Genomic DNA, 143547 nt, shown 5'->3' with positions numbered 1-143547 from the left:
TTACTCTATCTGAATGAGGTTTTGTACGTAATTGACCTTATATTTTCATGTATATTTCCACTCTCTGTCATAATCATATTGTATACTCGAGTGTTTGTGATTGCTAAGAAACATGCCACTGCTATCAGAGAGCTTAATAATCACACACGGCCTAAAACACAGAAAATCACCTCACACTCGATGAAATCTGAGAGAAAAGCAGCTAAAGTCCTGGGCATTTTAGTGTCTGTGTTTCTGATGTGTTTACTTCCGTATTTTATTTACAGTTTATTAGGTGATGTTATTGAAGTACAGACAGAAACATTTCAGAAACTTGTGATTGTGCTTTATCTTAATTCCACCATTAATCCTGTTATTTATGCTCTGTTTTACCCGTGGTTTAGGAGGTGCATTAAATTAATTATAACTCTGCGAATATTCCAGACAGACTCTGCATTAATCAATATTCTTTCATAAATAGCCTCTTTTTGATGATGTGCCTAAATGTTGATTTTATATTAGATTTAATTTAAGTTTCTGTAACAAATCTAATTCCCACCATCAATATAATAAATATTTACAGTACTGTATTATATTATATAAGAGCTTTATTCTGTTTGATATTATATATTATTCAATACGGTGTTGATCTGGATATTTGGGGAGAGGTTTCTGACATTTTTTTTTGTTTGTTTTTGTTTTGCTTACTGTTTATTTTTCACGATATTATCCATCTATAATAACACTCTGATCGCTGTGGGTCATTTCACTCTCTATACAAACACAGTCTCTAGGACGACTATGCGTAGTATCATGTTCTTTAATCGCTGTGTGTCTGGTGTATAAACATAGCATTCTTTATTCCAAGGGAAACGTCATGAGTTTTGTGACGTGTTCTGGGTCTGGGTTTTTGGTGTGTTTATTCTGTATTTTATTTACAGTTTATTAGGTGATGTCATCACACTACAGACAGAAACATTACAGAACTTATAAGCAGGTTTTATCTTAATTCCTCCATAAATCTATTAATTTATTTATTGTCTGTGGGTTTAGGAGGTGCATTAAATTAATTATAACTCTGCATATATTCCAACCGAGCTCTGCATTAATAAATATTCTTTCATTAATAATCTTTTTTTCTGTTTAGTTCTTCTGATGATATGGCTAAATATTGCTATTGTAAATAATTTTAACTTTACTGAAATAAATCAAATCTCCCCAACACCCACACATCTCATCTGTTAATTGTGTGCATTAACATATATGGTCCAAGGGCAAACAAGTTTTCATAAGAAAAATATTAACTTGTGCTTTTATTGTGATATTTATAAAGTTGATGTTATTTAGAATAAGCCCATTATTGTAACTGAGTTTTTTAATTAGCAAACTTGTGTAATCTCTCCTGTAGACAAAATTATGAGATAACAAAGAAGCAATAGTAAAATTATATTTATTTTTCAACGTTGGTGAATAATTTTCTGTACAGCATTAACGTGCAAAGACGCATGTCATGACACGGGATTCGAGCAGGATGCAAGTGCAGATTTATGAATGAATGAATGCCATTTATTGTCACTATACACATGTACAATGAAATTAAGAGCCACTCCTTTTTTTGTTCCGTGCCAACATGTACATTAAATAAACAAGAAGAATAAACAAGATAAATAAGGTAAATAAACAGATAAATAAACAAGATAAATAAACAAGATAAATAAACAAGATAAATAAACAAGATAAATAAACAAGATATTGGGGCGGATGGGGGAGGTACTATGAAATGCACAGTTTTTAGACACTATATACATATGCTGTGAACTCAGTACATGTATGTGTTTAGAATGGTAATAGCTTTTGGGAAAAAACTATTCTTAAATCTATTAGTCCTTGTTTTGATGCACCTGTAACGTCTCCCTGAGGGCAACAGATTGAACAGATCAAAGCCAGGGTGAGAGCTGTCCTTAATGATGGTTTTTCCTCTGCTGAGGCAACGGGAGGTGTAAATATCCATCAGGGAGGGGAGAGGGCAGCCAATGATCTTCTGTGCTGCTCTTACTACTCTCTGAAGCCTCTCCCTGTCTGCTGCGGTGCAGCTACCGTACCACACCGTGATACAGTATGTCAGCAGGCTCTCGACAGACGAGCGGTAGAAGATCAGCAGCAGATTGGGGTCCAGATTGTACTTCCTGAGAACCCTCAGGAAGTGTAGTCGCGTTTGAGCCTTCTTAATAACCGCTGTGATGTTGTCCATCCAGGAGATGTCTGCAGAGATAAGGACGCCAAGAAACCGGAAGGTGTGGACCCTCTCCACACACTCACAACTAATGAAAAGGGGGGCCAGCTCAGTGTTGTGCTTCCTGAAGTCTACAATGAGTTCCTTGGTTTTCTTGGTGTTTAGAGCCAGATTGTTCTTTGAACACCAGGCTGCCAAGTTTAGGACTTCCTCTCTGTAGGCTACCTCATCTCCTTTTGAGATGAGTCCGACCACTGTGGTGTCGTCAGCAAACTTGATGATAAGATTATTGTTGTGGACTGGACTACAGTCGTATGTGTAGAGACAGTACAGGAGGGGGCTCAGCACACAGCCCTGTGGAGAACCTGTGCTCAACGTGCGAGTGGAGGAGAGGTGGGGTCCGAATCTTACTGTCTGAGACTGGTTGGTGAGAAAGTCCTTTATCCAGGCACATGTGAGGGGGGGAGGCCAAGAGTGACCAATTTGTTGATGAGAACGTCCGGAATGATTGTATTAAAAGCCGAACTTTAATCCACAAAAAGCATCCGGACGTAGCTCTGTTGCTGCTCTAGATGTCTCAACACGTAGTGGACAGCTACGGCGATAGCATCCTCTGTGGATCTGTTTGCGCGATATGCAAACTGATAAGGATCGAAGTCTGGGGGGAGGTAGTCCTTGATGTGCTGAAGAACCAATCTCTCAAAGCACTTCATGATAACTGGAGTGAGGGCCACAGGACAATAATCATTTAGGCTAGTGGGCGACTTCTTTGGCACTGGGATGATTGTGGCTGATTTTAGGCAGGCCGGGATGACTGCTTGGGCCAGGGAGAGATTGAAGATTCTGGTAAAGATGTGGGCAAGCTGGTGGGCACACGATCTGAGCACCTTACCAGGTACACCGTCTGGGCCAGCAGCTTTCCTGGGGTTCACTGCCAGAAACATCCGTCTAACATCGTGTTCCCTCACAGTAAGTAGAGTGATGCAGGAACCAGGAGGGGATGGAGGCAGGGCTGGACTGGTACGGGAGCCAGATGTAGATGAGGGTGGAGGTGAGGCTGGAGCAGATGACTGCTGTTGTTGTGATGTTTCAAAGCGAGCAAAGAAGCAGTTTAGCTCTTCTGCCAGCATCACACTCAGGTCTCCTGTTGTCGCATCATGGCCTCTGTAGTTCGTGATGTTTTGTATGCCCTGCCACACCTCCCGTTTATTTTTGCTGGACAGGTGGGACTCTATGCTCCTCTTACAGACCGCCTTAGCTTCCTTAATACCACCTTTCAGGTTGGCACGAGCGGCTCTGTACAGAGCTCTATTACCAGACCTGAAGGCAGCGTCGCGGGCTTTGAGGAGTGTGCGGACCTGTTTGGTCATCCATGGTTTCTGGTTTTGGAAAACCCGAATGTTTTTGTCCACAGTCACATTTCCGATACAGAACTTGATATAGTCCAGTACCGTTCCTGTTAATGTTTCTAGCTCTTGATGTTCAAACAAATCCCAGTCTGTCTGTTCGAAGCAGTCCTGTAGTTTGGAGAATGCATCATCAGGCCAGGTGGTAACAGTCTTTATAGTGGTCTTGACACTGCGTCTGAGGGGGGTGTAGGCAGGGGAGAGCAGGAGGGAGAGATGGTCTGATTGGCCGAGGTGGGGGAGAGGTATGGCGCTATATGCATGCTTAATATTGGAGTAAACATGATCCAGAGTGTTCGCCCCTCTAGTAAAACACTTAACATGTTGATAGAATTTCGGGAGTACAGTCTTCAAGTTCGCCTTATTAAAGTCTCCTGTAATTATGTGAACACCGTCGGGGTAAGCCCGCTGCTGTTCATTTATGGTGTTCAACAGGAGAGAGAGCGCCGTGTTCACATTGGCGTCGGGTGGAATATACACAGCCGTGATAATCACTACTGTTAACTCTCTCGGTAGAAAAAAGGGCCGACATCTTACAGACATGTACTCGAGGTCAGGGGAACAATGTTTATCTATCATTGTTCCGTTATTACACCAATTCTCATGCACATACATACAGAGCCCCCCCCCCCCCCCCCGCTCTTACCGGAGTCCTCAGTCCTGTCCCAGCGAAGCATAGTACAACCTGCTAGCTGCATGCTAGCATCGGGTATCCTCGGATGAAGCCAGGTTTCAGTAATAATCAAAACACAGCAATCACGAACATAGCGATTTCCAGCTAGTTGTAATTCCAAATTGTCGATTTTATTCACTAGGGATCTGGCATTGGAGAGAAACAGGCTCGGTAAAGGTGGCTTGTGTGGTTGTTTTCTTAGCCTTAACATAATACCAGACCTGCATCCCTGCTTTTGCTTCCTCTCCCTCCTCTGTCTGCGCCGCCTTCTGGACCCGACAACAATCCACGGACAGCCCGGCAATCTCGCTATGTCGTCTGGGATGTTGTGCGTGTGATGAAAGATTCTCGAAATAGGTATTCGGTGTTGGTCCCCAATATCCATAAGGTTCTGACTTGTATAGCGAATGTTCGTAGAACCGATAATGCACAAACAAGTAATAAAGAAATAATACAAAAACAACAAAAAAGAGCACTGAAAAGGAGAGCCGTGAGCCGCTGCAACTGTGTGCGCCGCCATCTTGCTTACTTGCCGCTGCAACTAATTTAATCTAAATAAATTAAAAGTACTAACACAAATTATTAAACACATAAAACATAAACTATTGAATCTAGGCAGAGTACCGAGACAACATTACACAACATAACAATGACAAAATAAGACAAATGCAAGACAGTGGGTGCAGTACAAAACATGTCTCATGTACAAGTGATCATTAACCCCAAGCATGAATCAGGTGCAGACAATCATGTGTCATGGTCAGGTGAGTTGCAGTGGCTGATGGGAATCGTAGTCTCTAGTCCTTTTCCGGTGATTACAAAACAACACGTCATCTCTGCAGATCAATCTACAGTGTTATACAGATATTTAGGCATATTGAATCATTTTAAATGCAGATGAGTGTTGAGTGAATGTCTGTGTTTTCTGTCACTGCATTACAAATACAGTTTGCATGGTATTAAATCTTAAAGCTTTCATATTATTACAGCAATAAAAGTTTGAATTGGGGGGGGGGGCTTTGGCCTAATTTAAACATTAAATAAGACTATATTTACATAAAATAGTGCCACAAGTGAACTTATAGATATGGAGACATATCAGACTTTACAAGTGTAGTAGATACTGTAGCGAGCTTAGACAACGGTGAGCTGAGCACAGACACACAAGAGGCTGTGTACGTGGCAAACGTGGAGAGTTTATTTTTTAGTTCTGTGAGTGTGAGGGTGCAAAGGAGGTGCAGTGGGGTGAAGTGCTCATGCGTTGGTGTCGTCCGCTGGGTTGCAGAGGGCATGCTGGGGGCTTCCAGAGCAGCTGAGATCCCGTTCTGCAGTCAGGGTCCTCCATGTGTGCAGCCATGGGGGTGAAATCCGAATCTTCTGAAAGAAACATGCAACAAATTATTACACATACCTCGGGAACCCTCTCTCCCTTTGCTAGCAGAGGATGGCCCTTTTATACTCTCCTGGCAGCTAATAGATGGTAGAGATTGGCCGCGCTGATTATGAGCCACCAGCCGAGTGTGTGTCAGTGGCCCCGCCTCGCCGCCACGCTCTCTCTGGCTGTCCAAAACATTGGTGGTGCTGAAGCGGAGCTGTCTTTTCGGCACCATAGCGGCAGTCACGGGAGGAGCGCTCTTTCTCTTTTGTGTGCCAGCCGCCAGCCTTTCGTCACAGTACCCCCGCTCAGCTCCGAGCCTACTGCTGCTGTGTGTTGGGCCCACCGTGCATCACGTCGTGAGAGGCCATCTGTGTTCCCATGTTGTGCTCCTGCCCGGTGTTGAACCTGAAAAGAGAAGTCCTACAATGAAAGGAACCATCGCGTTACCCTGGCATTAGTGTCTTTGGCCTTGGCCATCCACTGCAGTGGAGCGTGGTCCATCATCAGAATGAAGTGCCGACCAGCCATGTAGTAGCACAGCTCACCGATGGCCCCCTTTATTGCCAGAGCCTCTCTCTCCATGGCGGCATATCTCCTCTCAGCTGGGGACAGCTTCCTGCTGATGTAGAGGACTCTCCGTTGAAAGTCTGCGAGAGGACGGTGCCCAGTCCGGTCTCGGATGCATCTGTGTGTACTGTGAATGGTAGGGTAAAGTCTGGGTTTCACAGGACTGCGGCATTGGTGAGAGCCTCTTTCAGGGCTTGGAACACCTGCTCCGCCTCTGCAGACCATTTCACCCAGTCCGGTTGGCCCTTCTTTGAGAGATCTGAGAAGGGGAGGCTACAGAGGAGAAGTTAGACACGAACCTGCGGTAATACCCCGCCAACCCCAAGAAGGCACATATCTGTTTCTTTGATGTAGGCCGTGGGTAGTCTTTAACTGCCTCAATTTTCTTCATTTGTGGTTTTAGCCAATATGGTAACCTAGATACTGTGTCTCGGTCAGCCCAAGGTGGCACTTTTTTGAGTTGGCTGTCAGCCCGGCTTTCCGGACCTCCTTCAGGACTTCCCCCAGGTGGAACAGGTGATCTGACCAAGTGGAGGAGTGTATGACCACATCGTCCAGGTAGGCGGCTGCGAATGTGCAGTGGGGTCACAGGGCGATGTCCATCAGCCTCTGAAACATTGCGGGCACTCCGTGTAGCCCAAGGGGAGAACCCGGTACTGCCAGTGGCTGTTTGCCATGCTGAAGGCTGTCTTTGGTCTTGCCTCTGGGGCCAGCGCTGCTTGCCAGTAACCTTTTGTCAGGTCCAGTGTGTATTTGAACCAAGCTCTCCCCAATCACTCCACTAGGTCATCCACTCAGGGGAGGGGATAGCTGTCGAACTCTGAGACCTGATTCAGCTTCCAGAAGTCATTGCAGAGGTGCACACTTCCGTCAGGCTTCGGCACAACCACGATGGGGCTGGTAGAAAGGCCTAGCAGTGGTAGATTGGCAGTGCTGGTAGTTGAACTAACAAACTTCTGATCTGTAGTCCAGCATCTTAACCACTGAGCTACCACTGTATCCATTTAGTACATGTGAGGGAAATTACTCATTTTTACTTTGTAATAAGTTTGTTCAGACTCAGACTGCTTCTTATCGGTACACAGAATTATGTCTCTGCGTTTCACATATATAGTAGTGGTTTAGTACAAGCTCTTCAGAGCGCTCTCATTATTCTATCCTGTATTAACCATCTTTCTGTAATAAACCTTTTCACCTTCAGAGGACAAGCTGCGAGTGTTGTCTAATTTCCACGACAATTTGGCGTGTCATGGCTGGGCTGCGTGAGTCTTTTCAGCTTTTCTGGACAACAAGCAAACCGGAGGATGCTCGAGGAAAAGTTTCACCCTGCAGGCCATGTTGATACAGGCGGTTTGTCCTTTATTGTGCAGAGCAAAAGACCGACGCAGCCTTACCACTGACTGGTAGGAATCATCAAGAAACAGCCTTAAGGAAATTAGAATTTTATAAAGTCATTGTGTATTGCTGTCTGTATGGAAGGGAGTCACTGATATAAGAAATGCGTGTATTACATGGAGAGAAGTATTACATGGAGGCGATTTCTTATAAGAAGTTCGAGGATCTTCGCCTCTGCGACGGCAGAGAGATTGGTGTTTCCTAGATCACAGCTTCAAAACTAAGATATATACCGACAGGTATATATATAGAGAGAGAGATAATAACGGTAAAAAAATTAATGGAAAGAGTCCGTTTCAAGGAATAAATTAGTAAAGAGAGTACTTATTAAGAAGCGCGAGAGGCGCAGTATTTTTACGGCAGATTATTATCGAGTGGCATGCCCCACTGACTCATTCCATCACATCAGCGGTACATGATATATTTGGCAAGTTTAACGCACAAGTAAATTTTACTGAGATAAAAATAATAATAATAATAATAATAATAATAATAATAATAATAATTATTATTATTATTATTATTATTATTATTATTATTATTTGAATTAAAAAAAGAAGGGAAGAGAAAACTAAGTCCTACCAAATTGCTGTAAGTGGACTCACCCTCACAGATAAACTCTTTTACATTCTTAAGGTTTGCTCTATTGAACCTATAAGTTATATGATTAATTAAATGTCTAGAGATTTGCCACACATTTTGAACCTTTTCTGTCTGTGCACGAGAATGCATATTCACTTGATTTTCATAGCATGTTAAATTGATTAAAACTTTGAAAGTTATATAAGCTGTAAAAAATAAAAAATGGGAAAAACATGTACCGAAGCATATCCTGAGACACATGCTATGGCATGTACAGGGTGTTCATATGTTGATCCTAATGTCATGTTTATGTGTGTGAATTATGGGGAAGGATGTTTGAATCAATATGATGTATGGGTTAAAGAATGTGCTTTTCCTGAAAAAGGTCCTTTTAGCCTCAGACAGTTAGAACAACTGAAACTTAATTTAGAGAAAAGGGAGAGAGAGAGAGAGAGAGAGAGAGAGAGAGAGAGAGACCCCTAAAACAAAGAGTGAAGTGCAGTTTTTAGCTGACTGGAAGGCATTTGCTGAATGGCAGAGCGAGGCACATAAAAGAGAGAAAAAATGTCAGGCAGGGCCCTCATCTGTTTCTCAGTGTGCTAAATTGCAGAAAGCCGATCCCGACCTGGACTCCACCCCACCACGACGCCCACAGCCGGTAAGGAGGGAGGAACCTGCAGTTTCAGAGGCACCTTCTCATGGTGAAGCGGCCCAGCCTACACTACTCTATCCGAACCTGTCAGAACTGAGCCACCAACCCCCACCGAACTACGCTCCAGCCGTCCTATCCTCACTGGTGGCGTTACACACGAGATCCCAAGTGAAGGGTCCAACAACATGGCTGCCTGAGGGCTTCAGACCAACAAAATCGGACATAGAAGGGACAACGCATGCCGTGGTAAATGCCCCAATGCTAGAAGTGGCCAGAGAAGGAGGACCCTGGACATTGGAAGACATCAGGAGCAGCATGACGCATCTGCCGGCGCTCCACGAAGTAGGAGGACAAAAGTTTGGGGATGAACTTCAGATATTCTGCAGAGAATTCAGACCCACCACTCATGAACTAAGACGACTGCTCATGGTGAAACTTGGCACGGACTGGGTCAAGGTTTCATGTGAATTCCCAGAGAATAATGTCCGCCTGATCAACCCACAGTGGAATGATGGAGTCAACGCGCGGTACAGAGCACAATTACGGCGCTCCAGCAGAGGCTGACGAACACCTTTCCTGTGCGACTGGACATTACAAAAATAGCAAAGTGTAAACAACAAGACTCAGAGACTGTATCACAGTACCTGTCCCGGCTCACTGAGATCCATGACACAAACTCAGGCTTGGAGAAACCCGACGCTCTGGCAGATGGGCTTTATGGTAAAAATAAGCTAAAATAAGCTTGATTGACGACAGGATACTTTATATCCGCAAAAACCCTTAGCGCCTTCATTATGTCTGTATCATGTTGAATTCAGTTGAACTGTGAAAGTATTCTGAAGTTCTGATGTATTCTCAACATTGGAATTTCTCTGTTAATTTTAGATATCATAATTTGTAATGATAAAATGGGGGAAAAGTGAGGGAAATTGCTAATTTTTACTTTGTAACAAGTTTGTTCTTGTTCTGTTTCATTCTCATGTGAGGATAACGCCTAAGAAGGCCATGTCATGTCACTGACATCAGTACAGAATGTTTATCTGCATACAGAGACACAAACATGTTCTTCTGTTCAAGGTTCGTCTAAACATCTTCCAAGATCCTAAAACAAAGCCTGTTTGAACGGCCTCAAACTGCTTCTTATCGGTACACAGAATTATGTCTCTGCGTTTCATATATATAGTAGTGGTTTAGTACAAGGGCTTCAGAGCGCTCTCATTATTCTATCCTGCTTTATTCTATCCTGTATTAACCATCTTTCTGTAATAAACCTTTTTACCTTCAGAGGACGAGTCTGCGAGTGTTGTCTAATTTCCACAACATACACAAGCAGTGTTAGAATTTCTTTATCATTACAGATGGCCTGTGATGCTCAAAAAACTATTCTACTATACTAAATAGTGTTGAGATTATATCCTGTCAACTGTTCATATTTATGATAATCATACCGTGTCATATAGTGTGTCTAAATATCACGTTTCTTTACTGTAGCTGGAGAACTTTATTTGGGACAAAGCCATGAAGACACAGGGACACACAGCGAATAAGGCATTATGGTTTATTGTGAAATGTTTTGTTAACTACTCACTAGACAGTATTAGGCCTTTTGTTCCAACACAGCATGACATCATATGTATTCACATGCTGCCACTCAAACTCAGGGGGTGTGAGTAATTTATGAACTATAAAAACACCAGACCCGTTTGAGCCATAAGTCATTTGATTGTGACTTGTTGCAGGTACAGATTTACAATGTTAGCATGTAAAATACGATGTATTTCTGTGGCAGTATGACAGAATGAACCTGACGGAGTTTAACCAGTCTGATCTCTGTGAGCATTTCTCCTGTCCAGAGAGATCTGGATCTCCTGCAGTTTATATCTTACTGTACGTGTGTTCAGCTGCTGTGGTTCTTCTAACAGTGTGTGGAAATATGCTCGTCATCATCTCTGTTCTTCACTTCAAGCAGCTTCACACAGCGACAAACATGCTCGTGTTCTCTCTGGCGGTGTCGGATTTCCTCGTTGGTGCTTTATTAATGCCGCCGATGTTAATCTGGACGATCGAGTCATGCTGGATTTTTGGGAGAGATTTCTGCATCAGTTTTTGGTTAATTAGTAGTTTCATAGCAATCTCGTCCATCTATAATATCGCTCTGATCGCTGTGGATCGGTATTTGGCTCTCTCAAACCCCTTTCTCTACATGAACAGAGTGTCTGTGAGGATCACTGGTATTGTAATTGTATGTGTCTGGTGTGTGGTGCTGGCCTATTTCTCAGCACTCTTATATTACAATGGAAACTTTACAAATACTGTAATGTGTCCTGGAGAGTGTTTTATCTTTCTGAATGAGGTTTCGTCTGTAATTGACCTTATATTTTCATTTATATTTCCACTCTCTGTCATAATCATATTGTATACTCGAGTGTTTGTGATTGCTAAGAAACATGTCACTGCTATCAGAGAGCTTAATAATCACACACGGCCTAAAACACAGAAAATCACCTCACACTCGATGAAATCTGAGAGAAAAGCAGCTAAAGTCCTGGGCATTTTAGTGTCTGTGTTTCTGATGTGTTTACTTCCATATTTTATTTACAGTTTATTAGGTGATGTTATTGAACTACAGACAGAAACATTTCAGAAACTTGTGATTTTGTTTTGTCTTAATTCCACCATTAATCCTGTTATTTATGCTCTGTTTTACCCGTGGTTTAAGAGGTGCATTAAATTAATTATAACTCTGCGAATATTCAAAACAGACTCTGCATTAATCAATATTCTTTCATAAACAGCCTCTTTTTGATGATGTGCTTAAATGTTGCTTTAATATTCGATTTAATTTAAGTTTCTATAACAAATCTAATTCCCACCATCAATATAATAAATATTTACAGTACTGTATTATATTATATAAGAGCTTTATTCTGTTTGATTATATATAATGCAATACGGTGTTGATCTGGATATTTGGGGAGAGGTTTCTGATGGTTTTTTTTGCTGTTTTTGTTTTGCTTACTGTTTATTTTTCACAGTATTATCCATCTATAATAACACTCTGATCACTGTGGGTCAGTATTTCACTCTCTATACAAACACAGTCTCTAGGAGGACTAAGTGTAGTATCATGTTCTTTAATCGCTGTGTGTCTGGTGTATAAACATAGCATTCTTTATTCCAAGGGAAACGTCATGAGTTTTGTGACGTGTTCTGGGTCTGGGTTTTTGGTGTGTTTATTCTGTATTTTATTTACAGTTTATTAGGTGATGTCATCACACTACAGACAGAAACATTACAGAATTTATAAACAGGTTTTGTCTTAATACCTCCATTAATCTATTAATTTATTTATTCTCTGTTTTACTACGGGTTATGACTCTGCAAATATTCCAACTGAACTCTTGCATTATTAAATATTTTTAGTAATATTTTATAGTTATAATCATATTTTAGTTCTTCTGATTTAGTGGCCAAATATTGCTATTATTTTATATATAATCTAAACGTCTGTAACAAATCAACCCACCTCCCCAATATAATTTATATTGTACTGTATTATATTACATAATAGGATACAGTGCATGTCAACAATTGCACAGATTAACACGTGGGCCAAAAACAAACAGGTTTTCAAAAGAAAAAGATTAAATTGTGCTTTTATTGTGATTTTTTTAAACATTTGATGCTAAAATGGATCACTATTCTAATTTAGTGTTTTGTAACTTGCTATTATATTTATCAGTTAACATGTAATCTCTCCTGTAGACACAGTTATGAGATTATAAAGTTGCAATACAAAATTATATTTATTTTTCAATGCTAATGAATAATCATCTCTACAGCATTCACATGTGAAGACACATCTCATCCTTGTAAATCAAATCTACAGTCTTATACAGATACAGTGCCCTCCACTAATATTGGCACCCTCGGTAAATGATTTTGCATTACAAATACAGTTTTTGCATGTTATTAAGTCTTGAAACTTTCATATTATGACTGCAATGTGCATGTGACATTAAAAGTATGAAAGCGGAGGGAGAAAATCCGTTTGGCCTAATGTACATCATAAATATGACTAATGTGCATGTGACAGTAAAATAAAAAGATAAAATATGAATTAGGAAAAAGTAGAAAAAAGAACCATTGCTTCAAAATTAGTACTGAATAATATAGATCAAGTCAATTAGTTTTCAAAAGATTTAAATACCTTCTGGATAGATTTTTGAGTACTTCTGTAGTGAATATTTGCATGATGGATTTATGAAGGAAAGCGTGGTTAGGCAGAATTGTAATTTTGGTGTGACCCAAGATAAAGTGTGTACAATAGGGGCACATAGATAACACCTGAAGCTTGCTCACTTGCTTAATATATGTCAGGATGAGTATCAGAACAGATTTATTTTAACGACAGAGGGTTAAAACCTCCAAGGGTTCAAAAGGTGATGGTGAGAGTGAATCTATAACTATAGCTAGATTCTACGACGGGGTCAAATGCTTTGAGGTTGGCTTAAATGACGGGTGCCCTTAAAAAGCAAACCTTCAGGTTGTGCTGACTGACAGAAGTTCTAACCTTCATTACCTTGAATACGTGACAGAATACTACGCCTAAACATGGATGCAGCAGGAAGACGGAGAAGACGTCATGCCAAGGTAGTGAGGAACACCATACCGAGACTGAACTCTTTTAAGCTTCCTCAATGGATAGCCACGGATCGCCCAGAGCCATACGATGGATTTCTTGGCTACCCTGAGTATTTTCTCTTTGAGTGCCAATTGCATTTTTTGAGCCTGACGCACCCCAAACCTAACCAGAGGCAGTGGCTAGGGTTCATACTCTCCGCCCGCCAGTGGGCAGAGCGTCTGACTGGTACAGATTCCAAGGGTCTGCACAATGTAACTCAGTTTGTGGGACTATTAATTAAGGAGTCCAGAATATGCCCCAACTCGGATGAGTGTTTGGAGAAGGCCTGCGTCATAGATAACCTTGACTTGCCGTTCACCACCTTTTATGAGCAGGCAAACTGGGTGACCTCCTCCCCAAAGCTCCTGCCTAAGACCCACAAAGTGGTCTCACCTGCCGAGCTCCAGTGTGAGGTCAACGTGGCGGCCCCTCCCCAGAGCACCAGCAGGAGACCCGCGAGGCAGGCTCATCCCCAGAGTTCCAGCCTGAGACTCACGAGGTTGTCTCATCTCCACAGCTCCAGCATAAAGTCAAGTTCCTGCTAGAGGTCAATGAGGTGATTTCCCAAGCCATGTTCCTGTCTGAGGTCAAAGAGACCACCTCTCCAGCCAAGTTCATGTCCGAGGTCAACGAGACGACCTCCCAAGCCACGTTCCCGTCCGAGGTGGACAAGGCGACCTCCCAAGCCACGTTCCCGTATGAGGTCAACGAGGTGACCTCCCATGACATGTTCCTGTCCGAGGTCCAAAAGAGAATCTCTCAAGCCAAGTTCCTGTCTGAGGTCGAAGAGATGACCTCCCAAGCCCAGTTCATGTCTGAGGTCAAAGAGACAACCTTTCATGCCAAGCTCTTGTCCAAGGTCGAAAAGAGGGCCTCTCAAGCCAAGTTCCTGTTTGAGGTCAAAGAGACAGCCTAACACGCCAAGTTCCAGTCTGAATTCGATGATGTAACCTTCCACACCAAGTTCCAGTCTGAAAGCGACATCACAACCAACCAAGTTATGCTCACGCCCGAGTCTGCTGACACAGGCAACCAAGTCACCATGCCGGAAACCGACGTCATGACCAACCAGGTTTTGCTCACGCCTGATTCTCCTGACACAACCAACCACGTTCTGCTTACACCTGAGTCTGTTGACACGACCAACCAAGTTCTGCTTATGCCTGAAACCGACAACCAACCAGGTTCTGCTCACGCCTGAAGCCAATGTCACAACCAAGCACGTTCTGCTCATGCCTGAAGCCAACGTCACGACCAACCAAGTTCTGCTCACACCAGAGTCTGCTGACATGGCCAACCAAGTTCTGTTCATGCCCAAGTCTGCTGACATGGCCAACCAAGTTCTGCTCACGCCCGAGTCTGATGACACGACCAACCAAGTTCTGCTCACGCCCGAGTCTGATGACACGACCAACCAAGTTCTCCTTATACCTGAAACCGACATCACGACCAACCAAGTTATACTCACGCCAGAGTGTGTCAACATGACCAAGCAAGATCTCCTCATGCCTGAAACCAACGTCATGACCAACCAGGTTCTGGTCATGCCTGAAGCCAACATCACACCCAACCAAGTTCTGCTCATGCCTGAAGACGACGTCACGACCAAGTTATGCTCACGCCCGGGCCTGCTGACACGGACAACCAAGTCCTCTGGCTGAAACCGACGTCACGACCAACCAGGGTCTACTCACGGCTGAAACCGACCTCACGACCAACCAAGTTCTGCTCACGCCCGAGTCTGCTGACTGGGCCAACCAAGTTCTGCTCAGGCCCGAGTCTGCTGACAAGGCCAACCAAGTTCTTCTCAAGCCCGAGTCTGCTGACATGGCCAAACAAGTTCTGCTCACGCCCGAGTCTGCTGACTCGGCCAACCAAGTTCTGCTCACGCCCAAGTCTGATGACACGGTCAACCAAGTTCTGCTCACGCCCAAGTCCGGTGACACAGGCCACCAAGTTCTGCTCATGCCCAAGTCCGATGACATGGCCAACCAAGTTCTGCTCACTCCCGAGTCTGCTGACACGGCCAACCAAGTTCTGCTCACGCCTGAAGCGGACGTCATGACCAACCAGGTTCAGCTCACACCTGAAGCCAACGTCACAAACAACCAAGTTCTGATCATGCCCAAGTCTGCTGACATGGACAACCAAGTTCTCATGCCTGAAACCGACATTACGACCAACCATGTTAGGCTCACGCCAGATTCTCCTGACACAACCAACCACATTCTGCTCACACCGAAGTCTGCTGACAAGGCCAATCAAGTTCTGCTTACGCCCGAGTCTGCTGACATGGCCAACCAAGTTCTGCTCACACCGAAACTGCTGATATGGCCAACCAGGTTATGCTCACACTCGAGACACTCCAATTCATGTCTGCTCCTCGGCTCCTCAAGGAACCTGTTACTTGTCGGGCAATGCCTGTATTTGAACCTGTGGGGCTGTGGAGATATTTTGCCCAGAGGGCCAGGACCGCAGCAAACCAGTGACTACATTTCTCATCCTGCACTGTGGCCTACGAACATGGCTGCCATGGACTACACTTCCCACACACACACGTTTACCTTCTCTGGAATTCTAATCACACACATACCTGTTGCCAATCTCTCACTCACTCGCTCCAAGCTATAAAAGAGACTTTTTGAACACAATGACTTGGCGTAGTATGGAGTGTTATCACCATACCAAGCGGTTGTACCTTGTTCCTCATATTGATTCATGTTTTTTGATCTAGTTTCTTGTTACATGTTCTCAATTCTTGCCTTGCCTCATTTATGCCTGTTTGTTGATCGCCTGACCCATTGCATGTTATTTTGACCATGCTATTGTCTCACAATTTGGATTTATCTGCCTGCCTGTCTCTAAATAAACTCTTATCTGCATTTGCGTCCGTCCTTACCTTCATTACTTAGAATACGTGATAAATTACATGATTTTAAACTGTATTATCTTCTTCAACTCCAAAATAATGAAACTGTAAGATGAGTCCCTGGCTTTAGGGAGGAAAGCGTGGTTTGTACCCTTGGAGTGACCAAAGGAAAAATGTGTGCAGAAGAGGTACAGCAATAATACTTGAAGCTTGTTCACTTCCTTAGTAGATGTCAGGAAGAGTATCAGAAGAGATTTATTTTAAGGACAAAGGGTTAAAACCTCCAAGGGTTCAAAGGGTGATGCTGAGAGCAAATCTAGAACTATGGCTAGATCATACAATGGGACCATATGTTTTGAAGCTGGCTTAAATGACCTGGGGCCTGTACCAGGAAGCTGGTTTGGGTGGCTAGGCAGGTAAGTTTCAGTATAGATTTTGCCAACCCTGGGTATTAGGTATCATGTAAGTGGCTCTGCTTTTACTGGTGTTCATCACCACAGTAACTAACACTCCACGGCTGACCTGCTCCAGGGCAGGTTTTGTTCTGGGTAAGAGAACTTAAACCCAACTTGGACCAATCAGCTGTGAGCAAAGTGACATATAAGTGACGCAATGAATTCAACTCCCCAGCGCAAACTGTAAGAAGAAGAGAACTTCACAGAGAAACATTTACTTAAAACAATTTACATTTATATTAAATGAAATTACATGAAAGATGTCGGGGTTTAAATTTTCAATCCGTTTATTCTCACCGTGAGCCTATAAAAGTAAACTTTTTCAACCGGAAGTACGCACACATGCTCTTTTCCCATGTTGAACGCTATTGGCTGTTCTGTGCCGACGTCACGCGTTTCTGTGCACGCGCTCGTGGACTAATCATAGCTTAAGGATCAAAGCCTGAGTTGACAGAGTATGTTGATAATCAGTGTCATGGTAGCAGTAAAGCCTGACTGAATTGGTTTGGTCAACTCGAAACTAATCCCATAACCCTGCGTTTGTTCAACTAGCTTCATGGAACAGGCCTCTGTTCCCTTAAAAAGTCACCACGCTATAGTGATGAATGACAGAAGGTGTTTTAAGGCATGCAGAAATGGCAGCCTCTCATTTATAGTGGAAAAGGCTTTGACCTTATCCAACCAAAAAATTAAAAATAAACAGAGCACTGAGACAAAACTGTTATTTTTGCACAAATATGCTAACGATTATTAGCTGGATTTTGTATCCTATTTATAACACTGATTCATGTCTGTTCTCAGTTTATTAACACACACAATGCCAGGATGGCTGGCACAACACAGTTTCTTCCTTTAATCTCGGCAGCTCAAAAACATCTCAGACTGGGGCGCCGTCTAGTGGCGAACAGGTAAAGTTGAATTAACCCAAAGACATGACAAAAACAGCCCTGCTCTGCTCACACCATTTATAACAACACACTTCTTTTCCCCAAATACATTATCTGATCAGACATGCAAAAACATTCAGATCACAGAACTCTTCTCTTGTGATTGGTGCTGTAGACATCTAAAATACAACAAATGGACATTTACACACTGAACAGTGCCACAAGTGATCATACAGCTGTGGAGACCGATCAGATTTTATGAGTGAAAATCAATATGTAGGTACATTCTCTGAGGTAGTGTTCAAATAGTATGTATTGTGCATTCAGTGCAGACTTTGGTATTGCTCTAGTTACTGTAGTCCAGCTATTATTGTTGTAGCTATTAAATCTAGGATTAATAAATTAGGTGATGAACCGCATGGCTTAAATAAGTATGATTCGAGAATCCAGAAAACATCATTGGCCTTGTTTGATGAGGTTGATAGCACACAGGAAGAAGCTGTTGTTGTGGCGTTTTCTTGGGGCCTTGGGTTTGGAAGTGCCTGCCTGTTGATACCTTCTGAAACAGATTGTTACCTGGATGGCCATGTGTCCTTGCAGATTTTGAATGACACACCCCTACTTGCACTTTGTCCGTGCTAGGGTAAGCAACGAAAAGAAGAATTAAGCTTGACTACATTTACAGCAGATGCCCTCATCCAGACTGACTTACATTTATCTCATTAATACAACTGAGTAGTTGAGGGTTAAGTGTCTCTCTGAAAGGCCTAGCAGTGGTAGATTGGCAGTGCTGGTAGTTGAACTAACAAACTTCTGATCAGTCATCCAGCATCTTAACCACTGAGCTACCACTGTATCCATTTAGTACACAAGCAGTGTTAGAATTTCTTTATCATTACAGACGGCCTGTGATGCGCAAATAACTATTCTACTATACTAAATAGTGTTGAGACTATATCCTGTCAACTGTTCATATTTATGATAATCATACCGTGTCATATAGTGTGTCTAAATATCACACGTTTCTTTACTGTAGCTGGAGAACTTTATTTGGGACAAAGCCATGAAGACACAGGAACACACAGCGAATAAGGCATTATGGTTTACTGTGAAAATATTTTGTTAACTACTCACTAGACAGTATTAGGCCTTTTGTTCCAACACAGCATGACATCATATGTATTCACATGCTGCCACTCAAACTCAGGGGGTGTGAGTAATTTATAAACTATAAAAACACCAGACCCGTTTGAGCCATAAGTCATTTGATTGTGACTTGTTGCAGGTACAGATTTACAATGTTAGCATGTAATATAGGATGTATTTCTGTGGCAGTATGACAGAATGAACCTGACGGAGTTTAACCAGTCTGATCTCTGTGAGCATTTCTCCTGTCCAGAGAGATCTGGATCTCCTGCAGTTTATATCTTACTGTACGTGTGTTCAGCTGCTGTGGTTCTTCTAACAGTGTGTGGAAATATGCTCGTCATCATCTCTGTTCTTCACTTCAAGCAGCTTCACACACCGACAAACATGCTCGTGTTCTCTCTGGCTGTGTCGGATTTCCTCGTTGGAGCACTAATAATGCCGCCGATGTTAATCTGGACGATCGAGTCATGCTGGATTTTTGGGAGACATTTCTGCATCAGTTTTTGGTTGATTTGTTATTTCCTCGCAGTCTCGTCCATCTATAATATCGCTCTGATCGCTGTGGATCGGTATTTGGCTCTCTCAAACCCCTTTCTCTACATGAACAGAGTGTCTGTGAGGATCACTGGTATTGTAATTGTATGTGTCTGGTGTGTGGTGCTGGCCTATAGCTCATTACTCTTATATCACAATGGAAACTTTACAAATACTGTAATGTGTCCTGGAGAGTGTTATCTCTTTCTGAATAAGGTTTCGTATGTAATTGATCTTATATTTTCATTCATATTTCCACTCTCTGTCATAATCATATTGTATACTCGAGTGTTTGTGATTGCTAAGAAACATGCCACTGCTATCAGAGAGCTTAATAATCACACACGGCCTAAAACACAGAAAATCACCTCACACTCGATGAAATCTGAGAGAAAAGCAGCTAAAGTCCTGGGCATTTTAGTGTCTGTGTTTCTGATGTGTTTACTTCCATATTTTATTTACAGTTTATTAGGTGATGTTATTGAACTACAGACAGAATCTTTTCAGAAAGTTTCAATCGTGTTTTATCTTAATTCCACCATTAATCCTGTTATTTATGCTCTGTTTTACCTGTGGTTTAGGAGGTGCATTAAATTAATTATAACTCTGCGAATATTCCAGACAGACTCTGCATTAATCAGTATTCTTTCATAAATAGCCTCTTTTTGATGATGTACCTAAATGTTTCTTTTATATTAGATTTAATTTAAGCTTCTATAACAAATCTAATTCCCACCATCAATCTAACAAATATTTACAGTACTGTATTATATTATATAAGAGCTTTATTCTGTTTGATATTATATATTATTCAATACGGTGTTGATCTGGATATTTGGGGAGAGGTTCCTGCAGTTTTTTTTGTTTTTGTTTTTGTTTTGCTTTCTGTTTATTTTTCACAATATTATCCATCTATAATAACACTCTGATCGCTGTGGGTCATTTCACTCTCTATACAAACACAGTCTCTAGAAGGACTAAGTGTAGTATCATGTTCTTTAATCGCTGTGTGTCTGGTGTATAAACATAGCATTCTTTATTCCAAGGGAAACGTCGTGAGTTTTGTAACATGTTCTGGGTCTGGGTTTTTGGTGTTTATTCTGTATTTTATTTACAGTTTATTAGGTGATGTCATCACACTACAGACAGAAACATTACAGAATTTATAAACAGGTTTTGTCTTAATTCCTCCATTAATCTATTAATTTATTTATACTCTGTGGGTTTAGGAGGTGCATTAAATTAAATATAACTCTGCATATATTCCAACCGAGCTCTGCATTAATAAATATTCTTTCATTAATAATCTTTTTTCTGTTTAGTTCTTCTGATGATATGGCTAAATATTGCTATTGTAAATAATTTTAACTTTACTGAAATAAATCAAATCTCCCAATACACCCCCGCCCCCCCTCCACCCACCCCATCTGTTAATTGTGTGCATTAACATGTATGGTCCAAGGGCAAACAAGTTTTCATAAGAAAAATATGAACTTGTGCTTTTATTGTGATATTTATAAAGTTGATGTTATTTAGAATAAGCCCATTATTGTAACTGAGTTTTTTTAATTAGCAAACTTGTGTAATCTCTCCTGTAGACAAGATTATGAGATAACAAAGAAGCAATAGTAAAATTATATTTATTTTTCAACGTTAGTGAATAATTTTCTGTACAGCATTAACGTGCAAAGACGCATGTCATGACATGGGATTCAAGCAGGATGCAAGTGCAGATTTAATCTAAATAAAATAAAAGTACTAACACAAATTATTAAACACATAAAACATAAACTATTGAATCTAGGCAGAGTACCGAGACAACATTACACAACATAACAACGACAAAATAAGACAAACGCAAGACAGTGGGTGCAGTACAAAACATGTCTCATGTACAAGTGATCATTAACCCCAAGCATGAATCAGGTGCAGACAATCATGTGTCATAGTCAGGTGAGTTGCAGTGGCTGATGGGAATCGTAGTCTCTAGTCCTTTTCCGGTGATTACAAAACAACACGTCATCTCTGCAGATCAATCTACAGTGTTATACAGATATTTAGGCATATTGAATCATTTTAAATGCAGATGAGTGTTGAGTGAATGTCTGTGTTTTCTGTCACTGCATTACAAATACAGTTTGCATGGTATTAAATCTTAAAGCTTTCATATTATTACAGCAGTAAAAGTTTGAATTGGGGGGGGGGGGGCTTTGGCCTAATTTAAACATTAAGTAAGACTATATTTACATAAAATAGTGCCACGAGTGAACATATAGATATGGAGACAGATCAGACTTTACAAGTGTAGTAGATACTGTAGCGAGCTTAGACAACGGTGAGCTGAGCACAGACACACAAGAGGCTGTTTACGTGGCAAACGTGGAGAGTTTATTTTTTAGTTCTGTGGGTGTGAGGGTGCAAAGGAGGTGCAGTGGGGTGAAGTGCTCATGTGTTGGTGTTGTCCGCTGGGCTGCAGAGGGCATGCTGGGGGCTTCCAGAGCAGCTGAGATCCCGTTCTGCAGTCAGGGTCCTCCGTGTGTGCAGCCATGGGGGCGAAATCTTCCGCCACTTCCGAATCTTCTGAAAGAAACACGCAACAAATTATTACACATACCTCGGGAACCCTCTCTCCCTTTGCTAGCAGAGGATGGCCCTTTTATACTCTCCTGGCAGCTAATAGATGGTAGAGATTGGCCGCGCTGATTATGAGCCACCAGCCGTGTGTGTGTCAGTGGCCCCGCCTCGCCGCCACGCTCTCTCTGGCTGTCCAAAACATTGGTGGTGCTGAAGCGGAGCTGTCTTTTCGGCACCATAGCGGCAGTCACAGGAGGAGCGCTCTTTCTCTTTTGTGTGCCAGCCGCCAGCCTTTCGTCACAGTACCCCCACTCAGCTCCGAGCCTACTGCTGCTGTGTGTTGGGCCCACCGTGCATCACGTCGTGAGAGGCCATCTGTGTTCCCATGTTGTGCTCCTGCCTGGTGTTGAACCTGAAAAGAACAGTCCTACAATGAAAGGAACCATCGCGTTACCCTGGCGTTAGTGTCTTTGGCCTTGGCCATCCACTGCAGTGGAGCGTGTTCCGTCATCAGAATGAAGTGCCGACCAGCCATGTAGTAGCACAGCTCACCGATGGCCCCCTTTATTGCCAGAGCCTCTCTCTCTCTCCGGCATATCTCCTCTCGGCTGGGGACAGCTTCCTGCTGATGTAGAGGACCGGGTGTTCTTCTGCAAGAGTCTGCAAGAGGACGGTGCCCAGTCCGGTCTCGGATGCATCTGTGTGTACTGTGAATGGTAGGGTAAAGTCTGGGTTTCACAGTACTGCAGCATTGGTGAGAGCCTCTTTCAGGGCTTGGAACGCCTGCTCCGCCTCTGCAGACCATTTCACCCAGTCCGGTTGGCCCTTCTTTGTGAGATCTGAGAGGGGGAGGCTACAGAGGAGAAGTTAGACACGAACCTAACCGAAGTAATACCCCGCCAACCCCAAGAAGGCACGTATCTGTTTCTTTGATGTAGGCCGTGGGTAGTCTTTAACTGCCTCAATTTTCGTTTGTGGTTTTAGCCAATATGGTAACCTAGATACTGTGTCTCGGTCAGCCCAAGGTGGCACTTTTTTGAGTTGGCTGTCAGCCCGGCCTTCCGGACCTCCTTCATGACCTCCCCCAGGTGGAACAGGTGATCTGACCAAGTGGAGGAGTGTATGACCACATCGTCCAGGTAGGCGGCTGCGAATGTGCAGTGGGGTCACAGGGCGATGTCCATCAGCCTCTGAAACATTGCGGGCACTCCGTGTAGCCCAAGGGGAGAACCCGGTACTGCCAGTGGCTGTTTGCCATGCTGAAGGCTGTCTTTGGTCTTGCCTCTGGGGCCAGCGCTACTTGCCAGTAACCTTTTGTCAGGTCCAGTGTGTATTTGAACCAAGCTCTCCCCAATCACTCCACTAGGTCATCCACTCAGGGGAGGGGATAGCTGTCGAACTCTGAGACCTGATTCAGCTTCCAGAAGTCATTGCAGAGGTGCACACTTCCGTCAGGCTTCGGCACAACCACGATGGGGCTGGTAGACTCCTCTATGATGTTGTTCCGCAGAATCCGACCGACCTCCTACTCGATAGCCTTGCGCCGGGATTCCGGGACACAATAGGGCCGCTATCTTGCCACCACTCCTGGACAGGTCATAATCTCGTGGTGGACCAGCTGCGTCATCCTTGGGGTAGTAGAAAAGACATCGGTGAATTGGTCCACAAACTCTGTCAGCTCCTGTCTTTGTGTGGGGGTGAGGTCTTCACCCTGCTGGACCAAGCCACCTTTGTTGTGATCTGTGTCTAGGGCAGCAAACGCAGACAATACTGGAGCCGGCTCAATCCACTTCTTCAGCAGGTTTACGTGGTACGTTTTTGTCACTGCTCGCCTCCCAGGCTGCTGCAGGCGATAGCTCATGGCACCCCTCTGCTCGAGGACTGTATATGGGCCCTGCTATCAGGCTAGGACCTTACAGGAGCTGTTTGACACTAGGTGTACCCGATCACCAGGCTGGAACTCCCGTGGTTGCGTTGTGTGGTTGAACTCTCTTTTCTGTTCCTCCTGTGCGGTTCTCATATGTTCCTGGATGATCGGGGCCACTCGGTCGATCCTCTCCTGCATCTCCTGTACAAAGTGGATGACTGAGCTGTCCAAAACATTGGAGGTGCTGAAGCGGAGCTGTCTTTTCAGCACCATAGCAGCAGTCGCGGGAGGAGCGATCTTTCTCTTTTGTGCGCCAGCTGCCGGCCTGTCGTCACAATACATTCTTTGGAGTAGTGTCCAAATAGCATGTCTTGTGCATTCAGTGCAGGCATTGTTATTGCAGTAGTTATTATAGCCCAGACATTAATGCTGTATCTGTTATGCTGTGTAAATAAAATAGGTGATAAACTGCATGGATTAAATGAAGTCACCTCCCAAACTATTCGCATGGAAAGGTCAATTTATTTATTTATTTATTGCTGTAGACTGAAGACATTTGGGTTTGAGATCAAAAGAGTATTATGAGAATTTCAGCTTTTATTTCTTGGTATCTATATGTAGATGTGTTAAATAAAAAAGAGCATAGGGCATTGGGTTTGGAAGTGCCTGCCTGTTGATACCTTCTGAAACAGATGGTATCCAGTAACCTGGATGGCCATGTATCCTTGCAGATTTTGATTGACACACCCCTACTTGCACTTTGTCTGTGCTAGGGTAAGCAATGAAAAGAAGAATTAATCTTGACTACATTTACAGCAGATGCCCTCATCCAGACTGACTTACATTTATCTCATTAATACAACTGAGCAGTTGAGGGTTAAGTGTCTCTCTGAAAGGCCTAGCAGTGGTAGATTGGCAGTGCTGGTAGTTGAACTAACAAACTTCTGATCTGTAGTCCAGAATCTTAACCACTGAGCTACCACTGTATCCATTTAGTACATGTGAGGGAAATTACTCATTTTTACTTTGTAATAAGTTTGTTCAGACTCAGACTGCTTCTTATCGGTACACAGAATTATGTCTCTGCGTTTCACATATATAGTAGTGGTTTAGTACAAGCGCTTCAGAGCGCTCTCATTATTCTATCCTACTTTATTCTATCCTGTATTAACCATCTTTCTGTAATAAACCTTTTCACCTTCAGAGGACAAGTCTGCGAGTGTTGTCTAATTTCCACGACAATTTGGCGTGTCATGGCTGGGCTGCGTGAGTCATTTCAGCTTTTCTGGACAACAAGCAAACCAGAGGATGCTCGAGGAAAAGTTTCACCCTACATGCCATGTTGATACAGGTGGTTTGTCCTTTATTGTGCAGAGCAAAAGACCGACGCAGCCTTACCACTGACTGGTAGGAATCATCAAGAAACAGCCTTAAGGAAATTAGAATTTTATAAAGTCATTATGTATTGCTGTCTGTATGGAAGGGAGTCAATGATATAAGAAATGCATGTATTACATTGAGAGAAGTATTACATGGAGGCGATTTCTTATAAGAAGTTCGAGGATCTTCGCCTCTGCGACAGCAGAGAGATTGGTGTTTCCTAGATCACAGCTTCAAAACTAAGATATATACCGACAGGTATATATATAGAGAGAAAGATAATCATGGTAAAAAAATTAACGGAAAGAGTCCATTTCGAGGAATAAATAAGTAAAGAGAGTACCTATTAAGAAGCGCGAGAGGCGCAGTATTTTTACGGCAGATTATTATCGAGTGGCATGCCCCACTGACTCATTCCATCACATCAGCGGTACATGATATATTTGGCAAGTTTAACGCACAAGTAAATTTTACTGAGATAAAAAAAAAAATAAAAAAAATAAAATAATAATAATAATAATAATAATAATAATTATTATTATTATTATTATTATTATTATTATTATTATTATTAAAAAAAGAAGGGAAGAGAAAACTAAGTCCTACCAAATTGCTGTAAGTGGACTCGCCCTCACAGATAAACTCTTTTACATTCTTAAGGTTTGCTCTATTGAACCTATAAGTTATATGATTAATTAAATGTCTAGAGATTTGCCACACATTTTGAACCTTTTCTGTCTGTGCACGAGAATGCATATTCACTTGATTTTCATAGCATGTTAAATTGATTAAAACTTTGAAAGTTATATAAGCTGTAAAAAATAAAAAATGGGAAAAACATGTACCGAAGCACATCCTGAGACACATGCTATGGCATGTACAGGGTGTTCATATGTTGATCCTAATGTCATGTTTATGTGTGTGAATTATGGGGAAGGATGTTTGAATCAATATGATGTATGGGTTAAAGAATGTGCTTTTCCTGAAAGAGGTCGTTTTAGCCTCAGACAGTTAGAACAACTGAAACTTAATTTAGAGAAAAGGGAGAGAGAGAGAGAGAGAGAGAGAGAGAGAGAGAGACCCCTAAAACAAAGAGTGAAGTGCAGTTTTTAGCTGACTGGAAGGCATTTGCTGAATGGCAGAGCGAGGCACATAAAAGAGAGAAAAAATGTCAGGCAGGGCCCTCATCTGTTTCTCAGTGTGCTAAATTGCAGAAAGCCGATCCCGACCTGGACTCCACCCCACCACGACGCCCACAGCCGGTAAGGAGGGAGGAACCTGCAGTTTCAGAGGCACCTTCTCATGGTGAAGCGGCCCAGCCTACACTACTCTATCCGAACCTGTCAGAACTGAGCCACCAACCCCCACCGAACTACGCTCCAGCCGTCCTATGCTCACTGGTGGCGTTACACACGAGATCCCAAGTGAAGGGTTCAACAACATGGCTGCCTGAGGGCTTCAGACCAACAAAATCGGACATAGAAGGGACAATGCATGCCGTGGTAAATGCCCCAATGCTAGAAGTGGCCAGAGAAGGAGGCCCTATGCTAGTTCACAGACCCTGGACATTGGAAGACATCAGGAGCAGCATGACGCATCTGCCGGCGCTCCACGAAGTAGGAGGACAAAAGTTTGGGGATGAACTTCAGATATTCTGCAGAGAATTCAGACCCACCACTCATGAACTAAGACGACTGCTCATGGTGAAACTTGGCACGGACTGGGTCAAGGTTTCATGTGAATTCCCAGAGAATAATGTCCGCCTGATCAACCCACAGTGGAATGATGGAGTCAACGCGCGGTACAGAGCACAATTACGGCGCTCCAGCAGAGGCTGACGAACACCTTTCCTGTGCGACTGGACATTACAAAAATAGCAAAGTGTAAACAACAAGACTCAGAGACTGTATCACAGTACCTGTCCCGGCTCACTGAGATCCATGACACAAACTCAGGCTTGGAGAAACCCGACGCTCTGGCAGATGGGCTTTATGGTAAAAATAAGCTAAAATAAGCTTGATTGACGACAGGATACTTTATATCCGCAAAAACCCTTAGCGCCTTCATTATGTCTGTATCATGTTGAATTCAGTTGAACTGTGAAAGTATTCTGAAGTTCTGATGTATTCTCAACATTGGAATTTCTCTGTTAATTTTAGATATCATAATTTGTAATGATAAAATGGGGGAAAAGTGAGGGAAATTGCTAATTTTTACTTTGTAACAAGTTTGTTCTTGTTCTGTTTCATTCTCATGTGAGGATAACGCCTAAGAAGGCCATGTCATGTCACTGACATCAGTACAGAATGTTTATCTGCATACAGAGACACAAACATGTTCTTCTGTTCAAGGTTCCTCTAAACATCTTCCAAGATCCTAAAACAAAGCCTGTTTGAACGGCCTCAAACTGCTTCTTATCGGTACACAGAATTATGTCTCTGCGTTTCATATATATAGTAATGGTTTAGTACAAGGGCTTCAGAGCGCTCTCATTATTCTATCCTGCTTTATTCTATCCTGTATTAACCATCTTTCTGTAATAAACCTTTTTACCTTCAGAGGACGAGTCTGCGAGTGTTTTCTAATTTCCACAACATACACAAGCAGTGTTAGAATTTCTTTATCATTACAGATGGCCTGTGATGCTCAAATAACTATTCTACTATACTAAATAGTGTTGAGATTATATCCTGTCAACTGTTCATATTTATGATAATCATACCGTGTCATATAGTGTGTCTAAATATCACATGTTTCTTTACTGTAGCTGGAGAACTTTATTTGGGACAAAGCCATGAAGACACAGGGACACACAGCGAATAAGGCATTATGGTTTATTGTGAAATGTTTTGTTAACTACTCACTAGACAGTATTAGGCCTTTTGTTCCAACACAGCATGACATCATATGTATTCACATGCTGCCACTCAAACTCAGGGGGTGTGAGTAATTTATGAACTATAAAAACACCAGACCCGTTTGAGCCATAAGTCATTTGATTGTGACTTGTTGCAGGTACAGATTTACAATGTTAGCATGTAAAATACGATGTATTTCTGTGGCAGTATGACAGAATGAACCTGACGGAGTTTAACCAATCTGATCTCTGTGAGCAACAAGGCATAACGCTAGATTCATTGGTGTAACAAGAGATACCTTGACACAACCCTTTAGAATAACTCTGTATGCCTGGACATAACAATAGATGCCTGGCTGTAACCACAGATGCCTTGGCACAATTACAGTCATGTGAAAAAATAAGTACACTCCATGGAAATTGTTGGCTTTTTTGATGCATTTGGAAAAGCAAACATTTGATCATCATCATAAACGGCGCCTACTAATGAAGTTGATATACTTGAACAAAAACACAAGGAAAATTAGCTTTATCAATCATTTATTTAACAGAAATATCAATAGATGCGATATTATTCTGTGGAAAAAGTAAGTCTCAGAAGCTAGTATTGCCCCCTTTAGCAGAAATAACGTCTTGTAGGTGTTTTGTATAATTGTCCACCAGGCTTGCTGGAATTTTTGACCACTCTTCCATGCAATATTCTTTCAGGTGCAAGATGTTTAAATGTGTTCTTGCATGTTCTGCCCATTTCACATCCTTTCACAACATTTTAATGGGATTCAAATCCGGCCTTTAACTAGGCCATTCCATAACCCTCCATTTCTTCTTCTTGAGCCGTTCCTTGGTGCATTTATTCGTGTGTTTAGGATCATTATCCTGTTGAAAGGTCCACTTTCAGTTCAACTTTCAGACAGATGGCCTCACATTATCTTCAGGCACTCTTTGATATGATACAGAATTTATAGTTGAATCAATGAATGCATGCTGTCCAGTCCCTGAGGCAGAGAAGCAACCCCAAACCATAACATTTCCACCACCATGCATTACAGTTGGTATGAGGTGCTTCTCCTGAAAAACTGTCTTTGGTCTGCAGTAAACATGTCTGCTGTTACTGTGGCTGAACATCTCTATCTTTGATTCGTCTGTCCAGAGCACATTATTCCAAAAGTGCGGGTCTTTGCCTATATGCTCATTAACAAACTGTAGTCTTGCAAAAGGTTTTTTCCTGACACGCCTCCCATGCAGGTCAAATCTGTGCAATCTCTTTCTGATTGTAGAAGCATGCACTTTAACCCCAACAGTTGCAAGACTTACTAGTAGATCCTGTGATGATACTTTGGGGTTCTTGGAGACTTCTTCTTGCATCAGACGGTCTGCTCTTGGGCTGAATTTGCTGGGACGGTCAGTCCTGGACTTATTGACAGTCGTTTGAAATCTGCACCATTTGTAGATGATGTTCCTTACAGTGGAATGATATATTTCAAATAATTTGGAGATCTTTTGCCAGATGGAGATCTTGTGGCTGCCTATGAGATCTTGCCAGACTCATAGGCAGCCACAACCTTTTTTTCTGAAGGCCTTACAGAAATAACAAAGGGAACACCAGATACTAGATATGAGAGGGGTATAAATAAGACCGGTTCCACCCGCACTCCCTAAGCAAGTTCTAATCACTGGAACCTGATCTTCAACACCTGATTCTGTTTTATGGATTTGAAGTTGTAATAAATGTAGGGGTGTACTTACTTTTTCCATGTGACTTATCTGTTTGTTGTTGTTTGTTGTTAATTTAAATTGTGAAAATTACTACAAAATATAAATTTTATGTGTCATATTGGCAGAGCGTATCACCTTTATTAATAGGCACTGTTTCAAAGAGGATCAAATGTTTGCTCGTCCAAATATGTACAAAAAGCCAACAATTTCCATGGGGTGTACTTATTTTTTCACATCACTGTATATGTAGAATAAAATTTTCATGATTATCATGAGAACAATAGTGTATTAAATACTGTTTTTGATGCAGTTTGAGATCAGACATTCATCAGCACGTTATCATTTATTACAAAACGGCATTTACAACATTCATCACATTTTCTCTTTATCCACACTGCAACATTTCTAAGCTCAAGCAGTTTTTGTGGCCTTCATGTGTTTTTTATTCCTTGGTTTCCGTTAATGTTTTCTTCCTTGTAAACTGAAGAATCACGTAATACTAGGTGGTTTTTTCTGTGCTTAATGCCTTCTGTGGCCTTTTGTTTCCCCAAGGCATGACATCATATTCATTGAGCTGTCAATCAAACTTGGGGGGCGTGCTTAATTTCTAAGTTATAAAAACATCTGAGTTGCCTGAACTATAATTCATTTCACCATAATGTAACAGAGACTTTTAAATTTTTTTAATGCATGTATTCATGAACCTGACGGAGTTTAACCAGTCTGATCTCTGTGAGCATTTCTCCTGTCCAGAGAGATCTGGATCTCCTGCAGTTTATATCTTACTGTACGTGTGTTCAGCTGCTGTGGTTCTTCTAACAGTGTGTGGAAATCTTCTCATCATCACCTCTGTTCTTCACTTCAAGCAGCTTCACACACCGACAAACATGCTCGTGCTTTCTCTGGCTGTATCGGATTTCGTCGTTGGTGCTTTAGTAATGCCGTTGATGTTAATCTGGACGATCGAGTCATGCTGGATTTTTGGGAGAGATTTCTGCATCAGTTTTTGGTTAATTAGTGGTTTCCTCACTATCTCGTCCATCTATAATATCGCTCTGATCGCTGTGGATCGGTATTTGGCTCTCTCAAACCCCTTTCTCTACATGAACAGAGTGTCTGTGAGGATCACTGGTATTGTAATTGTATGTGTCTGGTGTGTGGTGCTGGCCTATAACTCAGCACTCTTATATTTCAGTGTAAGCTTCATGGGTTCTGTAATGTGTCCTGGAGAGTGTTTACTCTATCTGAATGATGTTTGGGCTGTAATTGACCTTATATATTCATTTATATTTCCACTTTCTGTCATAATCATATTGTATACTCGAGTGTTTGTGATTGCTAAGAAACATGCCACTGCTATCAGAGAGCTTAATAATCACACACGGCCTAAAAGACAGAAAATCACCTCACACTCGATGAAATCTGAGAGAAAAGCAGCTAAAGTCCTGGGCATTTTAGTGTCTGTGTTTCTGATGTGTTTACTTCCGTATTTTATTTACAGTTTATTAGGTGGTGTTATTGAACTACAGACAGAAACATTTCAGAAACTTATGAATGTGCTTTATCTTAATTCCACCATTAATCCTGTTATTTATGCTCTGTTTTACCCGTGGTTTAGGAGGTGCATTAAATTAATTATAACTCTGCGAATATTCCAGACAGACTCTGCATTAATCAATATTCTTTCATAAATAGCCTCTTTTTGATGATGTACCTAAATGTTTATTTTATATTAGATATAATTTAAGCTTCTATAACAAATCTAATTCCCACCATCAATATAATAAATATTTACAGTACTATATTGTATAATATAAGAGCTTTATTCTGTTTGATTATATATAATACAATACGGTGTTGATCTGGATATTTGGGGAGAGGTTTCTGGCGTTTTTTTTGCTCTTATTGTTTTGCTTGCTGTTTATTTTTCACAATATTATCCATCTATAATAACACTCTGATCACTGTGGGTCAGTATTTCACTCTCTATACAAACACAGTCTCTAGGAGGACTAAGTGTAGTATCATGTTCTTTAATCGCTGTGTGTCTGGTGTATAAACATAGCATTCTTTATTCCAAGGGAAATGTCATGAGTTTTGTGACGTGTTCTGGGTCTGGGTTTTTGGTGTGTTTATTCTGTATTTTATTTACAGTTTATAAGTTGATGTCATCACACTACAGACAGAAACATTACAGAACTTATAACCAGGTTTTGTCTTAATTCCTCCATTAATCTATTAATTTATTTATTCTCTGTTTTACTGCGGGTTATGACTCTGCAAATATTCCAACTGAACTCTTGCATTATTAAATAATTTTAGTAATATTTTTAGTTCTTCTGATTCAATGGCCAAATATTGCTATTATTTTATATATAATCTAAACGTCTGTAACAAATCAACCCACCTCCCCAATATAATTTATATTGTACTGTATTATATTACATAATAGCATACAGTGCATGTCAACAATTGCACAGATTAACACGTGGGCCAAAAACAAACAGGTTTTCAAAAGAAAAAGATTAAATTGTGCTTTTATTGGGATTTTTTTAAACATTTGATGCTAAAATGGATCACTATTCTAATTTAGTGTTTTGTAACTTGCTGTTTTATTTATCAATTAACATGTAATCTCTCCTGTAGACACAGTTATGAGATAATAAAGACGCGATAGCAAAATTATATTTATTTTTCAATGCTAATGAATAATCATCTCTACAGCATTCACATGTGAAGACACATCTCATCCTTGTAAATCAAATCTACAGTCTTATACAGATACAGTGCCCTCCACTAATATTGGCACCCTCGGTAAATGATTTTGCATTACAAATACAGTTTTTGCATGTTATTAAGTCTTGAAACTTTCATATTATGACTGCAATGTGCATGTGACATTAAAAGTATGAAAGCGGAGGGAGAAAATCCGTTTGGCCTAATGTACATCATAAATATGACTAATGTGCATGTGACAGTAAAATAAAAAGATAAAATATGAATTAGGAAAAAGTAGAAAAAAGAACCATTGCTTCAAAATTAGTACTGAATAATATAGATAAAGTCAATTAGTTTTCAAAAGATTTAAATACCTTCTGGATAGATTTTTGAGTACTTCTATAGTGAATATTTGCATGATGGATTTATGAAGGAAAGTGTGGTTAGGCAGCATTGTAATTTTGGTGTGACCCAAGATAAAGTGTGTACAATAGGGGTACATAGATAACCCCTGAAGTTTGCTCACTTGCTTGACAGATGTCAGGATAAGTATCAGAAGAGATTTATTTTAACGACAGATGGTTAAAACCTCCAAGGGTTCAAAAGGTAATGGTGAGAGTGAATCTAGAACTATAGCTAGATTCTACGATGGGATCAAATGATTTGAGGTTGGCTTAAATGATGTGTGCCCTTAAAATGCCAACCTACAGGAGAGTGCTGACTGACAGAAGTATTTTCAAACCCTGCATCGCATGCAGAATGAATAGCCATACCATACCACTGGAAAAAGGTTAGTCCTTATCCAACAAAAAGAGGCAGTGCTGGGGGGAAAGCAGTCCCCCTTTGCTCACACTACTTATCAGATTCAGAACACACTTTATTCGCCAGGAAATTGTGTGATCAGAGATGCACAGACATGTATCAGTATTTCTCTTAGTGTGAAAGATGTCTAGTTCAGCAAATATTCAACATAATGACAAAAATCAACATATAAACATTGAACAGCGTCACAAGTTAAGATACAGACTTGGAGACAGATAACACTTTATTGGTGCAAAAGAATAACGCATTTACTAGATACCTTCTTTGAGGTAGTGTCCAAATAGGTTGTAGTGTATTGTGCATTCAGTGCAGGCATTGCTATTGCACTAGTTGTTATAGTCCAGACATTACTGCTGTATCTAATAAAGACAGAATTAATACATTTGGTGATAAACTGCACAGCTTAAATATGTATGAGTCAAGAACCCAGAAAACAAAATTGCTCTTGATGAGCTTGACACTGAAAGGAGCAGTTCTGGTGATGAGTTCTCTTGGCCCTGTATTCTTGCACTGTCAGTTGATAGTACTGACCAGGTAGCTGATGATCTTCTCAACAGTACAGATTACTCGTTATAATAGTTTCTTGGACTGCGAAGAGGAGGAAGGGAACAACACAGTGATGAGGATGTAAGGATTCTCTTAATGATGGCTTCAGAAAGAACATTCTCCGTTGTGTCTTCTTGACTTGGCATGTGATGTTCTCCTCCCACTTGAGAGAGTTCAAAATAGTGGAGCCCAGAGATCTGAGGCCTGTTTCAAGAAGCAAGTTGAACAAACCCAGAGTTGCAGGCCAACAACCACACCCACCTTTGTCTATCAACAACATCGCTATAAGCATCAGTGAGGTTCTCTGTCAGGTGAACACCAAGGAATTTGGTGCTCTTGACGATCTCCATGGAGGAGCCACTGATGTTCAGTGGAGAGTGGTCACTCCGTGCTCTACTGAACTCAACAACCATCTCTTTCATTTTGTCCACGTTCAGAGACAGGTTGTTGGTTCTGCCTCAGTCCGTTAACCACTGCACCTCCTCTCTGTATTCGGACTCGTCATTCTTGCTGATGAGACCCACCACAGTCGTGTCATTGATGAACTTGATGATGTGATTGGGGGCGCACGGTGGCCATCTGTGTGCGGAGTTTGCATGTTCTCCTCGCGCTGCGGGGATTTCCTCCGGGTACTCCGGTTTCCTCCTCTCCCAGTCCAAAGACATGCATGGTAGGCTGATTGGCGTGTCTAAAGTGTCTGTAGTGTATGAATGGGTGTGTGAGTGTGTATGTGATTGTGCCCTGCGATAGACTGGCACCCTGTTCAGGGTGTACCTGGACACCCTGATGCTCCCTGGGATTGGCTCCAGGTTTCCTTGTGACCCTGAAGAAGAAGTAAGTGGTAGACGATGGATGATGTGATTGGAGCTGTGCGTTGTCATGAGTCAGCAGAGTGAACAGCAATAGACTGAGCACTCAGGGTGGTGGTGCTGGAGATGCTGTTCCTGATCCAGACTGACTGAGGTCTCACAGTCACAAAGTCCATCTTCCATTTGAAGATGGAGGTTTTCAGACCAATCAAGTGCTGAGGAATGATTGTGTTGAATGCTGAACTGAAGTCTATGAACAGCCGAACGTGTCCAGGTGGGTGAGGGCCAGATGTAGGGTGGTGGTGATGGCATTATCCATTGAGCAGTCGAGTGATGGATGGATCTTGATGTGCCTCATGACGAGCCTCATGATGATGGATGTGAGTGCAACGGGACACTAGTCATTGAGGCGCCTTGAAGCACGTTGGAATCGATGGCTCTGCTCAGGAGATGTTGAAGCAGGAAGATGTCAGTGAAAACATCTGCCAGCTGATCTGCACATCCTCTGAACACTCTTCCTGGATGTTGTCTGGTCCATCTGAAGAAGCCTTCCATGGGTTGACTCTGCATAGAGGTTTCCTCACATCAGCCGTGGTTAGACACAGCTCCTGGTCGTTGGAAGGAGGCGTGATCTTCCTTGCCACCACATCATTCTGTGCCTCAAACCGAGTGTAGATGTTGATCAGTGCATCTGGAACTGAGGCATCTCTGTCATAAGCATGTGATGTTGTCCTGTAGTTGCTGATGGCCTGAATGCCCTGCCGTTATCCGTGAAGTGACTGTGGATTTTCTGGGCATGTGCGTGCTTTGTTCTCTGATGGCTGGGACAATTTAGCCCTTGCTGTTCTTATGGCCACTTTGTTACCTGCCCTGAAGGTGGAGTCTCAGGTCCTCAGCAGTGTACGCACCTCCACAGTGGTCTGAGTAGCCGAGGTGGGGGCAGGGCTGTGGTCTGAGTAGCTGAGGTGGGGGTTGGGCTCTGCCTGGTACGCACCGGGGATGTTTGTGTAAACAAGATCCAGCGTGTTCACCCCTCTTGTTGCAAAGTTCACATGGTGGTGAAATTTAGGGAGTAATGATTTGAGATTTGCATGATTGAAATCTCCGGCGATGATAAACAGTCCATCAGTGTGTGTTCTGCAGTTCACTAATAGCCCCATACAGTTCACCGAGCGCCTCCTTACCATTAGCGCTGGGGGGAATGTATACTCCGGTTATAAGGCCAGTGATGAATTCCCGCAGTAAATAAAATGGTTTGCATCTAACAGTCACAAACTCCACCAGCGATGAACAGTAACTAAAAACTAACACAGAGTTCTTGCACCATTCCATGTTGATGTAAACACACAAGCCATCACCGCGAGCCTTCCCGCACAGAGCTGCATTTCTGTCGGCACGAAATGAGGCGAGCGCATCTAGCTGAATGGCGGCGTCCGGAACTCAGTCACTGAGCCATGTCTCAGTGAAAACAAAGACGCAGCAGTCTCTAAACTCACGCCACATTGCCTGCTGGAGTTGGATGTAGTCCAGTTTATTGTCCAGAGAACAGACATTGGAGAGCAGGATGGACGGGAGATCCAGCTGTGTAGGGTTTGTTTTTAACCTAGCACGGACCCCCGGCTTATTGCCGCGCTGCCCCTTCCTCACACACTGCTTGTGAAGTTCCCTTCCCCCGGCCACCAACATCAGGTGACACTGAGGACTAGAGGCCTGTTCTCCACAGCAAGCCGAGATCGCGTAGCTTTTCCAGCAGATCATCATGCAAGTTGGTTGTTGCATGGTTTCTGCATTTTACAAGTGTCTGGCGATGATAAACATAAACACCGGTTGCTCTGATGTCCATGTGCTGTAAAAAATCGGGCTACGAAACAAAAATAGCTCCATTTTTTATCCGGAGAGGTCGCTGTGTTCTACTGCCGCTCCACCATCTTGGATCGATCATTATTATTTTATCTTTTATTTCATTTTATTTGTAATTTATTTCATTACTGTTTAAGTTTAGCTGAAGATAGTATACAGCAATTTAGCCAACACTTGACTTTTAAATGTGCTACACTGTACAAATTGAGGACACTGATTTTGTTGTTGTTTTTTTTGCTGTTGTTTTTTTTGCTGAGGCATAAGAATATATAGATGGTGTATCTGAACAGTGCAACAGCCTGGTAACTTTACTGGAATTTACTGGTAACTGTTGTATAATGTTATCTATGTACTTGTCTAGTGTTAGCTAGGTCAAACATACATTGATGGATTCTATTTAATATTAGTGATCTCAAAACATTCCCCACTTACCTTGACAGAAAGTGACGGCACCCCACAAGTCCAGTCAAGAATGTAATCTATGGGAAGGGTCAGGACTTTCAAGAAGTGTCAGTTAACATCAGATAAAAAATTGGACAATACTTAAATTTCCCCTAAAGCCAGACAATACCACTGTGTTGTCAGATTTTGAATGGCACACCCTTACTTGCACTTTGTCCATGTTAGCAAGCAGTGTTAGAATTTCTTTATCATTACAGATGGTCTGTGATGCTCAAATCACTATGCTACTGTACTAAATAGTGTTGAGATTATATCCCATCAACAGTTCCAATTTATTATAGTCATACACTGTAATATAGTGTGTCTAAATATCACAGCATGTTCCTTTATTGTAGGTGGAAAACATTTTCCCTACTAGTTCATATAGCAATATTGGATATTGAGACAAAGCCATAAAGAACAATATGGCATAATGATTTATTCTGAAAATGATTTGTTAACCATTTTTACACTTATTCTTAATTCATAGGGCAGGTTCTCAGCATAAGAACTGTGTGTTGATATTTAATTGAGAATTTGTTGCACACAAGTTTGCATAATGGCAGGTTTAAGTCTCTCACTAGTACTTACTAGGCCTATTCCAACACAGCATGACATCATATGTATTCACATGCTGCCACTCAAACTCAGGGGGTGTGAGTAATTTATAAACTATAAAAACACCAGACCCATTTGAGCCATAAGTCATTTGATTGTGACTTGTTGCAGGTACAGATGTACAATGTTAGCATCTAATATAGGATGTATTTCTGTGGCAGTATGACAGAATGAACCTGACGGAGTTTAACCAGTCTGATCTCTGTGAGCATTTCTCCTGTCCAGAGAGATCTGGATCTCCTGCAGTTTATATCTTACTGTACGTGTGTTCAGCTGCTGTGGTTCTTCTAACAGTGTGTGGAAATATGCTCGTCATCATCTCTGTTCTTCACTTCAAGCAGCTTCACACACCGACAAACATGCTCGTGCTTTCTCTGGCTGTATCGGATTTCCTCGTTGGTGCTTTAGTAATGCCGCCGATGTTAATCTCCATAATCGAGTCATGCTGGATTTTTGGGAGAGATTTCTGCATCAGTTTTTGGTTAATTAGTTATTTCGTCACTATCTCGTCCATCTATAATATCGCTCTGATCGCTGTGGATCGGTATTTGGCTCTCTCAAACCCCTTTCTCTACATGAACAGAGTGTCTGTGAGGATCACTGGTATTGTAATTGTATGTGTCTGGTGTGTGATGCTGGCATATATCTCAGCACTCTTATATTACAATGGAAACTTCATGGGTTCAGTAATGTGTCCTGGAGAGTGTTCTCTCTTTCTGAATGATGTTTCGTCTGTAATTGACCTTATATTTTCATTTATATTTCCACTCTCTGTCATAATCATATTGTATACTCGAGTGTTTGTGATTGCTAAGAAACATGCCACTGCTATCAGAGAGCTTAATAATCATACACGGCCTAAAACACAGAAAATCACCTCACACTCGATGAAATCTGAGAGAAAAGCAGCTAAAGTCCTGGGCATTTTAGTGTCTGTGTTTCTGATGTGTTTACTTCCGTATTTTATTTACAGTTTATTAGGTGATGTTATTGAAGTACAGACAGAAACATTTCAGAAACTTGTGAATGTGCTCTGTCTTAATTCCACCATTAATCCTGTTATTTATGCTCTGTTTTACTCGTGGTTTAGGAGGTGCATTAAATTAATTATAACTCTGCGAATATTCCAGACAGACTCTGCATTAATCAATATTCTTTCATAAATAGCCTCTTTCTGATGATGTACCTAAATGTTGCTCTTATATTAGATTTAATTTAAGCTTCTATAACAAATCTAATTCCCACCATCAATATAATAAATATTTACAGTACTGTATTATATTATATAAGAGCTTTATTCTGTTTGATATTATATATAATACAATACGGTGTTGATCTGGATATTTGTGGAGCGGTTCCTGCAGGTTTTTTTGTTTTTGTTTTGTGTACTGTTTATTTTTCACGAATTATCCATCTATAATAACACTCTGATCGCTGTGGGTCAGTATTTCACTCTCTATACAAACTCCTGTAGACACAGTTATGAGATAATAAAGACGCAATAGCAAAATTATATTTATTTTTCAATGCTAATGAATAATCGTCTCTACAGCATTCACATGTGAAGACACATCTCATCCTTGTAAATCAAATCTACAGTCTTATACAGATACAGTGCCCTCCACTAATATTGGCACCCTCGGTAAATATGATTTTGCATTCCAAATACAGTTTTTGCATGTTATTAAGTCTTGAAACTTTCATATTATGACTGCAATGTGCATGTGACATTAAAAGTATGAAAGCGGAGGGAGAAAATCCATTTGGCCTAATGTACATCATAAATATCACTGATGTGCATGTGACAGTAAAATAAAAAGATAAAATATGAATTAGGAAAAAGTAGAAAAAAGAACCATTGCTTCAAAATTAGTACTGAATAATATAGATAAAGTCAATTGTTGTCCTGTAGTTGCTGATGGCCTGAATGCCCTGCCATATGCGCCGCTATCCGTGAAGTGACTGTGGATTTTTTGGGCGTGTGCGTGCTTTGCTCTCTGATGGCTGGGACAATTTGGCCCTCACTGTTCTTAGGGCCGCTTTGTTACCTGCCCTGAAGGCAGAGGCTTGGGTTCTCAGCAGTGCATGCACCTCATCATCCACGTCTTCTGGTTGGAGCGTGTAGTGATTGTCTTGAAAAGAAATGTGGTCTGAGTAGCCGAGGTGGGGGCAGGGCTGTGGTCTGAGTAGCCAAGGTGGGGGTTGGGCTCTGCCTGGTACGCGCCGTTGATGTTTGTGTAAACAAGATCCAGCATGTTCACCCCTCTTGTTGCAAAGTTCACATGTTGATGGAATTTAGGGAGTACTGATTTGAGATTCACATGATTGAAACCTCCGGCGATGATAAACAGTCCATAGGGGTGTATGTTCTGCAGTTCACTAATAGCCCCATACAGTTCACCGAGCGCCTCCTTAGCATTAGCACTGGGGGAAATGTATACTCCGATTATAAGACCAGTGGTGAATTCCCATGATAAATTAAATAGTCTGCATCTAAGGGTCACAAATGCCACCAGCAATGAGCTGTAACTAGAAACTAGCACAAAGTTCTTGCATCATTCTGTGTTGATGTAAACACACAAGCCACTACCGTGAGTTTTACCACACAGAGCTGCATTTCTGTCGGCACGAAACGAGGCGAGCAGATCTAGCTGAATGGCGGCGTCCGGAACTCGGTCACAGAGCCAGGTCTCCGTGAAAACAAAGATGCAGCAGTCTCTAAACTCACGCCGCATTGCCTGCTGGAGTCAGATGTAGTCCAGTTTATTGTCCAGAGAACAGACATTGGAGAGCAGGATGGGCAGGAGATCCAGCTGTGTAGGGTTTGTTTTTAACCTAGCATGGACCCCCGCCCTATTGCCGCGCTGCCACTTCCTCGCACACTGCTTGCGACATTCCCTTCCCCCCTCCACCAATATCAGGCGACACCGAGGACTGGAGGCCTGCCCTCCACAACAAGCCAAGATCACGAAGCTTCTACAGCAGATCATCATGCAAGTTGGTTGTTGCATGGTTTGTGCATTTTAGCAGTGTCTGGCGATGGTAAACATAAACACCGGTTGCTCTGATGTCCATGTGCTGTAAAAAATCAGGCTACGAAGATCCGGAGAGGACGCTGCATTCTACTGCCACTCCACCATCTTGGAACGATCATTATGCCATTATTATTTTATCTTTTATTTCATTTTATTTGTAATTTATTTCATTACTGTTTTACTTTAGCCGAACATAGTATCCAGCAATTTAGCCAACACTTGACTTTTAAATGTGCTATACTGTATAAATTGAGGACACTGATTGAGGTTAATATGGTTCTGCTGTATCTCCTGACTAGGACATGACTACTATGGAGAAATGAAAAAAGTGCTAACTAATAACTATTGGATCAAATTTATGTGTCCATCATGAAGATTTATTTTTTTTTTTTTTTCTTAGGTATATGAATATATAGATGGTGTATCTGAACAGTGCAACAGCCTGGTAACATTACTGGAATTTACTGGTTACTGTTGTATAATGTTATTTACTTGTCTAATGTTAGCTAAGTCAAACATACATTGATGGAGTCTATTTAATATTAGTGATCTCAAAACATTCCCCACTTACCTTGACAGAAACGTCAGGGTTACGCATGTAACTCTGTTCCTTGAGAAGGGAACGAGATGTTGCATTTAGCATAACAGTATGGGAAGCGCCTTGCGTGCGTGACTGGTATCTGAAGCTTGTGTAAAATCATGCCTCTACTTATAGGCCTGCCATGATCAGGTGACGTGGCAATTAAGCGCGTCGCCTGATATATAAATGGCACCTGTGAACCATGCCGCCAGCCTTATTATCTGAAGGGAAGATGCAATTCACAGGCCTGCCCTGGTATGACAGAGCTATGCAATGTCTCGTTCCCTTCTCAGGGAATACCCACTCTGTCATATCGAGGGTAAAGCCTGTTCAAAAAGGCCCAAGCACGAGGGTCACTGCAACACACTCGAGCCTGGGGTGGAATGAATATCGAGGCTGTAATAACGAAAGAATGTGTGTGGCGTAGACCATCCTGCAGCAGTACACACATCCCTCAAGGATACCCAGTTAGACAAAGTCTTCGAGGAGGCGACCGCCCTAGTGGAATGAGCTCTTATGCCCAGAGGCGTGGCGAGACACAGTATCACCTTTACTGTGCCGCCAAAGCAGACCAACAGCTGCTCTGACTTACGCCACTGGCCGGAGCGGTGGACGTAAGTACAGAAAGCCCTTACTGGACACAGCAGGTGCATCCTCTCTTGTTCCGGTGTGAGGAACGGAGGAGACCACCAGACCCGTTTGAGCCATAAGTCATTTGATTGTGACTTGTTGCAGTTACAGATTTACAATGTTAGCATCTAATATAGGATGTATTTCTGTGGCAGTAAGACCTTCTGAACCTGACGGAGTTTAACCAGTCTGATCTCTGTGAGCATTTCTCCTGTCCAGAGAGATCTGGATCTCCTGCAGTTTATATCTTACTGTACGTGTGTTCAGCTGCTGTGGTTCTTCTAACAGTGTGTGGAAATATGCTCGTCATCATCTCTGTTCTTCACTTCAAGCAGCTTCACACACCGACAAACATGTCGGATTTCCTTGTTGGTGCTTTAGTGATGCCGCCAACATTAATCTGGGCCGTTGAGTCATGTTGGATTTTTGATAAGCGGTACTGCATCAGTTTTTTTATGATTTCTTATATTCTACCGAGCCTCTCCATCTATAATATCGCTATATATGTATATATATATATATATATATATATATATATATATATATATATATATATACATATAATTTAATATATTGTTGATCTGGAAATTTGGGGAGAGGTAGTTCTGTGGTTTGCTTACTGTTTCACAATATTATCCATCTATAAAAACACTCTGATCGCTGTGGGTCAGTATTTCACTCTCTCAATCCCATTTCTCTACATAAATACAATCTCTTGGAGGACTGTGTGTCCTGTCACTTTCTTTAATTGGTAATGAATAATTTTATTTCCTCCATTCACATGTGAAGACATCTGATCTTTGTAAATCAAATCTACAGTGTTCTACAGATATTTAGGCATATTAAGTAATTTTAAAGGCAGATGAGTGCTAAGTGAATTCTCGTATTTTCTGACACTGCATTACAAATACAGTTTACATGTTATTAAGCCTTAAAACTTTATTATTATGATTACAATGTGCATATGACATGAGACATATGAATGGGGGAAAAACCCCTGTGACTTAATTTAAATAATAAATATTACTTATAAAAAAATGTTTTTAAATCATTACTTAAAAAATGATAAAAAATTATGAATTAGGAAAAAAATCAGAAAAAAAGCCAAAGACTCAACATCAGTATGGACTCATTTAGATACCGTCCATTACAAAAGATTTAAATAGCTTCTGAATAGATTTTTTTCAATTTTAATTCTATAGTGAATAATGGAATTATTTACAATTGCATGTGTAAGACGAGTCTCTGGCTTGATGAAGGAAAGTGTGGTTAGGCAGCATTGTAATTTTGGTGTGACCCAAGATAAAGTGTATACAATAGGGGTACATAGATAACACATGAAGATTGCTCACTTGCTTAATAGATGTCAGGATGAGTATCAGAACAGATTTATTTTAATGACAGAGGGTTAAAACCTCCAAGGGTTCAAAAGGTGATGGTGAGAGTTAATCTATAACTATAGCTAGATTCTACGATGGGCCCAAATGCTTTGAGGTTGGCTTAAATGACGGGTGCCCTTAAAAAGCCAACCTACAGGTTGTGCTGACAGACAGAAGTCCTAACCTTCATTATGTGGAATACGTGACAGAATACTACACCCAAACATGGATGCAGCAGGAAGACAGAGAAGACATCATGCCAAGGTAGTAAGGAACACCATACCGAGACTGAACTCTATTAAGCTTCCTCAGGGGATAGCCATGGATCCCCCAGTGCCATATGATGGAATTCTTGGCTACCCTGAGTATTTTCTCTTTGAGTGCCAATTGCATTTTTTGAGCCTGGCGCACTCCAGGCCTAACCAGAGGCAGTGGCTAGGGTTCATACTCTCCAGGCTCGTTGGACAAGCCCGCCAGTGGGTGAAGCATCTGAACTGTACAGAATCCAAGGGTCTGCACAATGTAACTCAGTTTGTGGGACTATTAATTAAGAAGTTTGGTAGTCCAGAGTACTCCCCCAAACCGGATGACTGTTTTGGGATGGCCTGCCTCATAGATAAACCTGACTTGCCGTTCACCACATATTATGAGCAGGCAAACTGGGTGACCTCCTCCCCAAAGCTCCTGCCTAAGACCACTATGTGATCTCAGCAGCTGAGCTCCAGCCGGAGGTCAACGTGGTGACCTCTTCCCCAGAGCTCCAGCAGGAGATCCACGAGGTGGTCTCACCTGCAAAGCTTCAAAATGAGACCCACGAGGCAGTCCCATCCCCAGTGCTCCAGCAGGAGACCCATGAGGCGATCTTATCCCCAGAGTTCCAGCGTGAGACTCTCAAGGTTGTCTCATCTCCAGAGCACCAGCATAAAGTCAAGTTCCTGCTAGAGGTCAATTAGGTGACCTCCCAAGCCATGTTCCTGTCGGAGGTCGAAGCAACAACCTCTCCAGCCAAGCTCATGTTCGAGGTCGACAAGGCAACCTCCAAAGCCACACTCCTGTCCGAGGTCGACAAGGTGATCTCCCACACCACATTCACATCCAAGGTGGACAAGGCGATGTCCCAAGACACGAGGTCCCATACGAGGTCAATGAGGTGACCTCCCACGCCATGTTCCTGTCCGAGGTCAAAGAGACAATGCCTCAAGCCATGTTCCTGTCCAAGGTCGAAGAGACAGCCTCGCAAGCCGTGTTCCTGTCTGAGGTCAAAGAGACGACCTCTCAAGCCAAGTTCCTGTCTGAGGTCGAAAAGACGACCTCTCAAGCCAAGTTCCTGTCTGAGATCGACAATGTGACCTTCCGCGCCAAGTTGCAGCCTGAAGCCAACATCATAAACAGCCAAGTTCTGCTCACGCTTGAGTCTGCTGACATGGACAACCAAGTCCTCATGCCTGAAACCGACATCACAACCAACCAGGTTCTGCTCACACCTGAAACTGACGTCACAACCAACAAAGTTATGCTCACGCCAAAGTCTGTAGATACGACCAACCAAGATCTCCTCATGCGTGAAACCGACATCACGACCAACCAGGTTCTGCTCAGGCCCGAGTCTGCTGACATGGCCAACCAAGTTCTACTCACGCCCAACTGTGATGACACGGCCAACCAGGTTCTGCTCACGCTTGAAACCGACGTCACAACCAACCAAGTTATGCTCACATCAGATTCTCCTAACACAACCAACCACGTTCTGCTGACGCCCAAGTCTGCTGACACGGCCAATCAAGTTCTGCTCACGCCTGAAGTGGACGTCACGACCAACCAGGTTCTGCTCACGCCTGAACCAACGTCAAAAACAACCAAGTTCTGATCACGCCAGATTCTCCTGACACAACCAACCAAGTTCTGCTCATGTCTGAGTCTGTTCACACGACCAACCAAGTTCTCCTCATGCCTGAAACCAATGTCACGACCAACCAGGTTCTACTCACACCTGAAGCCAACGTCACGACCAAACAGGTTCTGGTCACGCCTGAAGCCGACGTCACGACCAATCAAGTTATGCTCCCGCCCGATTCTGCTGACACGGACAACCTTGTCCTCATGCCTGAAACCAACGTCACGACCAACCGAGTTATGCCCACGCCTGAGTCTGTTGATACGACCAACCAGGTTCTGCTTACGCCTTGCCTCGTTTATGCTTGTTTGTTGATCGCGTAGCCCATTGCCTGTTACTTCGACCATGCTATTGTCTCATATCATATTATTGATAAATTTGGATTTATCTGCCTGACTCTCTCTAAATAAACTCTTATCTGCATATGCATCCGTCCTAACCTTCATTACGTGGAATACGTGACAAATTACATGATTTTATCCTTACGTTTCTTATTGGCATGAGCAGAATAAGAGATTATCTGTCCCCTTAAGAAGGCCTTTAGTGTTTCCCAAAGTAAAGAGTAAGATATTGAATCAGTTTGATTAGTAAGAAGAAAATCATCCATCGAAGTAGAAATATACTTGCAAAATGCTGAATCGGATAAAAGTAGAGAATTAAGCCTCCATGGTGGACGAAAGGCGCGATGTGAAGGTAGAAGAATGTCAAGACTTAAAGGAGCATGGTCTGAAATAACAATTGGTAGATATTCAAAGTTTACAACCAGAGAAATTAGAGAGTTATTAATAAAAAAGTAATCAATGCGAGAAAAAGATTTACGTACGTGAGAAAAAAAAGAATATTTTCTCACTGTAGGGTTAAAATACCTCCACGGATCAATGTAACCATTCTGAACCACAAACTCGGAGAACACCTTTGCCATTGCAGGGGGAGCCTTTGCAACAGCGTTAGATTTGTCCAAAACTGGGTCAATAACACAGTTTAAATCTCCCCCAAATATCAAGAGATGCGTGTTCAAAGCAGGAATTTTTGACAACAAATTCTGAGCAAAAGGAGTGTTATCAAAATTCGGGGCATTTACATACACCAAAACTACTAGCGTTTGTGAAATTTTCCCTTCCACAATCACATATCTACAATTTACATCAGAAATAACTTTATCAAAAGAAAAGGGCACAGTCTTAGTTATCAGAATAGAAACTCCCCTGGACCTGGAATCAAAATTGGAGTGGAACATATGCGATGTCCAGCGAGCTTGGAGTCTGCATTGATCCCTGAGACAGAGATGAGTTTCCTGAAGAAATGCAACATCAGGTTTTTGTAGTTATAAATGTGTCAAAACTCTGGATCTTTTAATGGGACCATTCAGACCTTTCACATCACAACTTAGGAAACTGATCGAGCTTCAGGTATTTTCCATCAATTTAGATTAATACAGAATGGAGTACAGAGAGGTTGATATCAATAGGGAAAAAAAAACACAACAACAACACAGCATCTCTCCCCGCCTCCCACCCCACCCTCCCCCACCCTACTCTGAACATCAGTTAACTTCTCTCCATTCCCAAACAATGGAGGCAGAACCCCACAACACTGGAACATCCGGTAATTGTAAACCATACCTATTCTTGTTGTGTGAAGTCACTCCCGAGCATAAAAGGTGCCACAATTATCATGTATCTCAGGCAACCTATAGATTTAAATGGAACTGATATAGTTGCCCACACCCGAGTAGTTTTACAGTCACATTACAGGTATTAATAAATTGGGTAACTGTCATGTAGACAGATTAAGATGGAGGATACCGTTCATTAAACCATAGTTGTGCTTTTTGGGGGCAGTCGAATTGCAGCCTCTCATCACCGAGGTCTATCCGAAGGCGAGCAGGGTGTCTGAGAGAAAACCGCACATTTCTCTCACGCAATCTGTGTCTCACCGCAGCGAAGGCCACCCTCCTCTTAGCGACGCTGGAGTTGAAGTCAGGAAAGATGAAGCCCTTACGGCCCTGATGGAAAAGTTGATTCCAATTCCCGCGTCGAACAACTTTTTCTCTGTCGTGAAAGTAGTGAAACCGCACAATCATCAATCTGGGCCTTTGATTATCTCGCTCCTCCGGGGCCAATACGGTGCGCTCTGTCCAGCAATGGAGTGGTTGGAAAGATTTCCGATCCGAGGACATCCTGGAAAAATTTTGACATAAACGTTACCGGACCGCTCCCTTCTTCTCGTTCCGGAATACCGATGACCCGGAGATTGCAGCGCCGTGAACGGGACTCCAGATCCTCCACTTTATCGGTGAGTTGTTTGTTAGCCGAATTTAGCGTTAGCACCGTCTGTTCCAGTGCTACAATGCGGTCACTGTAATCGTTCAGGTGCTGGTCAAGCTCGTCAATACGTCGTCCTTGTGATTCAATGCCCGATTTAAAACTCTCAAAAGACGCAACAACTGGGGCCAGAGCTGAGTCAATAGCTGCTTTCACCTGTACTGCGATGGTAGATGTTAGCTCCGCGATTAAAATGGTGCAGAGGTTTTCCAGGTCAAACGGTAGCTTGTCGCCATTACTCGTCATGTTCGGTGAAGCTTTAGGTTTCCGTAGTCTTTCAGAAGCCATAAGTCCTTTCTGGTTATAATTGTAAATCGCGTAATTGAAAAAGAACGCACCAAATGCCTTAGAAAAGATTTAGGTTGCGTGAAAAGCACAATTAAAAGATAAAATGCTCGGGAGCTCACTCCACACGTGCCTTCTCACTCACATGCTCAGCCAAAAGACCACAAATTACATGATTTTAGACTGTTTTTTCTTCTTCAACTCCAAAACAATGAAACTGTAAGACAAGTCACTGGCTTTAGGAAGGAAAGCGTGGTTAGGCAGCAATGTACCCTTGGTGTGACCCAAGAAAAAGTGTGTGCAGAAGAGGTACAGCAATAAAGCTTGGAGCTTGTTCACTTCCTTAGTAGATGTCAGGAAGAGTATCAGAACAGATTTATTTTAAGGACAGAGGGTTAAAACCTCCAAGGGTTCAAAGGGTGATGCTGAGAGTGAATCTAGAACTATGGCTAGATCCCACAGTGGGACCATATGCTTTGAAGCCGGCTTAAATGACCTGGGGCCTTTACCAGGAAGCTGGTTTGGGTGGCTAAGCAGGTAAGTTTCAGTTTAGATTTTGCCAACCCTGGGTATTAGGTATCATGTAGGTGGCTCTGCTTTTACTGGTGTTCATCGCCATAGTAACTTACACTCCACGGCTGACCTGCTCCAGGGCAGGTTTTGTTCTGGGTAAGAGAACTCAAACCCAACTTGGACCAATCAGCTGTGAGCAAAGTGACATATAAGTGACGCAACGAATTCAACTCCCCAGCGCAAACTGTAAGAAGAAGAGAACTTCACAGAGAAACATTTACTTAAAACAATTTACATTTATATTAAATGAAATTACATGAAAGTAAACCTATAAACGTAAACGTTTTCAACCAAAGTACGCACACATGCTCTTTTCCCATGTTGAACGCTATTGGCTGTTCTGTGCCGACGTCACGCGTTTATGTGCACGCGCTCGTGGACTAATCATAGCTTAAGGATCAAAGCCTGAGTTGACAGAGTATGTTGATAATCAGTGTCATGGTAGCAGTAAAGCCTGACTGGATTGGTTTGGTTTTGTCAACTCGAAACTAATCCCGTAACCCTGCGTTTGTTCAACTAGCTTCATGGAACAGGCCTCTGTTCCCTTAAAAAGTCACCACGCTATAGTGATGAATGACAGAAGGTGTTTTAAGGCATGCAGAAATGACAGCCTCTCATTTATAGTGGAAAAGCCTTTGACCTTATCCAACCAAAAAATAAAAAATAAACAGAGCACTGGGACAAAACTGTTATTTTTGCGCAAATATGCTAACGATTATTAGCTGGATTTTGTATCCTTTTTATAACACTGATTTATGTATATTCTCAGTTTAGGAACACACACAATGCCAGGATGGCTGGCACAACACAATTTCTTCATTTAATCTCGGCAGCTCAAAAACATCTCAGACTGGGGTGCCGTCTAGTGGCAAACAGGTAAAGTTGAATTAACCCGAAGACATGACAAAAACAGTCCTGCTCTGCTCACAACATTTATAACAATCAGTATGAGAACACACTTCTTTTCCCCAAATACATTATCTGATCAGACATGCAAAAACATTCAGATCACAGAACTCTTCTCTTGTGATTGGTGCTGTAGACATCTAAAATACAACCAATGGACATTTACACATTGAACAGTGCCACAAGTGATCATACAGCTGTGGAGACCGATCAGATTTTATGAGTGAAAATCAATATGTAGGTACATTCTTTGAGGTAGTGTTCAAATAGTATGTATTGTGCATTCAGTGCAGACGTTGGTATTGCTCTAGTTACTGTAGTCCAGCTATTATTATTGTAGCTATTAAATCTAGGATTAATAAATTAGGTGATGAACTGCACGGCTTAAATAAGTATGATTCGAGAATCCAGAAAACATCATTGGCCTTGTTTGATGAGGCTGATAGCACACAGGAAGAAGCGGTTGTTGTGGCGTTTTCTTGGGGACTTGGGTTTGGTAGTGCCTGCCTGTTGATACCTTCTGAAACAGACTGTTACCTGGATGGCCATGTGTCCTTGCAGATTTTGAATGACACACCCCTACTTGCACTTTGTCCGTGCTAGGGTAAGCAACGAAAAGAAGAATTAAGCTTGACTACATTTACAGCAGATGCCCTCATCCAGACTGACTTACATTTATCTCATTCATACAACTGAGCAGTTGAGGGTTAAGTGTCTCTCTGAAAGGCCTAGCAGTGGTAGATTGGCAGTGCTGGTAGTTGAACTAGCAAACTTCTGATCTGTAGTCCAGCATCTTAACCACTGAGCTACCACTGTATCCATTTAGTACACAAGCAGTGTTAGAATTTCTTTATCATTACAGACGGCCTGTGATGCTCAAATAACTATTCTACTATACTAAATAGTGTTGAGATTATATCCTGTCAACTGTTCATATTTATGATAATCATACCGTGTCATATAGTGTGTCTAAATCACATGTTTGTTTACTGTAGCTGGAGAACTTTATTTGGGACAAAGCCATGAAGAGACAGGAAAACACAGTGAATAAGGCATTATGGTTTACTGTGAAATGTTTTGTTAACTACTCACTAGTCAGTATTAGGCCTTTTGTTCCAACACAGCATGACATCATATGTATTCACATGCTGCCACTCAAACTCAGGGGGTGTGAGTAATTTATAAACTATAAAAACACCAGACCCGTTTGAGCCATAAGTCATTTGACTGTGACTTGTTGCAGGTACAGATTTACAATGTTAGCATCCAATATAGGATGTATTTCTGTGGCAGTATGACAGAATGAACCTGACGGAGTTTAACCAGTCTGATCGCTGTGAGCATTTCTCCTGTCCAGAGAGATCTGGATCTCCTGCAGTTTATATCTTACTGTACGTGTGTTCAGCTGCTGTGGTTCTTCTAACACTGTGTGGAAATCTTCTCATCATCATCTCTGTTCTTCACTTCAAGCAGCTTCACACACCGACAAACATGCTCGTGCTCTCTCTGGCGGTGTCGGATTTCCTCGTTGGAGCACTAATAATGCCATCGATGTTAATCTGGACGATTGAGTCATGCTGGATTTTTGGGAGAGATTTCTGCATCAGTTTTTGGTTGATTTGTTATTTCCTCGCAATCTCGTCCATCTATAATATCGCTCTGATCGCTGTGGATCGGTATTTGGCTCTCTCAAACCCCTTTCTCTACATGAACAGAGTGTCTGTGAGGATCACTGGTATTGTAATTGTATGTGTCTGGTGTGTGGTGCTGGCCTATAGCTCATTACTCTTATATTACAACGGAAACTTTACAAATACAGTAATGTGTCCTGGAGAGTGTTTTATCTTTCTGAATAAGGTTTCGTATGTAATTGATCTTATATTTTCATTTATATTTCCACTTTCTGTCATAATCATATTGTATACTCGAGTGTTTGTGATTGCTAAGAAACATGCCACTGCTATCAGAGAGCTTAATAATCACACACGGCCTAAAACACAGAAAATCACCTCACACTCGATGAAATCTGAGAGAAAAGCTGCTAAAGTCCTGGGCATTTTAGTGTCTGTGTTTCTGATGTGTTTACTTCCGTATTTTATTTACAGTTTATTAGGTGATGTTATTGAACTACAGACAGAATCTTTTCAGAAAGTTTCAATCATGTTTTGTCTTAATTCCACCATTAATCCTGTTATTTATGCTCTGTTTTACCCGTGGTTTAGGAGGTGCATTAAATTAATTATAACTCTGCGAATATTCCAGACAGACTCTGCATTAATCAATATTCTTTCATAAATAGCCTCTTTTTGATGATGTACCTAAATGTTGATTTTATATTAGATGTAATTTAAGTTTCTATAACAAATCTAATTCCCACCATCAATATAATAAATATTTACAGTACTGTACTATATAATATAAGAGCTTTATTCTGTTTGATATTATATATTATTCAATACGGTGTTGATCTGGATATTTGTGGAGAGGTTCCTGCAGTTTTTTTTTTGTTTTTGTTTTGTTTACTGTTTATTTTGCACAATATTATCCATCTATAATAACACTCTGATCACTGTGGGTCAGTATTTCACTCTCTATACAAACACAGTCTCTAGGAGGACTAAGTGTAGTATCATGTTCTTTAATCGGTGTGTGTCTGGTGTATAAACATAGCATTCTTTATTCCAAGGGAAACGTCGTGAGTTTTGTGACGTGTTCTGGGTCTGGGTTTTTGGTGTTTATTCTGTATTTTATTTACAGTTTATTAGGTGATGTCATCACACTACAGACAGAAACATTACAGAATTTATAAACAGGTTTTGTCTTAATTCCTCCATTAATCTATTAATTTATTTATAATCTGTGGGTTTAGGAGGTGCATTAAATTAATTATAACTCTGCATATATTCCAACCGAGCTCTGCATTAATAAATATTCTATCATTAATAATCTTTTTTTCTCTTTAGTTCTTCTGATGATATGGCTAAATATTGCTATTGTAAATAATTTTAACTTTAATTAAATAAATCAAATCTCCCAATACACCCCCCCCCCCCCCCCACACACACACACACACCCAATGTGTTAATTGTGTGCATTAACATGTATGGTCCAAGGGCAAATAAGTTTTCATAAGAAAAATATTAACTTGTGCTTTTATTGTGATATTTATAAAGTTGGTGTTATTAAGGTAAATGATCAATCTACAGTGTTATACAGATATTTAGGCATATTGAATCATTTTAAATGCAGATGAGTGCTGAGTGAATGTCTGTGTTTTCTGTCACTGCATTACAAATACAGTTTGCATGGTATTAAATCTTAAAGCTTTCATATTATTACAGCAATAAAAGTTTGAATTGGGGGCGGGGGGGGGGGCTTTGGCCTAATTTAAACATTAAATAAGACTATATTTATATAAAATAGTGCCACAAGTGAACTTATAGATATGGAGACAGATCAGACTTTACAAGTGTAGTAGATACTGTAGCGAGCTTAGACAACGGTGAGCTGAGCACAGACACACAAGAGGCTGTTTATGTGGCAAACGTGGAGAGTTTATTTTTTAGTTCTGTGGGTGTGAGGGTGCAAAGGAGGTGCAGTGGGGTGAAGTGCTCATGCGTTGGTGTCGTCTGTAGGGTTGCAGAGGGCATGCTGGGGGCTTCCAGAGCAGCTGAGATCCTGTTCTGCAGTCAGGGACCTCCATGTGTGCAGCCAGGGGGCGAAATTCTCCGTCGCGTCCGAATCTTCCGAAAGAAACACGCAACGAATTATTACACATACCTCGGGAACCCTCTCTCCCTTTGCTAGCGGAGGATGGCCCTTTTATACTCTCCTGGTGGTGGAGAGCAGCCACACTGATTATGACACACCCCTACTTGCACTTTGTCCGTGCTAGGGTAAGCAACAAAAAGAAGAATTAAGCTTGACTACATTTACAGCAGATGCCCTCATCCAGACTGACTTACATTTATCTCATTAATACAACTGAGCAGTTGAGGGTTAAGTGTCTCTCTGAAAGGCCTAGCAGTGGTAGATTGGCAGTGCTGGTAGTTGAACTAACAAACTTCTGATCCAGCATCTTAACCACTGAGCTACCACATTTAGTACACAAACATTGTTAGAATTTCTTTATCATTACAGACGGCCTGTGATGCTCAAATAACTATTCTACTATACTAAATAGTGTTGAGATTATATCCAGTCAACTGTTCATATTCATGATAATCATACCGTGTCATATAGTGTGTCTAAATATCACGTTTCTTTACTGTAGCTGGAGAACTTTATTTGGGACAAAGCCATGAAGAGACAGGAACACACAGCGAATAAAGCATTATGGTTTATTGTGAAAATGTTTTGTTAACTACTCACTAGACAGGGCCAACCAAGTTCTGCTCACGCCCGAGTCTGCTGACACGGCCAACCAAGTTCTGCTCACGCCCAAATCTGCTGACACGGCCAACCAAGTTCTCCTCACACCCGAGTCTGCTGACTCGGCCCACCAAGTTCTGCTCATGCCAGAGTCTGTTCACACGGCCCACGAAGTTCTACTCACGCCCGAGTGTGATGACACGGCCAACCAGTATCTGCTCACACCCGAAACTGACGTCATGACCAACCAGGTTCTGCTCATGCCTGAAGTGGACATCACAACCAACCAGGTTCTGCTCACATTTGAAACCGATGTCACAACCAATCAAGTTATGCTCACGCCAGATTCACCTGACACAACCAACCACGTTCTGCTCACACCTGAGTCTGTTGACACGACCAACCAAGTTCTCCTTATGCCTGAAACCAACGTCACGACCAAGTGAGTTATGCTCACACCTGAGTCTGTTGACACGACCAGCCAGGTTCTGCTCACGCCTTGCCTCGTTTATGCCTGTTTGTTGATCGCGTAGCCCATTGCCTGTTACTTCGACCATGCTATTGTCTCAGATCATATTACTGATAAATTTGGATTTATCTGCCTGACTCTCTCTAAATAAACTCTTATCTGTATATGCATCTGTCCTAACCTTCATTATGCGGAATACGTGACAAATTTACATGATTTTAGACTGTTTTATCTTGTTCAACTCCAAAACAGTGAAACTGTAAGACGAGTCACTGGCTTTAGGGAGGAAAGCGTGGTTAGGCAGCAATGTACCCTTGGTGTGACCCAAGAAAAAGTGTGTACAGAAGAGGTACAGCAAAAATACTTGAAGCTTGTTCACTTCCTTAGTAGATGTCAGGATGAGTATCAGAACAGATTTATTTTAAGGACAGAGGGTTAAAAGCTCCAAGTTTTCAAAGGGTGATGCTGAGAGTGAATCTAGAACTATGGCTAGATCCCACAATGGGACCATATGCATTGAAGCTGGCTTGAATGACCTGGGGTCTGTACCAGGAAGCTGGTTTAGGTGGCTAGGCAGGTAAGTTTCAGTTTAGTTTTTGCCAACCCTGGGTATTGGCTATCATGTAAGTGGCTCTGCTTTTACTGGTGTTCATCGCCATAGTAACTTACACTCCATGGCTGACCTGCTCCAGGGCAGGTTTTGTTCTGGGTAAGAGAACTCAAACCCAACTTGGACCAATCAGCTGTGAGCAAAGTGACATAAGTGACACAACGAATTCAAGTCCCCAGCGCAAACTGTAAGAAGAAGAGAACTTCACAGAGAAACATTTACTTAAAACAATTTACATTTTATTAAATGAATTTACATTTTATTAAATGAAATAGCTGTAGTCCAGCTATTATTGTTGTAGCTATTAAATCTAGGATTAATAAATTAGGTTATGAACCGCATGGCTTAAATAAGTATGATTCGAGAATCCAGAAAACATCCTTGGCCTTGTTTGATGAGGTTGATAGCACACAAGAAAAAGCATTTAGCATAACAATATGGGAAGTGCCTTGCACGTGTGACCGGTATCTGAAGCTTGGGTAAAATCATGCCTCTACTTATAGGCCTGCCATGATCAGGTGACGTGGCAATTAAGCGCGTTGCATGATATATATATGGCACCTGTGAACCACGCCGCCAGCCTTATTATCTTCAGCGAGACTGCATGTCTGTTGTTTGTGTGACAGAAACACTTCATTTCTACTCTATATTTTCTCAAAATCTCTAAGCTTTTCTATCCCTTTTTTTTTTAGAAAAAAAGAAAAGAAAAGAGAGGGAAGTAATGAGCGAGAAAGAATTCAGGAAGTGTGTTACAGCTTGCTCCCGTTTCATCACGGGGAATAGTGCACACTTTCTGGGTGAAGTGTTTAGGAGTGTAGCATGCGATGGCAGCCTCGAGAGGCTGCGCATGGTAATGCCTACATTAAGCAGCTCGGCTCGCGAATCGCACTCTTCTCAGAAGCCGAAGCAAGTTGGGTTTCAGAGCCTCGCGGATCTGGGCCGGCCACTGCCGAGGCAGCTAGCCGACTCAGGTTCGGGGAATCTCTTATGGATCTGGAAGAGGAGCCGGAGACGAGCGCTGCTCTATCTCTTGCTCTGTCTTCCGGGTTCGGCTCTCCGCTGGATTTTGGAGCACGCGTCGCGACTCCTCCTTCTGCTATGGAAAGCCAAAAGGGGAAGGAAAAAACACACACAAAAATAATAGTAATACGTAATTCCTCTCTGACTCTGAGGAGCCAGAAAGATGTGCAAAAAACTGAGAGCAGCATATAAAGAGCTGCTTGAAGTGATTACTAAGGCTGGATGAACCTTTTTCTCCCCAGTGAAAGTGAATCCATCACACTGCCGAAACTCCTCTTTCTTCCAGATGTGCATGACAAAATATCAGGCTTCTGGCGGAAAACCATGCATAAGCCATATTTATAACCCCACAATGTTGGATTATTCAGTCATTGTGGGGAATGAACGGCATGGCTATTTAGCTATGCCGAAGGTGGAGGAGGCGCTTGTGAGCTACCTCTCTCCATCGACAGCAGGTAATTAGGGGTGCCGGCTTTGCCATCCAAACCACCATGTAAGGCCACCGTGGCATGGGTGGGCAAGCCTATGCAGTAGTAGTCTTGCTTGTGGGTCACTGCAGACAATGACAGTGTTGCAGGCCTACCAAGTATGGCATATGGCATATGGCAGCATTCAAAAAAGCCAGTTCCTTCCCTGTTGTCTCAAGCTCACCCGGGCATCCACGAGTGCAGCCCGGGCCAGCACTAGTGCGAGGGAGACCCAGAAGGCGAGTATGGCAGCCCGCCAACCCCCGCAGACAGCCAGGGGAACCGGGCGGCCACATTCGCGGTCTGCTACTAGGCCTGATCTGAGAATGGTCATAAAGGATAAGCAGTCAAAGAAGAGCGGTCCTGAGGGGCCGTGGAGGGACGTATCAGGGGACATGAGGTTGTTAGGGCAGGTAGCCCCCAGTGCTACTGTAGGGTCTCCCCTAGCCAAGGCAGTCCCCATGTTTTCAGTATTCTCTGGTCAGAGAGCTGTCACAGCACAACGAAAATCTGATGCTTTCCCTCCAATAGAATGTGGAATAGTTAACGTAACTAAAAGGCCATTGGGCAGCGTGGAAAGTACTGCCAAATGTGTCTCCATGGGTTCTGTCTACCGTAGAAAAGGGTTACCGGGTCCAGTTTATAGCTCGACCCCCCCCGAAACACCCCCCCCCCCAGTTCAGAGGTGTGCTCACCACAGTAGTCAGCACAGTCCAGAACCCGATGTTAGCACAGGAAGTAAGTTCCCTTTGGACAAAGGGGCCATAGAACATGTACCCCGTTCCCTAAGGGAGGGAGGTTTTTACAGCCGTTATTTCCTGGTCCGCAAAAAAGGTGGGAGTATGTGGCCAATTTTAGATCTGCGTCATCTGAATCGTACTCTTCGGACATACGGGTTCAAGATGCTGACGCTCAAACTTATCGGGCCACAGATTCAGTTCGAGGACTGATTTGTGATGATAGATCTGAAAGATGCATATTTCCACATAGGAATATCGCCCAGTCACAGGAAGTTCCTGAGGTTTGCGTTTGGAGACAACACATACCAATTTCGGGTTCTTCCCTTCAGGCTAGCTTTATTCCCTCACACCTTCACAAAGTGCATGGATGCTGCTCTGGCTCCCTTGCGACTCCAGGGCATCCGTGTACTAAACTACCTGGACGACTATTTAATTCTAGCATGATCCAGGGAACAGGCGGTTCAACATCGAGATGTTGTTCTCGCCCACATGAAGAGCTTGGGGCTCAGGTTGAACCTCAAGAAAAGTATGCTTTCTCCAGTGCAGAGGACAACTTTTCTAGGGGTTATATGGGATTCTACTACGATGAGGGTGTTTCTATCCCCAACACGCGTAGGATCGATCCTATCAACTTTGAGCAAGATAAAGCTAGGTCTGGGCATCCCCTCCAGTCTCTACGAGAGAATGTTGGGCCTTGTGGCAGCAGCAGCCAACGTCATACCGTTGGGCCTATTGCACATGAGACCATTTCAGTGGTGGCTGAAAAGTCAGGGGCTTCATCTGAGGATGAAACCTCTGAGAGCAATCAGTGTCAGACAGCAATGCCTACGTGCTGTGAGTATTTGGAGGTGCCCACAGTTTCTAGCCTCGGGTCACACTCTAGGGACATCTCCTTACCGCAAGACAGTAATGACAGACGCATCCCTCACGGGCTGGGGTGCAGTCTTAAATGGTTGCCCAGCTCACGGTCTTTGGAGCGGCCCTCATCTGGAGTGGCATATAAATCGCCTAGAGATGCGGACTGTATTCCTAGCACTGAAATTCTTTCTTCCTCAGTTGAGAGGTCACCATGTGCTAGTTGTGGTCTCATATATCAACAACCAGCGAGGGTTACGTTCACACCCTCTGTTCAGGCAGGCACAACTAATCCTTCTCTGGGCAGAGGGAAAGATCTTGTCAGTGGGTGCAATGTACATTCCGGGCAGCCGGAATGTAGGGGCAGACATCCTGTCGAGGCAGGGGCTGAGGCCTGGGGGTTGGAGGCTTCATCCACAGGTGGTGGAGTCCTTATGGCGGAGGTTCGGACGAGCGGAAATGGATGTGTTCGCCACTGAGGAGACAACACACTGCCCACTGTTGTTCGCCCTCACTCCTCCCTCCCTCCCGCCCTCACTCCCCTGGCTCCTTCTACAATCAGGGTTACGTGGCCGCTGTTTCGGCCAGCCACGCCCCGGTTGATAGAGCCTCTGTGGGGCAACATCCTCTATCTTCGAGGTTCATGCGTGGTGTCAGATGGCTGAGGCCCATCTGCAGGCCGCGCATACCTTCCTGGGACCTTTCTGTGGTCTTGGAAGGTCTGTCAGGGGCCACATTTGAGCCCTTAGAGTCAGCCTCTGAGAAGCTTCTGACTCTAAAGGTAGCACTTCTGGCCCTGACATCTCTCAAGCAAGTGGGAGGTCTACAAGCTCACTCTGTTGCCAGTTCCTGCCTTGACTTTGCCCCTGGATTAGCCAAGACCTCCCTGTATCCTAGGCCGGATTATATTCCTAAAGTGCCTACATCGGCTGCCCAGCCTGTGGTGTTGCAGGTTTCCTGCCCTCCTCTGTTCCTCACACCGGAACAAGAGAGGATGCACCTGCTGTGTCCAGTAAGGGACTCTCTGTACTTACGTCTACCGCGCCGGCCAGTGGCGTAAGTCAGAGCAGCTGCTGGTCTGCTTTGGTGGCGACAGTAAAGGTGATGCTGTGTCAAAGCAGCGCATCTCTAATTGGATAGTGGAAGCAATCTCTATGGCTAATGAGCCGCGTGGTCTCGCCACGCCTCTGGGCATAAGAGCTCATTCCACTAGGGCGGTCGCCTCCTTGAAGGCTTTGTCCAAAGGGATACCATTGCAGGATGTGTGTGCTGCTGCAGGATGGTCTACACCACACACATTCATTCGTTATTACAGCCTGGATATTCATTACACCCCGGGCTCGAGTGTCTTGCAGTGACCCTCGGGCTTGGGTCTTTTTGAACAGGCCGTACCCTCGGTACGACTGAGCAGGTATTCCCGTTCCCATGGTGTTATGCTAAATGCAACGTCGAAGTTCCCTTTGAAAGGGAACGTCGGGGTTACGCATGTAACCCTGTTCCCTGAGAAGGGAACGAGACGTTGCATAGCTCTGTCATACGAGGGCAGGCCTGTGAATTGCGTCTTCGCTTCAGATAATAGAGGCTGATTGCGTGGTTCACAGGTGCCATATATAAATATATATATATCATGCGACGCGCTTAATTGCAAGGCAGGCCTATAAGTAGAGGCATGATTTTACACAAGCTTCAGATACCGGTCACGCGCGCAAGGCACTTCCCATACTGTTATGCTAAATGCAACGTCTCGTTCCCTTCACAGGGAAAAGGGTTACATGCGTAACCCTGACATTTTCTTGGGGACTTGGGTTTGGAAGTGCCCGCCTGTTGATTTCTTCTGAAACAGATGGTTACCTGGATGCCCATGTGTCCTTGCAGATTTTGAATGACACACCTCTACTTGCACTTTGTCCGTGCTAGGGTAAGCAATGAAAAGAAGAATTAAGCTTGACTACATTTACAGCAGATGCACTCATCCAGACTGACTTACATTTATCTCATTCATACAACTGAGCAGTTGAGGGTTAAGTGTCTCTCTGAAAGGCCTAGCAGTGGTAAACTGGCAGTGCGGGTAGTTGAACTAACAAACTTCTGATCTGTAGTCCAGCATCTTAACCACTGAGCTACCACTGTATCCATTTAGTACACAAGCAGTGTTAGAATTTCTTTATCATTACAGACGGCCTGTGATGCTCAAATAACTATTCTACTATACTAAATAGTGTTGAGATTATATCCTGTCAGCTGATCATATTTATGATAATCATACCGTGTCATATACTGTGTCTAAATATCACATGTTTGTTTACTGTAGCTGGAGAACTTTATTTGGGACAAAGCCATGAAGAGACAGGACACACAGCGAATAAGGCATGATGGTTTATTGTGAAAATGTTTTGTTAACTACTCACTAGTCAGTATTAGGCCTTTTGTTCCAACACAGCATGACATCATATGTATTCACATGCTGCCACTCAAACTCAGGGGGTGTGAGTAATTTATAAACTATAAAAACACCAGACCCGTTTGAGCCATAAGTCATTTGATTGTGACTTGTTGCAGGTACAGATTTACAATGTTAGCATCTAATATAGGATGAATTTCTGTGGCAGTATGACAGAATGAACCTGACGGAGTTTAACCAGTCTGATCTCTGTGAGCATTTCTCCTGTCCAGAGAGATCTGGATCTCCTGCAGTTTATATCTTACTGTACGTGTGTTCAGCTGCTGTGGTTCTTCTAACGGTGTGTGGAAATCTTCTCATCATCATCTCTGTCCTTCACTTCAAGCAGCTTCACACAGCAACAAACATGCTCGTGCTCTCTCTGGCTGTGTCGGATTTCCTCGTTGGAGCACTAATAATGCCGCCAGCGTTAATGTGGACGATCGAGTCATGCTGGATTTTTGGGAGAGATTTCTGCATCAGTTTTGGGTTAATTTGTGGTTTCCTCACCATCTTGTCCATCTATAATATCGTTCTGATCGCTGTGGATCGGTATTTGGCTCTCTCAAACCCCTTTCTCTACATGAACAGAGTGTCTGTGAGGATCACTGGTATTGTAATTGTATGTGTCTGGTGTGTGTTGCTGGCCTATAGCTCATTACTCTTATATTACAATGGAAACTTTTCAAATACTGTAATGTGTCCTGGAGAGTGTTCTCTCTTTCTGAATGATGTTTGGTCTGTAATTGACCTTATATTTTCATTTACATTTCCACTCTCTGTCATAATCATATTGTATACTCGAGTGTTTGTGATTGCTAAGAAACATGCCACTGCTATCAGAGAGCTTAATAATCACACACGGCCTAAAACACAGAAAATCACCTCACACTCGATGAAATCTGAGAGAAAAGCAGCTAAAGTCCTGGGCATTTTAGTGTCTGTGTTTCTGATGTGTTTACTTCCGTATTTTATTTACAGTTTATTAGGCGATGTTATTGAAATACATTCAGAAACATTTCAGAAACTTGCGATTGTGCTTTATCTTAATTCCACCATTAATCCTGTTATTTATGCTCTGTTTTACTCGTGGTTTAGGAGGTGCATTAAATTAATTATAACTCTGCGAATATTCCAGACAGACTCTACATTAATCAATATTCTTTCATAAATAGCCTCTTTTTGATGATGTGCTTAAATTTTGATTTTATATTAGACGTAATTTAAGCTTCTATAACAAATCTAATTCCCACCATCAATATAATAAATATTTAAAGTAATGTATTATATAATATAAGAGCATAATTTTGTTTGCTTATATATATATATATATATATATATATATATATATATATATATATATATATATATATATATATAAGCAAACAAAATTATCTCTTGGAGGACTGTGTGTCCTGTCATTTTCTTTAATTGGCAATGAATAATTTTATTTGCTCCATTCACATGTGAAGACATCTGATCTTTGTAAATCAAATCTACAGTGTTCTACAGATATTTAGGCATATTAAGTCATTTTAAAGGCAGATGAGTGCTGAGCGAATTCTCGTATTTTCTGACACTGCATTACAAATACAGTTTACATGTTATTAAGTCTTAAAACTTTCATGTTATGATTACAATGTGCATGTGACATGAGACATATGAATGGGGGAAAACCCCTGTGACTTAATTTAAATAATAAATATTACTTATTAAAAAAATGTTTTTCAAAAATTACTTAAAAAATGATAAAAAGTATGAATTAGGAAAAAAAGCAGAAAAAAAGCCAAAGACTCAACATCAGTATGGACTCATTTAGATACAGTCCATTACAAAAGATTTAAATGGCTTCTGAATAGATTCTTTTAGATTTTAATTCTGTGGTGAATGATGGAATTATTTACAATGCAATGTGTTAGAGCTGCTCATGAAAAATTTACAGTTATATAGATTTAAACCGTATTATCTTCTTCAACTCCTAAACAATGAAACTGTAAGATGAGTCTCTGGCTTTATGAAGGAAAGCGTGGTTAGGCAGCATTGTAATTTAATAAAGTGTGTACAATAGGGGTACATAGATACCACGTGAAGCTTGCTCACTTGCTTAATAGATGTCAGGATGAGTATCAGAACAGATTTATTTTAACGACAGAGGGTTAAAACCTCCAAGGGTTCAAAAGGTGATGGTGAGAGTTAATCTATAACTATAGCTAGATTCTACGATGGGCCCAAATGCTTTGAGGTTGGCTTAAATGACGTGTGCCCTTAAAAAAACAATCTTCCGGTTGTGCTGACTGACAGAAGTCCTAACCTTCATTACGTGGAATACTACACCCAAACATGGATGCAACAGGAAGACAGAGAAGACATCATGCCAAGGTAGTGAGGAACACCATACCGAGACTCAACTCTATTAAACTTCCTCAATGGATAGCCACGGATCCCCCAGTGCCATACGATGGATTTCTTGGCTACACTGAGTATTTTCTCTTTGAGTGCCAATTGCATTTTTTGAGCCTGGCGCACCCCAAGCCTAACCAGAGGCAGTGGCTAGGGTTCATACTCTCCAGGCTCGTTGGACAAGCCCGCCAGTGGGTGAAGCATCTGAACCGTACAGAATCCAAGGGTCTGCACAATGTAACTCAGTTTGTGGGACTATTAATTAAGGAGTTTGGTAGTCCAGAGTACTCCCCCAACCCGGATGACTGTTTGGAGAAGGCCTGCCTCATAGATAAACCTGACTTGCCGTTCACCACCTATTATGAGCAGGCAAACTAGGTAACCTCCTCCCCAAAGCTCCTGCCTAAGACCGTTATGTGGCCTCAGCAGCTGAGCTCCAGCCAGAGGTCAACATGGCGACCTCTTCTCCAGAGCTCCAGCAGGAGACCCACGAGGTGGTCTCACCTGCAGAGCTTCAAAATGTGATCCACAAGGCGATCTCATCCCCAGAGTTCCAGCGTGAGACTCACAAGGTTGTCTCATCTCCAGAGCTCCAGCATAAAGTCAAGTTCCTGCTAGAGGTCAATGAGGTGACCTCCCAAGCCATGTTCCTGTCTGAGGTCAAAGAGACAACCTTCCAAGCCACCTTCCCATCCAAGGTCGACAAAGCGATCTCCCAAGCCATGTTCACATCCAAGGTGGACAATGCGACCTCAAAAAACATGTTCCCATATGAGGTTGACCAGGTGACCTCCCACGCCATGTTCCTGTCCGAAGTCAAAGAGATAAAGTCTCAAGCCACGTTCCTGTCCGAGGTCGAAGAGACAGCCTCGCAAGCCGTGTTCCTATCTGAGGTCAAAGGGACGACCTCTCAAGCCATGTTCCTGTCTGAGGTCGAAGAGACAACCTCTCGAGCCAAGTTCCTGTCTGAGGTTGAAAAGACGACCTCTCAAGCCAAGTTCCTGTCTTAGGTCGAGGAGACGACCTCTCAAGATCGACAGTGAGATCGACCTCTGAGATCGACAATGTGACCTTCCACGTCAAGTTCCAGCCTGAAGCCAATGTCACAAACAACCAAGTTCTGCTCACGCTTGAGTCTGCTGACACGGACAACAAAGTCCTCATGCCTGAAACTGATGTCACGACCACCCAGAGTCTGCTCACGGCTGAAACCGACGTCACGACCAACCAAGTTCTGCTCACGCCCGAGTCTGATGACACGGCCAACCAAGTTCTGCTCACGCCCGAGTCTGCTGACACGGCCCACCAAGTGCTACTCACGCCCGAGTGTGAACAGCTTTGATAGAAACGATAGCTTAGAGACAGGCCGATAATTATTAAAGCAACCTTCATCCAAACCCTGTTTCTTAAGCAAAGGTTGAACAATAGCATGCTTTAAACAATTCGGGACCCCAGTATCCAAAGATGAATTTATCAACACCTGGATACTGGGGCCAATTTCAGAAAAGTTGCTTTTATAATCACAGAGGGAACAACATCAAGTGACGTGGACGTTATTTTCATCTGGTTAACCAGATCCCACAGTTCCTTTAGAGAAGCATTTTGTAATAGAAAAAGAAGCCGGTATAACAGCGAATTCAGGGACAGGTCTGAGAACTGTGAAGTGAAGGAAGAATGAATGGTAATTACTTTATCAGCAAAAAACATAAAAAATTTCTCACAAAGTTCAGCCGAGGATTCCCCATGGAATTGGCAACTCGGATTAACAATTCAATTTATCGTGGTGTATAAAATCTTATGTCTATGACAGTGTGTAGTAATTAAATCAGAAAAACGCCTAGATCTAGCTGCCTTTGCTGCATTCTGAAACTTAAATAGACAATCTTTAAAAATCTGAATTGACACAGTTAAATGATAATGCTTCCATCTCCGCTCGGCTTTACGACAAGCCTGTCTGAGAGAACCAGTATTATCCAGTAGAACCAGTAATAAGATTTACGATTTGGTTGTTTCAGCTTGAAAGGAACAATGGAATCTAAAATATTAGAGCAAAATGTGTAAAACAAGGCAATCAAATCATCAGGCCCAGAAGAAGACTCTGCAGCACCCAGGATAGATGTTTCAACAGCATTAGTTCAATAACTTTCACTAAACTGAGAGGCAGTGAATGTATTAATAAAACGGGAGAAATAGCCTAAAGGCCTTGTCACAACGGCAGAGCTCACAGCAGGGACATTAAAAACAATTGGCTTGTGATCAGAGAAGGAAGCATCTTCAATATTAACATCATCAACTGGGATTCCATATGACAGTATAAGGTCTAGAGTATGACCAAGGTCATGTTGCGTGATTTATATGTTGAATAAGACCAAAGGAATCCAAGATATTACAAAATTCAGTAACCAATGGTCGACCAGGGCAGCAGACATGCACATTAAAATCACCCAATAATAACATACGATCATACAACGGAACAATAGAAGTTAAAAAATCACAAAAATCACTTAAAAAAGCATTGTCCTGGTTAGGTGGCCTATAGATCAAAGCACAGAATAGCGTGGAAGAGGTCGACTCTAACACAACACACTGTACCTCAAACGACGAGTAAATCCCAACAGAAACTGTCTGTATGTTAAGTGATTGTCTAAAAACCATAGCAACCCCACCGCCCTTACCAGAAGGCCAGAAGGAGTACAAATACAGGGCCTTGGAGTACTAATAAAACAACAGTTCGGTGGACAGAGTTCTCAAAGACTGCTGACTCACCAGGACTAACCCAGGTCTCCGTCAGGAATAAAATATCCAAGTTATGTCTGGCAGAAAAGAAAATTTAAAAGGAAAGTTTTGTTGCACACGGACATAGCGTTAACTAGAGCCATATTCAGAGGAGACTGAGGTAACGAGATCAGATCCGGTGAAATGAATTCCAGTTGTCGGAGATTTAAACAGTTCGCTCTTCCCTGACGAATCTGTAATCGTGGAGGAGCACATCAATTAGCTGAATGTAAGAAGTCCAGGAAAATAGGCAGATGAAAAACATATCTGTAATCAAATGACCGTCGCATCAAGTGGAGTCCCGCCAAACTTATAGTAACCTAGGGAAACTCCATCGATTGAATGGAGGAAGCAGTTGTCCGTCTGATTCTCAGCCAAACACCAACACGATTCCGTCTCTTCCTGCGGCGACTCCTTAGAGGAGGAAAGCAGCAAGGTAGCCGGCGAGCGCACTCCACCGCGGGTTGGCTGGACGAGGATTGAAAATGAGAATGCAGAGTATGACAAAATTGCAGATGAGCTCCCATCCAGCTTTTGATGTTAAGCAAAGCTTGATGATTGTAGGTCAACACTGAATCTACATGATACCAGTGTGGCACGATACACAGTAAAAACAGCACCAATGCCAGACGAACAGGCATAACAGATAGAACAAACATGCAGACGTGAAACATAACAGAACATAACAGACGGGAAAGACAAGAGAGACGGCATGCCAACAGGTACACTGGCGCCATCTTGGGTCAAAGGTCTAAAGGATATTGTCCCCTTTTTGTAACATTGATTTATGTCTATTCTCCGTTTTAAGAACACACACAATGCCAGGATGGCTGGCACAACACAGTTTCTTCATTTAATCTCGGCAGCTCAAAAACATCTCAGACTGGGGCGCCGTCTAGTGGCGAACAGGTAAAGTTGAATTAACCCAAAGACATGACAAAAACAGTCCTGCTCTGCTCACACCATTTATAACAATCAGTATGAGAACACACTTCTTTTCCCCAAATACATTATCTGATCAGATATGCAAAAACATTCAGATCACAGAACTCTTCTCTTGTGATTGGTGCTGTAGACATCTAAAATACAACCAATGGACATTTACACACTGAACAGTGCCACAAGTGATCATACAGCTGTGGAGACCGATCAGATTTTATGAGTGAAAAACAATATGTAGGTACATTCTTTGAGGTAGTGTTCAAATAGTATGTATTGTGCATTCAGTGCAGACGTTGGTATTGCTCTAGTTACTGTAGTCCAGCTATAATTGTTGTAGCTATTAAATCTAGGATTAATAAATTAGGTGATGAACCGCACGGCTTAAATAAGTACGATTTGAGAATCCAGAAAACATCATTGGTCTTGTTTGATGAGGCTGATAGCACACAGGAAGAAGCTGTAGTTGTGGCGAGTTTTCTTGGGGCCTTGGGTTTTGTCGTGCCTGCGTGTTGATACCTTCTGAAACAGATAGTTACCTGGATGGCCATGTGTCCTTGCAGATTTTGAATGACACACCCCTACTTGCACTTTGTCCGTGCTAGGGTAAGCAACGAAAAGAAGAATTAAGCTTGACTACATTTACAGCAGATGCACTCATCCAGACTGACTTACATTTATCTCATTCATACAACTGAGCAGTTGAGGGTTTAAGTGTCTCTCTGAAAGGCCTAGCAGTGGTAGACTGGCAGTGCTGGTAGTTGAACTAACAAACTTCTGATCAGTCATCCAGCATCTTAACCACTGAGCTACCACTGTATCCATTTAGTACACAAGCAGTGTTAGAATTTCTTTATCATTACAGACGGCCTGTGATGCTCAAATAACTATTCTACTATACTAAATAGTTTTGAGATTATATCCCTTCAACTGTTCATATTTATGATAATCATACCGTGTCATATAGTGTGTCTAAATATCACATGTTTCTTTACTGTAGCTGGAGAACTTTATTTGGGACAAAGCCATGAAGAGACAGGGACACACAGCGAATAAGGCATTATGGTTTACTGTGAAATGTTTTGTTAACTACTCACTAGTCAGTATTAGGCCTTTTGTTCCAACACAGCATGACATCATATGGATTCACATGCTGCCACTCAAACTCAGGGGGTGTGAGTAATTTATAAATTATAAAAACACCAGACCCGTTTGAGCCATAAGTCATTTGATTGTGACTTGTTGCAGGTACAGATTTACAATGTTAGCATCTAATACAGGATGTATTTCTGTGGCAGTATGACAGAATGAACCTGACGGAGTTTAACCAGTCTGATCGCTGTGAGCATTTCTCCTGTCCAGAGAGCTCTGGATCTCCTGCAGTTTATATCTTACTGTACGTGTGTTCAGCTGCTGTGGTTCTTCTAACAGTGTGTGGAAATCTTCTCGTCATCATCTCTGTTCTTCACTTCAAGCAGCTTCACACACCGACAAACATGCTCGTGCTCTCTCTGGCGGTGTCGGATTTCCTCGTTGGTGCTTTTGTAATGCCGCCAACGTTAATGTGGACGATCGAGTCATGCTGGATTTTTGGAAGAGATTTCTGCATCAGTTTTTGGTTGATTTCTAGTTTCCTCACAATCTCGTCCATCTATAATATCGCTCTGATCGCTGTGGATCGGTATTTGGCTCTCTCAAACCCCTTTCTCTACATGAACAGAGTGTCTGTGAGGATCACTGGTATTGTAATTGTATGTGTCTGGTGTGTGGTGCTGGCCTATTTCTCAGCACTCTTATATTTCAATGGAAACTTCATGGGTTTTGTAATGTGTCCTGGAGAGTGTTTACTCTATCTGAATGAGGTTTCATATGTAATTGACCTTATATTTTCATTTATATTTCCACTCTCTGTCATAATCATATTGTATACTCGAGTGTTTGTGATTGCTAAGAAACATGCCACTGCTATCAGAGAGCTTAATAATCACACACGGCCTAAAACACAGAAAATCACCTCACACTCGATGAAATCTGAGAGAAAAGCTGCTAAAGTCCTGGGCATTTTAGTGTCTGTGTTTCTGATGTGTTTACTTCCATATTTTATTTACAGTTTATTAGGTGATGTTATTGAAGTACAGACAGAAACATTTCAGAAACTTGTGATTGTGCTTTATATTAATTCCACCATTAATCCTGTTATTTATGCTCTGTTTTACCCGTGGTTTAGGAGGTGCATTAAATTAATTATAACTCTGCGAATATTCCAGACAGACTCTGCTTTAATAAATATTCTTTCATAAATAGCCTCTTTTTGATGATGTGCTTAAATGTTGCTTTTATATTAGATTTAATTTAAGTTTCTATAACAAATCTAATTCCCACCATCAATATAATAAATATTTACAGTACTGTATTATATTATATAAGAGCTTTATTCTGTTTGATTATATATAATACAATACGGTGTTGATCTGGATATTTGGGGAGATGTTTCTGACGTTTTTTTGTTGTTGTTGTTTTTGTTTTGCTTTCTGTTTATTTTTCACAATATTATCCATCTATAAAAACACTCTGATCGCTGTGGGTCAGTATTTCACTCTCTCAATCCCATTTCTCTACATAAATACAGTCTCTAGGAGGACTTTGTGTCTTGTCATTTTCTTTAATTGGTAATGAATAATTTTATTTGTGCTATTCACTTGTGAAGACATCTGATCTTTGTAAATCAAATCTACAGTGTTCTACAGATATTTAGGCATATTAAGTCATTTTAAAGGCAGATGAGTGCTGAGCGAATTCTCGTATTTTCTGACACTGCATTAGAAATATAGTTTACATGTTATTAAGTCTTAAAACTTTCATATTATGATTACAATGTGCATGTGACATGAGACGTATGAATGGGGGAAAACCCTGTGACTTAATTTAAATAATAAATATTACTTATAAAAAAATGTTTTTAAAAAATTACTTTAAAAATGATAAAAAGTATGAATTAGGAAAAAAATCAGAAAAAAAGCCAAAGACTCAACATCAGTATGGACTCATTTAGATACAGTCCATTACAACGGATTTAAATAGCTTCTGAATAGATTTTTTTAGATTTTAATTCTATAGTGAATGATGGAATTATTTACAATTGCATGTGTAAGACGAGTCTCTGGCTTGATGAAGGAAAGTGTGGTTAGGCAGCATTGTAATTTTGGTGTGACCCAAGATATAGTGTGTACAATAGGGGTACATAGATACCACGTGAAGCTTGTTCACTTGCTTAATAGATGTCAGGATGAGTATCAGAACAGATTTACTTTAACGACAGAGGGTTAAAACCTGTCCGAGGTCGAAGAGACAGCCTCGCAAATTCTGTTCCTATCTGAGGTCAAAGAGACGATCTCTCAAGCCATGTTCCTGTCTGAGGTCGAAAAGACGACCTCTCAAGCCAAGTTCCTGTTTGAGGTTGAAAAGATGACCTCTCACACCAAGTTCCTGTCTGAGATCGACAATGTGACCTTCGACGCCAAGTTCCAGCCTGAAGCCGATGTCACAAACAAGTTCTGCTCACGCTTGAGTCTGCTGACACGTACAACCAAGTCCTCATGCCTGAAACCGATGTCACGACCAACCAGGTTCTGCTCACTCCTGAAACCGACGTCACGACCAACCAGGTTCTTTTCACGCCTGAAGTCGACGTCATGACCAACCAAGTTATGCTCACGCCCGAGTCTGCTGACACGGCCAACCAAGTTCTGCTCATGCCCGAGTCTGCTGACACGGCCCACCAAGTTCTGCTCACGCCCGAGTCTGCTGACACGGCCAACCAAGTTCTGCTCACGCCCAAGTCTGCTGACACGGCCGATCAAGTTCTACTCACGCCCGAGTGTGATGACACGGCCAACCAGGTTCTGCTCACGCCTGAAACTGATGTCATGACCAACCAAGTTCTGCTCATGCCTGAAGTGGACATCATGACCAACCAGGTTCTGCTCACGCTTGAAAACGACGGCACGACCACCCAAGTTATGCTCACGCCAGATTCTCCAGATTCACCTGACACAACCAACCATGTTCTGCTCATGCCTGAGCATGTTGACACGACCAACCAAGTTCTCCTTATGCCTGAAACCGACGTCATGACCAACAGAGTTATGCTCACGCCTTGCCTCGTTTGTGCCTGTTTGTTGATCGTGTAGCCCATTGCCTGTTACTTCGACCATGCTATTGTCTCATATCATATTATTGATAAATTTGGATTTATCTGCCTGACTCTCTCTAAATTCTAAATTCTAAACTCTTATCTGTATATGCATCTGTCCTAACCTTCATTACGTGGAATACGTGACAAATTTACATGATTTTAGACTGTTTTAGCTTGTTCAACTCCAAAACAATGAAACTGTAAGATGAGTCACCGGCTTTATGAAGGAAAGCGTGGTTAGGCAGCAATGTACCCTTGGTGTGACCCAAGAAAAAGTGTGTGCAGAAGAGGTACAGCAATAATGCTTGGAGCTTGTTCACTTCCTTAGTAGATGTCAGGATGAGTATCAGAACAGATTTATTTTAAGGACAGAGGGTTAAACGCTCCAAGGGTTCAAAGGGTGATGCTGAGAGTGAATCTAGAACTATGGCTAGATCATACAATGGAACGATATGCATTGAAGCCGGCTTGAATGACCTGGGGCCTGTACCTGGAATCTGGTTTAGGTGGCTAGGCAGGTAAGTTTCAGTTTAGTTTTTGCCAACCCTGGGTATTGGCTATCAAGTAAGTGGCTCTGCTTTTACTGGTGTTCATCGCCATAGTAACTTACACTCCATGGCTGACCTGCTCCAGGGCAGGTTTTGTTCTGGGTAAGAGAACTCAAACCCAACTTGGACCAATCAGCTGTGAGCAAAGTGACATAAGTGACACAACGAATTCAAGTCCCCAGCGCAAACTGTAAGAAGAAGAGAACTTCACAGATAAACATTTGCTTAAAACAATTTACATTTTATTAAATGAAATTACATGAAAGGTGTTGGGGTTATAAATTTTCAATCTGTTTATTCTCATCGTGAACACTGCAGAAACTCCCCTTTCTTCCAGATGTGCATGACAAAATATCAGGCTTCTGGCGGAAAACCATGCATAAGCCATATTTATAACCCCACAATGTTGGATTATTCGGTCATTGTGGGGAATGAACGGCATGGCTATTTAGCTATGCCGAAGGTGGAGGAGGCGCTTGTGAGCTACCTCTCTCCATCGACGGCAGGTAATTAGGGGTGCCGGCTTTGCCATCCAAACCACCATGTAAGGCCACCGTGGCATGGGTGGGCAAGCCTATGCAGTAGTAGTCTTGCTTGTGGGTCACTGCAGACAATGACAGTGTTGCAGGCCTACCAAGTAGACCTGCTGAATGAGCTCGCCATATGGCAGCATTCAAAAAAGCCAGTTCCTTCCCTGTTGTCTCAAGCTCACCCGGGCATCCACGAGTGCAGCCCGGGCCAGCACTAGTGCGAGGGAGACCCAGAAGGCGAGTATGGCAGCCCGCCAACCCCTGCAGACAGCCAGGGGAACCGGGCGGCCACATTTGCGGTCTGCTACTAGGCCTGATCTGAGAATGGTCATAAAGGATAAGCAGTCAAAGAAGAGCGGTCCTGAGGGGCCGTGGAGGGACGTATCAGGGGACATGAAGTTGTTAGGGCAGGTAGCCCCCAGTGCTACTGTAGGGTCTCCCCTAGCCAAGGCAGTCCCCATGTTTTCAGTATTCTCTGGTCAGAGAGCTGTCACAGCACAACGAAAATCTGATGCTTTCCCTCCAATAGAATGTGGAATAGTTAATGTAACTAAAAGGCCATCGGGCAGCGTGGAAAGTACTGCCAAATGTGTCTCCATGGGTTCTGTCTACCATAGAAAAGGGTTACCGGGTCCAGTTTAGTCAGCACAGACCAGAGCCCGACGTTAGCACAGGAAGTAAGTTCCCTTTTGGACAAAGGGGCCATAGAACATGTACCCTGTTCCCTACATGAGGGAGGTTTTTACAGCCGTTATTTCCTGGTCCGCAAAAAAGGTGGGAGTATGCGGCCAATTTTAGATCTGCGTCATCTGAACCGTACTCTTCGGACATACGGGTTCAAGATGCTGACGCTCAAACTTATCGGGCCACAGACTCAGTTCGAGGACTGATTTGTGATGATAGATCTGAAAGATGCATATTTCCACATAGGAATATCGCCCAGTCACAGGAAGTTCCTGAGGTTTGCGTTTGGAGACAACACATACCAATTTCGGGTTCTTCCCTTCAGGCTAGCTTTATTCCCTCACACCTTCACAAAGTGCATGGATGCTGCTCTGGCTCCCTTGCGACTCCAGGGCATCTGTGTACTAAACTACCTGGACGACTATTTAATTCTAGCACGATCCAGGGAACAGGCGGTTCAACATCGAGATGTTGTTCTTGCCCACGTGAAGAGCTTGGGGCTCAGGTTGAACCTCAAGAAAAGTATGCTTTCTCCAGTGCAGAGGACAACTTTTCTAGGGGTTATATGGGATTCTACTACGATGAGGGTGTTTCTACCCCCAACACGCGTAGGATCGATCCTATCAACTTTGAGCAAGATAAAGCTAGGTCTGGGCATCCCCTCCAGTCTCTACGAGAGAATGTTGGGCCTTGTGGCAGCAGCAGCCAACGTCATACCGTTGGGCCTATTGCACATGAGACCATTTCAGTGGTGGCTGAAAAGTCAGGGGCTTCATCTGAGGATGAAACCTCTGAGAGCAATCAGTGTCACACAGCAATGCTTACGTGCTGTGAGTATTTGGAGGTGCCCGCAGTTTCTAGCCTCGGGTCACACTCTAGGGACATCTCCTTACCGCAAGACAGTAATGACAGACGCGTCCCTCACGGGCTGGGGTGCAGTCTTAAATGGTTGTCCAGCTCACGGTCTTTGGAGCGGCCCTCATCTGGAGTGGCATATAAATCGCCTAGAGATGCGGACTGTATTCCTAGCACTGAAATTCTTTCTTCCTCAGTTGAGAGGTCACCATGTGCTAGTTGTTGTCTCATATGTCAACCACCAGGGAAGGTTACGTTCACACTCTCTGTTCAGGAAGGCACAACTAATCCTTCTCTGGGCAGAGGGAAAGATCTTGTCAGTGGGTGCAATGTACATTCCGGGCAGCCGGAATGTAGGGGCCTGGGGGTTGGAGGCTTCATCCACAGGTGGTGGAGTCCTTATGGCGGAGGTTCGGACGAGCGGAAGTGGATGTGTTCGCCTCCGAGGAGACAACACACTGCCCACTGTTGTTCGCCCTCACTCCTCCCTCACCACTGGGGCTGGACGCCATGGTGCACACGTCACCGAGGTAACGTCTATATGCTTTTCCCCCGATCGCTCTGCTCCCACAAGTTTTAGCGAGAGTTCGCCAAGACCGTCTACATCTGCTGCTAGTAGCACCTTATTGGCCAGCTCGAATATGGTTCCCTGCTGGACGGTACTCCTTGGGAGATTCCCATCCGCAGGGATCTACTGTCTCAAACCGGAGGGCTGATTTATCACCCATAGTTCCAGAACTATGAAAACTGTGGGTCTGGCCCCTGAGGGGCACCAGCTCATAGATTCTGGTCTCACAACTGAGGTTGTAGAGACCATGTTAAATGCTAGAGCACCATCCACAAGGAAATTGTATGCGCTCAAGTGGCGGCTTTTTGTCTTGTGGTGTGAGGAACGTCAGCTAGACCCAGTGAACTGCACAATAGCTACAGTCCTGGAGTTCTTACAAGAACGTTTCTCAGCAGGGTTGGCTCCTTCTACAATCAGGGTTATGTGGCCGCTGTTTCGGCCAGCCACGCCCCGGTTGATGGAGCCTCTGTGGGGCAACATCCTCTATCATCGAGGTTCATGCGTGGTGTCAGACGGCTGAGGCCCATCTGCAGGCCGCGCATACCTTCCTGGGACCTTTCTGTGGTCTTGGAAGGTCTGTCAGGGGCCACATTTGAGCCCTTAGAGTCAGCCTCTGAGAAGCTTCTGACTCTAAAGGTAGCACTTCTGGCCCTGACATCTCTCAAGCGAGTGGGAGGTCTACAAGCTTGCTCTGTTGCCAGTTCCTGCCTTGACTTTGCCCCTGGATTAGCCAAGGCCTCCCTGTATCCTAGGCCGGATTATATTCCTAAAGTGCCTACATCGGCTGCCCACCCTGTGGTGTTGCAGGCTTCCTGCCCTCCTCCGTTCCTCACACCGGAACAAGAGAGGATGCACCTGCTGTGTCCAGTAAGGGACTCTCTGTACTTACGTCTACCGCTCCGGCCAGTGGCGTAAGTCGGAGCAGCTGCTGGTCTGCTTTGGTGGCGACAGTAAAGGTGATGCTGTGTCAAAGCAGCGCATCTCTAATTGGATAGTGGAAGCAATCTCTATGGCTAATGAGCCGCGCGGTCTTGCCACGCCTCTGGGCATAAGAGCTCATTCCACTAGGGTGGTCGCCTCTTCGAAGGCTTTGTCCAATGGGATACCATTGCAGGATGTGTGTGCTGCTGCAGGATGGTCTACACCACACACATTCATTCGTTATTACAGCCTGGATATTCATTACACCCCGGGCTCGAGTGTCTTGCAGTGACCCTCGGGCTTGGGTCTTTTTGAACAGGCCGTACCCTCGGTATGACTGAGCGGGTATTCCCGTTCCCATGGTGTTATGCTAAACGCAACGTCGAAGTTCCCTTTGAAAGGGAACGTCGGGGTTACGCATGTAACCCTGTTCCCTGAGAAGGGAACGAGACGTTGCATAGCTCTGTCATACGAGGGCAGGCCTGTGAATTGCGTCTTCGCTTCAGATAATAGAGGCTGATGGCGTGGTTCACAGGTGCCATATATATATATATATCATGCGACACGCTTAATTGCAAGGCAGGCCTATAAGTAGAGGCATGATTTTACACAAGCTTCAGATACCGGTCACGCGCGCAAGGCACTTCCCATACTGTTATGCTAAATGCAACATCTCGTTCCCTTCACAGGGAACAGGGTTACATGCGTAACCCCAACATTTTCTTGGGGACTTGGGTTTGGAAGTGCCTGCCTGTTGATTTCTTCTGAAACAGATGGTTACCTGGATTCCCATGTGTCCTTGCATATTTTGAATGACACACCAGTTGCACTTTGTCCGTGCTAGGGTAAGCAATGAAAAGAAGAATTAAGCTTGACTACATTTACAGCAGATGCACTCATCCAGACTGACTTACATTTATCTCATTCATACAACTGAGTAGTTGAGGCTTAAGTGTCTCTCTGAAAGGCCTAGCAGTGGTAGATTGGCAGTGCTGGTAGTTGAACTAACAAACTTCTGATCTGTAGTCCAGCATCTTAACCACTGAGCTACCACTGTATCCATTTAGTACACAAGCAGTGTTAGAATTTCTTTATCATTACAGACGGCCTGTGATGCTCAAATAACGATTCTACTATACTAAATAGTGTTGAGATTATATCCTGTCAACTGTTCATATTTATGATAATCATACTGTGTCATATACTGTGTCTAAATATCACATGTTTCTTTACTGTAGCTGGAGAACTTTATTTGGGACAAAGCCATGAAGAGACAGGGACACACAGCGAATAAGGCATGATGGTTTATTGTGAAATGTTTTGTTAACTACTCACTAGTCAGTATTAGGCCTTTTGTTCCAACACAACATGACATCATATGTATTCACATGCTGCCACTCAAACTCAGGGGGTGTGAGTAATTTATTAATTATAAAAACACCAGACCCGTTTGAGCCATAAGTCATTTGATTGTGACTTGTTGCAGGTACAGATTTACAATGTTAGCATCTAATATAGGATGTATTTCTGTGGCAGTATGACAGAATGAACCGGATGGTGTTTAACCAGTCTGATCGCTGTGAGCATTTCTCCTGTCCAGAGAGCTCTGGATCTCCTGCAGTTTATATCTTACTGTACGTGTGTTCAGCTGCTGTGGTTCTTCTAACAGTGTGTGGAAATCTTCTCGTCATCATCTCTGTTCTTCACTTCAAGCAGCTTCACACAGCAACAAACATGCTCGTGCTCTCTCTGGCGGTGTCGGATTTCCTCGTTGGTGCTTTTGTAATGTTGCCGATCTTAATCTGGACAATCGAGTCATGCTGGATTTTTGGGAGAGATTTCTGCATCAGTTTTTGGTTAATTAGTTATTTCATCACAGTCTCGTCCATCTATAATATCGTTCTGATCGCTGTGGATCGGTATTTGGCTCTCTCAAACCCCTTTCTCTACATGAACATGAGTGTCTGTGAGGATCACTGGTATTGTAATTGTATGTGTCTGGTGTGTGGTGCTGGCCTATATCTCAGCACTCTTATATTACAATGGAAACTTCATGGGTTCTGTAATGTGTCCTGGAGACTGTTTTATCTTTCTTAATGATGTTTGGTCTGTAATTGACCTTATATTTTCATTTATATTTCCACTTTCTGTCATAATCATATTGTATACTCGAGTGTTTGTGATTGCTAAGAAACATGCCACTGCTATCAGAGAGCTTAATAATCATACACGGCCTAAAACACAGAAAATCACCTCACACTCGATGAAATCTGAGAGAAAAGCAGCTAAAGTCCTGGGCATTTTAGTGTCTGTGTTTCTGATGTGTTTACTTCCATATTGTATTTACAGTTTATTAGGTGATGTTATTGAAATACAGACAGAAACATTTCAGAAACTTGTGATTTTGTGTTTTCTTAATTCCACCATTAATCCTGTTATTTATGCTCTGTTTTACCCGTGGTTTAGGAGGTGCATTAAATTAATTATAACTCTGCGAATATTCCAGACAGACTCTGCATTAATCAATATTCTTTCATAAATAGCCTCTTTTTGATGATGTGCCTAAATGTTGCTTTTATATTAGATTTAATTTAAGTTTCTATAACAAATCTAATTCCCACCATCAATATAATAAATATTTACAGTATTGTATTATATTATATAAGAGCTTTATTCTGTTTGATTATATATAATACAATACGCTGTTGATCTGGATATTTGGGGAGAGGTTTCTGACATTTTTTTTGCTGTTGTTGTTTTGCTTACTGTTTATTTTTCACAGTATTATCTATCTATAATAACACTCTGATCGCTGTGGGTCAGTATTTCACTCTCTATACAAACACAGTTTCTAGGAGGACTAAGTGTAGTATCATGTTCTTTAATCGCTGTGTGTCTGGTGTATAAACATAGCTTTTTTTATTCCAAGGGAAATGTCATGAGTTTTGTAACGTGTTCTGGGTTTTTGGTGTGTTTATTCTGTATTTTATTTACAGTTTATAAGGTGATGACATCACACTACAGACAGAAACATTACAGAATTTATAAACAGGTTTTGTCTTAATTCCTCCATTAATCTAATAATTTATTTATTCTCTGTTTTACTGCGGGTTATGACTCTGCAAATATTCCAACTGAACTCTTGCATTATTAAATATTTTTAGTAATATTTTTAGTTCTTCTGATTCAATGGCCAAATATTGCTATTATTTTATATATAATCTAAACGTCTGTAACAAATCAACCCACCTCCCCAATATAATTTATATTGTACTGTATTATATTACATAATAGCATACAGTGGATGTCAACAATTGTACAGATTAACACGTGGGCCAAAAACAAACAGGTTTTCAATAGAAAAAGATTAAATGGTGCTTTTATTGGGATTTTTTTTTTAAACATTTGATGCTAAAATGGATCACTATTCTAATTTAGTGTTTTGTAACTTGCTATTTTATTTCTCAGTTAACATGTAATCTCTCCTGTAGACACAGTTATGAGATAATAAAGACGCAATAGCAAAATTATATTTATTTTTCAATGCTAATGAATAATCGTCTCTACAGCATTCACATGTGAAGACACATCTCATCCTTGTAAATCAAATCTACAGTCTTATACAGATACAGTGCCCTCCACTAATATTGGCACCCTCGGTAAATATGATTTTGCATTCCAAATACAGTTTTTGCATGTTATTAAGTCTTGAAACTTTCATATTATGACTGCAATGTGCATGTGACATTAAAAGTATGAAAGCGGAGCTAGAAAATCCGTTTGGCCTAATGTACATCATAAATATGACTAATGTGCATGTGACAGTAAAATAAAAAGATAAAATATGAATTAGGAAAAAGTAGAAAAAAGAACCATTGCTTCAAAATTAGTACTGAATAATATAGATAAAGTCAATTAGTTTTCAAAAGATTTAAATACCTTCTGGATAGATTTTTGAGTACTTCTATAGTGAATATTTGCATGATGGATTTATGAAGGAAAGTGTGGTTAGGCAGCATTGTAATTTTGGTGTGACCCAAGATAAAGTGTGTACAATAGGGGTACATAGATAACACCTGAAGCTTGCTCACTTGCTTGATAGATGTCAGGATGAGTATCAGAACAGATTTATTTTAACGACAGAGGGTTAAAACCTCCAAGGGTTCAAAAGGTGATGGTGAGAGTGAATCTAGAACTATAGCTAGATTCTACGATGGGGTCAAATGATTTGAGGTTGGCTTAAATGATGTGTGCCCTTAAAATGCCAACCTACAGGAGAGTGCTGACTGACAGAAGTATTTTCAAACCCTTCATCGCATGCAGAATGAATAGCCATACCATACCACTGGAAAAAGGTTAGTCCTTATCCAACAAAAAGAGGCAGTGCTGGGGGGAAAGCAGTCCCCCTTTGCTCACACTACTTATCAGATTCAGAACACACTTTATTCGCCAGGAAATTGTGTGATCAGAGATGCACAGACATGTATCAGTATTTCTCTTAGTGTGAAAGATGTCTAGTTCAGCAAATATTCAACATAATGACAAAAATCAACATATAAACATTGAACAGCATCACAAGTTAAGATACAGACTTGGAGACAGATAACACTTTATTGGTGCAAAAGAATAACGCATTTACTAGATACCTTCTTTGAGGTAGTGTCCAAATAGGTTGTAGTGTATTGTGCCTTCAGTGCAGGCATTGCTATTGCACTAGTTGTTATAGTCCAGACATTACTGCTGTATCTAATAAAGACAGAATTAATACATTTGGTGATAAACTGCACAGCTTAAATATGTATGAGTCAAGAACCCAGAAAACAAAATTGCTCTTGATGAGCTTGACACTGAAAGGAGCTGTTCTGGTGATGAGTTCTCTTGGCCCTGTATTCTTGCACTGTCAGTTGATAGTACTGACCAGGTAGCTGATGATCTTCTCAACAGTACAGATTACTCGTTATAATAGTTTCTTGGACTGCGAAGAGGAGGAAGGGAACAACACAGTGATGAGGATGTAAGGATTCTCTTAATAATGGCTTCAGAAAGAACATTCTCTGTTGTGTCTTCTTGACTTGGCATGTGATATTCTCCTCCCACTTGAGAGAGTTCAAAATAGTGGAGCCCAGAGATCTGAGGCCTGTTTCAAGAAGCAAGTTGAACTAAACCCAGAGTTGCAGGCCAACAACCACACCCACCTTTGTCTATCAACAACATCGCTATAAGCATCAGTGAGTTTCTCTGTCAGGTGAACACCAAGGAATTTGGTGCTCTTGACGATCTCCATGGAGGAGCCATTGATGTTCAGTGGAGAGTGGTCACTCCGTGCTCTACTGAACTCAACAACCATCTCTTTCATTTTGTCCATGTTCAGAGACAGGCTGTTGGTTCTGCCTCAGTCCGTTAACCACTGCACCTCCTCTCTGTATTCTGGCTCATCGTTCTTGCTGATGAGACCCACCACAGTCGTGTCATTGATGAACTTGATGATGTGATTGGGGGTGCACGGTGGCTTAGTGGTTAGCACATTCACCTCACACCTCCACCTCCACCTCCGCACACCTCTGGGGCCATCTGTGTGCGGAGTTTGCATGTTCTCCTCACGCTGCGGGGATTTCCTCCGGGTACTCCGGTTTCCTCCTGTCCCAGTCCAAAGACATGCATGGTAGGCTGATCGGCGTGTCTAAAGTGTCTGTAGTGTATGAATGGGTGTGTGAGTGTGTATGTGATTGTGCCCTGCGATAGACTGGCACCCTGTCCAGGGTGTACCCTGATGCTCCCTGGGATTGGCTCCAGGTTTCCTTGTGACCCTGAAGAAGAAGTAAGTGGTAGACGATGGATGATGTGATTGGAGCTGTGCGTTGTCATGAGTCAGCAGAGTGAACAGCAATAGACTGAGCACTCAGGGTGGTGGTGCTGGAGATGCTGTTCCTGATCCAGACTGACTGAGGTCTCACAGTCACAAAGTCCATCTTCCATTTGAAGATGGAGGTGTTCAGACCAATCAGGTGCTGAGGAATGATTGTGTTGAATGCTGAACTGAAGTCTATGAACAGCCGAACGTGTCCAGGTGGGTGAGGGCCAGATGTAGGGTGGTGGTGATGGCATTATCCGTTGAGCAGTCGAGTGATGGATGGATCTTGATGTGCCTCATGACAAGTCTCATGATGATGGATGTGAGTGCAACGGGACACTAGTCATTGAGGCGCCTTGAAGCACGTTGGAATCGATGGCTCTGCTCAGGAGATGTTGAAGCAGGAAGATGTCAGTGAAAACATCTGCCAGCTGATCTGCACATCCTCTGAACACTCTTCCAGGAATGTTGTCTGGTCCAGCTGACGAACCTTCCATGGGTTAACTCTGCATAGAGGTTTCCTCACGTCAACCGTGGTTAGACACAGCTCCTGGTCGTTGGAAGGAGGCGTGGTCTTCCTTGCCACCACATCATTCTGTGCCTCAAACCGAGTGTAGATGTTGATCAGTGCATCTGGAACTGAGGCATCTCTGTCATAGGCATGTGACGTTGTCCTGTAGTTGCTGATGGCCTGAATGCCCTGCCGTTATCCGTGAAGTGACTGTGGATTTTCTGGGCATGTGCGTGCTTTGTTCTCTGATGGCTGGGACAATTTAGCCCTTTCTGTTCTTATGGCCACTTTGTTACCTGCCCTGAAAGTGGAGTCTCAGGTCCTCAGCAGTGTACGCACCTCCACAGTGGTCTGAGTAGCCGAGGTGGGGGCAGGGCTGTGGTCTGAGTAGCTGAGGTGGGGGTTGGGCTCTGCCTGGTACGCACCGGGGATGTTTGTGTAAACAAGATCCAGCGTGTTCACCCCTCTTGTTGCAAAGTTCACATGGTGGTGAAATTTAGGGAGTAATGATTTGAGATTTGCATGATTGAAATCTCCAGCAATGATAAACAGTCCATCAGTGTGTGTTCTGCAGTTCACTAATAGCCCCATACAGTTCACCGAGCACCTCCTTACCATTAGCGCTGGGGGGAATGTATACTCCGGTTATAAGGCCAGTGATGAATTCCCGCAGTAAATAAAATGGTTTGCATCTAACAGTCACAAACTCCACCAGCGATGAACAGTAACTAAAAACTAACACCGAGTTCTTGCACCATTCCATGTTGATGTAAACACACAAGCCACCACCACGAGCCTTCCCGCACAGAGCTGCATTTCTGTCGGCACGAAATGAGGCGAGCGCATCTAGTTGAATGGCGGCGTCCAGAACTCAGTCACTGAGCCATGTCTCAGTGAAAACAAAGACGCAGCAGTCTCTAAACTCACGCCACATTGCCTGCTGGAGTTGGATGTAGTCCAGTTTATTGTTCAGAGAACAGACATTGGAGAGCAGGATGGACGGGAGATCCAGCTGTGTAAGGTTTGTTTTTAACCTAGCACGGACCCCCGGCTTATTGCCGCGCTGCCCCTTCCTCGCACACTGCTTGTGAAGTTCCCTTCCCCCGGCCACCAACATCAGGTGACACTGAGGACTAGAGGCCTGTTCTCCACAGCAAGCCGAGATCGCGTAGCTTTTCCAGCAGATCATCATGCAAGTTGGTTGTTGCATGGTTTCTGCATTTTACAAGTGTCTGGCGATGATAAACATAAACACCGGTTGCTCTGATGTCCATGTGCTGTAAAAAATCGGGTTACGAAACAAAAATAGCTCCATTTTTTATCCGGAGAGGCCGCTGTGTTCTACTGCCGCTCCACCATCTTGGATCGATCATTATTATTTTATCTTTTATTTCATTTTATTTGCAATTTATTTCATTACTGTTTAAATTTAGCTGAAGATAGTATACAGCAATTTAGCCAACACTTGACTTTTAAATGTGCTACACTGAACAAATTGAGGACACCGATTTTTTTTTTTTTTTTTTTTTGCTGAGGTATAAGAATATATAGATGGTGTATCTGAACAGTGCAACAGCCTGGTAACTTTACTGGAATTTACTGGTAGCTGTTGTATAATGTTATCTATGTACTTGTCTAGTGTTAGCTAGGTCAAACATACATTGATGGATTCTATTTAATATTAGTGATCTCAAAACATTCCCCACTTACCTTGACAGAAAGTGATGGCACCCCACAAGTCCAGTCAAGAATGTAATCTATGGGAAGGGGCAGGACTTTCAAGAAGTGTCAGTTAACATCAGATAAAAAATTGGACAATACTTAAATTTCCCCTAAAGCCAGACAATACCACTGTGTTGTCAGATTTTGAATGACACACCCTTACTTGCACTTTGTCCATGTTAGCAAGCAGTGTTAGAATTTCTTTATCATTACAGATGGTCTGTGATGCTCAAATCACTATGCTACTGTACTAAATAGTGTTGAGATTATATCCCATCAACAGTTCCAATTTATTATAGTCATACACTGTAATATAGTGTGTCTAAATATCACAGCATGTTCCTTTATTGTAGGTGGAAAACATTTTCCATACTAGTTCATATAGCAATATTGGATATTGTGACAAAGCCATAAAGAACAATATGGCATAATGATTTATTCTGAAAATGATTTGTTAACCATTTTTACACTTATTCTTAATTCATAGGGCAGGTTCTCAGCATAAGAACTGTGTGTTGATATTTAATTGAGAATTTGTTGCACACAAATTTGCATAATGGCAGGTTTAAGTCTCTCACTAGTACTTACTAGGCCTATTCCAACACAGCATGACATCATATGTATTCACATGCTGCCACTCAAACTCAGGGGGTGTGAGTAATTTATAAACTATAAAAACACCAGACCCGTTTGAGCCATAAGTCATTTGATTGTGACTTGTTGCAGGTACAGATTTACAATGTTAGCATCTAATATAGGATGTATTTCTGTGGCAGTATGACAGAATGAACCTGACGGAGTTTAACCAGTCTGATCTCTGTGAGCATTTCTCCTGTCCAGAGAGATCTGGATCTCCTGCAGTTTATATCTTACTGTACGTGTGTTCAGCTGCTGTGGTTCTTCTAACAGTGTGTGGAAATATGCTCGTCATCATCTCTGTTCTTCACTTCAAGCAGCTTCACACACCGACAAACATGCTCGTGCTCTCTCTGGCTGTATCGGATTTCCTCGTTGGTGCTTTAGTAATGCCGCCGATGTTAATCTCCATAATCGAGTCATGCTGGATTTTTGGGAGAGATTTCTGCATCAGTTTTTGTTTAATTAGTTATTTCATCACAATCTCGTCCATCTATAATATCGCTCTGATCGCTGTGGATCGGTATTTGGCTCTCTCAAACCCCTTTCTCTACATGAACAGAGTGTCTGTGAGGATCACTGGTATTGTAATTGTATGTGTCTGGTGTGTGATGCTGGCATATATCTCAGCACTCTTATATTACTATGGAAACTTTACAAATACTGTAATATGTCCTGGAGAGTGTTTCATCTTTCTCAATGATGTTTGGTCTGTAATTGACCTTATATTTTCATTTATATTTCCACTCTCTGTCATAATCATATTGTATACTCGAGTGTTTGTGATTGCTAAGAAACATGCCACTGCTATCAGAGAGCTTAATAATCACACACGGCCTAAAACACAGAAAATCACCTCACACTCGATGAAATCTGAGAGAAAAGCAGCTAAAGTCCTGGGCATTTTAGTGTCTGTGTTTCTGATGTGTTTACTTCCGTATTTTATTTACAGTTTATTAGGTGATGTTATTGAAGTACAGACAGAAACATTTCAGAAACTTGTGATTTTGTGTTTTCTTAATTCCACCATTAATCCTGTTATTTATGCTCTGTTTTACTCGTGGTTTAGGAGGTGCTTTAAATTAATTATAACTCTACGAATATTCCAGACAGACTCTGCTTTAATCAATATTCTTTCATAAATAGCCTCTTTTTGATGATGTACCTAAATGTTGCTTTTATATTAGATTTAATTTAAGCTTCTATAACAAATCTAATTCCCACCATCAATATAATAAATATTTACAGTACTGTATTATATTATATAAGAGCTTTATTCTGTTTGATATTATATATAATACAATACGGTGTTGATCTGGATATTTGTGGAGCGGTTCCTGCAGGTTTTTTTGTTTTTGTTTTGTGTACTGTTTATTTTTCACGAATTATCCATCTATAATAACACTCTGATCGCTGTGGGTCAGTATTTCACTCTCTATACAAACTCCTGTAGACACAGTTATGAGATAATAAAGACGCGATAGCAAAATTATATTTATTTTTCAATGCTAATGAATAATCATCTCTACAGCATTCACATGTGAAGACACATCTCATCCTTGTAAATCAAATCTACAGTCTTATACAGATACAGTGCCCTCCACTAATATTGGCACCCTCGGTAAATATGATTTTGCATTACAAATACAGTTTTTGCATGTTATTAAGTCTTGAAACTTTCATATTATGACAGCAATGTGGATGTGACATTAAAAATATGAAAGCGTAGGGAGAAAATCCGTTTGGCCTAATGTACATCATAAATATGACTAATGTGCATGTGACAGTAAAATAAAAAGATAAAATATGAATTAGGAAAAAGTAGAAAAAAGAACCATTGCTTCAAAATTAGTACTGAATAATATAGATAAAGTCAATTAGTTTTCAAAAGATTTAAATACCTTCTGGATAGATTTTTGAGTACTTCTATAGTGAATATTTGCATGATGGATTTATGAAGGAAAGCATGGTTCGGCAGCATTGTAATTTTGGTGTGACCCGAGATAAAGTGTGTACAATAGGGGTACATAGATAACACCTGAAGCTTGCTCACTTGCTTGATAGATGTCAGGATGAGTATCAGAAGAGAGTTATTTTAACGACAGATGGTTAAAACCTCCAAGGGTTCAAAAGGTGATGGTGAGAGTGAATCTAGAACTATAGCTAGATTCTACGATGGGGTCAAATGATTTGAGGTTGGCTTAAATGATGTGTGCCCTTAAAATGCCAACCTACAGGAGAGTGCTGACTGACAGAAGTATTTTCAAACCCTGCATCGCATGCAGAATGAATAGCCATACCATACCACTGGAAGAAGGTTAGTCCTTATCCAACAAAAAGAGGCAGTGCTGGGGGGAAAGCAGTCCCCCTTTGCTCACACTACTTATCAGATTCAGAACACACTTTATTCACCAGGAAATTGTGTGATCAGAGATGCACAGACATGTATCAGTATTTCTCTTAGTGTGAAAGATGTCTAGTTCAGCAAATATTCATCATAATGACAAAAATCAACATATAAACACTGAACAGCGTCACAAGTTAAGATACAGACTTGGAGACAGATAACACTTTATTGGTGCAAAAGAATAACGCATTTACTAGATACCTTCTTTGAGGTAGTGTCCAAATAGATTGTAGTGTATTGTGCATTCGGTGCAGGCATTGCTATTGCACTAGCTGTTATAGTCCAGACATTACTGCTGTATCTAATAACGACAGAATTAATACATTTGGTGATAAACTGCACAGCTTAAATATGTATGAGTCAAGAACCCAGAAAACAAAATTGCTCTTGATGAGCTTGACACTGAAAGGAGCTGTTCTGGTGATGAGTTCTCTTGGCCCTGTATTCTTGCACTGTCAGTTGATAGTACTGACCAGGTAGCTGATGATCTTCTCAACAGTACAGATTACTCGTTATAATAGTTTCTTGGACTGCGAAGAGGAGGAAGGGAACAACACAGTGATGAGGATGTAAGGATTCTCTTAATGATGGCTTCAGAAAGAACATTCTCCGTTGTGTCTTCTTGACTTGGCATGTGATGTTCTCCTCCCACTTGAGAGAGTTCAAAATAGTGGAGCCCAGAGATCTGAGACCTATTTCAAGAAGCAAGTTGATCTAAACCCAGAGTTTCAGGCCAACAACCACACCCACCTTTGTCTATCAACAACATCGCTATAAGCATCAGTGAGTTTCTCTGTCAAGTGAACACCAAGGAATTTGGTGCTCTTGACGATCTCCATGCCACTGATGTTCAGTGGAGAGTGGTCACTCCGTGCTCTACTGAACTCAACAACCATCTCTTTCATTTTGTCCACGTTCAGAGACAGGTTGTTGGTTCTGCCTCAGTCCGTTAACCACTGCACCTCCTCTCTGTATTCTGACTTATCGTTCTTGCTGATGAGACCCACCACAGTCGTGTCATTGATGAACTTGATGATGTGATTGGGGGCGCAAGGTGGCTTAGTGCTTAGCACGTTCTCCTCACACCTCCAGGGTCCGGGGTTCGATTCCCTCCGGGGCCATGTGTGTGCGGAGTTTGCATGTTCTCCCCGTGCTGCGGGGGTTTCCTCCGGGTACTCCGGTTTCCTCCCGTCCCAGTCCAAAGACATGCATGGTAGGCTGATTGGCGTGTCTAAAGTGTCTAAAGTGTCCGTAGTGTATGAATGGGTGTGTGAGTGTGTATGTGATTGTGCCCTGCGATGGACTGGCACCCTGTCCAGGGTGAACCCTGATGCTCCCTGGGATTGGCTCCAGTTTTCCCCGTGACCCTGAAGGAGTAAGTGGTAGAAGATGGATGGATGATGTGATTGTTGCTGCACAGTCATGAGTCAGCAGAGTGAACAGCAATAGACTGAATCAGCCATTCTGTGCCTCAAACCGAGTGTAGATGTTGATCAGTGCATCTGGAACTGAGGCATCTCTGTCATAGGCATGTGACAATGCCCTGCCACATGTGCCGTTATCCGTGAAGTGACTGTGGATTTTCTGGGCATGCGTGCTTTGTTCTCTGATGGCTGGGACAATTTAGCCCTTTCTGTTCCCTGAAGGTGGAGTCTCAGGTCCTCAGCAGTGTACGCCCCTCCACAGTCACCCACGTCTTCTGGTTTGGAGCGTGTACTGATTGTCTTGAACAGAAATGTGGTCTGAGTAGCCGAGGTGGGGGCGGGGCAGTGGTCTGAGTAGCTGAGGTGGGGGTTGGGCTCTGCCTGGTACGCGCCGGGGATGTTTGTGTAAACAAGGTCCAGCTTGTTCACCCCTCTTGTTGCAAAGTTCACATGGTGGTGAAATTTAGGGAGTAATGATTTGAGATTTGCATGATTGAAACCTCCGGCGATGATAAACAGTCCATCAGGGTGTGTGTTCTGTAGTTCACTAATAGCCCCATACAGTTCACCGAGCACCTCCTTACCATTAGCGCTGGGGGGAATGTATACTCCGGTTATAAGGCCAGTGATGAATTCCCGCAGTAAATAAAATGGTTTGCATCTAACAGTCACAAACTCCACCAGCGACGAACAGTAACTAAAAACTAACACCGAGTTCTTGCATCATTCCATGTTGATGTAAACACACAAGCCACCACCACGAGCCTTCCCGCACAGAGCTGCATTTCTGTCGGCACGAAATGAGGCGAGCGCATCTAGCTGAATGGCGGCGTCCGGAACTCAGTCACTGAGCCATGTCTCAGTGAAAACAAAGACGCAGCAGTCTCTAAACTCACGCCACATTGCCTGCTGGAGTTGGATGTAGTCCAGTTTATTGTCCAGAGAACAAACATTGGAGAGCAGGATGGACGGGAGATCCAGCTGTGTAGGGTTTGTTTTTAACCTAGCACAGACCCCTGGCCTATTGCCGCGCTGCCCCTTCCTCGCACACTGCTTGTGAAGTTCCCTTCCCCCGGCCACCAACATCAGGTGACACTGAGGACTAGAGGCCTGTTCTCCACAGCAAGCCGAGATCATGTAGCTTTTCCAGCAGATCATCATGCAAGTTGGTTGTTGCATGGTTTCTGCATTTTACAAGTGTCTGGCGATGATAAACATAAACACCGGTTGCTCTGATGTCCATGTGCTGTAAAAAATCGGGTTACGAAACAAAAATAGCTCCATTTTTGATCCGGAGAGGCTGCTGTGTTCTACTGCCGCTCCACCATCTTGGATCGATCATTATTATTTTATCTTTTATTTCATTTTATTTGTAATTTATTTCATTACTGTTTAAATTTAGCTGAAGATAGTATACAGCAATTTAGCCAACACTTGACTTTTAAATGTGCTACACTGTACAAATTGAGGACACTAATTGTTTTTTTTTATTTTATTTTATTTTATTTTTTTTGCTGAGGTATAAGAATATATAGATGGAGTATCTGAACAGTGCAACAGCCTGGTAACTTTACTGGAATTTACTGGTAACTGTTGTATAATGTTATCTATGTACTTGTCTAGTGTTAGCTAGGTCAAACATACATTGATGGATTCTATTTAATATTAGTGACCTCAAAACATTCCCCACTTACCTTGACAGAAAGTGATGGCACCCCACAAGTCCAGTCAAGAATGTAATCTATGGGAAGGGGCAGGACTTTCAAGAAGTGTCGGTTAACATCAGGTAAAAAATTGGACAATACTTAAATTTCCCTAAAGCCAGACAATACCACTGTGTTGTCAGATTTTGAATGACACACCCTTACTTGCACTTTGTCCATGTTAGGACATGTAACACACAAGCAGTGTTAGAATTTCTTTATCATTACAGATGGTCTGTGACGCTCAAATCACTATGCTACTGTACTAAATAGTGTTGAGATTATATCCCATCAACAGTTCCAATTTATTATAGTCATACTGTGTCATATAGTGTGTCTATATATCACAGCATGTTCCTTTATTGTAGGTGGAAAACATTTTCCATACTAGTTCATATAGCAATATTGGTTATTGAGACAAAGCCATAAAGAACAATATGGCATAATGATTTATTCTGAAAATGATTTGTTAACCATTTTTACACTTATTCTTAATTCATAGGGCAGGTTCTCAGCATAAGAACTGTGTGTTGATATTTAATTGAGAATTTGTTGCACACAAGTTTGCATAATGGCAGGTTTAAGTCTCTCACTAGTACCTACTAGGCCTATTCCAACACAGCATGACATCATATGTATTCACATGCTGCCACTCAAACTCAGGGGGTGTGAGTAATTTATAAACTATAAAAACACCAGACCCGTTTGAGCCATAAGTCATTTGATTGTGACTTGTTGCAGGTACAGATTTACAATGTTAGCATCTAATATAGGATGTATTTCTGTGGCAGTATGACAGAATGAACCTGACGGAGTTTAACCAGTCTGATCGCTGTGAGCATTTCTCCTGTCCAGAGAGATCTGGATCTCCTGCAGTTTATATCTTACTGTATGTGTGTTCAGCTGCTGTGGTTCTTCTAACAGTGTGTGGAAATCTTCTCATCATCATCTCTGTTCTTCACTTCAAGCAGCTTCACACAGCAACAAACATGCTCGTGTTCTCTCTGGCTGTGTCGGATTTCCACGTTGGTGCTTTATTAATGCCGCCGATGTTCATCTGGACGATCGAGTCATGCTGGATTTTTGGGAGAGATTTCTGCATCAGTTTTTGGTTGATTTGTGGTTTCCTCATAAACCTCTCCATCTATAATATCGCTCTGATCGCTGTGGATCGGTATTTGGCTCTCTCAAACCCCTTTCTCTACATGAACAGAGTGTCTGTGAGGATCACTGGTATTGTAATTGTATGTGTCTGGTGTGTGGTGCTGGCCTATAGCTCAGCACTCTTATATTACAATGGAAACTTTTCAAATACTGTAATGTGTCCTGGAGAGTGTTTTATCTTTCTGAATGAGGTTTGGACTGTAATTGACCTTATATATTCATTTACATTTCCACTCTCTGTCATAATCATATTGTATACTCGAGTGTTTGTGATTGCTAAGAAACATGCCACTGCTATCAGAGAGCTTAATAATCACACACGGCCTAAAACACAGAAAATCACCTCACACTCGATGAAATCTGAGAGAAAAGCAGCTAAAGTCCTGGGCATTTTAGTGTCTGTGTTTCTGATGTGTTTACTTCCGTATTTTATTTACAGTTTATTAGGTGATGTTATTGAACTACAGACAGAAACATTTCAGAAACTTGTGATTGTGCTTTATCTTAATTCCACCATTAATCCTGTTATTTATGCTCTGTTTTACCCGTGGTTTAGGAGGTGCATTAAATTAATTATAACTCTGCGAATATTCCAGACAGACTCTGCTTTAATCAATATTCTTTCATAAATAGCCTCTTTTTGATGATGTGCCTAATTGTTGATTTTATATTAAATTTAATTTAAGTTTCTGTAACAAATCTAATTCCCACCATCAATATAATAAATATTTACAGTACTGTATTATATAATATAAGAGCTTTATTCTGTTTGATATTATATATTATTCAATACGGTGTTGATCTGGATATTTGGGGAGAGGTTTCTGACGTTTTCTTGTTGTTGTTGTTTTTGTTTTGCTTGCTGTTTATTTATCACAATATTATCCATCTATAATAACACTCTGATCTCTGTGGGTCAGTATTTCACTCTCTATACAAACACACTCTCTAGGAGGACTAAGTGTAGTATCATGTTCTTTAATCGGTGTGTGTCTGGTGTATAAACATAGCATTCTTTATTCCAAGGGAAACGTCATGAGTTTTGTGACGTGTTCTGGGTCTGGGTTTTTGGTGTGTTTATTCTGTATTTTATTTACAGTTTATTAGGTGATGTCATCACACTACAGACAGACATTACAGAATTTATAAACAGGTTTTGTCTTAATTCCTCCATTAATCTATTAATTTATTTATACTCTGTGGGTTTAGGAGGTGCATTAAATTAAATATAACTCTGCATATATTCCAACCGAGCTCTGCATTAATAATCTTTTTTTCTGTTTAGTTCTTCTGAAGATATGGCTAAATATTGCTATTGTAAATAATTTTAACTTTAATGAAATAAATCAAATCTCCCAATACACCCCCGCCCCCCCTCCACCCACCCACACACCCCATCTGTTAATTGTGTGCATTAACATGTATGGTCCAAGGGCAAATAAATTTTCATGAGAAAAATATTAACTTGTGCTTTTATTGTGATATTTATAAAGTTGGTGTTATTAAGGTAAATGATCAATCTACAGTGTTATACAGATATTTAGGCATATTGAATCATTTTAAATGCAGATGAGTGCTGAGTGAATGTCTGTGTTTTCTGTCACTGCATTACAAATACAGTTTGCATGATATTTAATCTTAAAGCTTTCATGTTATTACAGCATTGAAAGTTTGAATATGGGGGGGCTTTGGCCTAATAAATAAGACTATATTTACATAAAATAGTGCCACAAATGAACATATAGATATGGAGACAGATCAGACTTTACAAGTGTAGTAGATACTGTAGCGAGCTTAGACAACGGTGAGCTGAGCACAGACACACAAGAGGCTGTTTATGTGGCAAACGTGGAGAGTTTATTTTTTAGTTCTGTGGGTGTGAGGGTGCAAAGGAGGTGCAGTGGGGTGAAGTGCTCATGCGTTCGTGTCGTCTGTAGGGCTGCAGAGGGCGTGCTGGGGGCTTTAATTAATTAATCAATCAAAGAATTATCAAAGAACATTAATTAATGCCTCTTTTTGATGATGTGCCTAAATTTTGATTTTATATTAGATTTAATTTAAGCTTCTATAACAAATCTAATTCCCACCATCAATATAATAAATATGTACTGTATTATATTATATAAGAGCATCATTTTGTTTGCTAATATATATGTAATTTAATATATTGTTGATCTGGAAATTTGGGGAGAGGTAGTTCTGTAGTTTTCCGGTTGCTTACTGTTTCACAATATAATCCATCTATAAAAACACTCTGATCGCTGTGGGTCAGTATTTCACTCTCTCAATCCCATTTCTCTACATAAATACAATCTCTAGGAGGACTGTGTGTCCTGTCATTTTCTTTAATTGGTAATGAATAATTTTATTTGCTCCATTCACATGTGAAGACATCTGATCTTTGTAAATCAAATCTACAGTGTTCTACAGATATTTAGGCATATTAAGCCATTTTAAAGGCAGATGAGTGCTGAGCGAATTCTCGTATTTTCTGACACTGCATTACAAATACAGTTTACATGTTATTAAGCCTTAAAACGTTCTTATTATGATTACAATGTGCATGTGACATGAGACGTATGAATGGGGGAAAACCCTGTGACTTAATTTAAATAATAAATATTACTTATAAAAAAATGTTTTTAAAAAATTACTTTAAAAATGATAAAAATTATGAATTAGGAAAAAAATCAGAAAAAAAGCCAAAGACTCAACATCAGTATGGACTCATTTAGATACAGTCCATTACAAAGGATTTAAATAGCTTCTGAATAGATTTTTTTAGATTTTAATTCTATAGTGAATGATGGAATTATTTACAATTGCATGTGTAAGACGAGTCTCTGGCTTGATGAAGGAAAGTGTGGTTAGGCAGCATTGTAATTTTGGTGTGACCCAAGATATAGTGTGTACAATAGGGGTACATAGATACCACGTGAAGCTTGTTCACTTGCTTAATAGATGTCAGGATGAGTATCAGAACAGATTTACTTTAACAACAGAGAGTTAAAACCTGTCCGAGGTCGAAGAGACAGCCTCGCAAACTCTGTTCCTATCTGAGGTCAAAGAGACGATCTCTCAAGCCATGTTCCTGTCTTAGGTCAAAGTGATGACCTCTCACGCCAAGTTCCTGTCTGAGATCGACAATGTGACCTTCGACGCCAAGTTCCAGCCTGAAGCCGATGTCACAAACAAGTTCTGCTCACGCTTGAGTCTGCTGACACGTACAACCAAGTCCTCATGCCTGAAACTGATGTCACGACCAACCAGGTTCTGCTCACTCCTGAAACCGACGTCACGACCAACCAGGTTCTTTTCACGCCTGAAGTCGACGTCATGACCAACCAAGTTATGCTCACGCCCGAGTCTGCTGACACGGCCAACCAAGTTCTGCTCATGCCCGAGTCTGCTGACACGGCCAACCAAGTTCTGCTCATGCCCGAGTCTGCTGACACGACCAACCAAGTTCTGCTCACGCCCAAGTCTGCTGACACGGCCGACCAAGTTCTACTCACGCCCGAGTGTGATGACACGGCCAACCAGGTTCTGCTCACGCCTGAAACTGATGTCATGACCAACCAAGTTCTGCTCATGCCTGAAGTGGACATCATGACCAGCCAGGTTCTGTTCACGCTTGAAAACGACGGCACGACCACCCAAGTTATGCGCACGCCAGATTCTCCAGATTCACCTGACACAACCAACCACGTTCTGCTCATGCCTGAGCATGTTGACACGACCAACCAAGTTCTCCTTATGCCTGAAACCGACGTCACAACCAACAGAGTTATGCTCATGCCTTGCCTCGTTTATGCCTGTTTGTTGATCGTGTAGCCCATTGCCTGTTACTTCAACCATGCTATTGTCTCAGATCATATTATTGATAAATTTGGATTTATCTGCCTGACTCTCTCTAAATTCTAAACTCTTATCTGTATATGCATCTGTCCTAACCTTCATTACGTGGAATACGTGACAAATTTACATGATTTTAGACTGTTTTATCTTGTTCAACTCCAAAACAATGAAACTGTAAGACGAGTCACTGGCTTTAGGAAGGAAAGCGTGATTAGGCAGCAATGTACCCTTGGTGTGACCCAAGAAAAAGTGTGTACAGAAGAGGTACAGCAATAATACTTGAAGCTTGTTCACTTCCTTAGTAGATGTCAGGATGAGTATCAGAACAGATTTATTTTAAGGACAGAGGGTTAAAAGCTCCAAGTTTTCAAAGGGTGATGCTGAGAGTGAATCTAGAACTATGGCTAGATCATACAATGGGACCATATGCATTGAAGCCGGCTTAAATGACCTGGGGCCTGTACCAGGAATCTGGTTTAGGTGGCTAGGCAGGTAAGTTTCAGTTTAGATTTTACCATCCCTGGGTATTGGCTATCATGTAAGTGGCTCTGCTTTTACTGGTGTTCATCGCCATAGTAACTTACACGCCATGGCTGACCTGCTCCAGGGCAGGTTTTGTTCTGGGTAAGAGAACTTAAACCCAACTTGGACCAATCAGCTGTGAGCAAAGTGACATATAAGTGACACAACAAATTCAACTCCCCAGCGCAAACTGTAAGAAGAAGAGAACTTCAGAGAGAAACATTTACTTAAAACAATTTATATTTTATTAAATGAAATTACATGAAAGATGTCGGGGTTTAAATTTTCAATCCGTTTATTCTCATCGTGAGCCTATAAAAGTAAACGTTTTCAACCGGAAGTACACACACAAGCTCTTTTCCCATGTTGAACGCTATTGGCTGTTCTGTGCCGACGTCACGCGTTTATGTGCACGCGCTCGTGGACTAATCAGAGCTTAAGGATCAAAGCCTGAGTTGACAGAGTATGTTGATAACCAGTGTCATGGTAGCAGTAAAGCCTGATTGGGTTGGTTTGGTTTTGTCAACTCGAAACTAATCACGTAACCCTGCGTTTGTTCAACTAGCTTCATGGAACAGGCCCCTGTTCCCTTAAAAAGTCTCCACACAAAAGTGTTGAATGACAGAAGGTGTTTTAAGGCATGCAGAAATGACAGCCTCTCATTTATAGTGAAAAAGGCTTTGACCTTATCCAACCAAAAAATAAAAAATAAACAGAGCACTGGGTCAAAACTGTTATTTTTGCGCAGATATGCTAACGATTATTAGCTGGATTTTGTATCCTTTTTATAACTCTGATTTATGTCTATTCTCAGTTTAGGAACACACACAATGCCAGGATGGCTGGCACAACACAGTTTCTTCATTTAATCTCGGCAGCTCAAAAACATCTCAGTCTGGGGCGCCGTCTAGTGGCGAACAGGTAAAGTTGAATTAACCCGAAGACATGACAAAAACAGTCCTGCTCTGCTCACACCATTTATAACAATCAGTATGAGAACACACTTCTTTTACTCAAATACATTATCTGATCAGACATGCAAAAACATTCAGATCACAGAACTCTTCTCTAGTGATTGTTGCTGTAGACATCTAAAATACAATAAATGGACATTTACACACTGAACAGTGCCACAAGTGATCATACAGCTGTGGAGACCGATCAGATTTTATGAGTGAAAATCAATATGTAGGTACATTCTTTGAGGTAGTGTTCAAATAGTATGTATTGTGCATTCAGTGCAGACGTTGGTATTGCTCTAGTTACTGTAGTCCAGCTATTATTGTTGTATCTATTAAATCTAGGATTAATAAATTAGGTGATGAACCGCACAGCTTATATAAGTATGATTCGAGAATCCAGAAAACATCATTGGCCTTGTTTGATGAGGTTGATAGCACACAGGAAGAAGCTGTTGTTGTGGCAAGTTTTCTTGGGGCCTTGTGTTTGGAAGTGCCTGCCTGTTGATACCTTCTGAAACAGACTGTTACCTGGATGGCCATGTGTCCTTGCAGATTTTGAATGACACACCCCTACTTGCACTTTGTCCGTGCTAGGGTAAGCAACGAAAAGTAGAATTAAGCTTGACTACATTTACAGCAGATGCCCTCATCCAGACTGACTTACATTTATCTCATTCATACAACTGAGCAGTTGAGGGTTAAGTGTCTCTCTGAAAGGCCTAGCAGTGGTAGATTGGCAGTGCTGGTAGTTGAACTAACAAACTTCTGATCAGTCGTCCAGCATCTTAACCACTGAGCTACCACTGTATCCATTTAGTACACAAGCAGTGTTAGAATTAATTTCTTTATCATTACAGACGGCCTGTGATGCTCAAATAACTATTCTACTATACTAAATAGTGTTGAGACTATATCCTGTCAACTGTTCATATTTATGATAATCATACTGTGTCATATAGTGTGTCTAAATATCACATGTTTCTTTACTGTAGCTGGAGAACTTTATTTGGGACAAAGCCATGAAGAGACAGGGACACACAGCGAATAAGGCATTATGGTTTACTGTGAAATGTTTTGTTAACTACTCACTGGTCAGTATTAGGCCTTTTGTTCCAACACAGCATGACATCATATGTATTCACATGCTGCCACTCAAACTCAGGGGGTGTGAGTAATTTATAAACTATAAAAACACCAGACCCGTTTGAGCCATAAGTCATTTGATTGTGACTTGTTGCAGGTACAGATGTACAATGTTAGCATCTAATATAGGATGTATTTCTGTGGCAGTATGACAGAATGAACCTGACGGAGTTTAACCAATCTGATCGCTGTGAGCATTTCTCCTGTCCAGAGAAATCTGGATCTCCTGCAATTTATATCTTACTGTACGTGTGTTCAGCTGCTGTGGTTCTTCTAACAGTGTGTGGAAATCTTCTCATCATCATCTCTGTTCTTCACTTCAAGCAGCTTCACACAGCAACAAACATGCTCGTGTTCTCTCTGGCGGTGACGGATTTCCTCGTTGGTGCTTTTCTAATGCCACCAACGTTAATCTGGACGATCGAGTCATGCTGGATTTTTGGGAGAGATTTCTGCATCAGTTTTTGGTTGATTTGTAGTTTCCTCACAAACGTGTCAATCTATAATATCGCTCTGATCGCTGTGGATCGGTATTTGGCTCTCTCAAACCCCTTTCTCTACATGAACAGAGTGTCTGTGAGGATCACTGGTATTGTAATTGTATGTGTCTGGTGTGTGATGCTGGCCTATTTCTCAGCACTCTTATATTTCAATGGAAACTTCACAGGTTTTGTAATATGTCCTGGAGAGTGTTCTCTCTTTCTGAATGATGTTTCATATGTAATTGACCTTATATTTTCATTTATATTTCCACTCTCTGTCATAATCATATTGTATACTCGAGTGTTTGTGATTGCTAAGAAACATGCCACTGCTATCAGAGAGCTTAATAATCACACACGGCCTAAAACACAGAAAATCACCTCACACTCGATGAAATCTGAGAGAAAAGCAGCTAAAGTCCTGGGCATTTTAGTGTCTGTGTTTCTGATGTGTTTACTTCCGTATTTTATTTACAGTTTATTAGGTGATGTTATTGAAATACAGACAGAAACATTTCAGAAACTTGTGATTGTGCTTTATCTTAATTCCACCATTAATCCTGTTATTTATGCTCTGTTTTACCCGTGGTTTAGGAGGTGCATTAAATTAATTATAACTCTGCGAATATTCCAGACAGACTCTGCTTTAATAAATATTCTTTCATAAATAGCCTCTTTTTGATGATGTGCCTAAATGTTGATTTTATATTAGATTTAATTTAAGTTTCTGTAACAAATCTAATTCCCACCATCAATATAATAAATATTTACAGTACTGTATTATATAATATAAGAGCTTTATTCTGTTTGATTATATATAATACAATACGGTGTTGATCTGGATATTTGGGGAGAGGTTTCTGACGTTTTCTTGTTGTTGTTGTTTTTGTTTTGCTTGCTGTTTATTTATCACAATATTATCCATCTATAATAACACTCTGATCTCTGTGGGTCAGTATTTCACTCTCTATACAAACACAGTCTCTAGGAGGACTAAGTGTAGTATCATGTTCTTTAATCGCTGTGTGTCTGGTGTATAAACATAGCATTCTTTATTCCAAGGGAAACGTCATGAGTTTTGTGACGTGTTCTGGGTCTGGGTTTTTGGTGTTTATTCTGTATTTTATTTACAGTTTATAAGGTGATGTCATCACACTACAGACAGAAACATTACAGAATTTATAAACAGGTTTTGTCTTAATTCCTCCATTAATCTATTAATTTATTTATTCTCTGTTTTACTGCGGGTTATGACTCTGCAAATATTCCAACTGAACTCTTGCATTATTAAATATTTTTAGTAATATTTTTAGTTCTTCTGATTCAATGGCCAAATATTGCTATTATTTTATATATAATCTAAACATCTGTAACAAATCAACCCACCTCCCCAATATAATTTATATTGTACTGTATTATATTACATAATAGCATACAGTGTATGTAAACAATTGTACAGATTAACACGTGGGCCAAAAACAAACAGGTTTTCAAAAGAAAAAGATTAAATTGTGCTTTTATTGGGATTTTTTTAAACATTTGATGCTAAAATGGATCACTATTCTAATTTAGTGTTTTGTAACTTGCTGTTTTATTTATCAATTAACATGTAATCTCTCCTGTAGACACAGTTATGAGATAATAAAGACGCAATAGCAAAATTATATTTATTTTTCAATGCTAATGAATAATCATCTCTACAGCATTCACATGTGAAGACACATCTCATCCTTGTAAATCAAATCTACAGTCTTATACAGATACAGTGCCCTCCACTAATATTGGCACCCTCGGTAAATATGATTTTGCATTACAAATACAGTTTTTGCATGTTATTAAGTCTTGAAACTTTCATATTATGACTGCAATGTGCATGTGACATTAAAAGTATGAAAGCGGAGGGAGAAAATCCGTTTGGCCTAATGTACATCATAAATATGACTAATGTGCATGTGACAGTAAAATAAAAAGATAAAATATGAATTAGGAAAAAGTAGAAAAAAGAACCATTGCTTCAAAATTAGTACTGAATAATATAGATAAAGTCAATTAGTTTTCAAAAGATTTAAATACCTTCTGGATAGATTTTTGAGTACTTCTATAGTGAATATTTGCATGATGGATTTATGAAGGAAAGCATGGTTCGGCAGCATTGTAATTTTGGTGTGACCCGAGATAAAGTGTGTACAATAGGGGTACATAGATAACACCTGAAGCTTGCTCACTTGCTTGATAGATGTCAGGATGAGTATCAGAACAGATTTATTTTAACGACAGAGGGTTAAAACCTCCAAAGGTTCTAAAGGTGATGGTGAGAGTGAATCTAGAACTATAGCTAGATTCTACGATGGGGTCAAATGATTTGAGGTTGGCTTAAATGATGTGTGCCCTTAAAATGCCAACCTACAGGAGAGTGCTGACTGACAGAAGTATTTTCAAACCCTGCATCGCATGCAGAATGAATAGCCATACCATACCACTGGAAAAAGGTTAGTCCTTATCCAACAAAAAGAGACAGTGCTGGGGGGAAAGCAGTCCCCCTTTGCTCACACTACTTATCAGATTCAGAACACACTTTATTCACCAGGAAATTGTGTGATCAGAGATGCACAGACATGTATCAGTATTTCTCTTAGTGTGAAAGATGTCTAGTTCAGCAAATATTCAGCATAATGACAAAAATCAACATATAAACATTGAACAGCGTCACAAGTTAAGATATAGACTTGGAGACAGATAACACTTTATTGGTGCAAAAGAATAACGCATTTACTAGATACCTTCTTTGAGGTAGTGTCCAAATAGATTGTAGTGTATTGTGCATTCAGTGCAGGCATTGCTATTGCACTAGTTGTTATAGTCCAGACATTACTGCTGTATCTAATAAAGACAGAATTAATACATTTGGTGATAAACTGCACAGCTTAAATATGTATGAGTCAAGAACCCAGAAAACAAAATTGCTCTTGATGAGCTTGACACTGAAAGGAGCTGTTCTGGTGATGAGTTCTCTTGGCCCTGTATTCTTGCACTGTCAGTTGATAGTACTGACCAGGTAGCTGATGATCTTCTCAACAGTACAGATTACTCGTTATAATAGTTTCTTGGACTGCGAAGAGGAGGAAGGGAACAACACAGTGATGAGGATGTAAGGATTCTCTTAATAATGGCTTCAGAAAGAACATTCTCCGTTGTGTCTTCTTGACTTGGCATGTGATATTCTCCTCCCACTTGAGAGAGTTCAAAATAGTGGAGCCCAGAGATCTGAGGCCTGTTTCAAGAAGCAAGTTGAACTAAGCCCAGAGTTGCAGGCCAACAACCACACCCACCTTTGTCTATCAACAACATCGCTATAAGCATCAGTGAGGTTCTCTGTCAGGTGAACACCAAGGAATTTGGTGCTCTTGACGATCACCATGGAGGAGCCACTGATGTTCAGTGGAGAGTGGTCACTCCGTGCTCTACTGAACTCAACAACCATCTCTTTCATTTTGTCCACGTTCAGAGACAGGTTGTTGGTTCTACCTCAGTCCGTTAACCACTGCACCTCCTCTCTGTATTCTGACTCGTCGTTCTTGCTGATGAAACCCACCACAGTCGTGTCATTGATGAACTTGATGATGTGATTGGGGGCGCACGGTGGCTTAGTGGTTAGCACGTTCGTCAACGTGGCGGCCCCTCCCCAGAGCACCAGCAGGAGACCCACGAGGCAGGCTCATCCCCAGAGTTCCAGCCTGAGACTCACGAGGTTGTCTCATCTCCACAGCTCCAGCATAAAGTCAAGTTCCTGCTAGAGGTCAATGAGGTGATTTCCCAAGCCATATTCCTGTCTGAGGTCAAAGAGACCACCTCTCCAGCCAAGTTCATGTCCGAGGTCGACGAGACGACAACCCAAGCCATGTTCCCGTCCGAGGTGGACAAGGCGACCTCCCAAGCCACGTTCCCGTATGAGGTCAACGAGGTGACCTCCCATGACATGTTCCTGTCCGAGGTCCAAAAGAGAACCTCTCAAGCCAAGTTCCTGTCTGAGGTCGAAGAGATGACCTCCTAAGCCCAGTTCATGTCTGAGGTCAAAGAGACAACCTTTCATGCCAAGCTCCTGTCCAAGGTCGAAAAGAGGGCCTCTCAAGCCAAGTTCCTGTTTGAGGTCAAAGAGACAGCCTAACACACCAAGTTCCAGTCTGTAATAGACGATGTAATCTTCCACACCAAGTTCCAGTCTGAAAGCGACGTCACAACCAACCAAGTTATGCTCACGCCCGAGTCTGCTGACACAGGCAACCAAGTCACCATGCCGGAAACCGACGTCATGACCAACCAGGTTTTGCTCACGCCTGATTCTCCTGACAGAACCAACCACGTTCTGCTTACACCTGAGTCTGTTGACACGATCAACCAAGTTCTGCTTATGCCTGAAACCGACAAACAACCAGGTTCTGCTCACGCCTGAAGCCAATGTCACGACCAAGCACGTTCTGCTCATGCCTGAAGCCAACGTCACGACCAACCAAGTTCTGCTCACACCAGAGTCTGCTGACATGGCCAACCAGGTTCTGTTCATGCCCAAGTCTGCTGACATGGCCAACCAAGTTCTGCTCACGCCCGAGTCTGATGACACGACCAACCAAGTTCTGCTTACGCCCGAGTCTGATGACACGACCAACCAAGTTCTCCTTATGCCTGAAACCGACATCACGACCAACCAAGTTATACTCATGCCAGAGTGTGTCAACATGACCAAGCAAGATCTCCTCATGCCTGAAACCAACGTCATGACCAACCAGGTTCTGGTCATGCCTGAAGCCAACATCACACCCAACCAAGTTCTGCTCATGCCTGAAGACGACGTCACGACCAAGTTATGCTCACGCCCGGGCCTGCTGACACGGACAACCAAGTCCTCTGCCTGAAACCGACGTCACGACCAACCAGGGTCTACTCACGGCTGAAACCGACCTCACGACCAACCAAGTTCTGCTCGCGCCCGAGTCTGCTGACTGGGCCAACCAAGTTCTGCTCAGGCCCGAGTCTGCTGACAAGGCCAACCAAGTTCTTCTCAAGCCCGAGTCTGCTGACATGGCCAAACAAGTTCTGCTCACGCCCGAGTCTGCTGACTCGGCCAACCAAGTTCTGCTCACGCCCAAGTCTGATGACACGGTCAACCAAGTTCTGCTCACGCCCAAGTCCGGTGACACAGGCCACCAAGTTCTGCTCATGCCCAAGTCCGATGACACGGCCAACCAAGTTCTGCTCACGCCCGAGTCTGCTGACACGGCCAACCAAGTTCTGCTCACGCCTGAAGCGGACGTCATGACCAACCAGGTTCAGCTCACACCTGAAGCCAACATCACAAACAACCAATTTCTGATCACGCCCAAGTCTGCTGACATGGACAACCAAGTTCTCATGCCTGAAACCGACATTACGACCAACCATGTTAGGCTCACACCAGATTCTCCTGACACAACCAACCACGTTCTGCTCACACCCAAGTCTGCTGACAAGGCCAATCAAGTTCTGCTTACACCCGAGTCTGCTGACACGGCCAACCAAGTTCTGTTCATGCCCGGGTCTGTTGACATGGCCAACCAAGTTCTGCTCACACCGAAACTGCTGATATGGCCAACCAGGTTATGCTCACACCCGAGACACTCCAAGTCATGTCTGCTCCTCGGCTCCTCAAGGAACCTGTTATTTGTCGGGCAATGCCTGTATTTGAACCTGGGGGGCTGTGGAAACATTTTGCCCAGAGGGCCAGGACCGCAGCAAACCAGTGACTACATTTCTCATCCTGCACTGTGGCCTACAAACATGGCTGCCATGGACTACACTTCCCACACACACACGTTTACCTTCTCTGGAATTCTAATCACACACACACCTGTTGCCAATCTCTCACTCACTCGCTCCAAGCTATAAAAGAGACTTTTTGAACACAATGACTTGGCGTAGTATGGAGTGTTATCACCATACCAAGCGGTTGTACCTTGTTCCTCGTATTGATTCATGTTTTTTGATCTAGTTTCTTGTTACATGTCCTCAATTCTTGCCTTGCCTCATTTATGCCTGTTTGTTGATCGCCTGACCCATTGCCTGTTATTTTGACCATGCTATTGTCTCACAATTTGGATTTATCTGCCTGCCTGTCTCTAAATAAACTCTTATCTGCATTTGCATCCGTCCTTACCTTCATTACTTAGAATACGTGATAAATTACATGATTTTAAACTGTATTATCTTCTTCAACTCCAAAATAATGAAACTGTAGGATGAGTCCCTGGCTTTAGGGAGGAAAGCGTGGTTTGGCGGCAATGTACCCTTGGAGTGACCAAAGGAAAAATGTGTGCAGAAGAGGTACAGCAATAATACTTGAAGCTTGTTCACTTCCTTAGTAGATGTCAGGAAGAGTATCAGAAGAGATTTATTTTAAGGACAAAGGGTTAAAACCTCCAAGGGTTCAAAGGTTGATGCTGAGAGCAAATCTAGAACTATGGCTAGATCATACAATGGGACCATATGTTTTGAAGCTGGCTTAAATGACCTGGGGCCTGTACCAGGAAGCTGGTTTGGGTGGCTAAGCAGGTAAGTTTCAGTATAGATTTTGCCAACCCTGGGTATTAGGTATCATGTAAGTGGCTCTGCTTTTACTGGTGTTCATCACCACAGTAACTAACACTCCACGGCTGACCTGTTCCAGGGCAGGTTTTGTTCTGGGTAAGAGAACTTAAACCCAACTTGGACCAATCAGCTGTGAGCAAAGTGACATATAAGTGACGCAACGAATTCAACTCCCCAGCGCAAACTGTAAGAAGAAGAGAACTTCACAGAGAAACATTTACTTAAAACAATTTACATTTATATTAAATGAAATTACATGAAAGATGTCGGGGTTTAAATTTTCAATCCGTTTATTCTCAACGTGAGCCTATAAAAGTAAACGTTTTCAACCCGAAATACGCACACATGCTCTTTTCCCATGTTGAACGCTATTGGCTGTTCTGTGCCGACGTCACGCGTTTATGTGCACGCACTCGTGGACTAATCATAGCTTAAGAGTCAAAGCCTGAGTTGACAGAGTATGTTGATAACCAGTGTCATGGTAGCAGTAAAGCCTGATTGGATTGGTTTGGTTTTGTCAACTCGAAACTAATCCCATAACCCTGCGTTTTTCAACTAGCTTCATGGAACAGGCTCCTGTTCCCTTAAAAAGTCCCCACACTATAGTGATGAATGACAGAAGGTATTTTAAGGCATGCAGAAATGACAGCCTCTCATCTATAGTGATAAAGGCTTTGTCCTTATCCAACCAAAAAATTAAAAATAAACAGAGCACTGGGACAAAACTGTTATTTTTGCACAAATATGCTAACAATTATTAGCGGGATTTTGTATCCTTTTTATAACACTGATTTATGTCTTTTCTCAGTTTAGGAACACACACAATGCCAGGATGGCTGGCACAACACAGTTTCTTCATTTAATCTCGGCAGCTCAAAAACATCTCAGACTGGGGCGCCATCTAGTGGCAAACAGGTAAAGTTGAATTAACCCAAAGACATGACAAAAACAGTTCTGCTCTGCTCACACCATTTATAACAATCAGTATGAGAACACACTCCTTTTCCCCAAATACATTATCTGATCAGATATGCAAAAACATTCAGATCACAGAACTCTTCTCTTGTGATTGGTGCTGTAGACATCTAAAATACAACCAATGGACATTTACACACTGAACAGTGCCACAAGTGATCATACAGCTGTGGAGACCGATCAGATTTTATGAGTGAAAAACAATATGTAGGTACATTCTTTGAGGTAGTGTTCAAATAGTATGTATTGTGCATTCAGTGCAGGCGTTGGTATTGCTCTAGTTACTGTAGTACAGCTATTATTGTTGTATCTATTAAATCGAGGATTAATATATTAGGTGATGAACCGCACGGCTTAAATAAGTATGATTCGAGAATCCAGAAAACATCATTGGCCTTGTTTGATGAGGCTGATAGCACACAGGAAGAAGCTGTTGATGTGGCGTTTTCTTGGGGCCTTGGGTTTGGAAGTACCTGCCTGTTGATTTCTTCTGAAACAGACTGTTACCTGGATGGCCATGTGTCCTTGCAGATTTTGAATGACACACCCCTACTTGCACTTTGTCCGTGCTAGGGTAAGCAACGAAAAGAAGAATTAAGCTTGACTACATTTACAGCAGATGCCCTCATCCAGACTGACTTACATTTACCTCATTCATACAACTGAGCAGTTGAGGGTTAAGTGTCTCTCTGAAAGGCCTAGCAGTGGTAGATTGGCAGTGCTGGTAGTTGAACTAACAAACTTCTGATCAGTCGTCCAGCATCTTAACCACTGAGCTACCACTGTATCCATTTAGTACACAAGCAGTGTTAGAATTTCTTTATCATTACAGATGGCCTGTGATGCTCAAATAACTATTCTACTATACTAAATAGTGTTGAGACTATATCCTGTCAACTGTTCATATTTATGATAATCATACTGTGTCATATAGTGTGTCTAAATATCACATGTTTCTTTACTGTAGCTGGAGAACTTTATTTGGGACAAAGCCATGAAGAGACAGGAAAACACAGCGAATAAGGCATTATGGTTTACTGTGAAATGTTTTGTTAACTACTCACTAGTCAGTATTAGGCCTTTTGTTCCAACACAGCATGACATCATATGTATTCACATGCTGCCACTCAAACTCAGGGGGTGTGAGTAATTTATGAACTATAAAAACACCAGACCTGTTTGAGCCATAAGTCATTTGATTGTGACTTGTTGCAGGTACAGATTTACAATGTTAGCATCCAATATAGGATGTATTTCTGTGGCAGTATGACAGAATGAACCGGACGGAGTTTAACCAGTCTGATCTCTGTGAGCATTTCTCCTGTCCAGAGAGATCTGGATCTCCTGCAGTTTATATCTTACTGTACGTGTGTTCAGCTGCTGTGGTTCTTCTAACAGTGTGTGGAAATATGCTCGTCATCATCTCTGTTCTTCACTTCAAGCAGCTTCACACACCGACAAACATGCTCGTGTTCTCTCTGGCTGTGTCGGATTTCCTCATTGGTGCTTTTGTAATGCCGCCGATGTTAATCTGGACAATCGAGTCATGCTGGATTTTTGGAAGCGGTTTCTGCATCAGTTTTTGGTTAATTAGTGGTTTCATCGCAATCTCGTCCATCTATAATATCGCTCTGATCGCTGTGGATCGGTATTTGGCTCTCTCAAACCCCTTTCTCTACATGAACAGTGTGTCTGTGAGGATCACTGGTATTGTAATTGTATGTGTCTGGTGTGTGATGCTGGCCTATATCTCAGCACTCTTATATTACAATGGAAACTTTACAAATACTGTAATGTGTCCTGGAGAGTGTTTTATCTTTCTGAATGAGGTTTCGTCTGTAATTGACCTTATATTTTCATTTATATTTCCACTTTCTGTCATAATCATATTGTATACTCGAGTGTTTGTGATTGCTAAGAAACATGCCACTGCTATCAGAGAGCTTAATAATCACACACGGCCTAAAACACAGAAAATCACCTCACACTCGATGAAATCTGAGAGAAAAGCAGCTAAAGTCCTGGGCATTTTAGTGTCTGTGTTTCTGATGTGTTTACTTCCGTGTTTTATTTACAGTTTATTAAGTGATGTTATTGAACTACAGACAGAAACATTTCAGAAACTTGTGATTGTGCTTTATCTTAATTCCACCATTAATCCTGTTATTTATGCTCTGTTTTACCCGTGGTTTAGGAGGTGCATTAAATTAATTATAACTCTGCAAATATTCCAGACAGACTCTGCTTTAATCAATATTCTTTCATAAATAGCCTCTTTTTGATGATGTACCTAAATGTTTATTTTATATTAGATTTCATTTAAGCTTCTATAACAAATCTAATTCCCACCATCAATATAATAAATATTTACAGTACTGTATTGTATAATATAAGAGCTTTATTCTGTTTGATTATATATAATACAATACGGTGTTGATCTGGATATTTGGGGAGAGGTTCCTGCAGATTTTTTTTGTTTGTTTTTGTTTTGTTTACTGTTTATTTTTCACAATATTATCCATCTATAATAACACTCTGATCTCTGTTGGTCAGTATTTCACTCTCTATACAAACACAGTCTCTAGGAGGACTAAGTGTGGTATCATGTTCTTTAATCGCTGTGTGTCTGGTGTATAAACATAGCATTCTTTATTCCAAGGGAAACGTCATGAGTTTTGTAACGTGTTCTGGGTCTGGGTTTTTGGTGTGTTTATTCTGTATTTTATTTACAGTTTATTAAGTGATGTCATCACACTACAGACAGACATTACAGAATTTATAAACAGGTTTTGTCTTAATTCCTCCATTAATCTATTAATTTATTTATTCTCTGTTTTACTGCGGGTTATGACTCTGCAAATATTCCAACTGAACTCTTGCATTATTAAATATTTTTAGTAATATTTTTAGTTCTTCTGATTCAATGGCCAAATATTGCTATTATTTTATATATAATCTAAACATCTGTAACAAATCAACCCACCTCCCCAATATAATTTATATTGTACTGTATTATATTACATAATAGCATACAGTGCATGTAAACAATTGTACAGATTAACACGTGGGCCAAAAACAAACAGGTTTTCAAAAGAAAAAGATTAAATTGTGCTTTTATTGTGATTTTTTTTAAACATTTGATGCTAAAATGGATCACTATTCTAATTTAGTGTTTTGTAACTTGCTATTTTATTTCTCAGTTAACATGTAATCTCTCCTGTAGACACAGTTATGAGATAATAAAGACGCAATAGCAAAATTATATTTATTTTTCAATGCTAATGAACAATCATCTCTACAGCATTCACATGTGAAGACACATCTCATCCTTGTAAATCAAATCTACAGTCTTATACAGATACAGTGCCCTCCACTAATATTGGCACCCTCGGTAAATATGATTTTGCATTACAAATACAGTTTTTGCATGTTATTAAGTCTTGAAACTTTCATATTATGACTGCAATGTGCATGTGACATTAAAAGTATGAAAGCGGAGGGAGAAAATCCGTTTGGCCTAATGTACATCATAAATATGACTATTGTGCATGTGACAGTAAAATAAAAAGATAAAATATGAATTAGGAAAAAGTAGAAAAAAGAACCATTGCTTCAAAATTAGTACTGAATAATATAGATAAAGTCAATTAGTTTTCAAAAGATTTAAATACCTTCTGGATAGATTTTTGAGTACTTCTATAGTGAATATTTGCATGATGGATTTATGAAGGAAAGTGTGGTTCGGCAGCATTGTAATTTTGGTGTGACCCGAGATAAAGTGTGTACAATAGGGGTACATAGATAACACCTGAAGCTTGCTCACTTGCTTGATAGATGTCAGGATGAGTATCAGTACAGATTTATTTTAACGACAGAGGGTTAAAACCTCCAACGGTTCTAAAGGTAATGGTGAGAGTGAATCTAGAACTATAGCTAGATTCTACGATGGGGTCAAATGATTTGAGGTTGGCTTAAATGATGTGTGCCCTTAAAATGCCAACCTACAGGAGAGTGCTGACTGACAGAAGTATTTTCAAACCCTGCATCGCATGCAGAATGAATAGCCATACCATACCACTGGAAGAAGGTTAGTCCTTATCCAACAAAAAGAGGCAGTGCTGGGGGGAAAGCAGTCCCCCTTTGCTCACACTACTTATCAGATTCAGAACACACTTTATTCACCAGGAAATTGTGTGATCAGAGATGCACAGACATGTATCAGTATTTCTCTTAGTGTGAAAGATGTCTAGTTCAGCAAATATTCAACATAATGACAAAAATCAACATATAAACATTGAACAGCGTCACAAGTTAAGATACAGACCTGGAGACAGATAACACTTTATTGGTGCAAAAGAATAACGCATTTACTAGATACCTTCTTTGAGGTAGTGTCCAAATAGGTTGTAGTGTATTGTGCCTTCAGTGCAGGCATTGCTATTGCACTAGTTGTTATAGTCCAGACATTACTGCTGTATCTAATAAAGACAGAATTAATACATTTGGTGATAAACTGCACAGCTTAAATATGTATGAGTCAAGAACCCAGAAAACAAAATTGCTCTTGATGAGCTTGACACTGAAAGGAGCTGTTCTGGTGATGAGTTCTCTTGGCCCTGTATTCTTGCACTGTCAGTTGATAGTACTGACCAGGTAGCTGATGATCTTCTCAACAGTACAGATTACTCGTTATAATAGTTTCTTGGACTGCGAAGAGGAGGAAGGGAACAACACAGTGATGAGGATGTAAGGATTCTCTTAATGATGGCTTCAGAAAGAACATTCTCCGTTGTGTCTTCTTGACTTGGCATGTGATATTCTCCTCCCACTTGAGAGAGTTCAAAATAGTGGAGCCCAGAGATCTGAGGCCTGTTTCAAGAAGCAAGTTGAACTAAACCCAGAGTTGCAGGCCAACAACCACACCCACCTTTGTCTATCAACAACATCGCTATAAGCATCAGTGAGTTTCTCTGTCAGGTGAACACCAAGGAATTTGGTGCTCTTGACGATCTCCATGGAGGAGCCACTGATGTTCAGTGGAGAGTGGTCACTCCGTGCTCTACTGAACTCAACAACCATCTCTTTCATTTTGTCCATGTTCAGAGACAGGTTGTTGGTTCTGCCTCAGTCCGTTAACCACTGCATCTCCTCTCTGTATTCTTACTCGTCATTCTTGCTGAACAGGGTCCGGGGTTCGATTCCCTCCGGGGCCATGTGTGTGCGGCGTTTGCATGTTCATGTCCCCGTGCTGCGGGGGTTTCCTCCGGGTACTCCGGTTTCCTCCCATCCCAGTCCAAAGACATGCATGGTAGGCTGATTGGCGTGTCTAAAGTGTCCGTAGTGTATGAATGGGTGTGTGAGTGTGTATGTGATTGTGCCCTGCGATGGACTGGCACCCTGTCCAGGGTGTACCCCGATGCTCCCTGGGATTGGCTCCAGGTTTCCCCCTGACCCTGAAGAAGGAGTAAGTGGTAGAAGATGGATTGATGGATGATGTGATTGGAGCTGTGCGTTGCTGCACAGTCATGAGTCAGCAGAGTGAACAGCAATAGACTGAGCACTCAGGGTGGTGGTGTTGGAGATGCTGTTCCTGATCCAGACTGACTGAGGTCTCACAGTCACAAAGTCCAGTATTCATTTGAAGATGGAGGTGTTCAGACCAATCAGGTGCTGAGGTGATTGGTGAATGGAATGCTGAACTGAAGTGAAGTCTATGAACAGCATTCGAACGTGTCCAGGTGGGTGAGGGCCAGATGTAGGGTGGTGGTGGCATTATCCGTTGAGCAGTCGAGTGATGGGGCAGCAGGGTCTTGATGTGCCTCATGACGAGGCACCTCATGATGATGGATGTGAGTGCAACGGGACACTAGTCATTGAGGCGCCTTGAAGCACGTTGGAATCGATGGCTCTGCTCAGGCAGCTGATCTGCACATCCTCTGAACACTCTTCCAGGAATGTTGTCTGGTCCAGCTGAAGAAGCCTTCCATGAGTTGACTCTGCATAGAGGTTTCCTCAAGTCAGCCGTGGTTAGACACAGCTCCTGGTCGTTGGGAGGAGGCGTGGTCTTCCTTGCCACCACATCATTCTGTGCCTCAAACCGAGTGTAGATGTTGATCAGTGCATCTGGAACTGAGGCATCTCTGTCATAGGCATGTGACGTTGTCCTGTAGTTGCTGATGGCCTGAATGCCCTGCCACATGCGCCGTTATCTGTGAAGTGACTGTGGATTTTCTGGGCATGTGCGTGCTTTGTTCTCTGATGGCTGGGACAATTTAGCCCTTTCTGTTCTTAGGGCCGCTTTGTTACCTGCCCTGAAGGCGGAGTCTCAGGTCCTCAGCAGTGTACGCACCTCCACAGTCACCCACGTCTTCTGGTTTGGAGCGTGTACTGATTGTCTTGAACAGAAATGTGGTCTGGGTAGCCGAGGTGGGGGCGGGGCTGTGGTCTGAGTAGCTGAGGTGGGGGTTGGGCTCTGCCTGGTACGTGCCGGGGATATTTGTGTAAACAAGGTCCAGCTTGTTCACCCCTCTTGTTGCAAAGTTCACATGGTGGTGAAATTTAGGGAGTAATGATTTGAGATTTGCATGATTGAAATCTCCGGCGATGATAAACAGTCCATCAGGGTGTGTGTTCTGCAGTTCACTAATAGCCCCATACAGTTCACCGAGCACCTCCTTACCATTAGCGCTGGGGGGAATGTATACTCCGGTTATAAGGCCAGTGATGAATTCCCGCTGTAAATAAAATGGTCTGCATCTAACAGTCACAAACTCCACCAGCGATGAACAGTAACTAAAAACTAACACCGAGTTCTTGCATCATTCCATGTTGATGTAAACACACAAGCCACCACCACGAGCCTTACCGCACAGAGCTGCATTTCTGTCGGCACGAAATGAGGCGAGCGCATCTAGCTGAATGGCGGCGTCCGGAACTCAGTCACTGAGCCATGTCTCAGTGAAAACAAAGACGCAGCAGTCTCTAAACTCACGCCACATTGCCTGCTGGAGTTGGATGTAGTCCAGTTTATTGTCCAGAGAACAGACATTGGAGAGCAGGATGGACGGGAGATCCAGCTGTGTAAGGTTTGTTTTTAACCTAGCACGGACCCCCGGCTTATTGCCGTGCTGCCCCTTCCTCGCACACTGCTTGTGAAGTTCCCTTCCCCCGGCCACCAACATCAGGTGACACTGAGGACTAGAGGCCTGTTCTCCACAGCAAGCCGAGATCGCGTAGCTTTTCCAGCAGATCATCATGCAAGTTGGTTGTTGCATGGTTTCTGCATTTTACAAGTGTCTGGCGATGATAAACATAAACACCGGTTGCTCTGATGTCCATGTGCTGTAAAAAATCGGGCTACGAAACAAAAATAGCTCCATTTTTTATCCGGAGAGGCCGCTGTGTTCTACTGCCGCTCCACCATCTTGGATCGATCATTATTATTTTATCTTTTATTTCATTTTATTTGTAATTTATTTCATTACTGTTTAAATTTAGCTGAAGATAGTATACAGCAATTTAGCCAACACTTGACTTTTAAATGTGCTACACTGAACAAATTGAGGACACCGATTTTTTTTTTTTTTTCTCAAAACATTCCCCACTTACCTTGACAGAAAGTGATGGCACCCCACAAGTCCAGTCATGAATATAATCTATGGGAAGGGGCAGGACTTTCAAGAAGTGTCGGTTAACATCAGGTAAAAAATTGGACAATACTTAAAGTTTCCCTAAAGCTAGACAATACCACTGTGTTGTCAGATTTTGAATGGCACACCCTTACTTGCACTTTGTCCATGTTAGCAAGCAGTGTTAGAATTTCTTTATCATTACAGATGGTCTGTGACGCTCAAATCACTATGCTACTGTACTAAATAGTGTTGAGATTATATCCCATCAACAGTTCCAATTTATTATAGTCATACTGTGTCATATAGTGTGTCTATATATCACAGCATGTTCCTTTATTGTAGGTGGAAAACATTTTCCATACTAGTTCATATAGCAATATTGGTTATTGAGACAAAGCCATAAAGAACAATATGGCATAATGATTTATTCTGAAAATGATTTGTTAACCATTTTTACACTTATTCTTAATTCATAGGGCAGGTTCTCAGCATAAGAACTGTGTGTTGATATTTAATTGAGAATTTGTTGCACACAAGTTTGCATAATGGCAGGTTTAAGTCTCTCACTAGTACTTACTAGGCCTATTCCAACACAGCATGACATCATATGTATTCACATGCTGCCACTCAAACTCAGGGGGTGTGAGTAATTTATAAACTATAAAAACACCAGACCCGTTTGAGCCATAAGTCATTTGATTGTGACTCGTTGCAGGTACAGATGTACAATGTTAGCATCTAATATAGGATGTATTTCTGTGGCAGTATGACAGAATGAACCTGACGGAGTTTAACCAGTCTGATCTCTGTGAGCATTTCTCCTGTCCAGACAGATCTGGATCTCCTGCAGTTTATATCTTACTGTACGTGTGTTCAGCTGCTGTGGTTCTTCTAACAGTGTGTGGAAATCTTCTCATCATCATCTCTGTTCTTCACTTCAAGCAGCTTCACACACCGACAAACATGCTCGTGTTCTCTCTGGCGGTGTCGGATTTCCACGTTGGTGCCTTAGTAATGCCGCCGATGTTCATCTGGATGATCGAGTCATGCTGGATTTCTGGGAGAGATTTCTGCATCAGTTTTTGGTTGATTGATGGTTTCCTTACAATCTCATCCATCTATAATATCGCTCTGATCGCTGTGGATCGGTATTTGGCTCTCTCAAACCCCTTTCTCTACATGAACAGAGTGTCTGTGAGGATCACTGGTATTGTAATTGTATGTGTCTGGTGTGTGGTGCTGGCTTATAGCTCAGCACTCTTATATTACAATGGAAACTTCATGGGTTCAGTAATGTGTCCTGGAGAGTGTTCTCTCTTTCTGAATGATGTTTCGTCTGTAATTGACCTTATATTTTCATTTATATTTCCACTCTCTGTCATAATCATATTGTATACTCGAGTGTTTGTGATTGCTAAGAAACATGCCACTGCTATCAGAGAGCTTAATAATCACACACGGCCTAAAACACAGAAAATCACCTCACACTCGATGAAATCTGAGAGAAAAGCAGCTAAAGTCCTGGGCATTTTAGTGTCTGTGTTTCTGATGTGTTTACTTCCGTATTTTATTTACAGTTTATTAGGTGATGTTATTGAAGTACAGACAGAAACATTTCAGAAACTTGTGATTGTGCTTTATCTTAATTCTACCATTAATCCTGTTATTTATGCTCTGTTTTACCCGTGGTTTAGGAGGTGCATTAAATTAATTATAACTCTGCGAATATTCCAGACAGACTCTGCATTAATCAATATTCTTTCATAAATAGCCTCTTTTTGATGATGTACCTAAATGTTTATTTTATATGAGATTTAATTTAAGCTTCTATAACAAATCTAATTCCCACCATCAATATAATAAATATTTACAGTACTATATTGTATAATATAAGAGCTTTATTCTGTTTGATTATATATAATACAATACGGTGTTGATCTGGATATTTGGGGAGAGGTTCCTGCAGATTTTTTTTGTTTGTTTTTGTTTTGTTTACTGTTTATTTTTCACAATATTATCCATCTATAATAACACTCTGATCTCTGTTGGTCAGTATTTCACTCTCTATACAAACACAGTCTCTAATCGCTGTTCTTTAATCGCTGTGTGTCTGGTGTATAAACATAGCATTCTTTATTCCAAGGGAAACGTCATGAGTTTTGTGACGTGTTCTGGGTCTGGGTTTTTGGTGTGTTTATTCTGTATTTTATTTACAGTTTATTAGGTGATGTCATCACACTACAGACAGAAACATTACAGAACTTATAAACAGGTTTTGTCTTAATTCCTCCATTAATCTATTAATTTATTTATTCTCTGTTTTACTGCGGGTTATGACTCTGCAAATATTCCAACTGAACTCTTGCATTATTAAATATTTTTAGCAATATTTTAGTTCTTCTGATTCAATGGCCAAATATTGCTATTATTTTATATATAATCTAAACGTCTGTAACAAATCAACCCACCTCCCCAATATAATTTATATTGTACTGTATTATATTACATAATAGCATACAGTGCATGTAAACAATTGTACAGATTAACACGTGGGCCAAAAACAAACAGGTTTTCAAAAGAAAAAGATTAAATTGTGCTTTTATTGTGATTTTTTTTAAACATTTGATGCTAAAATGGTTCACTATTCTAATTTAGTGTTTTGTAACTTGCTATTTTATTTCTCAGTTAACATGTAATCTCTCCTGTAGACACAGTTATGAGATAATAAAGACGCAATACAAAATTATATTTATTTTTCAATGCTAATGAATAATCATCTCTACAGCATTCACATGTGAAGACACATCTCATCCTTGTAAATCAAATCTACAGTCTTATACAGATACAGTGCCCTCCACTAATATTGGCACCCTCGGTAAATATGATTTTGCATTACAAATACAGTTTTTGCATGTTATTAAGTCTTGAAACTTTCATATTATGACTGCAATGTGCATGTGACATTAAAAGTATGAAAGCGGAGGGAGAAAATCCGTTTGGCCTAATGTACATCATAAATATGACTAATGTGCATGTGACAGTAAAATAAAAAGATAAAATATGAATTAGGAAAAAGTAGAAAAAAGAACCATTGCTTCAAAATTAGTACTGAATAATATAGATAAAGTCAATTAGTTTTCAAAAGATTTAAATACCTTCTGGATAGATTTTTGAGTACTTCTATAGTGAATATTTGCATGATGGATTTATGAAGGAAAGCGTGGTTAGGCAGCATTGTAATTTTGGTGTGACCCGAGATAAAGTGTGTACAATAGGGGTACATAGATAACACCTGAAGCTTGCTCACTTGCTTGATAGATGTCAGGATGAGTATCAGAAGAGATTTATTTTAACGACAGAGGGTTAAAACCTCCAAGGGTTCAAAAGGTGATGGTGAGAGTATTTTCAAACTATGCATCACATGCAGAATGAATAGCCATACCATACCACTGGAAAAAGGTTAGTCCTTATCCAACAAAAAGAGGCAGTGCTGGGGGGAAAGCAGTCCCTCTTTGCTCACACTACTTATCAGATTCAGAACACACTTTATTCACCAGGAAATTGTGTGATCAGAGATGCACAGACATGTATCACTTTATTGGTGCAAAAGAATAACGCATTTACTAGATACCTTCTTTGAGGTAGTGTCCAAATAGATTGTAGTGTATTGTGCATTCGGTGCAGGCATTGCTATTGCACTAGTTGTTATAGTCCAGATATTACTGCTGTATCTAATAAAGACAGAATTAATACATTTGGTGATAAACTGCACAGCTTAAATATGTATGAGTCAAGAACCCAGAAAACAAAATTGCTCTTGATGAGCTTGACACTGAAAGGAGCTGTTCTGGTGATGAGTTCTCTTGGCCCTGTATTCTTGCACTGTCAGTTGATAGTACTGACCAGGTAGCTGATGATCTTCTCAACAGTACAGATTACTCGTTATAATAGTTTCTTGGACTGCGAAGAGGAGGAAGGGAACAACACAGTGATGAGGATGTAAGGATTCTCTTAATGATGGCTTCAGAAAGAACATTCTCCGTTGTGTCTTCTTGACTTGGCATGTGATGTTGTCCTCCCACTTGAGAGAGTTCAAAATAGTGGAGCCCAGAGATCTGAGGCCTGTTTCAAGAAGCAAGTTGAACAAACTCAGAGTTTCAGGCCAACAACCACACCCACCTTTCTCTATAAGCAACATTGCTGTAAGCATCAGTGAGGTTCTCTGTCAGGTGAACACCAAGGAATTTGGTGCTCTTGATGATCTCCATGGAGGAGTCGTCGATGTTCAGTGGAGAGTGGTCACGCCGTGCTCTACTGAACTCAACAACCATCTCTTTCATTTTGTCCACGTTCAGAGACAGGTTGTTGGCTCTGTTAGCCACTGCACCTCCTCTCTATATGCTGACTTGTCGTTCTTGCTGATGAGACCCACCACAGTCGTGTCAACGATAAACTTGATGATGTGATTGGAGCTGCGCGTTGCTGCACAGTCATGAGTCAGCAGATTGAACAGCAGTAGACTGAGCACACAGCCCTGAGGGACCCCGTGCTCAGTGTGATGGTGCTAGAGATGCTGTTCCCGATCCAGACTGACTGAGGTCTCACAGTCACAAAGTCCAGGAACCAGTTGCAGATGGAGGTGTTCAGAACCAGTATGTTCAGCTTTCCAATCAGGTGCTGAAGAACAATTGTGTTGAATGCTGAACTGATGTCTATGAACAGCATTCGAACATAGGTGTCCTTCTTGTCCAGGTGGGTGAGGGCCAGATGTAGGGTGGTGGCGATGGCATTATCCGTTGAGCAGTTGGGGTGATACGCAAACTGCAGCCGGTCCAGTGAGAGGGGCAGCAGGGTCTTGATGTCCCTCATGACAAGCCTCTTGAAACACTTCATAATGATGTATGTGAGTGCAACGGGACGATAGTCATTGAGGCAGGACACTGAAGACTTCTTCGGCACGGGGACAATGGTGGTCGCCTTGAAGCACATTGGAATGACAGCGCTGCTCAGGGAGATGTTGAAGATGTCAGTGAAAACCTCTGCCAGCTGATCTGCACATTCTCTGAGCACTCTGCCAGGAACGTTGTCTGATCCAGCAGCCTTCTGTGGGTTGACTCTGCATAGAGGTTTCCTCATGTCAGCCGTTGTTAGACACAACACCTGGTCATTGGGAGGAGGGGTGGTCTACCTTGCTGCCATGTCATTCTGTGCCTCAAACCGAGTGTAGAAGTTCAGTGCATCTGGAAGGGAGGCATCACTGTCATAGGCAGGTGATGTTGTCCTGTAGTTGCTGATGGCCTGAATGCCCTGCCACATGCGCCGCTATCCGTGAAGTGACTGTGGATTTTTTGGGCGTGTGCGTGCTTTGCTCTCTGATGGCTGGGACAGTTTGGCCCTCACTGTTCTTAGGGCCGCATTGTTACCTGCCCTGAAGGCAGAGGCTTGGGTTCTCAGCAGTGCATGCACCTCATCATCCACGTCTTCTGGTTGGAGCGTGTAGTGATTGTCTTGAAAAGAAATGTGGTCTGAGTAGCCGAGGTGGGGGCAGGGCTGTGGTCTGAGTAGCCAAGGTGGGGGTTGGGCTCTGCCTGGTATGTGCCGTTGATGTTTGTGTAAACAAGATCCAGCATGTTCACCCCTCTTGTTGCAAAGTTCACATGTTGATGGAATTTAGGGAGTACTGATTTGAGATTCACATGATTGAAACCTCCGGCGATGATAAACAGTCCATCAGGGTGTGTGTTCTGCAGTTCACTAATAGCCCCATACAGTTCACCGAGCACCTCCTTACCATTAGCGCTGGGGGGAATGTATACTCCGGTTATAAGGCCAGTGATGAATTCCCGCAGTAAATAAAATGGTCTGCATCTAACAGTCACAAACTCCACCATCGATGAACAGTAACTAAAAACTAACACCGAGTTCTTGCATCATTCCATGTTGATGTAAATACACAAGCCACCACCACGAGCCTTCCCGCACAGAGCTGCATTTCTGTCGGCACGAAATGAGGCGAGCGCATCTAGCTGAATGGCGGCGTCCGGAACTCAGTCACTGAGCCATGTCTCAGTGAAAACAAAGACGCAGCAGTCTCTAAACTCACGCCATATTGCCTGCTGGAGTTGGATGTAGTCCAGTTTATTGTCCAGAGAACAAACATTGGAGAGCAGGATGGACGGGAGATCCAGCTGTGTAGGGTTTGTTTTTAACCTAGCACAGACCCCCGGCTTATTGCCGCGCTGCCACTTCCTCGCACACTGCTTGTGAAGTTCCCTTCCCCCGGCCACCAACATCAGGTGACACTGAGGACTAGAGGCCTGTTCTCCACAGCAAGCCGAGATCGCGTAGCTTTTCCAGCAGATCATCATGCAAGTTGGTTGTTGCATGGTTTGTGCATTTTAGCAGTGTCTGGCGATGGTAAACATAAACACCGGTTGATCTGATGTCCATGTGCTGTAAAAAATCAGGCTACAAAGAAGGACGCTGCATTCTACTGCCACTCCACCATCTTGGAACGATCATTATTCCATTATTATTTTATCTTTTATTTCATTTTATTTGTAATTTATTTCATTACTGTTTTACTTTAACCGAACATAGTATCCAGCAATGTAGCCAACACTTGACTTTTAAATGTGCTATACTCTATAAATTGAGGACACTGATTGAGGTTAATATGGTTCTGCTGTATCACCTGACTAGGACATGACTACTATGGAGAAATGAAAAAAGTGCTAACTAATAACTATTGGATCAAATTTATGTGTCCATCATGAAGACCCCCCATTTTTATTTTTTTATTTTTTTTTCTGAGGTATAAGAATATATAGATGGTGTATCTGAACAGTGCAACAGCCTGGTAACTTTACTGGAATTTACTGGTAACTGTTGTATAATGTTATCTATGAACTTGTCTAGTGTTAGCTAGGTCAAACATACATTGATGGAGTCTATTTAATATTAGTGACCTCAAAACATTCCCCACTTACCTTGACAGAAACGTCGGGGTTACGCATGTAACCCTGTTCCCTGAGAAGGGAACGAGATGTTGCATTTAGCATAACAGTATGGGAAGCGCCTTGCGTGCATGACTGGTATCTGAAGCTTGTGTAAAATCATGCATCTACTTATAGGCCTGCCATGATCAGGTGACGTGGCAATTAAGCGCGTCGCCTGATATATAAATGGCACCTGTGAACCACGCCGCCAGCCTTATTATCTGAAGGGAAGATGCAATTCACAGGCCTGCCCTGGTATGGCAGAGCTATGCAATGTCTCGTTCCCTTCTCAGGGAACAGGGTTACATGCGTAACCCCGACGTTCCCTTTCAAAGGGAACTTCGACATTGCATTTATCATAACAGTATGGGAATGGCAATACCCACTCTGTCATACCGAGGGTACAGCCTGTTCAAAAAGACCCAAGCACGAGGGTCACTGCAACACACTCGAGCCCGGGGTGGAATGAATATCGAGGCTGTAATAAAGAAAGAATGTGTGTGGTGTAGACCATCCTGCAGCAGTACACACATCCCTCAAGGATACCCAGTTGGACAAAGCCTTCGAGGAGGCGACCGCCCTAGTGGAATGAGCTCTTATGCCCAGAGGCGTGGCGAGACCGCATGCCTCGTAAGCCATAGAGATTGCTTCCACTATCCAATTAGAGATGCGCTGCTTTGACACAGTATCACCTTTACTGTGCCGCCAAAGCAGACCAGCAGCTGCTCTGGCTTACGCCACTGGCCGGAGCGGTGGACGTAAGTACAGAAAGCCCTTACTGGACACAGCAGGTGCATCCTCTCTTGTTCCGGTGTGAGGAACGGAGGAGACCACCAGACCCGTTTGAGCCATAAGTCATTTGATTGTGACTTGTTGCAGGTACAGATTTACAATGTTAGCATCTAATATAGGATGTATTTCTGTGGCAGTATGACAGAATGAACCTGACGGAGTTTAACCAGTCTGATCTCTGTGAGCATTTCTCCTGTCCAGAGAGATGTGGATCTTCTGCAGTTTATATCTTACTGTACGTGTGTTCAGCTGCTGTGGTTCTTCTAACAGTGTGTGGAAATATGCTCGTCATCATCTCTGTTCTTCACTTCAAGCAGCTTCACACACCAACAAACCTGCTCGTGCTCTCTCTAGCGGTGTCGGATTTCCTCATCGGTGCTCTAGTGATACCGCCGGTGTTAATCTGGGCCATTGAGTCATGTTGGATTTTTGATAAGCGGTACTGCATCAGTTTTTTGATGACTGGTTATATTCTCACGAGCCTCTCCATTTATAATATTGCTCTGATCGCTATGGATCGGTATCTGGCTCTCTCAAACCCCTTTCTCTACATGAACACAATCTCTAGGAGAACTATGAGCATTGTGGTTTTTTCCAACTGGTGTGCTTCTCTGGTGTATAACACAGCATTTTATTATTTCAATAGAAGCTTCACGAGTTTTGTAATGTGTCCTGGAGAGTGTTATCTTTTTCTGAATGAAGTTTTATTCGCAGTTGACCTTGTAATAGCGTTTATATTTCCATGTTCCATCATAATCATATTGTATACTCGAGTGTTTGTGATTGCTAAGAAACATGCCACTGCTATCAGAGAGCTTAATAATCACACACGGCCTAAAACACAGAAAATCACCTCACACTCGATGAAATCTGAGAGAAAAGCAGCTAAAGTCCTGGGCATTTTAGTGTCTGTGTTTCTGATGTGTTTACTTCCGTATTTTATTTACAGTTTATTAGGTGATGTTATAGAACTACAGACAGAAACATTTCAGAAAGTCTTTATTGTGCTTTATCTTAATTCCACCATTAATCCTGTTATTTATGCTCTGTTTTACCCGTGGTTTAGGAGGTGCATTAAATTAATTAGAACTCTGCGAATATTCCAGACAGACTCTGCTTTAATCAATATTCTTTCATGAATGTGTTTTGTACTTGTGAGACAGGACGATCACATCTTTGGATATTTCCACATACAAATTTAAAACAGAGTTGTTTACAAACAAATTGTTTAGGCATTTTAATAACACATTACAATATTAAACACACTAAACAATGTGCCTTATGTATGCAGCAATTTTGACATACTCAAAATATCAAAGTTTATCTGGAACAAGTGTGATGTTAAAAATAAAAATAAAGTAAAAATTCAACTTCAGTGAAAACTGGAGTTTTTCCTACTGGACAGTTTTTACTACTATTCTTTCAGTTTATGTTTTAGAACATATTTTCATTGAAACAAATTTCTCATATTATGTACACGTATTTTTTGCGTGTTACTTTCCCTTTCCTCTGCTTTATTCTTATTTAACTCACTGATTTGTTGTTGGAGCTCTACAAGTTTAGGATTTTCCTCACCTTTCATATGTTTTTTTTTTCACTGTAATGTGTAGAAGGTCAGCACTTCATCCAGGGTGTCCCCCACCTCATGCCCCGAATCCCCTGGGATAGGCTCCAGGCTCCCTGTGACCTTGTGTAGGATAAGCAGTACAGAAAATGGATGGATGTTCAAAATTAATACTGGAGGCATTGCAGTACAAATAATAATTTATGTTCAGTCTATGCACTGACATTTATTGTGGGTTCTTTTCTGATTTAACTTCCACTGTTATAAAGATGACACTTTATCTCCATACTATGACCACCACAGCTCTTCTTCCCACACCAATCATGGATCATGTATGTATTCATTCATTCATCAATTCCTTTTCCTGCTGGTTGTTGTGGTGAGAAGTATTGGAAGGTCAGCCTCGACTTCTCTATCCCCGGCCCCTCGTTCCAGACCCTCCTGGAGAATCCCTAGACATACCTGAGCCAACTCTATTTCCATCCATCCATCTTCTATACTTCTATCCTACAGGGTTGTGGGGAACCTGGAGCCTATCCCAAGGACCATGGGGCACAAGGCGGGGTACACCCTGGACGGGGTGCCGATCCATCGCAGGGCACAATCACACACACATTCATACACTATGGACATTTTTGGAAATGCCAATCAGCCTACAATGCATGTCTTTAGACTGGGGGGAGGAAACCGGAGTACCCGAAGGAAACCCCTGCAGCACAGAGAGAACAAGCGAGGTCCGCACACACAGGACAGAGGCGGGAATCGAGTTAAATTTTCATGATTATCATGAGAACAAATGCCAGTGTTTTATATATGGAGTCCAGTGTATTAAATACTGTTTTTGATGTAGTTTGAGATCAGACATTCATCCGCACGTTTACAACATTCATCACATTTTCACTTTATCCACACTGCAACATTTCTAAGCTCAAGCAGTTTTTGTGGCCTTCATGTGTTTTTTATTCCTTGGTTTCCGTTAATGTTTTCTTCCTTGTAAACTGAAGAATCACGTAATACTAGGTGTTTTTTTCTGTGCTTAATGCCTTCTGTGGCCTTTTGTTTCCCCAAGGCATGACATCATATTCATTGAGCTGTCAATCAAACTTGGGGGCGTGCTTAATTTCTAAACTATAAAAACATCTGAGTTGCCTGACCTATAATTCATTTCACCATAATGTAACAGAGACTTTTACATTTTTTTAATGCATGTATTCATGAACCTGACGGAGTTTAACCAGTCTGATCTCTGTGAGCATTTCTCCTGTCCAGAGAGATCCTTATCTCCTGCAGTTTATATCTTACTGTACGTGTGTTCAGCTTCTGTGGTTCTTCTAACAGTGTGTGGAAATATGCTCGTCATCATCTCTGTTCTTCACTTCAAGCAGCTTCACACACCAACAAACATGCTCATGCTCTCTCTGGCGGTGTCGGATTTCCTTGTTGGTGCTTTAGCGATGCCACCAACGTTAATCTGGGCAGTTGAGTCGTGTTGGATTTTTGATAAGCGGTACTGCATCAGTTTTTTTATGATTTCTTATATTCTAACGAGCCTCTCCATATATAATATCACTCTGATTGCTGTGGATCGGTATCTGGCTCTCTCAAACCCCTTTCTCTACATGAACACAATCTCTAGTAGGACTATGTGCATTGTGGTTTTTTCCAACTGGTGTGCTTCTCTGGTGTATAACATATCACTCTGTTATTTTAACAGAAGCTTCACACGTTCTGTAATGTGTCCTGGAGAATGTTATCTTTTTCTAAATGAGGTTTGGACTGTAATTGACCTTGTAATAACGTTTATATTTCCATGTTCTATCATAATCATATTGTATACTCGAGTGTTTGTGATTGCTAAGAAACATGCCACTGCTATCAGAGAGCTTAATAATCACACACGGCCTAAAACACAGAAAATCACCTCACACTCGATGAAATCTGAGAGAAAAGCAGCTAAAGTCCTGGGCATTTTAGTGTCTGTGTTTCTGATGTGTTTACTTCCGTATTTTATTTACAGTTTATTAGGTGATGTTATTGAACTACAGACAGAAATTATTCAGAAAGTTTTTATTGTACTTTATCTTAATTCCACCATTAATCCTGTTATTTATGCTCTGTTTTACCCGTGGTTTAGGAGGTGCATTAAATTAATTATAACTCTGCACATATTCCAAACTGACTCTACATTAATCAATATTCTTTCATGAATGTGTTTTGTACTTGTGAGACAGGAGGATCACATCTTTGGATATTTCCACATTCAAATTTAAAACAGAGTTGTTTACAAACAAATTGTTTAGGCATTTTAATAACACATTGTAATACACATTACAACATTACACACACTAAACAATGTGCCTTATGTATGCAGCAATTTTGACATACTCAAAATATCAAAGTTTATCTGGAACAAGTGTGATGTTAAAAATAAAAATAAAGTAAAAATTCAACTTCAGTGAAAACTGGAGTTTTTCCTACTGGACAGTTTTTACTACTATTCTTTCAGTTTATGTTTTAGAACATATTTTCATTGAAACAAATTTCTCATATTATGTACACGTATTTTTTGCGTGTTACTTTCCCTTTCCTCTGCTTTATTCTTATTTAACTCACTGATTTGTTGTTGGAGCTTGTTGGATAAGATTTTTGATAGAAATAAAACACAAGGGCAATAAAATATGGAGAATGAGAATTTATTGAGAATAAGGGAAAGAACAGAGTCACACTCTCTTCCTTATAGACAATGTCTCTTAAAAGTTAATTATATGCAAGGCTGTCACGTCTCGTGACGTAACGGATATAAGGTAGGATGCAATCGCAATATGAACAGTTTTATTTAAGAGAGAGACTGGCAGACAAATCCAAAACATGATCCACAAACGTAATCCAGTAACATGCAAAGTTCAGGTGATCGGCAAACAGGCATAAAGGGGCGAGGCAATAATCAAGGTTGCGGTCACGGAAATACAGGGTCGAGAAACAAAACAAGAAACATGAACTATAGTGCGGGACTGGTAGCGGAGAAACCAGCGTGAACTAAACTAACTAACCTAAACATGAACCATGAAACATGACATGAACTATGACTATGGTTATCTACCGTAAGGACTCTAAACTAAGATACTCTAACTCATTCAATATTCCGCGCCGTGTGCTGGGAGGCGCGCGGTATTTATACAATCCTACTCAGTGTCGTAATAGCTGACGGCTGAGGGCAATTCAGACACACGTGAAACAATAGCCAATGACAGAACCGGGAGGAGACATAACAGAAACATAAACAAATGCACGTGTCGAAATGTCACGATTGTCCACAAGGGAAAAGCAGGCAACGTACACGTGTGCTCGTGCACGTGCGCTCACATGCTCTACAGCGCGCTGCTTAAAGGGGAACTCGTGACAGAACCCCCCCAAGGGCACCCCTCCTGGAGTGCCATAAAACATCCATCTCCATTGGCGGCCCTGGCCCCCTGGGCAGAATGTCCCAAGCAGAGCCTGGAGACCGCACGGCGTTCTTGGCGAAACAAAAAAGCAGAGCGACGTACACGGCAGAGCAGGAAAGCAGAGCAACGTCCTCGGCGGAGCAGGGAAGCAGAGCGACGTCCTCGGCGGAGCAGGGAAGCAGAGCGACGTCCTCGGCGGAGCAGGGAAGCAGAGCGACGTCCTCAGCTGAACAGGTAGGCAGAGCGACGACCACAGCCGGGCAGACAGGCTGAGTGAAGTCCTCGGCGGAGCATGAAGGCAGAGCGATGTGCTCGGCGGAGCAGGAAAGCAGAGCGACGTCCTCAGCTGAACAGGGAAGCAGAGCGCTGTACTCAGCAGAGCAGGGAAACAGGGCGACATCCTCGTCGGAGCATGAAAGCGGAGCGATGTCCCTGGCTGAACAGGTAGGCAGAGCGACAACCACAGCCGGGCAGACAGGCTGAGCGAAGTCCTCAGCGGAGCATGAAGGCAGAGCGACGTCCTCGGCAGAGCAGGAAAGCAGAGCGACGTCCTCGGCTGAACAGGGAAACAGAGCGACGACCACAGCCGGGCAGACAGGCTGAGCGAAGTCTTCGGCGGAGCATGAAGGCAGAGCGACGACCACAGCTGGGCAGGCAGGCTGAGCGACGTCCTCGCCGGAGCATGAAGGCAGAGCGATGACCACAGCTGGGCAGGCAGGCTGAGCGACGTCCTTGGCGGAGCATGAAAGCGGAGCGACATCCTCGGCGGAGCATGAAGGCAGAGCGACGTCCTCGGCAGAGCAGGAAAACAGAGCGACCTCCTCGGCTGAACAGGGAAACAGAGCGATGACCACAGCCGGGCAGACAGGCTGAGCGAAGTCCTCGGCGGAGCATGAAGGCAGAGCGACGGCCTCGGCGGAGCAGCAAAGCAGAGCGACGTCCTCGGCTGAACAGGGAAGCAGAGCGCTCTACTCAGCAGAGCAGGGAAACAGGGCGACATCCTCGTCAGAGCATGAAAGCGGAGCGATGTCCCCGGCTGAACAATTAGGCAGAGTGACAACCACAGCCGGGCAGACAGGCTGAGCGAAGTCCTCGGCGGAGCATGAAGGCAGAGCGACGTCCTCGGCAGAGCAGGAAAGCAGAGCGATGTCCTCAGCTGAACAGGGAAACAGAGCGACGACCACAGCCGGGCAGACAGGCTGAGCGAAGTCCTCGGCGGAGCATGAAGGCAGAGCGACGACCACAGCTGGGCCGGCAGGCTGAGCGACGTCCTCGCCGGAGCATGAAGGCAGAGCGATGACCACAGCTGGCCAGGCAGGCTGAGCGACATCCTCGGTGGAGCATGAAAGCGGAGCGACGTCCTCGGCGGAGCATGAAGGCAGAGCGATGACCACAGCTGGGCAGGCAGGCTGAGCGACGTCCTCGGCGGAGCATGAAAGCAGAGCAACATCCTCGGCAGAGCAGGAAAGCGGAGCGATGTCCTCGGCGGAGCAGGGAAACAGAGCGCTGTACTCAGGAGTGCAGGAAAGCGAAGCGAAGTCCCCTGTAAGGCCTGGGAGAGGAGTGTGGGTCTCCGTGAGGCCAGGGAGAGGAGCGTGGGTCTCTGTGAGGCCAGGGAGAGGAGCGTGGGTCTCCGTGAGGCCAGGGAGAGGAGCGTGGGTCTCCTCGAAGCAGGAGGGGGGAACGATGTTCGCCATGGAGCAGGAAGGCTGAGCGATGACCTTAGCCGAACAGGGAGGCTAAGCGACATCCACAGCTGAGCAGGGAGACTGAGCGACGTCCACAGCTGAGCAGGGAAGCTGAGCGACGTCCACAGCTGAGCAGGGAGGCTGAGCGACGTCCACAGCTGAGCAGGGAGGCTGAGCGACGTCCACAGCTGAACAGGGAGGCTGAGCGATGACCTCAGCTGAACAGGAAGACTGAGCGACGACCTCAGTTGAACAGGGAGGCTGAGCGATGACCTCAGCTGAACAGGGAGGCTGAGCGACGTCCACAGCTGAACAGGGAGACTGAGCGACGACCTCAGCTGAACAGGAAGGCTGCAGCTCTGGAGTTGAGCTCTCCTCGTAGATCTCAGGCTGGGGCTCTGAGGTCACCAGGTGAACCTTGGGCATGGGCAGAACTTGGGCGGCCGTGTCGGTAGACTCGAGCGTGAGCAGAACTTGGCTGTGCGTGTCAGCAGACTCGGGCGTGAGCAGAACTTGGCTGTGCGTGTCAGCAGTCTTGGGCATGGGCTGAACTTGGGCGACCGGGTCGGTAGACTTGGGCGTGGGCTGAACTTGGGCGACCGGGTCGGTAGACTTGGGCGTGGGCTGAACTTGGGCGGCAGGTTTGGACTTGAGCATGACTTGGTTAGCAGGCTTGGACATGAGCATGACTTGGTCAACTGGGTCCGCAGGCTTGGACGTGAACAGAACTTGGTTAACAGGCTTGGGTGTGCGCAGAGCTTGGTTGTTCATGTTAACATCAGCTTGGTGGCTCATCCGCTCATAATGCATGTGGAATGGAAGATCAGCACTGTTCGCCACATTAACTCCCTTCAACAGCTCATCCAAGTTGTAGCTCTGCCCTGGTTCTCCAAACTCCCTCAGAAACAGGTCCGAGAACTGCCTACTGTCCTCCAGTACCCGGGGTCTCATGGCTGCTACTCGCTGTGCCCACTTGCGAGCTGGGCCAAAAAATCGGGACATCATGAACTTAATCCATTGTTTCTCCCTTGGCTTCGGGTCAAACAGGCTTGAGAAGTAACTCTGGCAGTCAATCATAAAATAGTCCGGATAGCCAAAGAAGCCATCATACCGATCGGGAAGGTCCATGAAAGTCCATTGCGAAAACTGCATAGAATCCAAGGCGGGGATGATTGGCGTGGACTTCCGGGTTCTGTGTTCTCTTCGTTCTCATGCTGCATCCATTGCGGGTGGAATATTCTGTCACGTCTCGTGACATAACGGAGATAAGGTAGGATGCAATCGCAGTATGAACAGTTTTATTTAAGAGAGAGACAGGCAGACAAATCCAAAACGTGATCCACAAACGTAATCCAGTAACATGCAAAGTTCAGGCGATCGGCAAACAGGCATAAAGGGGCGAGGCAGGAATCAAGGTCGCGGTCACGGAAATACAGGGTCGAGAAACAAAACAAGAAACATTAACTATAGCACGGGACTGGTAGCGAAGAAACCAGAGTGAACTAAACTAACTAACCTAAACATGAACCATGAAACATGACATGAACTATGACTATGGTTATCTACCGTAAGGACTCTAAACTAAGATACTCTAACTCATTCAATATTTCGCGCCGTGTGCTGGGAGGCACGCAGTATTTATACAAACCTACTCAGCGTCGTAATAGCTGACGGCTGAGGGCAATTCAGACACACATGAAACAATAGCCAATGACAGAAAGGGGAGGAGACATAACAGAAACATAAACAAATGTACGTGTCGAAATGTCACGATTGTCCACAAGGGAAAAGCAGGTGCTCGCGCACCTGCTCGTGCACGCGCGCTCACATGCTCCACAGCACACTGCTTAAAGGGGAATTCGTGAAAAAGGCCTAGTCCCTGACCAAAAAGAATAAGTGCAACACACACCACACACACCCAAGAGCATGAACTCACTCACACACAGACCCAGAGTAATCAGAATAACAAAGTAATGGCTAATGATTATTTTACTAAATCATACTGTACATGTGCTAATGACAATGCAGAAAAATCATACAGTTACCCATTATAAATGAGAAAAAGCACACAGGTGATAAATGTCCTCACACAAAATCAACTCAGACATGCCATAAAAAGCAGAAGTTGGTTTTAAAAAACAAAGCACCTAAAAGTCCAAGCTCAACAGGTCTCGAGAAGTCTGAGGCAAAAAATAAGCGGATTGGAAAGAATATAAAAAACCCAGACAGCACATCACCCAGACATCAGATGGAATGGTATTTTTGGCAAACCAGGGGTGTTTCAACTGTATAAAAAGGGAGCCCTGTTTCAGGGGACTTTCAGATCACTCTGGGACGTCCCTCTGTGCGGATCTCATGTGGTGAGCAGCAATAAACCCTTGCTTTTCCTACTCATGGCTCTCTGTGTTTTTTGTCATCTTCAAACTGATGTAAGTACTTGATGATATAACTTAGCTGTGTTTAACTTTTTGGAAAATTAGAGACAACAAGCTCTACAAGTTTAGGATTTTCCTCACCTTTCATATGTTTTTTTTCACTGTAATGTGTGTAGAAGGTCAGCACTTCATCCAGGGTGTCCCCTGCCTAAATGGTAAATGGCGCACTTATATAGCGCTTTTATCCAAAGCACTTTACACTGTGTCTCATTCATCCATTCACACACACACTCACACACCGATGGTAGCAGAGCTGACATGCAAGGCGCTAGCTTGCCATCGGGAGCAATTTGGGGTTCAGTTTGGGGTTCAGTGTCTTGCCCAAGGACACTTCGGAATGTGGAGTCATGTGTACCAGGAATCGAACCGCCAACCCTACGATTAGCAGACAACCCGCTCTACCACCTGAGCCACAGCCGTTCATGCCCCAAATCCCCTGGGATAGGCTCCAGGCTCCCTGTGACCTTGTGTAGGATAAGCAGTAAAGAAAATGGATGGATGGATGGATGGATGGATGTACAAAATTAATACTGTAAGCTTTGCAGTACAAATAATAATTTATGTTTCAGTCTATGATGGAGGGCTGTATCAGGGGACATGAGGTTGTTAGGGCAGTTAGCCCCCAGTGCTACTGTAGGGCCTCCCCTAGCCTAGGCAGTTCCAAGTTTTCAGTGTTCTCTGGTCAGCGAGCTGTCACAGGGCAATGAAAATCTGATGCTTTCCCTCCAATAGAATGTGGAATAGTTAACGTCACTAAAAGACCATCTGGCAGCGTGGAAATTACTGGTTATAAGGATTCTACTACGATGAGGGCGTTTCTATCCCCAACATGCGTAGGGTCAATCCTATCAACACTCAGCAAGATAAAGCTGGATCTTGGGAGACTATTGGGGTGGAGTCCATATGGCGAGGTTTGGCCAAGCGGGTCTGCATGTGTTCGCCTCCGAGGAGACAACACACAGCCCGCTGTGGTTCACCCTCACTCCTCCCACACAATTAGGGCTGGATGCCATGGTGCACATGTGGCCGAGGTCACATCTGTACGCTTTTCCCCCCATCGCTCTGCTCCCACAAGTTCTAGCGAGAGTTCGCCAAGACAGTCTATGTCTCCTGCTAGTAGCACCTTATTGGCCAGCTCGAATATGGTTCTCAGAGATAATATCCCTGCTGGGTAGGCTCCTTCTACAATCATGGTTTACGTGGCCGCCATTTCGGCCAGCCACGCCCCTGTTGATGGAGCCTCTGTGGGGCAACATCCTCTAACTTCCAGGTTTATGCGTGGTGTCTGCAGGCTGCGCATACCTTCCTGGGACCTTTCTGTGGTCCTGGAAGGTCTGTCAGGGACCCCATTTGAGCCCTTAGAGTCAGCCTCTGAGAAGCTTCTGACTCTAAAGGTAGCGCTTCTGCTGGCCTGGACATCTCTCAAGCGAGTAGGAGATCTACAAGCTCTCTCTGTTGCCCCTTCCTGCCTTGACTTTGCCCCGGGATTAGCCAAGTCCTTCCTGTAGCTTATGCCGGATTATATTCCTAAGGTGCCTACATCGGCTGCCCACCCTGTGGTGTTGCAGGCCTTCTGCCCTCCTCCATTCCCGGAACAAGAGAGAATGCACCTGCTGTTTCCAGTAAGGGCTCTCTGTACTTACGTCCACCGCTCCGGCCAGTGGCGTAAGTTGGAGCAGCTGCTGTTCTGCTTTGGCGGCGACAGTAGAGGTGATGCTGTGTAAAAGCAGCGCATCTCTAATTGGATAGTGGAAGCAATCTCCATTGCTTATGAGGCGCACGGTCTCACTACGCCTCTGGGCATAAGGGCTCATTTCATTAGGGTGGTCGCCTCCGCGAAGGCTTTGTCCAAAGTGGTATCCATACAGGATGTGTGTGCTGCTGCAGGGTGGTCTACGCCACTCACATTCATTCGTTATTACAGCCTGGATATTCATTACACCCCAGGCTCGAGTGTCTTGCAGTGACCCTCGGGCTTGGGTCTTTTTGAACAGGCCGTACCCTCGGTATGACGGAGTAGGTATTCTCATTCCCATAGTGTTATGCTAAACGTAACGTCAAAGTTCCCTTTGAAAGAGAACGTCTGGGTTACCCTGTTCCCTGAGAAGGGAACGAGACGTTGCGTAGCTTTGTCATACCAGGGCAGGCCTGTGAATTGCGTCTTTGCTTCAGATAATAGAGGCTGATGGCGCAGTTCACAGGTGCCATATTTATATCACACGACGCGCTTAATTGCCACATCACCTGATCATGGCAGGCCTATAAATAGGCATGATTTTACACAAGCTTCAGATGCCGGTCGTGCACAAGAGGTGCTCCCCATATTGTTATGCTAAACACAGCGTCTCGTTCCCTTCTCAGGGAACAGGGTTACATGCATAACCCAGACGTTTTTGTGGTCTTCATGTGTTTTTTATTCCTTGGTTTCCGTTAATGTTTTCTTACTTGTAAACTGAAGAATCACGTAATAGTAGGTGGTTTTTTCTGTGCTTAATGCCTTCTGTGGCCTTTTGTTTCCCCAAGGCATGACATCATATTCATTGAGCTGTCAATCAAACTTTGGGGGCGTGCTTAATTTCTAAATTATAAAAACATCTGAGTTGCCTGAACTATAATTCATTTCACCATAATGTAACAGAGACTTTTTTTAAAATGCATGACCTCATGAATCTGACGGAGTTTAACCAGTCTGATCTCTGTGAGCATTTCTCCTGTCCAGACAGATCTGGATCTTCTGCAGTTTATATCTTACTGTACGTGTGTTCAGCTGCTGTGGTTCTTCTAACAGTGTGTGGAAATATGCTTGTCATCGTGTCTGTTTTTCACTTCAAGCAGCTTCACACACCAACAAACATGCTCGTGTTCTCTCTGGCGGTGTCGGATTTCCTTGTGGGAGCTTTAGTAATGCCGCCGGTGTTAATCTGGGCAGTTGAGTCGTGTTGGATTTTTGATAAGCGGTACTGCATTAGTTTTTTTATGATTGCTTATATTCTAACAAGCCTCTCCATATATAATATCGCTCTGATTGCTGTGGATCGGTATCTGGCTCTCTCAAACCCCTTTCTCTACATGAACACAATCTCTAGTAGGACTATGTGCATTGTGGTTTTTACCAGCTGGTGTGCTTCTCTGGTGTATAACATATCACTCTGTTATTTCAATGGAAGCTTCACAAATTCTGTCATGTGTCCTGGAGAGTGTTATCTTTTTCTAAATGAGGTTTGGTCTGTAATTGACCTTGTAATAACGTTTATATTTCCATGTTCTATCATAATCATATTGTATACTCGAGTGTTTGTGATTGCTAAGAAACATGCCACTGCTATCAGAGAGCTTAATAATCACACACGGCCTAAAACACAGAAAATCACCTCACACTCGATGAAATCTGAGAGAAAAGCAGCTAAAGTCCTGGGCATTTTAGTGTCTGTGTTTCTGATGTGTTTACTTCCGTATTTTATTTACAGTTTATTAGGTGATGTTATAGAACTACAGACAGAAACATTTCAGAAAGTCTTTATTGTGCTTTATCTTAATTCCACCATTAATCCTGTTATTTATGCTCTGTTTTACCCGTGGTTTAGGAGGTGCATTAAATTAATTAGAACTCTGCGAATATTCCAGACAGACTCTGCTTTAATCAATATTCTTTCATGAATGTGTTTTGTACTTGTGAGACAGGAGGATCACATCTTTGGATATTTCCACATACAAATTTAAAACAGAGTTGTTTACAAACAAATTGTTTAGGCATTTTAATAACACATTACAATATTAAACACACTAAACAATGTGCCTTATGTATGCAGCAATTTTGACATACTCAAAATATCAAAGTTTATCTGGAACAAGTGTGATGTTAAAAATAAAAATAAAGTAAAAATTCAACTTCAGTGAAAACTGGAGTTTTTCCTACTGGACAGTTTTTACTACTATTCTTTCAGTTTATGTTTTAGAACATATTTTCATTGAAACAAATTTCTCATATTATGTACACGTATTTTTTGCGTGTTACTTTCCCTTTCCTCTGCTTTATTCTTATTTAACTCACTGATTTGTTGTTGGAGCTCTACAAGTTTAGGATTTTCCTCACCTTTCATATGTTTTTTTTTTCACTGTAATGTGTAGAAGGTCAGCACTTCATCCAGGGTGTCCCCCACCTCATGCCCCGAATCCCCTGGGATAGGCTCCAGGCTCCCTGTGACCTTGTGTAGGATAAGCAGTACAGAAAATGGATGGATGTTCAAAATTAATACTGGAGGCATTGCAGTACAAATAATAATTTATGTTCAGTCTATGCACTGACATTTATTGTGGGTTCTTTTCTGATTTAACTTCCACTGTTATAAAGATGACACTTTATCTCCATACTATGACCACCACAGCTCTTCTTCCCACACCAATCATGGATCATGTATGTATTCATTCATTCATCAATTCCTTTTCCTGCTGGTTGTTGTGGTGAGAAGTATTGGAAGGTCAGCCTCGACTTCTCTATCCCCGGCCCCTCGTTCCAGACCCTCCTGGAGAATCCCTAGACATACCTGAGCCAACTCTATTTCCATCCATCCATCTTCTATACTTCTATCCTACAGGGTTGTGGGGAACCTGGAGCCTATCCCAAGGACCATGGGGCACAAGGCGGGGTACACCCTGGACGGGGTGCCGATCCATCGCAGGGCACAATCACACACACATTCATACACTATGGACATTTTTGGAAATGCCAATCAGCCTACAATGCATGTCTTTAGACTGGGGGGAGGAAACCGGAGTACCCGAAGGAAACCCCTGCAGCACAGAGAGAACAAGCGAGGTCCGCACACACAGGACAGAGGCGGGAATCGAGTTAAATTTTCATGATTATCATGAGAACAAATGCCAGTGTTTTATATATGGAGTCCAGTGTATTAAATACTGTTTTTGATGTAGTTTGAGATCAGACATTCATCCGCACGTTTACAACATTCATCACATTTTCACTTTATCCACACTGCAACATTTCTAAGCTCAAGCAGTTTTTGTGGCCTTCATGTGTTTTTTATTCCTTGGTTTCCGTTAATGTTTTCTTCCTTGTAAACTGAAGAATCACGTAATACTAGGTGTTTTTTTCTGTGCTTAATGCCTTCTGTGGCCTTTTGTTTCCCCAAGGCATGACATCATATTCATTGAGCTGTCAATCAAACTTGGGGGCGTGCTTAATTTCTAAACTATAAAAACATCTGAGTTGCCTGACCTATAATTCATTTCACCATAATGTAACAGAGACTTTTACATTTTTTTAATGCATGTATTCATGAACCTGACGGAGTTTAACCAGTCTGATCTCTGTGAGCATTTCTCCTGTCCAGAGAGATCCTTATCTCCTGCAGTTTATATCTTACTGTACGTGTGTTCAGCTGCTGTGGTTCTTCTAACAGTGTGTGGAAATCTTCTCGTCATCATCTCTGTTCTTCACTTCAAGCAGCTTCACACACCAACAAACCTGCTCGTGCTCTCTCTAGCGGTGTCGGATTTCCTCATCGGTGCTCTAGTGATACCGCCGGTGTTAATCTGGGCCATTGAGTCATGTTGGATTTTTGATAAGCGGTACTGCATCAGTTTTTTGATGACTGGTTATATTCTCACGAGCCTCTCCATTTATAATATTGCTCTGATCGCTATGGATCGGTATCTGGCTCTCTCAAACCCCTTTCTCTACATGAACACAATCTCTAGGAGAACTATGAGCATTGTGGTTTTTTCCAACTGGTGTGCTTCTCTGGTGTATAACATATCACTCTGTTATTTTAACAGAAGCTTCACACGTTCTGTAATGTGTCCTGGAGAATGTTATCTTTTTCTAAATGAGGTTTGGTCTGTAATTGACCTTGTAATAACGTTTATATTTCCATGTTCTATCATAATCATATTGTATACTCTAGTGTTTGTGATTGCTAAGAAACATGCCACTGCTATCAGAGAGCTTAATAATCACACACGGCCTAAAACACAGAAAATCACCTCACACTCGATGAAATCTGAGAGAAAAGCAGCTAAAGTCCTGGGCATTTTAGTGTCTGTGTTTCTGATGTGTTTACTTCCGTATTTTATTTTCAGTTTATTAGGTGATGTTATTGAACTACAGACAGAAACATTTCTGAAAGTCTTTATTGTACTTTATCTTAATTCCACCATTAATCCTGTTATTTATGGTCTGTTTTACCCGTGGTTTAGGAGGTGCATTAAATTAATTATAACTCTGCGAATATTCCAAACTGACTCTGCTTTAATAAATGTTCTTTCATGAAGGTGTTTTGGACAATGTGTATGGATGTATATACAAGAACACTGACACTCAGCAGGGTTAAAAGTCTGAGACCACAATGAGAAAATTTGGGAAGTTTTTCTTTTTATTTAAACCTGGAATTAATCAAATTATATACATTTTAGAACAAAGAAAGGAAATGTTCCATATCTTGAATGTTCAGTATTCATGATTCTGCATTTATAGGTCACGATTTAAATCCAAGCAAATTTGTGATATTGATCTTGTTAATTTTATATAAAAAGTCAGAGTCTTATCCTTTCCATTCAAGCATGTGTTCAGACAGGTTTTGCAGAAACTTTGGAAAAACTTGTGGAGTCCATGCCAGCGTGAGTACACACTGTGATTAAAGCAAAAGCGGGACATACCAAACACTAAGAAATTCTGATATTCATGTAAATATTTACAAGATTCTACTTTTCAGTAGAAAAGTTATTGCTGATAATATAATTTCTAATAAAAATTCTGGTATTCAATGTAAAATAAAAGCATTTTCACTAGTGGTCTCAGACTTTTGGACCCTTCTTCAATGAAAACCGATGATGAAAATTACTCACTAATTATCTAGTCCCTTTTACTGATGTTGGTGCCATCATCAATCTTATTTTGTTAGATCTCAGTGCAGCTTTTGACATGGTTATCCATGGAATTCTGCTCTTATGCCTCTCGCTATTTGTGGCTTGGCTCAGCTTTGATTTGCATCTTACCTCTCAGATAGATAGTACTATATAACCATTGGTAAACATACATGCTCTTTTGCCCCTGTTATACACGGTGTCCCTCAAGGTTCAATCCTTGGTCACCTCCCTTTCTCTGTATGTCAGATTCCTATTGGCCAGATCACTGGTGGAAAATGCCCTTAGCATCCACTGTTATGCAGATGACACTCACGTTTATCTCGGTTCTACATCCACCACAGTTCTTTTTCCCACTTCATTCACAGAATGTATTCATTCATTCAGTCATTTTGCTTCCACGTTTCCAGTGGTGGTCAGGGTGAGAAGGTTTAGAAGGTCAGCCCAGACAACACTATTCCTGGACACAGATTCCAGCTCCTCTTGGTGAATCCCTGGATATTCCCAAGTCAATTGTATTTATGATCTGAAATTATGGATTGATTCCAACTTCCTTAATCCTGACAAAACTGAAGAAAAAAAAATTCAGTTTACAGATGATATTCGTATCATCGACAAAACACTTTCATTTGTACCCAGTAGTGGGTCACTCATGGAAATCTCCTTTTATCAGCTCTACAACATCACCTGACTTCAACTAGTTTGAAAGAAACAGGGTTGGTAAGCACTGATCTATCATGATTTCACAGAGTTGTAGCAATATTAAATGCTATCTATTTGTGAAGATGGTCATGAAATCACAGATATTGCCTCAGGGGTTGAGGGAGGCTCACTGTAGTCATCAGGCCTGGTGGTCAAAAAGCTGGTCTCTTTTACAATATCCATCTCATGTGCCTAGGGTAAACTCTGTAGTGGTGTGGTCCTGGTCTCCTCACATTTATCCATCTCACCCTCTGTGTTTGTGAGAGCATCATTGGGAATCATGTCCATGTTAACAGGAAACATCCCTGCGGCTCTGAAACCTGTGGAGGACTTGAATGTTTTGTTATCAATTCATCTGTTGAATTTATAAAGAACATCTAAAATCACCACGACATCTGTATTATGAAAACAATCAAACCTGACTGAACGTAATCAACGCTGACAGTCTTCTCCCATGCTGATGAGAACAAAGAAAAGAAGTGCAGAGAAAGAGTGCATCTTCCAGCAGCATTCAATCCAGATAGGACTGTTGCGGTTTCTCCTTGTTCTACATCCAGGGCTCCTACGGAAGAGCCGCAGAAGTCTTTTAATTCAAATTCCTTGAAAGTCCAGATGTGTGATGGAACATCAATGATCTTGAGTTCTCTGAGAAGTTGTTCATAATTTCTGAACCATTCAGAACCCAGTGTAGGACAAATTCCAGAAGAACTTTCAGCAACAATAGCTTCTAGGGTACAAATACTCAGATGTTGGTTTCTTCTCAGAAAGCCTTCAAAACCAATAATAGCCTGCTTTTTGTTTTTTCTCTGAGAAACCTTTCACACCGTTGGCCTTCGCATACTGAAAGGTGATGTTTTGTATGTCTGTGCGTGACATCGGAAAACCTCTCGTTGCAAGAACCTTGATAAGATCAGCGACGTCCTTCTCTGTTTCTGAAGAAAGTAGAGGATTTTTCCCTGATGCATGATGAAAACCTCTGACGAGTCCCTTCACAAGTCTCTGGAGTGTAGATTTAGGGATGTTCCAAGCTCTAGCCAAAAGTCTGAGGTTTGGATTCTGTCCGTTCTCCACTTGCTTCTGATATTCCTCTAGAGCTCTTTTCATTCTTTCCTCCTTCCATTGATTAATTCTTCGTTCCGTCCTATCCCTGCAGTGCTCTCCTTTCTTTGCTTTGTTTATGCCTCTGTATCTTGTCTTTTTTCCGTCCTTCTGTCCGCTTCCTTGTGGTGCCATCCTTTCTTTAACACAGTGAAGATATGAGCTCTCAGTGCAGCCTGTAGTCAGTTCTCCTTCTTATATCCTGCCATTTAAATTTTTTTTATCCCATCTAACCTTTAAGCTCTGTCCCACTTTCCCTGAAACCCGCCCCATGTCCCATTTTGCACTGTCCTTCATCACACTTTATCTCGGGCTCTCAGCTTGAGTGGAACACTAACGTTCATTCAATTATCAGAAAATTATTTACATTTTGTTGTAATTCTTTATCATTTATTTATATCGTCACTATGTTAATTCATTTTAAGAGCAGCACCTCATTCAGGATCACTTCAAAGTCGTGACATTTCTCTAATCACTTTCGCACGCTAGCTGTTCAGCCTTTGTGAAGAGTTATGGGGGTTTGTTTTCTTTTGTTTCTTTTTGTTTTGTTTGATTTTCAACATTGATAGACTGACAGTACACAAGCAATCATATCTGACTAATACCAGTGCTGTGCTTTGGTGCTATCCAACTCTGTCTGGCAAAAGTAGCTGTCTAAGGCTAGCACTAAGTTCACTCACTAGCCAACCTTCACCAGAGAAAATAGCTAAACTAACACTAATGCTAAGTTTTGTAGCTAAACAACTTTAACTAGCTAGACAAAGTTAACTAGCAAAAACGGATAACAAACACAACCATTAAGCTTGGTAAATAGCTAACTAATCACTAGCCCACAATAACTAGCAATAAATAAAAATTAAACTAGTGCGAAGATGATTGCTAGCAAACTTTAACTAGCATAAACAGCAGACTAACACTAGTACTAAGCGTAATCACTATCCAACTAGCAAAAGTAGCTAAGAATAGCACGAAGCTTAGTCACTAGCCAACTTTCCCTAGCAAAAATTCCAAGTGCTAAGCTTCTGTTGCTAGGCAACTTTAGCTAGTAAAAAATAGGAAATTAATATCAGCACTAAGCTTATTAACTTTAATAACAAAAATTACAATCTAATGGTAGCACTAGGCTTAATCACTAGCCAGCTTTTACTATACTGAAAATAGCAAACTAATGCTAGTGCTGAGCTAGTTGCTTACTGCTAGCTTATTGCTAAGCTTAACTAGCAAAAACGACAGAAAACGTTTCTGTGTTTCTATTTCAGGTCATTCCTTACGGGAACAATGCGAGCGAGTCGGCTCTTTAATTCGACTCTTTTAAGCGAACAATGAGAGCCGACTCGCATATATGATTCATATATGATGTTTTTGATGCCGCACATTCGGTTTCGGGGAGAAAAAAGGCCTTGAACAATTTGGGAGTCGAAAGAGTCGACTCTTATTAGTGGGCTGAGTCGAGTGATCTGACTCACTGACGCAACGAATCGGCATCTCTATTGTGATTACTGTGAATTAAATAGAAATGCAGTTAACAGATTTGGCCAGTAGATAGTGCTGTTGTCATGACGACTCCTATCACTAGATTTATAGGTATATGTCAAGTCTGACGTTTTGTAAATTATCCCTGAATCCTAAATAATAAAGGAAATCGAAGCTTACTGTGTATCAGTCAACAGACTAATCTCCTAATATCGCATGCTTTTCAAGCTGTGTGTGAGAGATTCGGCAACATAATCTTACTAGTCACTGGACCGGCTAGAATGAATTGTTTTCCGTTGTTGTTTGAGAAACTGAATTAAAGTTCACGTTCACTCCGAGCAGTTTTTATTACATTTTATTACTGCAATGTTTCTGGTTGTCTTTTTTTTTTTTTTACATAATATGAATTATTATTATTATATTGATATGTTTTGGATTTTTCTTGAAAGAAATAAAGTAATTGAAATATCTTAATTTAAAAAAAAAATACATTTCAAATGAGATAATTCTTGAAAATTTGATAACACAATGTAACATTTTATTTGAAAAATTTCATACAATTTTTATTATCTATTTAATGTTGGTAGTAAGTAAGCAAACTTTTGGTAAAAGTAAGCAATTAATATACATTAATGTGACGCATGCTGACGTCTGTTGACTTTAATTTTGAAAAGGAAAAGGAATCAGTCTAACCAGCGCTCTTTGTGTGACACAGAAGGCGGAAATCTGCCGACCAATCAAGTTGCAACGGGCGGGGCTAAAGTGCTCGAGTGTCACATGCCAAACTTCAGCCTGCCGAGAAACTTTCAACGGATCTGATCAAAGCCGGCAACTTGATCAGTTTGTGTTAAAACCACAGCTATGTGGCTGTTTGTAGCTTTAATTAGTTAATTTAATGAACTAAACTTTTGGATTTCTGTAAAGATTTTTTCTGTTAATGTAAATAGTTTGTATTTTTGTAAAGATAAGCTACCATATATGTATATACACACAAGTTAATCCTAACTTAAGTAAGATTATTTATCAAGGGTAAAGTTTATGACTAGTCATGTTTTGTTTTTAACAAGAATGATTAATTAAAGACACTAGAAGGATGTTGATGAGTGGAACAGATCATTGGTGCTACATTTAAACAAGCTTTCTTGATTGATCAGCTGATTTAGAGAAGTCTGATCTGATCTGATCTAATCTGCATGTTGAATTCGACACTGAATTGGACATCATGGGAGAGCAGAGAAACTGGGACGGAGAGGCGGACGAGAACTGTCTCTCCAACATCGAAACGCAGAAGGAAAGCCAGGTGCAGGTTTTTTCGGAGCCCAGTGCAGAGTCTCGGGATCAGATGGAGACCCACTTGTACAAAAGGAGATGGCTGATCGTGATTTTGTTCAGCTCTTATTCACTTTGTAACTCCTATCAGTGGATCCAGTACGGCATCATCAACAACATTTTCATGAAGTTCTACAACGTCGACTCCTTCACCATAGATTGGATGTCCATGATTTACATGCTCACCTACATCCCGCTCATCTTCCCCGTCACGTGGCTCCTGGAGAAGAAGGGGCTCCGCGTGGTGGCGCTCGCGGCCACGGCCCTCAACTGCGCCGGCACGTGGATCAAAGTGGCCAGCGCCAGGCCTGACCTTTTTCCTGTCACCTTTCTGGGTCAGGTGACGTGCTCCGTGGCTCAGGTGTTCATCCTCGGGATGCCCTCGCGCATCGCTTCGGTGTGGTTCGGGTCCAATGAGGTTTCCACCGCATGCTCCATCGGGGTTTTTGGAAATCAGGTGTGTTCATTAAGAAATTTTAATTATTCATTACTGTATAATAATCCCACACACACAACGTATCATCTACGATGTACCAGCCCAGTAAAGTACAATGGGGACGATCACTTTAAACGTGCATCGCTGCAGGGCCACTTCTGAACATTTGGGGGCCCTAAGCGAGGCCCACACCAATCGTAAAATTTTACATATACAGAATACTCAAAACAGTTTAATAAACAAAGTAAAAACAAGTGAACCAGAATATTGTACAGTATTCGGTATTAGCTACCTCTAGGTAGCAGAATTAAGAACGTGGACGAATTGCCTAAATCCAGTTAATTAGCATAAATTTCTTAACCAGTGTTTTGAGTCTGTTTCTCCATTTCTGATTTTTTTTTTTCCTTTTTGCACTTTTCCACTTCACATGATACGAATCACCGCTTCACGATTCCCGCTATTGATGTTAGTCTCCTTATTTTATTACAAAGCTCTTGATGTTAGGATATTTAAGTTCGTACCAGAGAAACAGTGGTGTTGAAGTTTAATGATACTTTCATTTAACATCTACGCAAGTACATCACGGGAAAATTAAACATTCTTATCTTCATGTTGGTTTATCCTTTTTAACAACAAATGCCATCTTCACAGGCGAAACCCAGGACTCAAACCAAGAGTAGACATTCAGCTCTATTCATTCTTTAAACAATCAATTTAATAGGACACACCTGGGCAGCAAGAAACACCTATCAGTCACATGTTCCGATATTTTTGATTGGGGACTGTACTGAAAAATTGGCATTGCTGTTCCAGTATTTTTGGAGGGGACTGTACCTGAGACTGGGTTAACAAAGACTTAAATGTTGATCATAGGGCATTATCGGATATTTGTATTAATCGGGTATTAATATTCCAAATCTGAAGCGTCGGCACTGTGTGAATCTTGTTTTGGGAAGATTCTGGTTCTTATTTGTTCCTCTAGCTTTATTGGGCACGTAAAGACTAAGGGTATTTTCACCATCATGGAATTAACTCTGTGCATTATTCTGTGCAGAGACAGAGACTTCCATCTTTAATTTATTTAAGATAAAGCCAGCTGTGCCAGGGCAAAAGGAAGGGGGTATATACCTGAGATCACGGCAAGGAGGCGAAACCCCCGGTAGCTATATTGTACTAAGGTTTCTGTGGTTAACCCAGCACCATCTCATGAAGTATGGTAACATTGAGCCCCTGAAGTAAAGCCCAGGAATGCATGAAACAAGACCTTGCAGAGATGTTCAGTAAAACTCAAGCAGCAAATGTATTCCTGCATCACATTTGGGACCGTGTTATTGATTTGCTACCGGGTTGGTATCACCTCCTTAAAATAGTCCTTCATTGCTTGCGTAGGGTGAAATGGAATCCGCTTTGCTGCGAGTACCCCCGGTAGTAAATCAGTGGTGCAGTGTGATGGGGGAAGACCTTTCAGAGGTTCAGAGACCTTTTCTGAACACTTGATTTGATTTTACTGAACACATCTGCAGAGTCTCAGTAGGGTTCCTGAGGCTTTCAGTTCAGGGGCTCAGTGATGTTATTTCCCCACACGCCAAAATATGGTGTCTGGTTAACCACAGGAGCACTAATATAATGTCCATACTGGCGGGGGATGGATTCAATTTCAAATACTGTCCAGTACCCTCCCAGAAATGTGGAGAATTCCAAGGAGCTGTTTCACCAGTCCTACATGAGATATCTGGCAGCTTCAGAGTCGATCACGGCTGGAAGAAAGGTCTCACTTGATACAGGATAAACATGCTGGTTTATTATACTTTATAGACACAGTAAGAGGAATGGTAGACGTGGTCACCTGAGATGGTGCCTTGATTGGAATAAGCAAGTAGGCTCAGTTGGTGTTCTTGAACAGGTCTGGTTCTGGCAAGGTTATTGATTCCGTGTGTGCGAGGCCTCATCCTGTACTCTTCCGTGCATGCTTTGATCTGGGCGTAATGCCAGTGAGTTAAAGGTTAACTATAATAATGTATTTTTTGTGAAACGTACTTAACTTGGCCAAGTTATTTAAGAAAAGTTCTGTTTTGCAAGCGCTATATATAGCCAATGGCAGCAGGTCACTTCACAAGCTTTAAGCCTCATTAAGCTTCATTCAGAAAACAGGTCACGCTAGGTTAAAGTCCTTTTTCATAACTCGTTAGGTATTTTTGTTTCAACAGTAAAATCTCACAGGATCATAAAGCCACGATACGAGACATATCCCGAGACATATCCCAATATACAGGCTTCATGTAACCCTGAAGGGCCATAATCAAAGTCTAAACTTGTTGGACATACTTAATATTCAATTGTATTGATTAACACCAATAATCTATAGGCTCTCAAATTAGAATAGGAAGTTTCTGTAGGAAAAACTAGAGCTAACAGAAACTATTCAAGCGTATGCTCTATTACATAATAACATTT

The 143547-nt window shown here is 42.2% G+C and overlaps 19 protein-coding genes across 22 annotated transcripts in view; all 19 read left to right on the top strand.

Moving 5' to 3' along the window:
* Positions 1-1264, top strand: part of LOC128618189 (trace amine-associated receptor 13c-like) — a 1801-nt gene extending 537 nt beyond the window's left edge. The window contains exon 1 of the mRNA XM_053641692.1: positions 1-1264. This exon is cut by the window's left edge and continues 537 nt beyond it. Coding sequence (XP_053497667.1) covers positions 1-456 — 456 coding nt within the window. The 3' untranslated portion in view covers positions 457-1264.
* A 9399-nt stretch (positions 1265-10663) lies between these two features.
* Positions 10664-11656, top strand: LOC128617024 (trace amine-associated receptor 13c-like). Its single transcript, XM_053639967.1, has one exon. The coding sequence runs from the start codon at positions 10664-10666 to the stop codon at positions 11654-11656; it is 993 nt and encodes a 330-aa protein (XP_053495942.1).
* A 7448-nt stretch (positions 11657-19104) lies between these two features.
* LOC128617015 (trace amine-associated receptor 13c-like) lies at positions 19105-20097 on the top strand. Its single transcript, XM_053639955.1, has one exon. It carries the CDS (start codon positions 19105-19107, stop codon positions 20095-20097), a length of 993 nt encoding a protein of 330 aa, XP_053495930.1.
* Positions 20098-29490: 9393 nt separating this feature from the next.
* Positions 29491-31528, top strand: LOC128617007 (trace amine-associated receptor 13c-like). The gene has a single exon (XM_053639942.1). The coding sequence runs from the start codon at positions 30524-30526 to the stop codon at positions 31526-31528; it is 1005 nt and encodes a 334-aa protein (XP_053495917.1). The 5' UTR covers positions 29491-30523.
* Positions 31529-37821: 6293 nt separating this feature from the next.
* Positions 37822-38814, top strand: LOC128617002 (trace amine-associated receptor 13c-like). Its single transcript, XM_053639935.1, has one exon. The coding sequence runs from the start codon at positions 37822-37824 to the stop codon at positions 38812-38814; it is 993 nt and encodes a 330-aa protein (XP_053495910.1).
* An 11745-nt stretch (positions 38815-50559) lies between these two features.
* Positions 50560-51552, top strand: LOC128616997 (trace amine-associated receptor 13c-like). Its single transcript, XM_053639920.1, has one exon. It carries the CDS (start codon positions 50560-50562, stop codon positions 51550-51552), a length of 993 nt encoding a protein of 330 aa, XP_053495895.1.
* An 8855-nt stretch (positions 51553-60407) lies between these two features.
* Positions 60408-61400, top strand: LOC128618099 (trace amine-associated receptor 13c-like). The gene has a single exon (XM_053641509.1). It carries the CDS (start codon positions 60408-60410, stop codon positions 61398-61400), a length of 993 nt encoding a protein of 330 aa, XP_053497484.1.
* Positions 61401-67650: 6250 nt separating this feature from the next.
* On the top strand, positions 67651-68643 carry LOC128618126 (trace amine-associated receptor 13c-like). Its single transcript, XM_053641561.1, has one exon. The coding sequence runs from the start codon at positions 67651-67653 to the stop codon at positions 68641-68643; it is 993 nt and encodes a 330-aa protein (XP_053497536.1).
* Positions 68644-76189: 7546 nt separating this feature from the next.
* Positions 76190-77183, top strand: LOC128616535 (trace amine-associated receptor 13c-like). The gene is made up of 2 exons (XM_053639115.1): positions 76190-76640; positions 76672-77183. The coding sequence occupies exons 1-2, from the start codon at positions 76190-76192 to the stop codon at positions 77181-77183; spliced, it is 963 nt and encodes a 320-aa protein (XP_053495090.1).
* Positions 77184-83513: 6330 nt separating this feature from the next.
* LOC128618109 (trace amine-associated receptor 13c-like) lies at positions 83514-84506 on the top strand. Its single transcript, XM_053641535.1, has one exon. It carries the CDS (start codon positions 83514-83516, stop codon positions 84504-84506), a length of 993 nt encoding a protein of 330 aa, XP_053497510.1.
* Positions 84507-89698: 5192 nt separating this feature from the next.
* LOC128616529 (trace amine-associated receptor 13c-like) lies at positions 89699-90691 on the top strand. Its single transcript, XM_053639102.1, has one exon. The coding sequence runs from the start codon at positions 89699-89701 to the stop codon at positions 90689-90691; it is 993 nt and encodes a 330-aa protein (XP_053495077.1).
* Positions 90692-96703: 6012 nt separating this feature from the next.
* LOC128618132 (trace amine-associated receptor 13c-like) lies at positions 96704-97696 on the top strand. Its single transcript, XM_053641574.1, has one exon. It carries the CDS (start codon positions 96704-96706, stop codon positions 97694-97696), a length of 993 nt encoding a protein of 330 aa, XP_053497549.1.
* Positions 97697-105793: 8097 nt separating this feature from the next.
* On the top strand, positions 105794-106889 carry LOC128618104 (trace amine-associated receptor 13c-like). Its single transcript, XM_053641522.1, has one exon. It carries the CDS (start codon positions 105897-105899, stop codon positions 106887-106889), a length of 993 nt encoding a protein of 330 aa, XP_053497497.1. The 5' UTR covers positions 105794-105896.
* A 6138-nt stretch (positions 106890-113027) lies between these two features.
* On the top strand, positions 113028-114020 carry LOC128618118 (trace amine-associated receptor 13c-like). The gene has a single exon (XM_053641547.1). The coding sequence runs from the start codon at positions 113028-113030 to the stop codon at positions 114018-114020; it is 993 nt and encodes a 330-aa protein (XP_053497522.1).
* Positions 114021-120189: 6169 nt separating this feature from the next.
* Positions 120190-121182, top strand: LOC128618136 (trace amine-associated receptor 13c-like). The gene has a single exon (XM_053641589.1). It carries the CDS (start codon positions 120190-120192, stop codon positions 121180-121182), a length of 993 nt encoding a protein of 330 aa, XP_053497564.1.
* Positions 121183-121300: 118 nt separating this feature from the next.
* On the top strand, positions 121301-123814 carry LOC128618090 (trace amine-associated receptor 13c-like). The gene has a single exon (XM_053641496.1). The coding sequence runs from the start codon at positions 122810-122812 to the stop codon at positions 123812-123814; it is 1005 nt and encodes a 334-aa protein (XP_053497471.1). The 5' UTR covers positions 121301-122809.
* Positions 123815-131669: 7855 nt separating this feature from the next.
* Positions 131670-132867, top strand: LOC128618077 (trace amine-associated receptor 13c-like). Its single transcript, XM_053641473.1, has one exon. The coding sequence runs from the start codon at positions 131826-131828 to the stop codon at positions 132828-132830; it is 1005 nt and encodes a 334-aa protein (XP_053497448.1). The 5' UTR covers positions 131670-131825; the 3' UTR covers positions 132831-132867.
* Positions 132868-134457: 1590 nt separating this feature from the next.
* On the top strand, positions 134458-135859 carry LOC128618083 (trace amine-associated receptor 13c-like). The gene has a single exon (XM_053641486.1). It carries the CDS (start codon positions 134458-134460, stop codon positions 135460-135462), a length of 1005 nt encoding a protein of 334 aa, XP_053497461.1. The 3' UTR covers positions 135463-135859.
* A 4142-nt stretch (positions 135860-140001) lies between these two features.
* Positions 140002-143547, top strand: part of flvcr2b (FLVCR heme transporter 2b) — a 17365-nt gene continuing 13819 nt past the window's right edge. For 2 of the 4 annotated variants that reach the window (XM_053641371.1, XM_053641368.1), the window contains exon 1: positions 140006-141114. In XM_053641371.1, the coding sequence (XP_053497346.1) occupies positions 140551-141114 (564 nt within the window). In that variant the 5' untranslated portion in view covers positions 140006-140550. Of the gene's footprint in view, positions 141115-143547 lie in introns of all 4 variants that reach the window. The other 2 variants (XM_053641389.1, XM_053641380.1) reach the window with 2 other exon arrangements.

This window comes from Ictalurus furcatus, chromosome 2 (assembly GCF_023375685.1).
Source record: "Ictalurus furcatus strain D&B chromosome 2, Billie_1.0, whole genome shotgun sequence".
NCBI lineage: Eukaryota > Metazoa > Chordata > Actinopteri > Siluriformes > Ictaluridae > Ictalurus > Ictalurus furcatus.
Note: the sequence above shows the minus strand (reverse complement) of the source record. Positions and strands in the feature narration are given on the sequence as shown.

What these genes read in the sequence shown, in the direction of transcription:
- LOC128617024 (XM_053639967.1), top strand. Translation starts at nt 10,664, where the DNA reads ATGAACCTGACGGAGTTTAACCAGTCTGATCTCTGTGAGCATTTCTCC.
- LOC128617015 (XM_053639955.1), top strand. Translation starts at nt 19,105, where the DNA reads ATGAACCTGACGGAGTTTAACCAGTCTGATCTCTGTGAGCATTTCTCC.
- LOC128617007 (XM_053639942.1), top strand. Translation starts at nt 30,524, where the DNA reads ATGCATGTATTCATGAACCTGACGGAGTTTAACCAGTCTGATCTCTGT.
- LOC128617002 (XM_053639935.1), top strand. Translation starts at nt 37,822, where the DNA reads ATGAACCTGACGGAGTTTAACCAGTCTGATCTCTGTGAGCATTTCTCC.
- LOC128616997 (XM_053639920.1), top strand. Translation starts at nt 50,560, where the DNA reads ATGAACCTGACGGAGTTTAACCAGTCTGATCGCTGTGAGCATTTCTCC.
- LOC128618099 (XM_053641509.1), top strand. Translation starts at nt 60,408, where the DNA reads ATGAACCTGACGGAGTTTAACCAGTCTGATCTCTGTGAGCATTTCTCC.
- LOC128618126 (XM_053641561.1), top strand. Translation starts at nt 67,651, where the DNA reads ATGAACCTGACGGAGTTTAACCAGTCTGATCGCTGTGAGCATTTCTCC.
- LOC128616535 (XM_053639115.1), top strand. Translation starts at nt 76,190, where the DNA reads ATGAACCGGATGGTGTTTAACCAGTCTGATCGCTGTGAGCATTTCTCC. An exon ending in CTGGTATTGTAATTGTATGT is followed by an intron (nt 76,641 to 76,671) that starts GTCTGGTGTGTG and finishes CCTATATCTCAG; the next exon opens with CACTCTTATATTACAATGGA.
- LOC128618109 (XM_053641535.1), top strand. Translation starts at nt 83,514, where the DNA reads ATGAACCTGACGGAGTTTAACCAGTCTGATCTCTGTGAGCATTTCTCC.
- LOC128616529 (XM_053639102.1), top strand. Translation starts at nt 89,699, where the DNA reads ATGAACCTGACGGAGTTTAACCAGTCTGATCGCTGTGAGCATTTCTCC.
- LOC128618132 (XM_053641574.1), top strand. Translation starts at nt 96,704, where the DNA reads ATGAACCTGACGGAGTTTAACCAATCTGATCGCTGTGAGCATTTCTCC.
- LOC128618104 (XM_053641522.1), top strand. Translation starts at nt 105,897, where the DNA reads ATGAACCGGACGGAGTTTAACCAGTCTGATCTCTGTGAGCATTTCTCC.
- LOC128618118 (XM_053641547.1), top strand. Translation starts at nt 113,028, where the DNA reads ATGAACCTGACGGAGTTTAACCAGTCTGATCTCTGTGAGCATTTCTCC.
- LOC128618136 (XM_053641589.1), top strand. Translation starts at nt 120,190, where the DNA reads ATGAACCTGACGGAGTTTAACCAGTCTGATCTCTGTGAGCATTTCTCC.
- LOC128618090 (XM_053641496.1), top strand. Translation starts at nt 122,810, where the DNA reads ATGCATGTATTCATGAACCTGACGGAGTTTAACCAGTCTGATCTCTGT.
- LOC128618077 (XM_053641473.1), top strand. Translation starts at nt 131,826, where the DNA reads ATGCATGACCTCATGAATCTGACGGAGTTTAACCAGTCTGATCTCTGT.
- LOC128618083 (XM_053641486.1), top strand. Translation starts at nt 134,458, where the DNA reads ATGCATGTATTCATGAACCTGACGGAGTTTAACCAGTCTGATCTCTGT.